This window comes from Microchirus variegatus (assembly GCF_963457635.1).
Source record: "Microchirus variegatus genome assembly, chromosome: 8".
Taxonomy (NCBI): Eukaryota; Metazoa; Chordata; class Actinopteri; order Pleuronectiformes; family Soleidae; genus Microchirus; species Microchirus variegatus.
Genome location: NC_139809.1, coordinates 1,848,477 through 1,992,655, shown reverse-complemented (window position 1 = coordinate 1,992,655; position 144,179 = coordinate 1,848,477). Strand labels below are relative to the sequence as shown.

Here is a 144,179-nt window from a genome sequence, read left to right as displayed (position 1 = left end):
GACCGCGCTCATCCAGTCTCTGGACTCGTCGAGGCGGCAGTATCAAGAAAAGGTGGGTGGTGGTCTTTCCCCGTGTGCTTCATGTTTATTTCTAGTCGGCTCTACCTTTTTTTTTTTTCTAGCTCTCAAAAAGAGTTGAACTTACTGATGGAGTGAAACAGAAGAAGAGTGTTTTTTCAGATGAAAATGTTATTCAGTGGCTTTGATAAGGGCTTACTTTTTACATTAAGTTCTTACATTAAATTAGGTCAGTGTATAAAAAAACACTGTAAATACAATTGTTATAGATTAAGTTACAAAAGGTATATGAAGTAGTTCAAAGTAACTCCACCATGAACAATAAACCTGATTCATATAGTAGTTTATACATTCGTGTATTTTTACTTTAACAAAAAAATAATACACTTAGTTTAGTAATGAATTAATTCCTTCATCGTTTACCCTCCACACCTTTAGTCCACTTTGTGTCCAATTTGCCTAATCCCCAAATGTTTTTTGCTTTTACTAAAATAAAATGCAAAAAAGTCAGAATACTTATATGTAATATATGTTTCTATAGTGACACTGGTTCCTTTAAGTAACAATGTTTATTTCTTTATTTCTCTTAAAATCCTTTAGTTTAAGCAACAGCATAGTTTACATATTTTCACAAGAATATACACAACTGTTTTCTTTGTCTACTTATGTTTATCATTATTTATTAATTAATTAATTAATTAATTAATTAATTAGTTAATTAATTAATTAATTAATTATTTATTTATTTATTTATTTATTATTATTTTCCCTTCTCCTGTCTTTTGGCTTCCCTTTGTTTTTGTTTATACTCTGTAGCTTCAACACATATTCACTTATTACATACAAGTATCCTCAGTTATTTATTTAATTATTTTTTATTTTTTATTCAATTTAAAAAAATAAAAAAATTTTGTGCGTTGCATGTTTGTCGCCCGATCATGTTGTTGTTGGGCCACAAATATAAAAATCAGAAAACATCCGAGGAGGCAGACCATATGTCTTGCTATTCTATTGTACTGACATGGACGTGGATGTGATACTCAACGTAATTATAACATTGGTTCCTGTTCTAATGTGCCTTACCTCCTAATAGAAATATTAATAATAAAAAAAAAAAAAGAATATAGCTACAGCTGTAGCGTTACATTAACAGAACAGCAACAGACGGATAAACGTGCATCAGGAACACAAATACAAAACAATAACGGCAACGAGGAGCGCTGTCCGGGCTTTCCTGGTGAAATAAATCACAATAATATTCATAAAAATAGATTGCGTAAAAACATAGACCATACTCTCCAGTAGAGAACACCGCTGAAGGACACAGTAGTTAATGTTATTAGCTGCAGCCCCGCAGAGCACAACTGTACTTGTCAGATGGGGCAGAGGCACAGAACACTGCACTGTGGGCAGGTTTCACAGATGGCCCGACAGTCCGCCGTCGACATAACGAGACACATTAAAGTCCTCCTCTGAGCCAACACGTCAATCACCTCAATATATTCATCATGACACCAAATACAGTTATATCACGTACGTCTGTGGAGGTGGTCCACCACTTTAAACTTGTATTCATTGGCCTTGTGTTGTTGTCGTTTACAGTACAAACAGGTGGAGCAGTACATGTCTTTCCACAAGCTGCCGGCCGACATGCGCCAGAGGATCCACGACTACTACGAACACCGCTATCAGGGCAAGATGTTTGACGAGGAAAGCATTTTGGAGGAGCTGAACGAACCGCTCCGAGAGGTCAGATTTCACTTGTAATGATGTTGTGGTCTTTATAATGAAGTCGGCATCAAAAATGTGTTACTATTTACCTTAAGAACACATAACAAACACACCCCCAGTTCATACAGTGCTTCTAAATGTTATGTTAATCCTCTTAACTAGCACGTTGACTACTACGACTAATAATGACAATAAAAGTGTCTCTGGTTTAGCAGCTAATATGTGAATCAGTGAAGTGAGAATCCTTATAAATTGTTTCCAGTTAATTATTCATCTAATCTAATATGGTTCACTTAGTTTGGACGATAACGTTAATAGTCGCGTAATCTGATTAGAAATAAGCGGAGACTGCGCGAGGACAGTGAACCTTATTAACGGAGCGCTAAGCCGTTAACCACCCTGCTTTTATCATGATTGAAATGTACTCACATCATGAAACGGCTTTAGCTGTTTCGGTGCCATAGGCGAGATTAGGATTTGTCCGCTAAAAAGTTTGCGTTGCACGGCTGGGGGTATTTTATATGAAGCATACACAGTATAGGCATCACCATCTGCAATGCTTTTCATCCGGTCCATAATGAGGTCTAGTATCTACTGTATAATCTCGTATTAGCTTTGTTTTCTGCTTGGCTGTTTTTGTCCGAAACTGAAACCTTGGTTCCTTTAGTCATGGAATAATGTTGTGTCCTGGTGTCCGCTTTGATAAGTAGATGGGTGTGAGTGCTTCATTATGTTTAAAGCGGAACTAGAGCGGAAGTTCCTATTATCGCTGTTTTTTTGGTGTGTATCTGCGTCATTACCTTGTTTATAAAGCCCTGACGGTTCGAAACAAACAGTTCAGCCATTGCTGAGAACGTTGTGTTTTATTGTAATCTCGGGGCTCAACGAGATCACTGAAAATCCCGTAATAGTTACGTAAGCAGCGGTTCTCCTGAACAACCGATCGTCCTGCTCCGGGCACTAGTCCGGACACATCCGGTTACGTACATTGAACCGCAGAAGAAGAATATCGTCCGTTGTGGAGGTGTTTCACGAGCGACAGTGTCTTCTGACTCTGGGTCTGACTCCGGTTTAAAGTCATAAAGGGACTGTGGCGGGGAGTCGTGAAGAAGCTATTTTTAAACACTGTTAAAACAATGTTTCGATAATGAGGAGCAGTGCATCCACCGTTCCAGAGGGGGGCGCTGCGCTTCTGAGAACGGATGTGCTGGATAGTACTGGCCAATCACAAGACTCTGTCTTCTGGGGGTGAAAGTTCACTCTGAAATCTCGCAGCAGAAAAACACCGTCAGAAAAGAGGATTTCTATCGGCTAGTTTACAGAAACTAGGAGGTTTTTGACCATAAAAACAAGTTAATATATGTAAGTAGACCTCCATAACTAACATTTATGTGCAACAGGACCACTCTATGTCACCTTTAATATTGTAATTAAAATGTTGTTGTCGATTACGTTGTTGGTGTGAGTCGGCGAAACATCTTTACCGTGACTTTTACAGGAGATCATCAACTTCAACTGTCGTAAACTGGTGGCCTCCATGCCTCTGTTCGCCAACGCCGATCCAAACTTTGTCACGTCCATGTTGACCAAACTGCGCTTCGAGGTCTTCCAGCCGGGCGACTTCATCATTCGGGAAGGAACCATCGGGAAGAAGATGTACTTCATCCAGCACGGCGTCGTCAGTGTCCTGACCAAGAACAGCAAAGACACCAGGCTGACGGACGGCTCATACTTTGGAGGTAATGTGCGGTGATAGATAATAATAATAATAATAATTATAGATTTTTTTGGCTCAGGTACTTAGCAGATTAACTTTTTGGACCATCACAGCTGGGGAACATTGTCCACATCAACTCCTTCTCATCTGGACTCAGGACTAAGAGGAGCAAAGCATGATAATCTGAGATTAGGAGACCCACAACTTTCTGTTTTCCGTAGCTCTTCTCAAGCCTCTTGTCTTGTTAAGTATCCAGATTGACGTAGCACAGTAAAATGTTGGGAATGTTTGGGAAAATTAAATTAAAGAAACGAACAAAATCACAGACGAAATCAGACACTCTTCACATTTTAATGTTTAACCCACAGGTAAAATAATGATATGATCTTCTTCTGAAACTTGTGTAAAGGAGGTTTTGTGTCCAAAAACAACAAAAATTCCATGTTGACATGTGTGATAAATGGACTAAATCAAAAACAGAGCAAAGGACAGATAAGGGAGGGTATCCTCAATATGTCTGTCCTGAAAAAAAAAAAAAAAATATATATATATATATTTTTTTTTAATGGTGCATTATTTTATTTTTCTGATCCAGTATAACACATGAGGTCAGGACAAACTGTAAGCTGCAGAAATAGCATAAAGTGCTCCATCTGTGGGGTGGGATTCAGAGGGAGCACTCTATTCATGTTTTATCATCTCACACTAATATAACTCTGCATTTATGAATGGATCTAAAAAGACAAAAAAAAAAAAGAAACAGGGGAAGCCACTATCTAACATTTTATATTCATGACCCCCCTTTTTTAAAAATGATTAACATGAGTCTGTGAGTTGCACTCAGTTGGAAGCCTTTTAAAGAAATGGCTGACGTTGTTTGGTCTTTCCTCCCCTGCAGAGATCTGCCTGTTGACGCGAGGCAGGAGGACGGCCAGCGTGAGAGCGGAGAACTACTGTCGCCTCTACTCTCTGTCAGTGGACAACTTCAACGAGGTGCTGGAGGAGTTTCCCATGATGAGGAGAGCCTTCGAGCTGGTGGCCGTCGACCGCCTCGACCGAATCGGTTTGTCTTTTTCGAGCGAGAAAACCAATCCACTAAAATGACATAAGATAAGATAAGATAAGATAAGATAAGATAAGATAGTCCTTTATTCGTCCCGCAGTGGGGAAATTTGCCAGTGTTACAGCAGCAAGACAATAAGGATAAGGATAATAAATAATAAATATGCATTACCAAAAAGAAATAGAATATATAAAGTACAATATATAAAGATATTAACACTGACTATAAAAATAGGTATAAAAATAGAATGTACATTATAACCGGTCTGCAGAATATACACAGTATGCACATGGTATTTACAGTGTAAGGAAACAAGGCTGAGCTATTAAATAAGGATATTAAATAAGGATATGGATATTGCACTGATGAGAAAACTACAGTATAAAAAATTGACAGTATGAAAAATGACAATATATTGCACTTAAAAAAAATTTATGAAAAAATATGTACAGTATAGTACAGCAATACTGTATTTGTATCATGTTTAATAATATATATACCTATATAAGTCCTGCATTGAAACTTTTACAAGAGAAGTATAAATATGTTCATGTACTGTAAGTATCTGATACATAGGTCTATATTCTGACTAACCCTGATCCTCTTCTGCTGTGTTCTCACATTTGAGCATTAAGTATAGATGATAATAGTGAGCTGGCAGGAATCTGACGTCTGCAGACATTCACTGCTCCTCCGGTCTGTCTTTTGAATTCAGTGCATGTGTGAAAGCAGCTTATGTTAAACTTTCCACAACCCTTTGTCCAGTAAAGAGCAAGAATTCAACAAAGAGCAGAGGTTCTGCCGCTTGTTTTTGGATGACACATCAATTTGTAAGTAGCATTTTAGTTGTTTAGGAGTAAGTAGTTGAGATCTTCCAGTCCAAGAAACATTTGTAATTACAGCTGCAACTAACGATTATTTTTGCAATCGATTATTTTCTCTATAAATCGTTTGGTCCATAAAATGTCAGAAAAAGTTTAAAAAGAAACGTTGATCAGTGTTTGTCAAACCTGGAAATGTAAAATTTGGTTCACAAACCAAAATGATTCAGTTTTAATGATTTCTTTGTGAAAGGAAGTAAATATTCACATTTAAAAAGCAAAAAAATCTTGTTTTAATCATGAAAAAAAGCTTCAAACCGATTAATCGACTTTCAAAATAGTTGACAATTAATTTAGTCATCCATTAATTGTTTCAGCTATTGCAATTACTATCAAATATTACAACGAATAAAATGAATCAGGCTTGAAACAGAGATAATTATTGTAATATTGGACTGCATGTCCTGTTCGGCGCGTACCCTGCCTTTTGTCAACTGGGATTGGCACCAGCGACCCTCATGTAGAGGATAAGGCGATAGAAGATGAACGAGTGAGTGAGTGGACTGCATGCTTCAAGTAGGTGTTTATTTTACAGTGGTCAGGAGCCTCGAACATTAGTAACCTCTGATTTCCAACTTTCACAAGGTACAGTGTGTAGTTTAGTGGAGAAAGTGAAAAGCTGTCATTTCCTCTTAATGGAAGTTGAAATATAATGTGTTAATGTCAATGTCGTTTGTATTCGACAACATGTTGAATGCAGCTGTCAAAGAGCGATATTCATTAAAATACAGTAGTGTGTTTTTATCAGTTTTATTTTGTGTATTTTTTGCAGTAAAAAAACCATCCTGACTGTGTACTTTTCTTGTGTTTGCAGGTAAGAGGAACTCTGTTCTTCAGCACAAAGTCCAGCACCATGAGAGTTCTGGAACACTTAATCTCCAAGAGAACGAGATCATCCAAAGAATCGTGCAACACGACCGCGACATGGCCGAGTGCGCCCAGCTGATCCAGACCGGCGCCGCACACAATCTTCCCTCTCCGCCGTCGCCCACCCCCGTTATCTGGGCGCCGTTGGTTCAGGCTCCGCTCCAGGCCGCTGCGGCCACCACTCCGCTGGCTCTGGCTTTAGCTCACCATTCCCCGTTTCCTCCGATCCTCTTCCACCATCCCGTGGCTCCAGACTCTGTGTCGGTGAAGGACCACACCAGTCATCCAAAGAGAGCCCACGTTGGGGCTAACACCTCCGGCAGCTGTGGCTCAGGGCCCGCTTCTCCTGCCAGCTGCACCAAATTCCACTATGCGGTCGAGACTCCTACACAGACCCCTCTCAGGACACAGAATCCCTCTAGTGGGCCAGTGTTCCCGCCACTGAAGTCCAATTCCATCTTCACTAGCGGCCTGCAGCCCCTGACCCCTCTGCCCACTCACCGCCCCACACACCACCCGCCACACTCTGGCATCGCCTCAGCTTTCCCCATTAGCCAGTCCACTGTCTCTTACAGCTGCTCTGCTCAGCTCCGTTCCCAGCCTTTCCACAGCGCTATGACCGCCCCACCCCACCCGATAAGTTTACTCCAGCAGGTGGCGCCAAGGAGGCACGCAGGAAGATTCCCTGCACCCTCTGCCTCCGCCATAAGCCCTCTGATCTGCAGCTCAGTCACCCCCATACTAAGCCATCTGCAGCAGAACTCTCACCCCACCCTACAGCAAATGACATCCAGCCACGACAGAGCAGGCAGGACACCTAGTGGTCTGAATGTCGCACATTTACCCTTCATCACCAGCACTCCGCCCTCCAGTGGAATCATGCAGACGGCGTCTGTGGCAGGAGCCGCTTCCTCTCTGGCCCAGCACAGTCTCGCAGGCCTCCAGTCTATTTTCCTCCCCCAGGTTCTTCCCGAGCACTCGGCCCTGGCTTCGCTGGCGCAGTACGGCTCTGCAGAGGCCTCGCCCTGCTACACGCCACCACTCCACAGTCCCAGCATGCAAAGCCCTGTGAGGGGAAGGACAGTGTACCACGGTGAGATGCCCAGCACTGCGGACCCTCACGGCCCTCTCACCCCTCAGACCTTGCGTCCGCCCGCGGTGGCCTGTTCCCTCATCGAGAGGGCAGAGTCCTCGGTGAATCTCTATACCCAGGAAGTAAAGACCATCTCAGGCTCTCACAGCTCTGTACACCAGGAAAGGCCTTTGGCCATGAGCGGCTCCTCAGACGGGGCATCGGTAATGGCATCGAGCCCCCTCTCTTCATCCAGCAAACGCTTCAGTCCCATCCCGGGTCAAACCATTCCCATCATTCGGACAAATTCAGGACCTGAACCTCAGAAACAGCCTGTCGGCGTTCACTCGCCCCACATGCGATCGCCCTCCGAGATGTTAGAGACGGAACACAAACAGTCCAAACTTCCTTCCAATTTGTGAGGTTCAGACACACCCTCCTTTAACGCCTGAACAAAAGAGAGAATCTCCCGATCCTGGTGTTGTTTTGATTCACCTGCTTTGTTGAAATGTGAAGTAGGAGGGTGTGTTATTCTGATCAGACTGAGGATCGTCGCAAACTGTTAATCAGAGTGAACGGATCACGAACATTGCTGGACAATGACAATGAGTTAGTGTTTTTTAAGAATATCGTTTCTATGAATATAAATCAATCAATGAATACACGGAAGATATACACATATAGCACCTCATGAAAATGTCAATTATGTGTACTATATTATAACCAAACCCTTGGTTATTTGTTTAAAAAACCCCATTGTCCAGGCAATAGTGTGTTACTTTTTAGTCCCACCCACATTTAGTTGGGAAATTGTCCCCATCTGTGTCTCCATCAGTCATGATTGAAACCAAAAGTATTGTCCTTTTTTTAAGATACTCTTCCACTACTACGTGACTTAACCCCCCCGAAGATATTTGAGCAAACATTGCACTTTGCTTCTTTTCCAGATCAGCTGATGTTAAACGGTTCGATGACATTGTGTCTTCCAAGTTGCCGTTAATGCAGTGAACATGAAGTCAGTGATTGTTTTTGTTCGGTTTTTTTTTCTTGGAGAATAACCAGTGTCGGAGACGATGCGCGCGCATTTCCATTTTGTCCTTTCACAGCTGCAGCGGCACACGGTGAGTCACACAACTGACGCCAAACTCATTTCAGTCTGACACCACTTTGGCACAGAGCGTTCGTTCATCTGAGCCAAGGTGTGTGTGCGCCACCTCCATAGTATGCAATAATCTGTGTTTTTCTATGGGTAAACAAAGGTACTGTGAACTGAAGCACTTGATGAGCGAGACTCTGTGACGTTAGAATAGATTCAAATAAGGTCATTAAGCAATTGTGGATAATCAAACGTCCTGAAACCAGCGATGCACTAAGATTGTTTTGAATGTTTCTTGCACCAGTCAAAGGGCTAAAAGCAGTTACTTGGGCGAATGGTTAATAAGACGCCCTCCTGGGTCATATTGCTGCATATTTACCTCTTTCATTGTACATTATTTGATTGTAAAAATTTGACATCTGTTGTTCAACAATTGCTGCTTTTTGATGCTATGCTCAATCAATAAGACATGTTGTATCTCTCTTGTTTTTTTTTAACCTGACTCTTGAATCCTAAGATCATGTTCATGTTGCATTCATGTTTATATATTATTTATTTCTCATGTTGCTGCCTTTCTAATGACCAAATCTGATGATTCCCCCTCACCCGTGTATGTTAGGCACAATTACTTTTAGCTGCTGAATTCAATGCAATAAAATAACATATGGTCAGTGATGCTCAGCTTATAGGAACTGCATTGTTTTGTTTGGTAACAAGAAATAACCATTATTATAATATAATATGTTATATATTTGAGTCAGCAATGGAAGAAACTTTTTTGCTCTGTTTTGGGGGTGAGTATATAATATATGATATAACGGTTAAGCATTTGGGTCGAGCAAAGGAGACAAAACTTACATTTTTCATGTTATCTAGGATTAAAAGTGGACAGCTGTGATGTTTCCTGTGTTATAAGAGCAGAGCGATGGTTTTATCATTTTTTACTTAAATCCAAAAATAAACCCTAACCCATTCAGGGTTTCAGAATAGTGAAAGAAAACTTATTGAACGTCAGATTTCTATGGAGACAGTGTTCAGTTTTCAATACCTAAACAGAATATTAGTAGTATATATTCTCTCTTAATGAAACTTGTGATCATCGATGATAATTATAATAAGAGGTGAAAAACACATTTGACCCAATACTTGTTTTTAATGGATGGATTGCAGGTCAGTTCAGAATGATGCAACTTCTGCACAAACACACTGGAGGAGACAGTTACAGCATCTAGAACAATAAACAAACAAAAAAAACAAGGGGAATAACAAAAAGAACACAATGACCAGTTGTATGTGCAGGGAAACGGTCATCTCCACTTTGTTCAGCACAAATGTGACAGAGGAGTCTCAGCAGCAGGCTTTAAACAATACATTACACATATGGTTGAGGGGAATTGTGGTGTTACTGTTAATGACCAACACCATCCAGAGTCCTTCCTGTTGCTAACATAGACCCAACAGACAGAAAAAAAAGGGTCCAACACAGGGGAGTGGCAGGGGACAGGTACAGGATATGGGGAAGGTACAATTACGAGTGATTACTAATGTCCTTTTGTTGAAGTTCAAGGCACCAGCACCACTCTCATGGTGTTGGTGTAACCTGAACCTGGGCGCCAGCCAGTCACGACGAGGGCTACGTCACCAGACTTGCAGAATTTGCGGTGTTTGCCTTTAGAGGAGACAAAAAAGGAGGTAAGTTAACACAACTCTCTACTTTTGACTTTTGACTTTAATGTTTCAACAACAACACTCATGAACACTTACCAACTTCCAGGGCAAAGTTCACACGCAGGTCCACGTCCTCGGCCCAGACGTCGTTGGCAGGTTTGGTGTAGAGGACGGGGTAGATGCCGCGGTACAGGTGAGCCTGGCGAGCCGTCTGGCCGTTGCGGGTCACGGCGATGATGGGAGCTCGGGGCCTGTACTTTGACAGCAGGTGAGCGGACCTGCAGATAACAAACACAGGTTAAAACCAAAGACGTTGTTGGTGTCAATGTGTGCTACTGAGATCACCGTAGTCTGGATGAATCTGATCTGATGGACGCTCACTGTCCTTCACACTGTGCTTTTGTCCTCATCAGTCAGAACGTTTGCACGCACAGTTAAGTCGAGCCACGGTTGAAGCTCAGCTCTGCCGTTTAATTGGACTAGAGTCCTCGTCCCGGTATAAAAGATCAAGTGTGTCCAACTCTGCTACACGAGGGGGCAGGTTCCTGTTCAGCTGTCTCATTACATCACAGCCCATAATAACGTCAGCTAGCGACCAATTGGTAGCATGTCGAGCACCATTCTGTGCCTTTCGACCATCCGTTAAATTCAAAATGTATTGACTTGCTCTATTATTCCCAGGTATGAGGCCAGTTTTAGTACGATTAACTGTATACGTGTGTTTTGGTACAATTTCAGTGGAAAATGACTGGCTCTATAACGTAGCTGCTACATTCTCCACTGTCTTCCCCAGCTGGCTGTGTGTGCTGCAGGCAGAGTACAGTTGCTTTCAGTGGCTGTTGTTTTCCATTGCTAGCCGCTATGTGAAAGAGCTGAGAGATGCTACAAAGCTCCACAGAGTCGAGTGAAACTGCACAACTAGGGGCTAAAACTGCAAAGTCATGAGGTAAAACACAGGTGGTTCATCATCAGAGAGTTATTTCAGATCCAAAAACTAAATGTAAGCTCAGAGGGGACTGTGCTTTAGCTGCTGCAGCTCCTAAACACATCACACAAGCCTCTTACTAATTACTTGTTAGTGTTGATGTTACTTTATTTGAGTTAGTTTTGATTTATAACATGTGTTTTTATTGCGTTTTATTCTATGGCTGTTACTTTTACCCACGTTTTATGTATTTTCATTTATTTTCATTTGCCTCGTGAGCTTTGATGTTTTTTCTATACAGCACTTTGATCCACTGTGGTTGTTTTAAAGCGCCTTACATTTAAGTTAATTAAAGGTGAAGTAAGTAGTTTATAGTGCCATCTAGAGGAGAGGCTGAAATGTACAACAAAGAACTGCTCCTCTGCTCACCCCCTCCCTTCCCTGAGCGCTACGGTGTCCTCAGCAGGTCAAATGTCGTCCTCGTCGTCTTTCTCCGTGTCAGCAGATGAGGTTCGTGAGGTGAGGGAGAGGGCAGAGCTACCGCGGCCGTAGCAGACGAAGCGGAGAGAGTGGAGGCGGGACTTCAGCTACAAGTAAAGAGACGCTTGATTTGTTCTCTTGCGTTTGTCCTTACAGGCTCCGGTAGAAACATGGCGTCTCTCTGCTAACAGTGGCTATGCAACCGCGGCCATGTTATTTTACATGACTTTTTGAAACACTACGAAAATTAAACAAAAACTATTATACAGCGACTAGACAATGCAGGAGCACATAATATGTATAAAAAGGTGGATTTTGGGTTATATAAACCCATAAATACTACACCCTTTAAGTACTTTTAAGACTGAAATAACTCTCTGATGATGAACCACCTGTGTTTTATCTCATGACTTTGCAGTTTTAGCCCCTACATATGCAGACAGTCATGCAACCTTCTCTTTATACATAAATCATTAGTAAAAAATAAAAAATCCACCCAGCTCACAGTGATACGCCTTCTGTGTCATGTGCTGCGAGAACCATTTGCCAAACGGAAGGGAATGAACAGGCAGTTAAAATTAACTTGTAAAATGTCAGGGTTCAGATCTCAAAAGGTCATCAGTGGAGCGGAGCAGAGATTGTGCTGTAAAAGTTGGGATACTTTTCATAGAGTCACGAGCTTGTGTTACGCAGCGAGTGTGTGTGGAGGAGGTGTGGAACAGAGTTGGTGCACGCTCTTTGTTCAGAGTAGGTAGCTGCGGAGGATATTATGCATTCTCCAGCAGTGGAGTTGGTGTTCTTCTTCTCACCTGCCAGACTTGGTGAGCACAATGATGACACTGGCGCAGCACTTGAAGGAAGCCTCCACAGCCCCGATAGCGACGGTCTCTGTGGGGTCACGCGTCAGGTGAGAGATGCGACGGAGCTCCTCGAACATCTGCCTGTGGTACATGGCTGCCTCAGCTTCACGGGCAATCTGAAAAAAAACAAAAACAATTATTAAACAAATAAAGAGTTGGGCTACAGTCACACAGCAACTTTAAAGTGCTCGAGTTAGTTTGGCTACTTGTTTAGTGCAGAAGTCGTCATACCTGAGAGCACACTGAGACATGAAGCTAAATATCAGCGGCGGCCATGATGTTCCAGGAGTGTTTCTGTGCACTGAAGGTCCTCAAACACACACACACACACACATGCTCATAACAATGTTAAAGCACAATACAAGACAAGTTGATTGGTGAAAACAGGGACACAGGAGACGACAGCTAACACGCCGTTAGTGACATCAAACCGGATTCTACTTTCTACTATTTTTTCAGTGACAATATTTCTGTCAGTACCTCAAAATCTAAAGTTAATCTAAAGAAATGTTTTGATCTTGATTTAAAAAAAAAAAAACTGGTCATATGGAGATGCACTATTGGATATTGGATAAGATCAAAACTCAAAAGCGGAACCTAGTATCTTTTAGTCCTGATGTGTTGCTTGATCGTGTATGATCGAGCACATGAATCCACCATATGCTGCAGACGGCTTTGAGTGAATGTGGCTGCTGCAAACTGCACAAACGCATGTGATATGATAGTTTTATTTCTCATGCACCAACACAATAAAGGCAAGAGACGGGGATCACGAGGTGAGTTTTTTTTTTTTTTTTTTTTTTTTACCATGTGCTGTGTGTGCACAGCCTCCAGGGGGTATTGTCCTTTGGCAGTCTCGCCGCTCAGCATAATGCAGTCATTGCCGTCCAGCACGGCGTTGGCCACGTCACTGGCCTCGGCGCGAGTCGGGCGAGGTTTCTTGGTCATGCTCTCCAGCATCTGTTTAAGAAAACATTCCCATCATTAGTGTCTCTATGCACACTTAACAGATCGCTTCCATGATGGATGTCCGTGCAACGATGTGACGGACCTGTGTGGCACAGACGATGGGTTTGCCAATCCTGTTGCATTTGCCGGTCATCATCTTCTGTGCAATGAAGACCTTCTCTGTGGGGATTTCAATGCCCAGGTCACCACGGGCAACCATGATGCCGTCGCTAGCCTCCAGGATTTCATCAAATCTACAGAAAAGACGGAAAGATAAACAATGATCTAAAGTTTCAGACAAGAGCAGCCAGGACTGCCGATCAAAACGCTCACCTGCGCACGCCCTCGTGGTTCTCCAGCTTGCTAATGATCTTGATGTCCTTGCCTTTCTCACCCAGCACTTTCCTGACGGCGTGAACGTCGGCGCCCTTGCGGATGAAGGAGGCGAAGACCATGTCGATGCCCTGCTCCAAACCAAACTGCAGGTCCTGAATGTCCTTCTCAGACAGAGCGGGGAGGTCAACAGCGGCTCCAGGCAGGTTAACGCCCTTCTTGCTGCCCAGCGTACCGCCGTTCTCGATCTCACACACGAGGTGATCGCTGCCTTAAGACGCGCAACATTTAAGATTTTAATTTCAAAGTTTAGCAGGAAAAAAAAAAAAAAAAAACCTCAAGGCACAAACTGGTTCTTACCGATTTCTTTGACTTTAAGAGAAATCAGACCGTCATCAACGAAGATGTGGCTTCCAACCTGCACGACCTTGGTGATGTTCTTGTAGTCGAGCCACAGGACTTTTTCGTCACATTTCTCCATGTACTGGTCGTCGAGCGTGAGCTTGATGGTGTCTCCCTTCTTCAGCTCAACCTCAGCGGTGCCGCTCTGAACGAGTTTGTCAATTGTCAGGCTCAAACGTCAGGCCAGTAATCCTTGCATTAAAATTTAAAAGAGTAATCGTGTATAATGTGACAAGAACTCACTCCCTTGATGAGTCCAGTCCTGATTTCTGGTCCCTTGGTGTCCAGAGCGATGGCCACTGGCCTGTAGTCGACAGATCCTGCACCAAAACTCTCGGTTGCATCACGAACATTCTTGATGGTCTCAGCATGGTACTATATACGACATTGGGGGGGAACATCGAAAACCCATTTCTTATTATAAAACTGTACATAAAAAGCAATGTTTTTATATATGTGACCAGTTCTTAATATAGCATGCAGGCATCACACACACACACACTGCTTACATAACTGTGGTCATTCTTGAATGACAACTGCAAGACGGGACATTTTCAGGCCATGACGTTGTTCTCTTTCAGTGCACAGACATAGCTGCACGTACACACACACACACACACTGACTATCACTAACTAGTAAAAACTGTAGCCTTAAAGGTGATTACAGTCGTGTAGAGGAGTTTGTCAACTTCTTTTAAAACCTCACGGCCGGCTAGTTGTGAGCTCTGTGTGTCGAATGGGATATTTTTTTTACACCTAGTCTTTCCATTATAGAGAAACAAAGAAAGCTGTTCGACCAGGAAGGCATGACACTCTTCTTTTTCTACACCATTACAGCCGCAGAGAGCAACACAGACACAGCAATTTCTCTGACACAGGTTGTAAACAGTATATGCCTGTAACACCTAAGCCTCAAAATGTCCGTCCGGACTTTTTTTTGCTTATTTTAACCAGAAAAGGGCGAGAAAATGTCCTGCGAGTCAGTGTTTTTGCCCATTTTTCTAGAATAACAACAATATCTGGCAGTTATTTACAATTTACTTACAATTTATTACATTTATTTACAACTACATGAAAAAAAGACGTTTTTTTTCATGTAGTTGTACATGAACACCAGATTTTGTGTGTTCAATTTTAACAGTATATAACATATTTAAAATAACATTTTGTTTTTGTCTCAATGTCCAAAAACAGGCCCCGGAAATATGTTTACAGCCGTTTTTCCCCAACTCTCCTCTCTGGTGACAAAGACCCTGATTCCCCAGCTTCCTGCAACAGCGTGAGTGAAATTACCGTAATAACCACATGTCGGTTTTGACTTGCAACATCTCAGCTTTCAGAAACCGGTGGAATTTTTCCGATAGCACAAACCATTACGGTGTAATTACGGTGATGCAAAATGTTCTTCAATGCGCTCGGTGTTAAAAGGTTTTAAACACATTTTTTGCTAATTCTCTTTCTTTCAGCAATGTATATGTAAATAAAACATGTGGAAAGTCTCAAAACAAGATTCCTCCGTCTCCTACGTGAAAGAAAAGGAAGGACAGCTGGGAAAAAGTGGCCTTGAAAGAGAACAAATGGGATTTATTTTGTTGTTGAGTTCAAATATCAACACTGCTGACCTCACCTTTAACAACACAGTGTTCCATAGACATGTGCAGCTGCTGCGCTGCCTATAGGAGGATCCATTAAAGCTACATGTAATCTAATCTAATCTGAACATGACTATTCAGTTAATAATAAACGCCTCACTGTGGCCTCTCTGTGTGTGTCCTCTGCTTGTCCTGTTGCTGCCAGTCTTACTCTAAGACAAGTCCTATTTATAGCTGACACACACCAGTGAGACAGCGGTCAAGTTTGTCTTTCACTTTTCCAAACAAATTTAGATTTAGAGCAATGCCTACCAATCAATTATGTATATACTGTATATAAAAAATGACACCCCTGAGTATTGAGTTACAGTGAGGGGAAGACAAATTGATGCAGTTAACCTTTAAAGATCCAGATACCAGATGTGTAGCTGACGGTGACCTTTCATTGGCCGCTCCAGTGACAGTGAAAAAGGGTGAAGAGGCATGACTTTTAAGCGCGGGGTCAGTAGTATAAGGTCCTGGCTGTGATACCGTTGAATTACCAAACTCAAGCTTCAGCTCCGAGCCAGCGCCGAAGGGGCAAGTACGAGTTCACGGATCACGTTACAGTTACCAGGCGACAGGAGTGAACTCACACTGCTGCCACTGCTGCTTGTAAAGGGTAAAAATCCTGTCTGACTCACTCACAGAGGACAAAGCGACTGCCGCGGTACAGTCCTGTCTGGGTTCAAACGCACGTATGTTGCAGTGTGAGACACGGCTGAAGACAAGGTTAATGGTAAATGAACTGCTGCTGACGTCCATGGTGGATGCAAAAACAGCAGATCCCAGATTGTACTCACCTCATGTGTGCCGTGAGAGAAGTTCATTCTTGCAATGTTCATCCCAGCCTTGATCATTTCCTTGGACTTCTCCACAGATCGAGTGGCAGGTCCTGCAAGAGCAGACGATACATGACGTTTGTTACGCTTGTGTTGTGTGGCTTTCTGAAACCTAGATATACGTGATTTATAAACTGAGAAAGAAACGGCGAACCAATCGTGCAGATGATGCCGGTGTTGCGAGACACGGCCGGTTCAGAGTCGATGTCCAGCAGACACATGTGCTCGATGAAGGTGTCGGCCATGGCGGCGTGCAGCTGCTGGTTGTGGATGATTCCAGCGCCTGCATCCTTTGACTTAGACATGACTGGATATGTGTTTGTGGGGGAAATGACCTGGGGAAACAAAGTGAGCAATTATTTGATAAAGTTCTCTGTATTTTGTTGGTGTTGGTGTCATTTGTTAACCAAGAGGTGATAATGCATGCCACACGTAAGGTAAATATGACTACAGAGGGGGTAACGGAGACACATTTAGACACTATGACAGAAGATAAAGTAAGAATCGGATGTTTCCAATGGTTATTTTCTATCAGGCAACATTGGCTTTCTCTGCAAAAGGCAACAACTGGCTGTGTCTGTCTGACTGTGACATTCCAGCAGGAGTAGACTGTGTGTGCAGCTGTAGCTGCTTTTAATTGGGAAAAAAAAGGAACCCAGATAGTTAAATTGCCCTCCTGTAATCCTGTCATTTAACTGAGGAGAAAGGTATCTTTAAAAAGGCACAGTGGAAATGTCAGGATTCAGATTACAGGGCTGCTACAATGGAGGAATGCACATGCCTCACTCTCTCGCTCTCTGTAACTGTGTGTTTGTGATTAATTTCACTTAAAATTAGATAGATAGATAGATAGATAGATAGATAGATAGATAGATAGATAGATAGATAGATAGATAGATAGATAGATAGATAGATTTAAGCTAACAGATAACTTTAAGCTAAGACAGATAGGTTCTTTAACAAGGAGACATTTGTTGAAATTTAAGTACGCAAATCACTCTAAAATCTAACGTTAACCTCCTCATCAAATATAAAACATAAACACAGATGTAAGTAGATAAGAATAGTTAGACTTTCTCCACTGTCACTCACCTCCGGGATGAACTTTGCAGGGACCAAAGCGCCACTGCTGCGGTCACAGCGACACCATATATAACCCCTCACTGACCGGAACTACTTTCCTGTGACACCAACACCCGGAGCCGGACGAGATAGGCTGCGACAGTTAAGGCAATATTAATATTTAAATATTAACATATTTCTGCAGCGTGTTATATAAAAGTTACAGCATTGAATTTAAATGTTGTTTATTCATACAAATGTTTAACTACCAGGTTGTAAGGTGATAGTTCAGAAGTTGGACGAGTGATGAGGCAAGGATATAGCGCAGAAACGAGTGCTGTTCGGCCGGGCACTAAACACTGAACACTCCAGTGGCGTACACAGACATTTGAAAGGGGGGGGGGGGGGGGGGTGGAGCTCCAGTGGAGCAGACATCCAGCATACATTATAAATATGTCACTGAAAATAAAATTCTATCTCTATTTTGTCCAGTATTAGTTTGGCAATTTATGCAAAGCAAGGTTAACTAATCATTAGATAATGTCTACCTAAAAATAAGCTAGCTATTAGTTAGGTAATCATGACTAAGGATTGTATAACATATTTTTGCATACCTACCTTATTGTAGAGCGTTACCATACAGACAGTTTGATTAGTCTTCATTAACTGAAGAAATGGTGTATGGATAATGGATGATGGATTTTGGTCTATACATGCAGTAAGTATGTGTGTGTGTGTGTGTGTGTGTGTGTGTGTGTGTGTGTGTGTGTGTGTGTGTGTGTGTGTGTGTGTTCTTGTACTTGCGGCATACTGAGGCCAAGCGGGGGTTTTTAACCAACAAAGTGAGGACATTTTTAAGGAGTGAGGACATTTTGGTCGGTCCTCACTTTGTTTTCATTGAAATCACTTCCTTAGGTTGCTATAACATGCTATACTCATGTTATAGCAACATGTCAAAAAAAAATATACATAGTATATAGTATGACTTTTTTTGTCAAATTTTGGACCAAACATTTTGCGTCAATTTTTTTTTCAAATTTTGGACCAAACATTTTGGGTCCAATTTTTTTTTTTACATTTTTGACCAAACATTTTGGGTCCAATTTTTTTTTTAAATTTTGGACCAAAAATGTTGCATAAATTTTTTTTTCACATTTTGGACCAAACATTTTGGGTCCAATTTTTTTTTTTTTCAAATTTTGGACCAAAAATGTTGCATCAATTTTTTTTCAAATTTTGGACCAAACATTTTGGGTCCAATTTTTTTTTTCAAATTTTGGACCAAAAATTTTGCGTCAATTTTTTTTCAAATTTTGGACCAAACATTTTGGGTCCAATTTTTTTTTTTCAAATTTTGGACCAAAAATGTTGCATCAATGTTTTTTTCAAATTTTGGACCAAAAATTTTGGGTCCAATTTTTTTTTTTAATTTTGGACCAAAAATGTTGCATCATTTTTTTTGTCAAATTTTTTTTCACATTTTGGACCAAACATTTTGGGTCCAATTTTTTTTTTTTCAAATTTTGGACCAAAAATGTTGCATCAATTTTTTTTTCAAATTTTGGACCAAACATTTTGGGTCCAATTTTTTTTTCAAATTTTGGACCAAAAATTTGCATCAATTTTTTTTCAAATTTTGGACCAAACATTTTGGGTCCAATTTTTTTTTTCAAATTTTGGACCAAAAATTTTGCGGCACATTTTTTTCAAATTTTGGACCAAAAATTTTGGGTCAAATTTTTTTTCACATTTTGGATGACAGTATAGTATGAAGTTTTTGTCAAATTTTGGGTCAATTTTTTTTTTTAATTTTGGACCAAACATTTTGGGTCAAATTTTAGTCGATGTCATTCATGAAGTAGATAGTTGTAATTGTGTTGATTTATAAAGTGGAAATGCTGGTCCTCACTTTGTCAGCTCTTTTACCCGGTCCTCAGTATGCAGCAAGTACAAGAATGTGTGTGTTTGTGTGTGTGTGATAGAGAGAGAGAGAGAGAGAAAATAAATACACTTTCACTGCAGTGTATTTATTTTAGTCTATTATACTTTTCCATGTTATTTATTTGTTATTACAAAAAATACTATTCAAATAACAAAGATCCATAATGGTTTTTTTGTACATGTACAGTGTGTCTATTGAAAAACAGAGGATATGTACATCCAGTATATAACACATGTTTTCCAAATTGCAATCTTGTGTATTCTAATCACTGTCCAGGGTGTACCCCATCTATCGCCCAATGTCTGCTGAGATAGGCACAGCCCCCCCCCTGTGACCCTCTGGTGGAGGATGAAGTGGTGGATAATGGATGGATGGATGGATGTATTCTAATCACTTCGAGAGTTTTGGCTTCCACACTTGCACTTGCCAATATGACCAGCAGAGGTCGCCAGAGGCTTGTTGCATGAATGGGTGAATGGGCTGTTTACAGGAAAAGGTACATTGCTACTATAAATACACAGGGCCACATAACAAACACGCGTCATGACTAAGTGGATTACTCTGGAAAAGCACTTGTTGAGCGATGACTTGCACAGATGTATGAAGTCCTAGAAGAGTCTGATCTGGCCAGACTGCAGCGCAGCAGCTTCTAATGCAATTAGCAAACACAATATACCATGAGATCACTGGAGAGATGGTTGCTGGAAATGGGCCTCTATACACCTATGTACATATTCCATTAAAAAACTGAGGTTTGCAGCTAGAATAGTCGTTTACCACATTAACAATGCATAGAATATATTAATTTAATGTTATATTCATTGAAAAAAGTGGTTTTCCTTCAAAAATAAGGACATTTCTAAGTGACCCCAAACTTTTGAACGGCAGTGTATATACATACTGAATACTGCTTCGTGTGCTCAGCCCTTACTCTTCCATCTTTCAGTGGCTCCCACATTGAAAACTGGCTCTCTATTTTAAGAAATGGACTGGTTAACGCCTCATACACAAAACTACAGGTTGAGTATAAAACAAACCAAGTCTTTTAATTCCACAGTGGAGATTTCATCCCACAAACTACACTGAAGTATACTGAATACTGAAGTGAACTCGTTTCTATTTCAGCTTCATGGAGCAGCCTATGGGAAAGGCATCTATTTGAGTCCGATCTCAAGCATATCTTTTGAATATTCAGGTAGGAACTCTCCTGAACACTGACCCCAATGGTATGTGTATAAAACTACATACAGCATGAGATCTTTCTGCAGATTTCCACTGATTTAATAATATTCTTTATCCGTGCGTAGAGATGGGTAAAGGCCAGCACCAGATAACAGCCAAAGACAATCTCCTAAAGAAATACAACAGAATAAACAAAATCAGACAGGTACACGATAGAAGATCATTGACATTCATCCGAGCTCTGCATTGATGCACTTTGCACAAGGACACCTTCTGGTTTTAGTAACTCATCCTGTATTCTTGCTATGTTTTAGGAGGAGTCGGGGCAAACAAGGTTTCTGTAGAGCAGGAACCTGAACTGCATTGCACTCTGTGAGGGTAAATATGGGATTACAGCGCTTGATATTTTTGTATTATAGGGTGTGATTTCTTCTTATTTATAAGGTTTTTTCATGTCTTGGCAGTTATAACATCAAAAGCCTTTCAAAAACATGGGAACGTCTGGGTGTGCCCGATATCTGACAACGTGTGCACACACTATCTTCTTGTGTGAGTAAAATATAAAGCAGCAGAGACGTAACGATGATGTCTGAAAACCTGTTCTGTGTCTTCGCATCATCTTTTTCAGGCTTCATTCCAGATTTCCTTTGTCCTTCTTAGGTATGAAAACGGTCAGGTGGGAGACGTCCACGTCAACACTCAGGAAGTCCACATCCACAGGGAAATTTTTACAAGTAATTGCTTCACAGTCGTGCTGAGAAAACAAATATCCTCTCACTGTACAATATACTTCATTATGATGTAGATTTTATATAAAAGACAGAGGTCTCAGAGGAAGGAAAATACTCATAATAATTACTAATATGTAATTATATTATGACATGATGGAAGAATCATGCACCTGTTAAACCATTTTGCCTTGTCTGTTTCAGTCTAAGATCGTCTATTTCTACTCCCGCTCTCATTGAGTGCATGTTTATAACCTCATTTTTAAAATAAAGGAACAATACAATAGTTGCCTTTAGTATTTTTTAACACATCAAATTTACCCTTTTTCATTTTAACGTCAATTAAAAAAAAATGGACTTGTTATTTATGTAGTACATGTGATTCACCACAAGATGGAAGTGTGAGCAAGTGTAGAACTAATAAATAATAGGTAATAATAAGATAAGCTAGTCCTTTATTAGTCCAGCAGTGAGGACATTTACATTGTCACAGCAGCAAAGACAGTAAAGATACAACATAGAAAGATATTAACAATATGACTATAAAAAGTTCAAATACAAATAGACAGTTTCCAGAACAGCATGGGCTTGATATTTATAATTGTTTAAGTATAAACAAAGATTCAACATGGGATATTATGTTAAATACTCATAATAATAATAATAATTAGTAAAATGCAGAGACAATCAAAAAATGGTCTTATATTGAATATTCACTGATGAAAAATTGAATGACAATTAATAGGCAATACGGCCAGAGGAGTATTCTCTTTGGTGCCAGCTGCATGACCGAATTGTATCTTTGTGTTCATTGTTGGAGTCAGTGAATAACAAGCTGTGTTCAGCATCCTCTGAGGCAGAAACACACCATTATAACAGTATAGTGGTTCCATATGAGCCCCACAGCTGCATCCCCACTTCCTCCTGCTCCTCTTCAGAGAGCAACAATGGAAACACCTCTGTTTGCATCTGGACAGAGATCAAATCTTATCATAGTAGCAGCTCCAAGATATGATTGTCCTTGTAAATGCCATCGATTGAAATTTCTGCAGCATGCGTTCTCTTTATCAGTCCAGGAGGTGATGGACTGAAGGGAAGAGAAATGTGAAGTTTCTAGGGAAAGTGGTCTAATGAAAAAAACGAAAACATATTTCAATATAAGTTGAGCCTGCATTGGACTGATGACCCCGGTTTTCGCCCTATGTCAGATGGGATTTGCCTCAGCGGCCATGTGAGCCCCTTGTGGAGGATAAGGGGGTAGACAATGAAGGAATTAACATATGTACATATTCATAACAAGCAGATTGTAATAGCAAATATTTACAGAAAATTCAGAATATGGACAAAATAGGACAAAATCTGGTTAACCTGTGTTTATTTGTCCATATCATTAAAACAACTGTTCAGACAAATAAGGCTGTAAGAGATCAACAAAAACCTTCTACTCCAAAACAAACAACTAGATTAATTGTGGCATGTGCCTTTAAGAGCAACAATGTCCCATTGTATATGTCTGTCTGAGCCTCATATGTGTCAGTTGGCATCAGCTGTCCTCGGTGCTAAATGGTGCAAGGACGTCTTTTCCTTCACATCAATGGGATTAGAAGAAAAAGTGCCCTGTTTATTATGTTGGCAGTCATCTTAGTATAGTTTAGACTAAAAACAAATACAACACAGACAGAAGATCAAGATAAGACACAAGTTTGGATTATAGATGGGTTTTTTTTGTTTTGTTTTGTATTTTTTGAAGAAAATAAAACTGCCTTAGATCTCCAAAGCTGCAGCTTCAGACGCTGTTGTTTCGTTGGACTGAACCCACAGGTCAGATGAAGAGTTCAAGCGAAGCATGCGGCGCTACAATGGAGCCACAGTCGGCTTCACTCAGTCCCTCTCTGCCGTCTTCATCTGTATCTACAAAGCCTGGACAAAACCACTTCAGGAGAATCAGCCGAATAGAAGACAGGTGTCCTTATCCAATCCAAGGCCTAGCAGCAGACACTCTGTATATGAGAGTGAAAGGAGGAAGCAAGATCTGCAATTTACTGAGGTTTGTAACAGCTCGCATGCAAGGGGAGAGCAGAGATGGTAGTGGGACATTGCTGAGGCAAGTGGTTTTCACTGGCTCAGGTAGAGCAGTCACCAAGACCATCACCTGTGTAGAGATCCTAAAACGTAAAGTGGAGGGACTGCACCAAGTGTCCAAACTCTACCACAAGACAGTGACGGAGATTTGGGCGAGTCCACAACAGGCTGGAGCGGCAGGTACAAGCACACAGAGGACAGTTCCTGCCATCTGTATCCTGCTCTCCAAAGACCCACTGGACCCTCAGGAGCCGGGATATCAACCTCCACAAAACCACACAGAGAGACAGAGAGTTCTGCAGGAGGACCGGAGTGCATGGTCTCTGCTTCCCCAACCAAAGTCTGACTGCATATCATGAAATATCAGAAATGTGTTACTTATGAGATGATCAGAGGATTATTTTACTTTTGCAGCTTCGTATTTGTGCAGCTCCCACACATCGACCGTAAATAAAATGTGGACGAAGTCTTCTGGTTTGCCAAATGAAGGAACCCTGGAGGTAACGATATACTGAATAGACACCAGGGGGCCTCATTGTGATGACGGTCAAACTCCAAATCTCAAGGCTTCATAACAGGAGTTCACATTCTTATGGGTGATGTCACTTGGTCACACTCGCCTCAAATGGTAAAAATTCAAGATATTCTTTTAATCCATATTTGTTAATCAGTAAGTCATCGATGTATCAAGGTCATGATAGTATAAATAGTATAAATCAGTAGTGGTCATTTTTATGTGCATGTTGAAATGTTCATTATTAGTACAAATAGTCAGATAAGTAGTTTTTACTGTATTTGCTCATATTATGGAGGAAATGTATTTACATATTAAGGAATCAAAGGAATGATTAACCTTTGACTTTTCAAAAGCATCTCAAATGTATGTTTTTAGTGTTGTTCGTGAGTTTATACATTGCATTTAATCAACTACAAGACAGTAACACTAGATAACACAGTACTTAATAACACCGTAAAGTCTTGTGAAATGTATTCGCCTGTAAATATTTATAAAGAAAGGTTGTCGAGAAAAGTATTATTTTTTGTTTCGTTTGTCCATGTCACGTCCCATAACAGGTGTTTTGCCGACTTATGGGTGCCTGCAAAGAATTGCATTCATCTGACGTGAACGCGCACAGCTGGAGCGGAAACCATCAGACATCAACAAGCTCATACTTTTATGGCAAGCTACGACTTGAAGGCGATATATTTTTTTGCAGAAAAATGCACTGCACACTTCTGTACTCGGATGACTTATCACTGCTAATAAATCCCAAAAAAGTATCACCTTCGAGCCGTAGCTTTGTCATAAAAGTACGTGGTTGTCGATTGTTCCGCTTCAGATGTGCGCGTTCCCGTCAGATGCATGCAATTCTCGGCAGGCACAGAACAGAACTCGGCATAACACCTGCTGTCCAAGATGGCGGACTCCCGCATGCGCAGTGCGCTTCCGGCGCAAAACGGCTAGCGAGACAAATCCTGTAGCAGTGAGTGTGTCTGTAGCTAGGAGTCAAGCATCATGTTCAGAGCCGCCGTCCGCTTCTCCGTCTCCGGTGTTCGGAGTTTGGCTCGCACACAGCCAGGCTGCCAAGGTATTTTCTTACGCTTCTTTCATATCTGAATGTTGTTGGTTTTAATTAGGGTAACGCCTGAAACATTTAACCGTTGACGCAAATTTAACGTGCCTTTAGCCACATAGCGACAGTTACTAGCTTAGCCGGTGTTACTATATTCTTGTATAATACGCCATATTGTCAATATATTAATGTTTCAGTCACAGTGAGTTAACTGTCGTTTAACACACTCATTGGTCGCACAGTTTGAGAGTGTGCTCCTGTGAAACTGCCCTGGTGTTGAGCGCCATGGTGCCCATGTCCTTGTCATGACCCGGTGTATGGCTCGGGCCCAGTGGTTGTGCTGCTAACAATGCTAACTACGGTTAGTTGACTGTACCTGTGTTTTATCAGCTAATTGATGAGCTAATGTTATTCATATCGAATACTGTTGTTGTTTTGTATCGGCGAAAGTAACGATCTCTAATGGACCCGTACTTTAATGGCAACATGTGACATTGGAATAACCATCTTAGCTGACCTTATTGTATAATTCTATCAATTCTATTCGGATGATGTGGAGTCGGAGTCATCAGTGAAATTACGGTTCGCAACATGTATTTTAATACACTGTAATAATCATCATTTAAATATATCTATTTTCTGTCACAGTGTTATTGGCTTGCTAGGTTGTTAGGTCAAATGAGGATGTTGGCTATAATCCAACTACGTGCATGATTACTTGTCTTTCTCTCACTTCACTCAGCGTGGGTGTGTTTGACAATACTGTTATGCCCATCTTTACACCTTGGCATAAGTTGAAACTGCTTTACTCGCATTGTTTTCATTCTGCAGCTCCTCTTGCCTCAAGGTGCTACTCGCATGCGAAGCAAGAGACTGATGAGGAGTTTGATGCCCGCTGGGTCACCTATTTCAGCAAGCCAGACCTTGATGCATGGGAGCTGAGAAAAGGTACATTTACTGAAGTCATTGAAATGAGACCGATTGCATACTGGGGAACGTTGTTGTTGTTGTTTGTAATTTAGAGCTAACTGTAATCTCATAATGTATTTGTGTGGCAATAAATACAATAATCTGAAATATGTACTTTTGGTTCATGCTGCTCACGAACGGACAAATTATTAAAAAAAACAACAACTGTTTTTTTTTTAATAATAATTTGGTGGCAGTATGTGACTTAAACTTCACTTCCTGAATAATTGTCTCCACCTTGGCACCTGAAGCATGTCATTTTTTGTGGGGTTGTTTCTCAGTCTGTGCACTCCCTTTTTAAAAGAAACAAAAAGGAAGATGTTTTTTGTGGAATCACAAGACTTGAAGAAATTACTCTGTAGCGACATAAGGAAGTTTTATTGTCATTGTACTTCCACAACAAAATTTAGTTGGTACACTCTCTTTGTGGCAAAAACAGAGAGTACTGAGCCGCTGTGTACGTGCGGGCTGCCATCTGTGGACAGTCCTTGTGGTTGAACATAACAATGTAAGCAGGAAGTCATGCAGTAGTTCTGCATATGGGGTTGCGTTGTCTAAAATTCAAATTATTTATATATTGAGACGTTATGAAATAATTTCAAGGACATCAACACATTTCAAGGACATCAAATCCCAATTGATTTAAGCTAAAATTATATTTATATTGGGATATCTTCAACTGTAAAAAAAATAAAAAAAATAATACAATCATGTGACATGCATTACTTTTATTTGGTGGAGCAATCTGAACATGTGTTTTGCCTGCAACTAGAGCCTGGTGCAGCACCACTGCATCGGCGTAACGGTGTAAATACTGAATTGCTCCTTGATTGAAAATAGTCCATTTCCATGAAGGTACATGGGTATAGGCCAGGCATTTGGCTTGTGTAGGCCATATATGGCAGCCATTTTGGGACCGGGGCTGTACAGCATATCAGACAGACTGCACAGAACATACTGTTCACTGGGTTTTTGCCTGTTTTTTTGTTTCTCCATTGGATAAATATTGTAAAGTAAAAAAATTGGATTAAATGTGTTGCTCCTCCAAATTCTTTATTTCAGGGATGAACAATTTGGTTGGTCACGATCTGGTACCTGAGCCAAAGATTATTGAGGCAATACTGAGAGCCTGTCGGAGGTTGGACGACTTTGCCAGTGCTGTCCGAATTTTGGAAGCATTCAAGGTGAGAGAAAGGCTTCTGGGCGTATGAATAATTCTGGGAATATTGCCAACCAGGATATTTGAATGTGGTTGTCGTAGGTTAATTAGTAATAAGTTTTACCATTGCTTATTTCCTCAGCACAAGGCAGGACCTCATAAAGACATCTACCCATACCTGATCCAGGAGCTGCAGCCGGTATTAAAAGAGCTTGGCATCCCCACACCTGAAGAGCTTGGCATTGACAAAGTGTAAACACCAAGGTATCGAATTCTCCAGATAGACATGTTTTTTCCCACTTCAATATTGGCTGTAATGTGGCAGTTAAACAGAATTTTTTTTTTTTCCCTTTAGATATCTAATGGTGGAAATCCACAGGACACATAACCCCTGTTTCTAAATGTTTGCCTCCTAATACATGTGATATTTAATTGACCTTTATTTCGTTCTTTTGCTTGTAAAATATTGGCGAACCTAATAAAGGAAAATGTATCTTTATTGAGTGTCACAAGTATTTTGTGGATATTTGAGAGAGTAGAATTTGAAGCAGCACTTCTTTACAAGTTGTTTAAATAGAGAGCAGAGCATCATTTTAATGTCGCTGCATGTCGTCTCGCTGTGTGCAGACACATTCATGCGAGAGTCACATGTTCACCTCCAGGGAGCAGCATTTTCACATGAATGTAAAAATCATTCTACTGTAATCTGTCTATGTTGAATCATGTTTTTCATTTCAGGGATAATTTACATGCTTACATAAACGTGTCCAAATGGCAAATGGTGTAATGTTTTTTCACAAACATTAAAATCATATTTTCAGGGACCAGAATAAGTCCGGTGCTTCTCTTCTAAAACAATGTCATATGTCTTAGTTTCACAGTGCTGTATGTCTATAAATAATAAAGAAGAAATATACTATTTTAATAATGCAGTTGATATATTGTATCTACTGTAAATGACTGGTTTTATTCTCCTACCTGAGTCTACTTTGATTCATGTCTGTAGGCTCAGCAATGGACAATAATCACATGATTAGAGGGTTTCATTTCAAGTACTGGCACACAATTAAATATTTTTCATTTTTAAAGAAGGACATTATGAGGGAGATGATCTGTGTCAAGAAGATGGAAGAGAAGAACAATATCTATTAAAAGTTAACATTTTTCATGAATGTTTTATATTAACTTCTTAAGAACGGCATGGTAACAGGACACCAAATGAAATTGACTGTGCTTGAAGTTTAACTGGATGTTGGAAATGTTATTGACAATCAAAATATTCAAGTTGGCAAAGTGAATTCAAAGTCCAGTTTTTAGTTGGTAGTAGTTTAATATCGACTGAATGAGTAAATAAATGAAAATGACTAATATCTTATGGTGTATTTAATTTACTGAAGATTTAAACAATTTGGTAATACCGACGGACATATATGCATACTGGTACAAATTTTTCCCCACTTCAGGCACTCGCATGTACAGTTTAATCGAACTAAAACAGGCAATTGGGCGACTTGCAGAGTCAAAGTACACATGCGGAGGAGAGGATCCAGCTCTCTATAAGCTGGTGCTTATTGAATCAGTTTCCTGTTGACCTTTACATAACGGAAAAACAACCTTGGACTGTGAATTGGCTCGTGCTGCGGTTCTGTTTCTTACCTGCTGTACATGTAAGTCCTGATACGTATGGACCGTGGCTCTTGCGGTTGCGGTTGTTGTCAGAAGAAAGTAGGATTTCCAGGAACAGCACAGCAGTTTATACGTCGCCTCTTGCTTCGGGTTCAAGGACTGGGGAGGAAATGTCGGTGCGTGTACAGAACATCCGGTCCAACTAAGTGTATACATGCAGGAGTAATCGGACTATGACATGCATTATCAAGGTATGTCTGTCCTACTCATGTGCTTACATGACATTAAGAAAACCGAATTATTGTCCTAGTCTGACTTAAGTTTGACTTTTAACATGCAAGTAAACAGACTGTAAAACACTGTGTCTGTAAAGGCATGGACATTAAATGTCCACTGACAAAGTGTATGAGCGATAGCGAGAGCATTAGCTAACCTTGGCTGATTCTCTGTCTTCGGTTGCTGCCGTCCATGAAGTATCCACACTGACAGGTCTGTTGTCAAATCCCTCTGTTTTCAGCCGTCTGTGTTTTAATGCAGCTCCACAGCAGACCCTCATTTTCCTTCATTTCTTCTGCCTCGTTCCCTGTGCAATACCGCTAATTATAACACTGTCTTAGCTGAGTGCACGGTTAACCTGTAAACATTATGTTATTGTTTACCTTGTTTTCATTTGTTACCTTACACACATTTAAAGGTGCCTTATGTAATAAATCATAAAATCCTCCTAATATGTCACAGAGACTCAGGAATAATGTTCATATAACAAACTGAACTCACCAACAACAACAGTACAGACAAAATATTTGCATTAAAAATATATATTTTGCAGACTGCAAATCATGTTTATGTTTTGAAACCATGTTTTGGCGTCATGTGGCGCCACCTACCGCCGTCTACCAATCATTGCAGTCAGTAGAGTCTCAGCTGCCGAAGCGGTTTTTGGCCACATTCTTACATATGGCACCTTTCACAGTATATTGTCTTATTTCTACTTTTGTATGTTATGATCCTATGCTGAGATGAAGATTATCCTATCTCCTTCCTGTTTTTGAGAGGAGTCGTGAGGCTTTTTATGCCCACTATTGTTTTGTGTTTCCTTCGTCTCTGATGTCACATCATGATCGTTTAGTTTTCTTACGTATAGCACCTTTAAAGTTAAATAATTTATGGAAGCAAATCTGTGCCATCTGAGTTTGAATTTGAATTTCTAACACTGAATTTTATTTGCATCGAAATTAGACTTTGAATTTTAAAAACCATCAAATTTAAAGCACTGTTTTTTTTTTGCCATTGATTTTTTTTCAACGTTGAAATAAATTCAGTGTAAAAAAATTTGATGTCTCAAAAAATTCAGTTGCAAAAAATTTGATGTCTCAAAAAATTCAGTTGCAAAAAATTCAATGTCTCAAAAAATTAAGTCTAAACTTGCAAAAACATCAGTTAATATCCAGGTCACCAGACAGAAGCAATCGATCCCTGTCTCAATTCATCCAACACCAATCAACGTACGCTCCATTGGCCATACATGAATTATAGTTTAATACTAAACCTCATAACTTGATTTGTGGCGCCACCACTGGCTGCTCCTTGTTGTCTATCAGACGAACTGAGTAAATGCAATAAGCGCCTGGTTAACTGCAAAATGTCATCATGCTGACGACCCTGTCATCACAAACAGCACAGAAAAATGAGGATATTACAAACCAGTAGCAAAAAGATGATGTTTTAAACAGCTAAAAGTTACTGGACTTTAATTAGGATGACCATATTTAGAAAGGAGACTTGGCTCTGCTTCGAGCTACTTAAATTATACTTGGATGAATTGAGACAGGGATCGATTGCTTCTGTCTGGTGACCCGGATATTAACTGATGTTTTTGTAAGTGAATTTTTTGCGACTGAATTTTTGCAAGTTAATTTTTTGCGACTGAATTTTTTGAGACATCGAATTTTTTGCAACTGAATTTTTTGAGACATCGAATTTTTTGCAACTGAATTTTTTGAGACACCGAATTTTTTGCAACTGAATTTTTTGAGACATCGAATTTTTTTACACTGAATTTATTTCAACGTTGAAAAAAAAATGAATGGCAAAAAAAAAAAACAGTGCTTGAAATTTGATGGTTTTTAAAATGCAAAGTCTAATTTCGATGCAAAAAAAAATCAGTGTTAGAAATTCGAATTCAAACTCAGATGGCACAGATTTGCTTCCATAATAATTCACATTTTACAAATTATCTGTGTGTGTGTGTGTGCAGAACCCTGTGAGCAGCAGAACCGTGAAAGAACTTTACAGTAGAAGTGAATGTCCATGCATATTTCAGCAGTGGCAGCCTGCTGCTCCCACTACTACTGGGAGAGGAAGAGGTCACAGATCCGCTTACAGCGCGGTGGGTGAAGCAGCTCCAGGCCCCAAACAACAAAAATGTTGCGTGGTGATATATTTTTAGCAGAGGTCATATTACCCCTCGACAACCGCACACGTGTACGAATAACAGCAGCGGCTTGAGCCTCAGGGTGGGATTTCTTTGTGAAGTGGGCGGTCACAGCTCCACACAGATCCTCTCCACGAGCTTTTACGCACGGGGCGGGCCTTTCATTCATCCAAGTTGGGGGGGGGTGTAGGGCCACCCAGTCAAAGACAATCAGAGATGTTTGAGTTTCCATGCGCAGTGACCAGGGAGGTAAAGCACATAGCAGACGACCCCTCCTCCTCCTCCTCCTCCTCCTCCTCCTTCAGCCCAAACCACACCGGGAGGCTCTTTTTTTTTTTTTTTTTTTTTTTTTCCTGAATATCAAATCTGACCAGAAGAATCTTCCTGTTTGAGGGAAAGAATCGTTATGAGATTAGATTCGTCTCTGCCGGAGGACAGAAGGAAACACTAGATACGACCTGTTGTTGACGATGATGGATTACACGAAGGCGCAAATGGTGAGTGTGTCGACGACTGTTGTTTCAAACGCTGCCGCTCGTGTTTGTTACTGTAACAAAGCAAATGGCGATTAATGAAGTCATTTTAAAAGAGAGCGAGTGATCTTTTACACCGAAAAAGTCTTCTTTAGACACACGTTACGTTTGGGGTCGTTCGTTTTTTTTTAGTTCTATCGATGCGTTATATTTGCCTTCACTTTGAAATGAAGTTGATTTCCCTGCACAGAACCGAGTAATCGATTGGTATCCAAAGGTTAGTTTGTCTAATTACCCCCTGTTTTTTTTTTTTCATTCTATTTTGAAGTAGATTTTTCCAGCTTTATCCAACAGGAAACTGCTGCTGATTTGTCCTTAACTGAATCAGTGCATTTCCTGTTCATTAATAATCAATATAATCCTCCTTTATTGTTTTAAAGCACAGGCATCCTAATTATTTGAACCAAAGCAAATGGTTTTGACTTGTTTAGACATATTATTTGGTAAAAGTTTGGTAAAATAATTAATTAAATACTTGTTGAATGCAGTATCCAGTTCTATATTTCGAATATTTACACAACACAAATCCAAGATGTCACTATGAGCAGTGAGGTGAAATGTACCTATGTGGCATTTTCATGACAAATGAATTTGTACGTTTGATCCACACAGTCTAGCTTATCTGAGGAGGCCAGTTCCGCCGGCTTCCCTCACTCCAGTCCGACCGGGGTGAAACTGGAGGCAATGATGGAGCATCTGCAGAGACAACAAGGAGCCAAACTGGAGATGAACCTGCAAGAGAAGCATCTGCAGGCTCAGCTGCTGTTCGCACAGCACGCCGCTGCAGCCAGAGCCTCTGGCTCCTCTCTGGACTCTGTGTTGTTTCAACACGCTCCGCAAGCCCTGAAAAACCACCTCAGCAGAATGGATCCGGACGACGATGAAGACACGGACGAAGACGAGGAGGAGGAGGAGCGGGAGATGGCTGACAACGATGACGACGAGGAGGAAGAGGACGAGGAAGAGGAGAATCAACTGGCGAAGAAGCTCCGACTGCACCCGGTTCCTGGCTTCCACTTCTCTGCTTATCCCACGTCTCAATCGGCTCCTATGAAGGAAACATCTGCATCTCCACCTCCAGCAATAAAACAGGAGCATGAGGAGAAGGACATCCTGTCTCCTGCTGGTCAACACGCCTTCACATCAGCCAATGGCCTTTCTGACTGGGGCTATGATGAGCCATTAAAACAGGTACACGATCTTACACTTTTGTGCCAAAATCAAAAGGGTTGTATTGTGTTTAAGAAAATCATCTTTCATTAATACAGACGTGTATCTCAATGTATTCTTGGAAATATTGTTGAATCAAGCTCCATGTTGATGGAGTCTGGGCCTCGTCTTGATAGAAGAAGACTCCCTGTGACTTCCCTCTGTGGTTTCGTAATAATTGTCGCACTCCTTCCTGCTGAGAGTCAGACTGACTGCCCACTTACTGCTGTTTTCTTGCGAGCGGAGGAAGGAGCGTGCCTCGTTGGCAAGATGCCCAAACTTGATAGTGTTTCGGGGTAATTACTGGCCAGGCCAGAGGTCTCTTGTTCTGACATGCTTCGTCTTGGGTCTCGCGTTGTGTTCAAAAACACACATTGGTTCATCTGCCGGGGTTAATTGGTCTTGGCTCTGGTCCAATTTTAAGTTCCAAGTAGCCGCTTGAGAACTGACAGAAACGGAGGAGAGGATTAGCGGGAAAACCTCGAGCATGTATTTATGGTAATGATTTGCCGTGAGGGTGAGCTACAGTCTAAAGAATTGCCACAGTGAGGGGGGGGGGGGGATTTCCTTTGAATCTAATCATAATCAACACAAGATCAGATGTGACAGTTTTGTTTCTATGTTTTCCTGCAAATATGTAGCTACTCTAAGAAAAGAGGGTCTCCCCTCGTGGTTCTAGTTTACTGTTTATGACGCCTGATCCCATTGGTTCTTCTGTGTGTATGTTTCCCTTGAAAAGGCCCCACTTCAATACAATGCATTATGATTAATGAGGCCTTTTGGTGGAGGGTCGACTCTGCAGGGATAGTGGCTAACAGCATACCAGCAGGCAGCTACTCCTAAAGTTTACAGTTATAGTTATCTCAGTGCAGCAGAATGTCCTTCTGTTGTTGGCTATCTCTTGTTTTCTACAAAAATACGTTTTAGACTCGTGATTTCTATACATTAGGTTTTATGGCTGTTGCTCAAAACAACAATTTTGTGTTAATGCTGGTCCTTATTTATCATAAATCCTAGAGCTGCTGCCATTGAAACATTTGTCTTTTGTAAAAAACAACAACAACAACAACAACAAGGCTGGAACAATGTACAGCTGCCGAGGTAGCTGCGGACGATAGCTTTGCATAATTTAGCTGTCGCTTGGCAACGCTAAATGGCGGGCTAATTTAGCCGAAAGTGATCAATACGTTATATACTACTGCTGCAGTGGGAATGTGTGTCGTTTCCTGTGTGGTGCTGCTGCTGCTGCTGCTGCACACAATGTTGAATGCGTTTCAGGCGGTTTAACAAGATCAAGTGTTGCTCATACTGATTTACTCATTTAGTAAATTAGTTTCAGACTCGGATGCTACTTGGACTGTGATTCGTCGTCTGTAGAAACAGCAGGTGATGCTTTGACCCGTATGTGCCGAGATCTGTGTGAACCTCTTAATGTGGTCGGATCGTCTGGGCGGAGCTGGTTATTTCTGCTAAAATCTTCTTTATCTACCTTTGACCTTTGTCTCCCCGAGTTGGACATAAAAAGCGTTTTCATTGGCCACAGCTCTGGTTAAAACCTGTAGCCTAAACCCAGATGATGGATTAAACATGCTTGCACTTTACTGACCTCCTAGGATCGTTGTTTTTCTTGGCGCTGAATTTCAAAACAAGGCTTGTTTGCCAACAGAGCTATCTTATTTGACGCGTACTGTATGCAAATATTGTTAAGTCCACTCCAACACGGGATCTTTTGTTTCGATGGTGGCAGCTGGTTAAGATATACGTATGACCAATTTCCAGCTTCTCTCCTTATTTTGCTTTATTTTGTCACCTCGACCCCCGTTATTATAGGAGGGCATTGTATGCCTCGCCCTGCTGTAAAGCTATTGTTCACCACTTGTGTGCAGTTTCACTGTAAAAGCCATTAAATGTAGAATGGGTGGAGACAGAGAGCCAATGTCCCCCCCCCCCCCCACCCCCCCTCTGTCTCTGCTCTCAGCACAGCGAGGGGCCAGATAAATGATCTTGACTTGTTCGGGTGAATAAAGGCCCAATAATTTGATTTGGATTTAACATTTGCTCGCCCCCCCCCCCCCCCCCCCCCACCCCGCTGTTGCATCGATTCATTTTCACTGTTGCTCTGATGCAACAGATGACCGGTTTTAATGACGCTCCTTATAAGGAGTAGTTTCCGGTTAAAGTTGGAGTTTTTGATGAGACTTTTCAATCAGACTGTGACGTTTTATTCCTTCGCCGGCTGAGACTCGTTATTTAAATACAGACATTAAACATGTGCACGTAATAAAAGTGGCATTTTTTTAAGGAGACAAAAGAAACCTTTTGCTGACCTAGATACTAAATAGTATTAGGATTCCCATGGCTGGATGTGTGAAAGCTTTGTGAGCAATTAACTGAATGCTCTTTGTTAATAGATCCACAGTGGGTCTCACTGGCTCATCAATAAGGGGGAAGGGTTTTATTTCCATCCGATGGTGAAAAGCCTGGGATGTTTATCTGCCACCACATCAATAGGCTTTCTGTTGTGTGAGCAGACGTCCTTTATTTTTAAAGAAATTGTCAACAGCTCTGCCGTCGCAGACACATTTGTGTTAGAATAAACCAGTGGACGCATTAATGTTCAAGCAGTTTAGCAGCTTTAAAAATTAAAAAAGAAGAAGAAGAAGAACAGAGTCTGCGTTTTGCCACAGTTGCTCGTTTGTATTGAACAAAACAAAGCAGCTCACTACTGCCTCGGTGTGTGTGTGATCACACAGAATAAGAGGTGTGGCGGCTAACGCGCCCGTGTTACCACCTTTCCCACCATGACAGCTCTCGTTTTTAACCAGTTCTGCTCACAGCGTGAAGGGCGGAACAACAATGAGAAGGAGCCTCTTAAGTGCTCATGCAGTATTTAACATGCAAACGTACACGCGTCTGAAAAATGGAGCGTTAAAATGACAATGATAATTTAACTTTTTTAAGCTCTTTTGTTGTTTTTTTTAATCAACAGAGCAGTTTAATGGATGGGGGCGCAGGTTCTGGTTGACTTGAAATGGTGGCGTGGTGTTTACAGTTTGAATTTTCTGAACTGTAAACGGTGACACACACACACACACACACACACACCACCATTTCAAACAAAATTGTTTCCAATACAAATATGAGGCGAGTTACAGCTGGACTCAGAGATGGCAGATTATTGATCCAATTTTATATTTTCTCAGCCTGTTGTTGGATCAGGCCACCGTGCTAAACATTCTTTGAATGCGACAATGTGTGTTAAGGACATAAACATTTAATGACAAAAGTCTCATAACCACGACAATGTTAGCATTTGGTCCATTCAATAGCCTAAACCTTTATTTGTGGTCTAAAACACAAGCATTAAGATGAGCATGTGCTGATTGTCAACAACGCCTTTCACACTGTTGTGCCCAAGAAAAGGCAAACGAGTAATCGAGGTGATTATATCTGCAAGTAGCTCCACAATATTCTTAAAAGAAATCAACGACGACGATTGTTCGACTAGAAATATCCAGGATACTGGAAAAACCCGTCAGCTCCTGACCGTGATTGAAACGACGGCGCCTTCTTAAAGAGTGTTTTCTTCCCATCAGGTTTGATTTTCATGCTTGCGTCATCACACGGCTCTTGGTTCACGGAACAATAACTAACCCACATGTTTTTCCACACAGTTGCACACGCACTGCCCTTCACTCACATTTTTAACCTTTAACTGTCATCTCATGGGGAGGGGGGGGGGGATGAGGGGAGGTGATGGAGGAGTAGCATGTCACATTAAACTAGCTAATGAGCATTGGACCTTTCATCTCCACTGCAGTGCCCAGCTGTTTACTGTAGGTCTGTGAAGGCACGTTTATTGCTGTGGGGGTTGGGGAAGCAGGTTTGGACACGGGAAGTGTTTTCCGATAAGGATTTGAATGGAAATAGTCATCTGTGTATAAAGTAATAACACTTTTGCTCTGAAGTGATCCAGTGTTTGATGCCACACTATCCTGCTTACATTGACTGTTTAAAGCAGACGTGAGACAGTCTGAGAGAGTCAGACTGCTGACTGGTGTCTGTGTGTGTGTGTGTGTGTGTGTGTTTACAGAGAGGAAGTGCCGTCTGGACTGAGGAAAACGATGGAGGAAAAGTAAGAGGAGAACCATCCAGGGATTTTGCCAAGGTCAGAAGATTTGATAGGTCCTATGTTGAAAGGCAAACTCTGAAATGATCATGGAGAAAAGCTTGTTCATTCATTTATTTATTTGTTTGTTTGTTTGTTTGTATTTAAAGCTGTATGAACTGGACAATGACCCACAGAGGAAGGAGTTTCTCGACGACCTCTTTGTCTTTATGCAGAAAAGGGGTAAGACGAGACCAAACGGCAAATAAACTAACAGGTGTTACTCGGTCCTTTTGTAGCAGGGATTTGTCTTGTATCCATTATTCGAGTTAAACTGCCCGTGAACCAATTACAAAACCCTCAGTCTGTCTAACACCACTGAAGTCCACTGATCTTTGGATGAGCTAAAGTCAGCTTTTCTGTAGATTTAACTCGCTCTCATATAAAATGAACTTTTCTGTGAAAATTGAATAGAGAACTATTTGGGAAAGCAGTTAATATTTAAATGTATTGTTATTTTTGTTGTATAATTTATTGTAAAGATGGTTATTTGTCTCTATGTGGTCATGTGATGGACTGGTGGATTGGCACCAACGCCCCGCAACCTTCATGTGGAGGATAAAGTGCTAGAAGATGAATTGATTAATTTATTGTAAATCAGTTTTTTATCCTCCTGACTACCAGGAATATAAAAAATTATGTGACAAAAGCCCCTCCCCTTTACATTTGTTATAATTGATATTTCAATATAACATGACATTAAATGCCTTCTGAAGTTGATAAAAACACATTCTAAACAGAAACCATGTTGAATGAAGATTATTTCATTTTTATAATTCAATTATATTTTACAATGTGTTTAAAACACATGCTTTTATAACAGGTTTTTTATCTTGTCCAGATTGTTGTTTCACACATTTCCGAACATGTGCAAATCCAGTCTAAACTAAATTGCTGCGAATGCAGCTGAAATCTGTCAATAATCTACTTAGGCAGGGACAAAGGTCACAGCAATGGCACATGTGCGTATGTGTCCGTGGCATGTCAAAAACAAAGTAATCTTATTCCCACAACTTCTCTTTAGCCTCCTTCATTAATTGGCTTTCCTCCAAATCGGGATTGGACGAGTTAGCTGTCCAATCCCGATTTGGCTGGCAGACAATGTTGACTTTGAAATGACTCCTCCTCCTCCTCGTCCTCCTCCAGAACTGAAATGAATGCAATGACCAAGCTGCTGTTGGAATTAACCCTGCCCCCATCCTTCAAAAATAAACGTCATTAGGGTAGTTAACACTCACAGATTATGCATACTAAGCCATATTGCCCAACACAATCCTCAGGCCCTCAGGTAGAATGTCGTCCACTTCCTCTTTGTGCCTCCCACAGGACTACAAATCACTGACCGTCACTTTCTGTATATATATTATTCTCACATTTGTTCAGGAACTCCTGTGAACCGTATCCCCATCATGGCAAAGCAGGTGCTGGACCTGTACCGACTTTACAAGCTGGTGACGGAGAAGGGAGGCCTGGTGGAGGTTATTAACAAGAAGATCTGGAGGGAAATCACCAAAGGTCTCAACCTCCCAACGTCCATCACCAGCGCTGCGTTCACCCTCCGCACCCAGTAGGTGTCTCTTAGATCTGTGGCTCATGATGTCGATGCGTCTGAGAAATAAAATGAGCGTCAAATATGAAGAAGCAGAGTCACTGACGATAATAGTAATCTAATCGCATGTAAATTTTGTTTTTTAAATTATAAATTTAGCTTCAAATGTTAAAAAGAAACAATCATCGTGATGGGGAAAAATAATGACCCAAGTGAATTTGATTATCTTTACTTGATTTATTATTGCAGTAAAATTGTGTTATCACATTCTATAGAAAATACATGTTAATGTGCCCTTGTCTTTAAATGTGTCTTTTGAGTGCAAATGTAATAATCAAAATAATGTTTTCAGCCTTTTTTTCATAATCGATTAATCTGTCAATTATTTTCACGATCAATCGTTTAATCGTTTGGTCTATAAAATGCTAAAAAACGTTGATCAGTGTTTGTCAAACCTTGAAATGATGATGTTCTCGAATGTCTTGTTTTGTCCACAAACCAAAATGCTTCAGTTTTTAATGATTTCTTTGTTATGTGGAGCATAGAAATGAAGAAAATATTCACATTAATGAAGCCAAAACAATCAGAAATCTTGTTTTAATCATGAAAAAAAACAATGAATCGATTATCAAAATAGTTGACAATTAAGAAGTTACAGTATAACTTCCTGTCAGCTTTGGAATCCTCTATATAAAGAATTTTATAGGATGACCGGATACTTTACCACACTCTTGCTGAAACTCAAATACACACACTGAAGTTAAAATGATCTGAATGAAAATTTAGTTTCAATACAATCCCTCTCTGACATCGATGCTATGCCCTGTAGGTATATGAAGTATCTTTACCCGTTTGAGTGTGAGAAGAAGCGGCTGAGTTCTCCCGGTGAGCTGCAGGCTGCCATCGACAGCAACCGCAGAGAAGGTCGACGTCCCAGCTACACAAACAGCCTGTACCGATACTCTCCCTCCCCGAGTGCTGCTCCGCCATCGCTCCTCTCTTCTCCCTCTATTCAAACCACGCCGACTCACAACAACATGCACACCTCAGCTAGTCCAAACCTCAGGAGAAACGCAGGTAGAACGGCGCGTCGGTCTGATTGTGTTGTGTCGGTTGTAAAGCTGGTGATCTCTGTTGTTATTCTCAACTCAAAAGTAACCTGTTTTTTTTTTTTCCCTGAGATTACCTTTAAATCCAGTTCAGATTCCATAATTATAGTTTGACACCGTTGGATGACGCTCGCCGTGCTCTTATAGCACATTTGAAAAGTACCATAAATAAATAACGTGGCTGCCTTGTGCTGACCTTTTTTACTCACTCCAGTTTTGAAGTATCTCTGTTACAGTCTCAGAATATACACATGCATTCTGCTGCTTATGGAAGTAAATCTGTGCCATCTGAGTTTGATTTCGAAATTTCTAACACTGAATTTTTTTGCATCGAAATTAGACTTTGAATTTTAAAAACCATCAAATTTCAAGCACTGTTTTTTTTTTTGCCATTCATTTTTTTTTCAACGTTGAAATAAATTCAGTGTAAAAAAAATTTGATGTCTAAAAAAATTCAGTTGCAAAAAATTTGATGTCTCAAAAAATTCAGTTGCAAAAAATTCAATGTCTCAAAAAATTCAGTTGCAAAAAATTCAATGTCTCAAAAAATTCACTTGCAAAAATTCAGTCGCAAAAAAATTCACTTGCAAAAACATCAGTTAATATCCAGGTCACCAGAGAGAAGCAATCGATCCCTGTCTCAATTCATCCAACACCAATCAACATACGCTCCATTGGCCATACATGAATTACAGTTTAATACTAAACCTCATAACTTGGATGCATTGAGACAGGGATCGATTGCTTCTCTCTGGTGACCCGGATATTAACTGATGTTTTTGCAAGTGAATTTTTTGCGACTGAATTTTTGCAAGTGAATTTTTTGCGACTGAATTTTTTGAGACATTGAATTTTTTGCAACTGAATTTTTTGAGACATCAATTTTTTTTTACACTGAATTTATTTCAACGTTGGAAAAAAAAATGAATGGCAAAAAAAAACAGTGCTTGAAATTTGATGGTTTTTAAAATTCAAAGTCTAATTTCGATGCAAAAAAATTCAGTGTTAGAAATTCGAAATCAAACTCAGATGGCACAGATTTACTTCCATAGCTGCTCAGTTGAAGCTATAATCAAGATACAATGCAGGTTGTTTTTAAGAGATCAGTGAGGGATTTCATTGGTGTGGGGGTGAAAATTGAGAAAAAGAGTCTGCAGCGGCTGTGGGTTATTGAGCTTCATGAACGATGAGTGCACATTCCAATAGCTCTGCTGCTCTCACACGCTCTGCTTTCAGTTGTTAGATTTAGCAGATTGATAATGAAATAGTTTTTTTTACCCTGTAACAATGCAATTCACACATTTGCCAGATGATAGCGTCACCCCTGTGATGCCCGGCCGATTGCCCATGGCTCTGGCTCTGGGGCAGCAGCAGCAGCAGCAGTTGGCACAAGCTGCCACAATAGAGCACCTCAGAGAGCGACTGGAGCGAGGAGCAGCAGGAGCGATGGCCGACACTCCGGAGAAGAAGATGATGAGGCTGGCGGAGGAGCAGCAGCGTCTCATGCAGCAGGCCCTCCAACAAAACCTGCTGGCCATGGCCTCTCACTTCAACCCGATGAACCTCAAGCTTAACAATGGACACGGTGAGTTTTACTTATAACTTCACAGAGCTTATCCTTCATTAACATGAGCGTAACAAAGTCCATTAACTGGTTTTGTTGTTGTTGTTGTTGTTGTTCTTCCACAGAGAACAAACAGGATTTGTCCCTGAGTATCTCCACTAATGGGGCAGCCAGTATCAGCGTGTCTGTGGAGGTTAATGGAACAATCTACTCAGGTACGATTTCATTGTTTTCTTTATTTCAAAGAATTAAAAGAAAAAAAGGTATTTACATTTTTTAAAATATATTTTTTCACCCAAATTAAATCAATATTTCTTTAGTAAAAACTGACAAATAACTTTTAAATGAATTAAATTATGTTCAATATATGTGCATTAAATATTAAAGTTATACAGTATCGTGCAAAAGTTTTCACCTCCAGTGCCTGAAACTTCTGTTGTTTTTTCTGTGATCATGTGAATTTGGAATGAAATTATTCGACTTAAAGCTGCTCTTATATATTATCGAGCTGTCGATGAGTTTAACTCATGCAACATGTGCACGTAATGCTCAAGCATGTCTTGAATAAACCTGGTGTAATAGACGTTTCAAATGAAATAGTAGGACAAACACAGGATTTAGCAGTAACATTAATGAAGGTTCCACTCCAGTAATAACAGATAAGTGTAAGGGGAGATCACGCTAAATACTTGACACCTGTAGAGGATGTTTTTTTTTTTGTTTTTTTTAAAAAACAACAAAAAACTGCATATTTTCTGGATGTGTTCAAGTAAAGTGAAATAGAAATAATGATCCTCTATTGTCGTTATAGCAGCAGCTAAAACAACAAATCTAATGGTGGCCTTAGACTTCTGCACAGCACTGTATATGTTTTGATTTGATAAAAAAAAAAATTACATTGGATTTTTACTGTTGGATTTTGCTCATATGAGACTGAACCAGGTCAGCACTTATCTACTGGTTTCAGGTCTCTTTGCTAATTGAAGCTAAGCTAACAGCCTCTTCTATGTGATGTTAATAATGTACTGTTATGCATCAGTTTTCTCCTTGTTCCTGTGTCCTCGCTGCATCTTTATCATTTCCAAACTTTCCTTGCCTTAAATGTAACAAAACAATCATATAAACATATCATTTTAATCCTTCATTTGATTTCATTTTAAAGGAATGCTGTTTGCTCAGAAGTCTGTGGCTCCCGTGGCATCACAGGCTGTAACTCAGGCAGGAACCAGTGGTTTCAGCGCCCTCTCCTCTCACAGTCCCACATCCTCATCATCCTCGACCTCCTCAAAAGGACCAAACTAAGGCTCTCAGATAAGCTCCGTATAAACACTATAGGGAAAATCAGCATTGTTTTTCATTACTTTGACGGTGTAACGTGCTCTAAATCAGTCTTGTTAAGAGCACGTTGTTGTTGTTTGACCTCAGATTCTTCCAGAGTGACTGCAGCTTTGATTTGGATCACAGTTTACCTCAGTGCCTGTCAGTGTCAGAAGATGTTTGGTTTTTTCTTTCTTTTTTTTTTTTTTAGATGTGCTGGCATTTGTGTGTAAAGTGCTTTAACAATGATTACGTAGAAGTGTCTTTGGAGCAGAAAATGCACAACGTGAACCAACTCCATCCTGCAGTGGAAATCTCTTACACTTGAAGCTAATTATCAAACCTGTGTGTAGCTGCCTTTTCCCCCACAGCTGTCTGCGGAACAGTGTGGTCGCCAAAGTGCAGCTAGTGAAGACCAAAAAGCTGCAGCTCAGTATCATAACATATCTCCTGTTTATAACGGCGTCATGCCGTTGCCGTTTTTTCTTTAATCCCCATAAATGTATTGTTTCACTTCAGTGGAAGCTCATAGTTCAGTGTCTGCCGCCGTGTTTACGGATCAATCAATTTAAAGCAACTGGTCGTTGGGAGGATTTTGGTTGGATTTTCTTTCCTTTTGATGTTTTTTTTTGTTTTAGAACTATTATTTTATAATTGTTTTATTTAATCAATCGGCCTGGCCTGATAAAGTGCAAAGTTGTTTTAATGTCAGCTGTGAGTCAAACAAAAAAAAAAGAAAGAAAGAAAAGAATTAGGAGACAAGTTCTCTCCTGGGAGAAAGAATGGTTAAACAGAAGTGATATATATCATTTACCTCATTTGATTCCCATGTTAGTAAATTTCATGGGAATTTATTCCGGACTCAGGAATGTCCTCTGGACTCATTACTGTTATGTTCCTTCTCATAATATATTGCCGTGTTGTATTTGTATAAACGCAAAGAATGTATCATCGATGACCTCAAGTAAACACTGAAACAGTACTACCTCACTCTTTTTGAGAAATATGCAAATAAGTGTTGGTTTAGCCATCTGCTGAAATAGATTATCATATGTGGACAATCATGTGGACGTATCATTACATTAGAAGAAAAATGTCACTGTGAACTTGGCAACTGTAGAAGAAAAAAATCAAGGTTGATGTTGGACTCTTGTCTTGGTCTTTGATTAACCATGAGGAATAAAGCAATCATGTGTGCTGTAGAAAACCTGTGTCCTTTGTTTTGTGAGCTTCTAATGATTTTGTGAATAATGAATGTGTTTCAGCTCGAGTGACTCCCTAACGTTTCAAGCATGTGACAAAATATTCTCAAAGTGAAGTTCTCTGTTTATTTCAGCTGTATTTCTTCACCGACTGAGCTCAAATTCATTCGTCTTCTACCTCTTTATCCTCTACATTAGGGTCGCAGTGGTTGCTGGTGCCAATCCCACCTGACATAGGGCGAAAAGCGGGGTCGACGGTCCATCACAGGACGCATACTTACTTCCCCTCACACTCGCATCTATGCAGAGGCGCAGCTTGTGAACAGGCGGGGCAGGCAAATGCTTGGGGCCCCCTAGCCGATAGGGGGCCCCCCGACACTCGGAGCCTGAGGGCTGTTTTAACTGAAATGTGCAGTGAGCAGCCGCCTCCCCGTCCCCCTTAAAGGGGAAATAAGTAGTTTATAGTGCCATCTAGAGGAGAGGCTGACATTTACAACAAAGAACTGCTCCTCTGCTCACCCCCTCCCTTCCCTGAGCGCTACGGTGTCCTCAGCCGGTCAAATGTCGTCCTCGTCATCTTTCTCCGTGTCAGCAGATGAGGTTCGTGAGGTGAGGGAGAGGGCGGAGCTACCGCGGCCGTAGCAGACGAAGCGGAGAGAGAGGAGGCGGGACTTCCTGCTACAAGTAAAGAGACGCTTGTTTTGTTCTCTCGGGTTTGTCCTTACAGGCTCCAGTAGAAACATGGCTTCTCTCTGCTAACAGTGGCTATGCAACCGCGGCCCGCGACCATGTTATTTTACATGACTTTTTGAAACACTACGAAAATGAAACAAAAACTATTATACAGCGACTAGACAATGCAGGAGCACATGATATGTATAAAAGTGGATTTTGGGTCATATAAACCCATAAATACTACATATTGTCCCTTTAAACTAAAATGGAGCAATTTGCAATGACATCTCAGTAGGAAACCCCCCCTAAAGGGGCCCCACCTCACTTTAACCTCTGTGAAGTTATCGTTCTGCTAGTTGGAAAATGAAGAGGATTATTTACAGTGTAATGCATATCTTTTTTTACTCAGTTTATATATGTTTTTTTTCAGTTATTTACAATATTTCATTGTTCTATATATTTATATTGTTTTATAATGTGGGTTCCTGGCCCCCTGGACATTTTTGCTTAGGGCCCCTACGGACTCTAGAATCGCCTCTGCATCTATGCTCAATTTAGAATGTCCAATTTGCCTAATCCCCAAATCTGCATGTTTTTGGACTGTGCAAAGAAAACTGGGCAATCCTTTTCAGGACCATGAGTGACCACATGGGGGTAGCATTTCCTCCTGAACAAAACATACACACCATTTCATTTTTCTCTGACTTCATGCAGTCATTTTTGTTTCAACTTTCAGTTCACCATCATTTTCACATCTGTGTTCTCAACATAACCTGAAACCTGAATGAACTACCAATGGGAAGCTTTATTTTAAGCAATTTGTGGGTTTATTGTCGGTTAGGTTTTATTTGTTAAAGCGTGGACAAAGCAAGCGTGTATTTTACATCATATTAGGTTTATAAAATAAAAAATCTGTATGTCAAGTTTGTGTGTGCAGGTAAAGGAGAAGCAGAAAGAGTCTGTGTTAAGAGTTCATTCCTGCAGCAGAACCCACAGTGTGACAGAGTCTGTCCCACAGCAGATAAAGACTGTGGTCGTGTCAGAGGATGAATTACAGGATTTACTCTCAGGATAGTTATTCAGACACTGCTCGCACAAACGACAAGTATTGTGAGATGGACATCGCTGCCGACAGTCTCCGCCCACCGGGGAGAAATAACACCGGTCAAGTCACTGTGCAGATGAGTGGATCACTGTCGTGGGATGAAGACTGGGATCCTCTCTATATAGAAAGTTAATGATGATGGGATGAGTTTTAACCAGGGGAGTTAGTTAGATAAATGCTTAATGTCGTGAACCTCATGATCCTAAAGGGATTTTGTTTTTGCGACTCTACAACAATGGTTTTGACTGATCCTCTGAAACAGCAGCGTGTGGAGAGAACTCAACACGGATGACTTACAGTCAAGCAAATGATCTTCTTTGCTGGGACCTCTCTGCTTCTGCGGACTGTTCTTTAGGAAAGCCATCTACAGACAGTTTGCACCATGCCTTATCACGATGATGAGTACCCAGATCAACCTCTGTGGCAGTCGGTGCTGCTCTTCTGCTGTAAGGGGATGATAGAGGGCATCATGGTCATGCTCTTCCTCTGGCTTCTGGTGCAAGTCCTGTTCACCAAACAATTAGAAGGTACTGTATGTTCTTTTAGGTTCTATTTGTTTTTTTTATTCTAAAGCAATGCTGATATGCATATAAATACATTAAACCAGTCACTGCAGTTATTTGTCCAGTCCACAATTCATTTGATGCCAAGATGCAAAAGCTAAAATTTGTCATCAAATCAAAAAAATCTATTTCTTAAGTTTTAGTGCAACATTCCCACTTTAATTCAGTGTTCATTCAATCTGTGACTCGCTCTTTAATGTGGATTTTACAACCACTTTTATTTTGAAAATATCCACAAACAGCAGCCACATAAATGTGAAGCGTTTTCAGTCTATATCCTTTTAAGCAAATGGTATAATTCAGGTGTTGCAGTAGGGTTAACTGAAACCACCGCCCTCTGATTGGACTAATCATCCTCTCTTGTGTTTGCAGTTCACCTCCAAGTTCTTCTCTTGGTCGGACTGATCGTCTTTTGCCTCTCCTTGATCCTGGGATGTGTTCTGTGCTGCAGGAAAAGTCGCATCTGTTCTGTCAAAGACAAAGATCCTGTGACGTCGGCAGCTGCCCCCGCTGAGCCTGTGTCCTTAACCCAGAGCTCACCTCCTTTGACGTCGACGACAGCATTCAGGCAGCAATATGAAGAGCTGGATGGAGACATGATGGAGTTTAACTCCACATTCACGAGCGCTGCCCCTTCAGAGGACATATTTACCTCTGGGTCATTTTATAACGGAGCTCCAACTAACTCTGAACAGACAGTCTTACTTTTCGTTGCGACGTCTCAGCACACCACCGCTGACCTCACCCCTTTATAAACCCATTGATCCCAGTCATACTTCCTTGCCTTCATTTCTCAAACTGGGACTGTTTTCCAAGACATGCAAAGCTCTGCAGAGGCGCTGTACCATCACTGGGGATACACTGTCTTGTAATGAACACAGCAGTCTCACCAGCCACAGATCCGTCTCTCCTTGTATGCCTGAAGAACCAATCCCTCTGGTTCCACTGATCTATGGCTCCGGTGCCAGCTGCAGTCAGCCGATATCACCGAAACCCTGTCTCCATTTTAACTATGGCCTTCTCTCCAGAGCAACACACCCTGGCGGTCACCGTCCTTGGCCTCACTGGGACGCCTCACAGGCTGGAGGACGTGTCTGTGATGGGCAGCCTCCCGCCTCTGTATCCCTGTCCCGTACAAGCCTCCGCACGGAGCAGCTTCAACGTGCTGCTGCTTCTGAAGGTGAACTCTGTGAGCGAGCTTCAGAGGTGCACGTTCAGGATAGTCGCGTACACTCGGGGATCACTGGGTGAACTGGAGGTGGGATGTGGTGGACAGGACTGGAGAGCAGAGCATCCGTTCCATTTCACAAAAGAACTCGACCCAAACAAGTGGACACTAAAACAGGTGATGCATTCAATTATCTTTGATGAACCTGTTATTTCTCAGTTCGTGTTTGTGATCGGTGTGTGAGGTTTCTTCTCTGTGTGAACTTAACTTCCAGGATGCAGTGGTACATCAGGGGCTTAGCTGTCCTCCACAGATCTTCATTTCGCTTCAGTATCAGACGCTAACCCATCGGATCAAAACCTCAGTCCTCAGAGCAGATAATCTCGACAAACTCATCCACACGTCGGCAGCACCAGGTAAAACTTGAACTTTTGATTCAATTTAAACAAATATGTATTTGATATAGACTGTGGCGATATTATTATGTGGACTTGTGCCCTTCAGGGACAGAGGTAAAGTAATTCCCTATGTTTCCTTTTAATGTTGAGGGGATTAAATGATGTCTACAGGAACCAAATGCAGCAAGGAGATCGTCCCCCTCTGTTATAATGACATTGTGGTTTAATCCTTCACTATTTACAATCCCCAGGAAAATGTTTCAATCTCTGCGTCTCTGAAATGAGAAATGAACGGGTCTAATCTTTGTTTGCATTAGCCTGTCTAAAGGCATTATTTACATCCTAGAGCCATTAGATTTGTATGGTATCACTGTCATATAGTGTAATACACGAGATCATATCTTTATGAATCAACATGAAATACAGTCGGGCTACACCATTGTGGAAAAAGCTATTTATTTTGTTGTGTGATGACATTTTTCAACATTTCCAACTTTTGATTTGTGTGTTTTAGATTTAAATACTCGTTTAAAGCAGAGCTACTGGGTGCAATAGATCCAGTGGCAATGCAGCTTTAAAGAAAAAACAAATATATAAAAAAAAAATATATTGAATCAGCACAGGTTTCTGCCTATAATGGTAATATTGTGTTGTCTTACCATTTTAATTCAAATGTTTAATCCTTGTGAGCGTCATTTCCGTGTGTTTACTTTTCAATCTGTAATAGATTTTCCCCCGGACACTTTTCTAGATTTCCAGGTGTTGGTGAATCTGCATCATGAGAGAACCGTGATCTGCAGCAGAGAAACTGAGCGAGGTTCCTCTGCACTGTGGAATACTTCATTCCACTTTGACCTCCCACCAGGAGACATCAGTCAGCTGACCCTCATGCTCGAGTACATAATTGTGCAGGTACAGTAAATGTCACTCTGTACACTCAAGGTTAAATAATGAACTCATTTTTTTTTTGTTTTGTTTTTTAAATCAGCTTTTGATTTCACTTGTCTCATATTTAACAGAATCAAGGCCATTCGGACGGTAAAGTCCTCGGCCGAGTCGTCGTCGGTGCCGAGGCTGCAGACGCAGGCCGCGCTCACTGGAGAGACATGTGCAGCTTTCAGATGGAGCAGACTCGCTGGCACAGTGTCCAACCTGGACCTCTGTAAAGCTCTGAAGCATGTGCTTAATATACAGTGTGGACTTAACACAGTGTCAGCAGGGCATCCACGATGACCTTTGACCTAAAGTGCTCACGGCTGATGTCGATTGTGTTGACCGATGCTACAGTTGTAAGAGATGGATTTTCTGAACGCGAAACAAATAAAATCTTTTAAGCTCGGAGCCTGTTCAATAATGTGTTTGTGACAGTTTTATCAACGCACAAATAACCCTAAAAATAGAAGAATTGTTCCATCCCTGTAACGTAAGTACATTTTGTGATTCATTTGATGAATGTGCTTCATCAAACCATGTGTATACCTCTAATTTCACAACACTTTTGATTAACAGGTTTGGATATCCTGGATTTAAATGCGATAAACTCATTTTAGCCCGAGGTCGCCGGCTCTCTGCTCTACTACTACTGCCTGAGGTAAATATGTTTATACTGCTGTTGCTACAAATAAATCACAATCTTTGAATTTATGGTTATCTACCAAACGGTTAATATAAAAAATCCAGATGTGAGCTAATGCGTACAAAGAAAGTTACAGAGTAGAGAGATCGGCTGGTTCTTAGCAGGTCAGCAAGTCGGGTTTCTAATGAAACATCTCATTTGTTTTCTCCTCCCTCCTCTTCATCGTCATCGTCATCGTCATCGTCATCATCATCATCAGGGCTACAAATATCTACAAGCTCAGCCTGGAATATTCCATCAGGATAGAGGGAAGGTGTTCTTCTCTGCAGGTCGCACTCATCTGGCACTTCAAAATCCAAAGACGCGTCTGCTTCAGTGTGATGATCCTGGATTGGCCGCTCCAACCTCACATCTTAAATAAGAAGAAAAGGTGACATCATTAAAGCAAAATCCAGATTTCCACACCAACTGCACAAAGGAAGATAGACAAGGCATAGGAAATAAAAACAATGAAGACTGTATTGATAATAGTAGATATTTCTCTAGATGTTAGCCAATATAGAGTCATTCCTGGATTTCAGTGAAAAATAAGTATTCCAGTATGGTCTCTGAAGGGCTTTAGACCATAAACAAGACAATTCAAACCACAGATGTCTGAACTATTGATTCTATATTGATTCATGCACATTTTCACCTTGCAGCAGATTCTCATTTTTGTCCTTCAGTTTGCTGAGATCTGCACTCGTAGTTGACGTCTGGTGTGAAAAGAAAATGCTTTTAGTTGTTAGTTCAATGCATACAGATGCACTTACTGTATATACACACACACACTCTATCATTATTTCATATTTGAAATAGGAAATGACTTGGAAAATAGATCATGAAGGCATCTTTTTACACACTGTATTTCCTATATACAATAAAGCTGATCAAATGTAATTTTAATATACTGTAAATAGGCAGCATTTATTAATGTACATGCTATGTTAGGATGCACGTCCTCTTACGGTGGAATCAGATGTGTTCCAGTCGAGCGCTTCACTCCTCATCTTAAAATCCGATTATTTTCCCAAGCAGAAAGGGTCATAACGTGAGATTATGGATGAACTGCGTTTCACGTGGAGTTTAAGTGGTCGTGCAGCCACGTCCTTACGTACAGTTTGCGCTCTGATTAAAGCACAAGCTGGGATTAGTGCTGTCTGCACATAATGTGTCTGTACGTAATGACAAACAAACGTGTGTAACTGTTAAGTTTACGTTAAAATCTGTCCGATTGTGGCGATTATGCCATGAAAGAAAAGGAATTTGCATCGCTTGTAGATGTTGATGTACAAATATTTATGAGGCATAAAGTGGAACATGGAGTTTTGAGGGACCAGTGGACAAACTGGATGGATTTACATGAGCACATCCACACTCTTAGCTCTTCTGACCTGGTGTTGTCCCCGGCTGAGGAGGTTTTCCTCCAGACGAGCATCTCCTGCTGCCTCTTCCTCCTCTCCTCCATCAGCACTCTCCTCATCCTCCTCAAACACCGGCATCAGACCTGACCTCTGCTGCCAGCTCCACCTGTCCGCTGCACTCTGAATGAAAACCAGCACGTATACTTTTTATGTTGGTAACATCGAGTTGATGCGGTCGGGATTCTCTTATTCATCCTGTTCTTACTCTGGCTGTGGGCGTCCAGTCTTGAGGAGAGAAGGTCTCAGATTGAGCGGCTGCTGACGTGTTGTCCACCAGTCCTGCCTCATTTCCTTCTTGCTTCTTGAATAAACCCTTTAACTACAAATAGAGAAGGATTCAATTACTTTCTTTTATTGTTGCATGAAAGCAGGTTCGAAGCTTTATCGCTAGTTCATCTAGTGCTGAGATACGCTTGAGTTAATTGAGTACAAGTGAGTTGAAATCACATTTGTAGTGAACAGTGTTTACCTGCTCAGTGACCATCCTGCGCTGCACGACTGTCTCTGGACAGACAGGCCCGTCCTCCTCTTCAACAGGCGCTTTCTCATGTTTAACCTGCAGACGAGACATCGAGGTAATTCATTATAATCAGCATCTGGTCGTCTTTGGCAAACATCGCTCCCGTGGACTTTACCAAGTAAAGCTGTTTCAGCGTTTGAAGCTTCTGAACGGCCAGGATTTTCTCCTGCTGCAGCTCATCCGCTCTCCTCCTGCTCTCTGCAAACAAAAAATCATATAAATATATAAAATATACACATAAAATAATAATAATAATAATAATAAAAAAAGAAAAAATAATTCTAAGCATATAAAAGTTGTGTCACACCTTGGAGCTGGGTCCTCAGTGAGTCGGTGCTTGATACATTGGTTTGGCCCTCGTCATCTTGACTGTGATCACTGACCTTTTTTCATGAGGTTTGATTAAAAATAAGAGATGAGATTTCATTGTTGATTTACAGTACTATTACTACAAAACAACTACAATGTTTCCCTAACACATTATAAATGAAAACCTGTCACTTACCCACATTTCCATTCATTCCTTTAAATCCTGCACTTAAAAAAAAACTTACTTTTCCCTCATTTCCTTCACTCCTGCATGTTTTTTTTTTTTTATCACACCTTTTAATCATGAAAATGAACCGTCAACATTGCCTTCCCAAAATATTTACTACACAAACACATGTTTACATAATATACATCAATTTTATCTCAGCTGCACAAACCTTCGTTGTTAGTGGGGGAGGTGAGGGGCGTCCTGTCACCTGGGAGGATTTGTTTTGGATGCTGGGCGAGTCGGATGTCGGCTCCCACAACAAAGAGGATTCTGATAAGCTGATGGAGCGCAAAGATAAAGGGACACATGAGAGAATTTCATTTTGAGCCTTTGATGACGGTGCGTCTTGAAAAAAAACGAAAATCTCATCACAATCCACTCACTCTGTCGCTGTCTCGTTGTCCTGAGTCTGCACAGCTTTATCAGCTGCAGAAACAAAGCAGGTGTTCAGTATTGTGTGTGTGTGTGTGTGTGAGAACTGTAAATTCACCTTTACCTTGATCCTTGTGTCTGTGAAGCAGTGTCTGACTCCGGTTTCTTTCCAGCTCCAGCTCTTGTTTACATGCTTCAAGCTCAACCCTCAGCAGTGGCTCTGATTCACTCTGCGTGAGTTAAGTGTACAGTTACATGACTGAGTATCTACACTCTCAGAAATAAGGGTTCCAAAAGGGTCCTTCTACAAGGGCTGAGGTTCTACCTGGAAACATTTGCGTCAGAAAAACCCTTTTCCCGAAGAAAGGGTTTTTCAAGTGTTCTTGGTAACACTAATGGTTCCAGTAAGAACCATTTTGATCCAGAGAACCCTTTAAAACCCCTTTCCTGAAGAAAGGGTTTTTCAAGGGTTCTTGGTAACACTAATGGATCCAGAAAGAACCATTTTGATCCAGAGAACCCTTTAAAACCCCTTTCCTGAATAAAGGGTTTTAAAAGGGTTCTTGGAGCCAAAAAGGGTTCTCCTATGAGGACAAGCTGAAGAACCTTATATGGTTCTACTTAGCACTTTTATTTCTAAGAGTGTACAACATAGTGAGTAATTAGAGCACCTAAGTGCCCTGACACCAGGAAAGTAGAACTCAGACAAAAGATTTTCAGAAAAACATGAGCATCTTTTCGTCAGCACTTTGTAAGTTGGACATACAAGCATCACTTTATTAAACCATTAAAGACCAATATGCAACATAACATTTCTCAGGAATTTCTTTTTTCTTGTGGAAAGAATTATTATTCGATCATTCTATTTAACGTGAACGTTTCAGCGAGTGGTCTTACTTCTTTTCTGGAGTTTTTCTTCTTGAGCTCCTCGAGCTCCTCGTGTGTGGACTGCAGAGTCAAAGCCACTTTTTGCCATTTCACAGTCCAGTGTGAGACCATAGCTTTTAATTCCTCAATGTTTTGGACTCTCGTTGCATCTTTTTCCTGATGCTCTTCCTCCAGCAGGTGTAACTTCTCCTCGTTCTCAAGGACCTTGGTCTCGAAACAGAGACGCTCGTCGTGCAGCGTCTGTTTCTCTGTTGCCAAAGCTTGAACTGAGTCTCTGGATAAATAATGTGGGTGTTTTAGTGAGAAGAGGATGACAAATATTTAGCAAACAAAAGAAATCATATGTTTAACATCTCACCTGAGCTGCTGGCACTTTTCCTTCATCTCATGTCCACCTTCATTCATTGTGCTCAGCAGTTCATCTTTTTGTCTGACCAACTCTGAACGTTCAGCCTCCAGCTCTTTGATCCGTTTAGTGTTGACGAGGTTCTCTGCTGTTAGCTCCTGCAGCTGAGTCTGGGATGCATCGAGCTTCTGCTTCATAGTTTCAAGCTCCAATGACGACTTTTCATTCACCTGGAATAGGGCACAGTGGGGGGTGATTAATGTGAAAAAGATGAAAAAGAGTTTAGAACCTCTCTGAGAGCCTTTAATTCTGTCTGTTGTTGTGAGAGTCTGCATTAACCCCATGGTCATCGCCCTCTGAACCTGGTTGTGTCCTCACATGAAGCTCCTGGACGTGGTTAACCCTCTGGTGCAGATTTGCATTCTCCTACACAAGCATCATGCACAGAAACCCTGGTCACAACAGAACCATAGCATTTGGATTTTACACACCACACAGATGTTTTTAATCTGGTACCTGGATGATGACATCTTTGTCAGACAGAGCCCCCGTCAGTTTGGCTTTCAGCTCTTTTATATTATCCTCTAGCTTCAGCACTTGAGTCGACAAGATGGCTTTTTCCTGAGCAGAAGAAGAACGTTCATGTTTAATCTTGTTTGAGGAGTGAGTACTGAATCAGAGACAGCACACTGACCAGGCATGCTTGGCTGATTTTGTTGTTGGCGTGACTGAGCTCTTCTTTCACATCAGAGTGATTTGACAGCATGTGATCGAGCCTCTGATTCGTCTCCTCGATTTGACTCAACAGCGCCCTCTGTGTCTGGATGCACAGACAGAAAAGTCACAACTCCAAACAAACTGGACAAATGTGAAATACTATAGACTACTGCTAGACTTTACACTTTGACATTTCCTTTCGATATTTATGAAGTGACCTCGGTTGAAGTCTGGAGTTGCTGAAGTGCCCGATTTCGCTCTTCTTCGCGCGTCTTTGCCGTCGCCTCAGCATCTTTCAGAGCCTCTCTGAGCTTGCACAGCTCTCTGTCAACCTTCTGCTCTGCCTGAACACAAACAAAACACTGTGTAATAAACACAACACACAGAATCTTTTTTTTTTGACAGGACAAATCTACACACTTGTCTGTTTAAGTCCTCTTGACTCAGGGGTGATGTTCTCCTGGGTGAACAGAAAGATCTTTCAGACTGTTGGTCATTGCTTCCTCTGTCCAAAGTAGACCTCATTCGATACAGGTCCTTCTCCAACTGTTGGACCCTTGTACATGAATTTCATAGGAAGAATTTTAAGCTTCTCTGCAGTTATTTAAATAAACTTCTCCATATCTTTTGCCTCACCCACTTTTCATGGAGCTCTCTGCGCTGCAGGTTCTTGTCAAATCTGGATGATTCAGCAGCATCTTTCTCCTGCTCGAGAAGGCTCATTTCTTTTGACAGCTGTGTATACAAAGTGAAGGGATGCTATGTAGCAAAGAATAAACATCTACATGAAGCAGAAAAAAAACAAAAAACCTCTTGACCTTACCTTATGTTTCATGTCAAGTACCTCTGCAGTACTTAAGTTATAGCTTGGTGGTGCATCTCTGGTTCTCAGCCTGTCCAGCTGAGTGTCTATAAGCTCTTGAGCACCCTGCCACCATTGCATAACCTCTGCTTGTCTATAGCTACTTTCTCCACGGGCAGCTTCTAATTCAGCCCTTGGAGATGAACGATAGGACCGTGTGGCACCTTCAGGCACCAGATGGGACAATGACTGCCACTTCCTTAGACCTGGGTCATTCTGTCTGAAGCCACTGGTGCTGCCTGATGTGCTGGAACAGATGCAGTGCTTCAGTCACTCTTTAATGAATATAGATATTATAATGTCTGTGTTGCATAAACACAGTGCACATTCTCTCCTCACCTAGTGTTGACATTGGACAGAAATCCTGACCCAGAGACAGTTGCCATATCGTACCATGCTGAGGTCTAACAACAACAAACAAACAAAAAAACTCATACAGTTTAAACAGTTGCGCTTTCATTAACCATTTCTTCCTCACTGGTTCTTACCTGTGCTGTAAAGTGAGACTTGGCTTCCCACATGTCGAGGTTGGTGAGGGAAAAAGGGCTTGAACTTGAGGGTCGAAACATCATGGAGTGTCCTCCTCGATCAGATATATAACTTTGTGTGGGAGAGGCTACAGTCCTCATCTCCCCATATCTGCCCAAGTGAAGAGGACAGATCTTCACACAAAGGTGGTAGCTGGTGGCGTGTGGCTATTCTTGGAACACGTGTCTTGATTTTTCCAGTGCTTGCTAAATAACAAACCTTACCCCTGCATGGTTAGAACATTGTGTCTAACAGTTTATGACTTGAACTGATTTCTGTTTTTCACATTAAATAGCTGCCTTAAGGTACACTCTTCTGTCCACTGACGATGCCTACCTGCTCCGCTTGAAAACCCCACACGGTTTTGACTGCGGTTTCTTCTGCTGCAACCTTCTTGGACTGAGTATCCATGGTAACTTGTGTATACAGGACACGGTTGGGTGGGTGTGTCATGAGCTAATGCTTCTGGGATAGTTTCCACATGATCTCACTCTGTCTGTTGACTGGCTGATGGCACTGTTGTCAAGAACATCTCCCAAACAGTAATTATAATACACATAATTTACCTCAGATTAGCAACTTATTACTGTTAACCGGTGCTGGTTTTATAGCTTTTGTGGGCAGGGAGAGTAAGATATGCAATGCTGATCTTTTTTCAAGATATTTTATTTTATCTCTGGGGTAAGAAAGTATGCGATGAGTTGTTAAATATTATCATGGCTATGGGCTTGCAGATACTCTTTCAGATGAGTGTGAAATATTGCATCTATGACTAAATCTAAAGTGTCAGGCCATTATTCACACATACTGCTCTGACATTCACAAATATTGTCATACGCATTTCATATCACTCAGCCTTTAAAGAAGAACAAGATAATGCATTTTTATCTATCTATCTATCTATCTATCTATCTATCTATCTATCTATCTATCTATCTATCTATCTATCTATCTATCTATCTATCTATCTATCTATCTATCTATCTATCTATCTATCTATCTATCTATCTATCTATACTGCTCTAAAATATTTTTTAAATTATGATTTATTATGTTGATGTTTGATAATAATCATTTACATACGTTCACATTTATGAAAATGTAACTTTTCACATTAAATAAGATTATGTTAGCAGCAAAATATTACTATTATTGTTATTATTATTATTATTGTTATTATTATAATACTTATTATTATAATAATATAATAATAATAATATTTAAAACGAAGTAGTGGCCGTGCACATACTTCTATAAACTTGGTGTAAGCTCTTATTTTGAAAAAGTCTCATCCGGAAACAGGAAATGGTCACCCAGAATCTAGTAGCCAAAGGTTGTAGCTATTCACGAAGCTAACAGTTTCAGAGATTACGACTCTTCCTTTCAGCACTTAACAGTACATATTATTCATTTTTGTTCTTCAAGACGCCGTTTTGAAATAGTTCTGAAAAGGTGAGATACTTCAACGCAAATACAGAATTTTCGTTCAATGAACGTAAATAACAGGTCGACGCTAACGCTCGTCGGTTAGCTTAACTGTTTGTCAGCATCGAGCAGCAAGTATCTCAGATGAGCTACTGTCAGAAAGTTGCTTTGTTGAATTAATTTAAGTGTTGTGGTTACTAAATGTATGTTCTTTAAATAATTTTAGATGTTAATTATGTTATTCATCCTTATGCAGAAATGGCTGCGGATTGGTTGGGTAGTTTAGTGTCCATTAACTGTGGGCCGACACTGGGAGTCTATCAAGGAGAAGTATCATCTGTGGACCAGACCAGCCAAACTATCTCTTTAAAACAACCTTTCCATAATGGAGTCAAGTGTCCAGTCCCCGAAGTCACGTTCAGGTAAAACTTAGAATTCAATCTTTTCCCCCATTCGCCGCCTTTGCATATAGATCTGTCTCACATCTGTGATTTGTCTTCTCTTACTGCAGTGCCATTGACATCAAGGAACTAAAGATTTTAGATATTAGGAATGGCAACATACGGACCAGCAATTCTGTGCCTACAAAGATCGGCAGTGCTCCAGTTGCAGTCCCAAAGGGTGACCCCAGGTCTGTGGAGAAACTCAACTCTCCCCAAAATTGCTCTAAAAGCTATGGTGAGTGCCATCTGGACATTCCTGGACAGCCCAAACGGTTCCGTCGAAGACACAACTCCTGTAAGCTCACAGTTCTATAATGCTGCCACAATAAAAATAATTACTACTGTTCAGAACAACCCTCACATGATCAATTCATTTACTTTCCCATTAGGGTCATCTTGCAGTCGAGGGCCAAGTCAAATGACGCCGAAGAAGAACGGGGTGAAGAATGGTCAGATGAAGCAAAGGGACGACGAGTGTTTTGGGGATGGTGTGGACGAAGAACTGGAGACGGATTTTGATTTTGAAGGAAACTTGGCTCTTTTTGACAAAGCAGCAGTTTTCTCAGAGATTGATATATCAGAGCGTCGCAATGGTGCAAGGTCACGTGGGACACCACAAGAGCAGACGCCGTCGCGGTACCGTCACGATGAGAACATCCTGGAGGGAAAACCTATTGTGTACAGACAGATTACTGTACCACAGCCTGGGCCCAAAGAATATTGCACTGGTAAGTCTTTCTCAAAGCCAAAAAATGCAAACAAATCATAATACCGGGAAATTAATGGAAGTTTCATATATATGTATTTTTCTCTTATAGATTCTGGGCTTGTTGTACCCAGTATTTCCTATGAACTACACAAGCGTCTGCTGTCTGTTGCTGAGCGTTATGGTCTGTCGTTGGAAAGAAGACTTGAAATGACTGGAGTTTGTGCGAGTCAGATGGCACTAACTTTGCTCGGTGGCCCCAACAGGTAAGCATGTAGTGACATATACATCTTGCTGTTAAATTTGATAATGGTCAGAAAAAAGGTGAAGACTGAACACTAGAGATGTGAATGTCAGTTGTCTGGTATGGAGACTCTTGATGCAAGGGTGATTGGTTTGGTTTTTCTTTAGTTTTAATACTTGGTATTATTAATGTTTATTCCAGATTCACTCCAAAAAATTTACACCAGCGCCCCACAGTGGCTCTGCTGTGTGGCCCCCATGTTCAGGGAGCCCAGGGCATCAGTTGTGGTCGTCACCTGGCTAATCATGAAGTCGAGGCAATCCTTTTTCTGCCCAACTTTGTCAAGATGCTTGACTCGGTGACCAGCGAGCTCACGCTCTTTAACAAGACTGGGGGCAAACAGGTGTCCAGTATCAAAGGTGAGCCTTTTTTTTCTTTTTCTTTTCTTTTGACTTTGTTTTGCAGCAAGCAAAACCCTCATATTTTTCTTTCTCACCCTTCAGACCTTCCTGACACCCCGGTTGACCTAATCATTAACTGCCTGGACTGCCATGAGAACACATTCCTGATGGATCAGCCTTGGTACCGAGCAGCTGCAGACTGGGCGAATCAGAACAGAGCGCCAGTGCTCAGCTTAGACCCTCCTGTTAGTGGGCAGGGTCAGGCAGTTGAGGCCAAGTGGTCCCTCTCTCTTTGCCTCCCGCTTCCCCTGGCTGAAGGTGCTGGCAGGGTTTACCTGTGTGACATAGGTATTCCTCGCCAGGTGTTCCAGGAAGTTGGAATCAAGTACCATTCTCCTTTTGGGTGCAAGTTTGTCATCCCACTGCACTCTGCATGATGGGACTGATGGTTAACACGACAGATTGAATCTTTCACCATTCTTGACTGGGTTTTTGGCGCAGTCAAGTATATTTGAGAACTTCATCTGTTTTTCCGTTCATCCCTTAGTTTTCTAACTCATTAACATGTGAAAAGTATTTTTTCCTCTATGAAGGACCATGGTTTCCTATGTTAGGTCTTCAGGGACGTTAAGCTTACACCTGGTTTACACGGGATGCGTGGCGTGTGCTTGACTGCTGCGTCTTTCTTGTTTGTGTGTTCACAATGGCTGCTGCGTCTTAAGAGTCAGCCTTTCACCTAATAATATAAGTATTACAGCTGCTAAAATTGTTTTAAAAATATAATATTTTAGTTTTTCATGCATTCATTCTCAGCCTAGACACTAAAACTACTGTGCAAAGCATCAGTTTTAGGGTAATGTTGCTCGCAGAATGTCAATATCGTTATCAGCAGATCTTTTCTATCTTTGCTGGGAAGACCATGTGTCGCACACAAAAACATAGGTGAGACGCTGAAACTTAAAAATGGACTGCATCTCTCGCATGCAGTGTGAATGCACTGAAAACATGAGCTGAAATTGAAAACATGACAATGCAGCAGCGACACACGTGCCACTTGCACCCTATGTGAACCAGGCCTTATTGATGGAGAAGAAAAAAACCTTTCAAATCATTGAAAAAAGAAGAGTCATTAAAAGTAAACATAATGACTCTTCTTTTTTCAATGATTCAATAGTTGTATTTGCATATTGTACATACAATTCTATTTACATATTGCAAGGTATTTCAATGATGGGTTACTGTACGATACATAGTTTAGTTTGAGTAGGACAATCTGACTTAAGAAGGAGAATCTCTGAATGTTCATTGCAATCTAACGTCATTCCAAAGCCATGTAGTGAATGAGAACCAGTCATGAATACATGCAAATGTGGGATCATTACATTAATTTGGATGACACAACAGAAATTGCGTATATGTTATTTTCTGTTATAAATACTTGTGGCTCTGCTCACCGCCTTCCAGATTTTTACCAGGATAAAATCTTCAGCCAAAGTAAATTTTCATCCGTGCGTTGTCAAACTAAATGAACGTGGAATTGTCTGTCCACTGGAGGTATCAGTTGTTTTGCTTGCCCCAGATCACCATAGTTTAAAAACACAGTATAGACATACAAGGTTACAAATCTTACTATTTGGTATTTGATGTATTTTTTTTTTTTGTTACACACACAAGCTCAAGGATTAAAAACCTGTATGTTATGCTTGTGATGTTTTCTCTGTGTCTGCACAGGGTTCGAGCGCTGAATCAGTGAAATTTACTGCCATGCACAAATGTTTTTGTCCTTTCTCCAACATTCCTTCAGCCTGATGTGTCATGTCACATCTGTTGAGACAAGCAGCCAGTGTTACTGAATGTGAACATAAGCTGATGTGTGTTTGTCTTTGGCCACCAGGGGGCCGTGAATCCACATGGTTTAGTGGAGGCTTTTCCTCATTCTGTTGTAAAAAAAAAAGAAAAGAAAAAATGGCAGCTTTATGAACCTAATGTTTCTTCACACTTTGAATGGTGTGACTTTTTCATACAATGTGATCAGCCAGTAAACGGGGTAGATCTGGGAATTCCCCCCCGTTATAAAGGAAAATGGTTTAAAAGGAGTGTTTCCTTGTTTTGGAAAGAAAAAAGTTTTTACTGCAATGGATGTTGTGTCCATAAAGGTCAGATTTCAGTTCAGCAAAGCCACATTGAATGACGAGGGGAAGACTTTCGGCCACAGTCCTTTTGTGACCAAAGTTCACTCTCAAGCTTCCTGTGTAGAACAAAATGTCCAGTGGTTTTGTGTTACATCTGCAGATTAAAGCAATTAAAAAAAAATTACCACTGTTTTTGTTGACTTCTTTTGAATATTATCTCAGTGATGATGAACACTGACATGTGTTCAGTGCAGCGTTGTAGTTAAGACGGCAAAAACCAAGACAATACTAAGATCTAGAGAAAGAGTCATATCATATTAGTTTGCTTCCTGAAATCAAAAATATAATACTCTCTTGTACAGATCCACACATAAACATTTATTTACAAGCAGTAGCAAATTTCACTAACATTTGAGTTCTAAATAACCACTTGTTGCTTTATAATATGGCATTGATTGCATTTAAAGATATGTTTTCTATGCAATGATTCATATAAAAAGTCAGATGTGGTTTTAACTTCGTTTTACTTAGACTATGGCCTCAAAATGAGCTCTTGAATACTACAACTCGAATTCAGTGAAGAGCCTATTTTTAACCGGATGAATGTGTCTGCAGTGCGCATGCGCGCTGCGAAACCAAGGTGGGGCAAAAAAAAAAACTTGAATGTTTCTTGGGGAAGAAGGAGTGGGACACTCAGATGAATTTGAATCGCAGAGAATTCATCGCTGCAGTCTTTGACAGTTAGAGCCCTCGCGTTATTTTCGTCTCTTACCAACTTCTTTTACAGACGGACAGTGAAGTTTGTAAGAAAGTTTTCTTTTTCCTTTCCTGTTTTTAAAGTTATTTCCCCCCCAGCATGATGTTGACAGGAGACGCGGCGGCAGCAGCAACATCAGTGTCGGTTGTTTTGTTGAGATGATTTTGCTGAAATCACCTGAGAGATTTCACTTCCTCATCAGGACTTGATGTGTTTGTCTCGTCGACATCAACTCCATCGTTTTTTCCGGACGTGTTCAGTGGGAATTTAGCTGCTGCTGATGAAAACACAGGTGTGTTTGTAGCTGACTCACCTGTCATTGCCCTCCAATCTTTGACAGGTAAGACTTTATTCTGAAATCTGGCTTCTTGGTGCAGAGATGTGTTGTTGTGTGATTAAACTTTGAAGCCACCAAATCCTGTTATGTTTATGTACAACAGTAGTTATTTAATATACAATACAATATATAATACAATATACAACAATATACAATAAAATAAAGTTGATAATATTCTGAGGTTTTGAAGCTGTAGGAGGTCACAGTAAAAACACAGGTTTACTTTAATAAACTGATTGCAGCACTAAAAGAAAGTTGGCTAATAAATATGTGACATTGTCTTATTAATAACCTCCTCCCTCTACTACCACGTGTTTCCTGAGTTGCAACAATATACAAAAATGATTGCACATCGTAATTAAAATGCAATATTAGCATCATCGGGACAATCGCAATTTCTCAAATATCTCTAATGTCTCCCACGAGCGACAGAAATTCTCCAAAATACAGTCGTAGTGGCTTTTGTGGAGCACCTTAATAAAGGTCCACTATGTAAGAATCTAACGGTGAGGCTACAGATTGTAAACTAATGGAGGACTCTACGGTAGCCTTCACATACCAAAAAGGATGCCGTTCAAAAACGCAAATGCACGCTCTGATTGTAGTTGCTGTTGTTTTTGTTGTTTAGAGCAATTATACATACTGTTAAATGTTGAGATTCTCGTTTTTCACTTTACAGAGTTCATTAAAATTAAGGTCATGTTTTTGGTGACATGAGTAATGTTTTTGTATCAGCCTTAGTTCTGTTTCCTCTGTATCTCTAAGCTTTCAGTAGATCATATCAGGTGTGAGAGTATGGACTGAAGGCACTTCCCATTTATATTCATGCATTTAAAGATGTAATAATATTAAAACATTATTTTTTGTTACCATTATTGCAGCAATATCGCAATTGCAGATCATTTTGCAAGAATTTTTCATATAGTTTTGTGTCTTCTTGCAGCAGCATCATCATCATCATCATGCAACTCGCCACATTGCTGTATGACTACATGGTAGATAACACTGTTGCTATTGATGTAACTGTGCTGATGTCGAGATCAGCATGTGCCAGAGCTTTGCACTCAGAGGGTTATTATTGAATGGAAATGCCTGTCAGTGTGATACTGCCTCTAATTCTCATGAAATCATTAATTGAAATATTTGGAAAAGCCACCAATGTTCTTAAAGCAAGTGCCAAAAATACACAGCAGCATTTTGTCAGAGAGAGGAACTGAGGGCCACTTGTTGGTTTCTGGGTGATGCCCATCCAACTTAGACAGGATTTCCCTCAAAGGTCAGCAACTTTCTTCCAGATGCTGCTGACAGAGTCTTTGACAGTTTGACGAAACTGTAAATGTAAGCTGCTCACACTCGCTACAAAGAAAGCACATGAAACCACAGCAAAGCCTTTGCTGTTACCCTGCAGTGTGTCATGCATGGCTGCATTAGCAGAGCAGCATTGCACCGCGCTGTGTGCAAAACACTCCAGCAAGGAAGTGACTGTCCACTGTTCATGCATGGCAGCTTTGCCTAGCACGGTGTATCAGTTTCGATACCTTCGTTTGGTGTCATCACCTTATCAAAATGTTCCAGAAGCATCCGAGGCTTCATTGTGCCGTCTGGTTTCTGCAGCAATAAAATGCAAAGTTGACTGCAGTGTCTGGTTGCCACTGAAGAACAAGCATTCATTGCATTTGCTCTGTGAGCCCGTGGGACTTGTATACATAACTGTCTGATATTAAGTTGATACAAAGGCTCTACTGCGTTATACTTCCTCTCATAGATCTCAGTCGTGCTGCTTCACTGAACTCCAGCTGTTGTCCGAGAGGCAGAGATGACTTCCTCCTCTGAGGAGAACATCTGCAGATCTCTCAGGCCCAGCTGGGTGAACTGTCTGTGGGCACATTTCGTCTCTCCCTCCTCCTTTCTTCGGTGTTTCGGGTTGTGTACCCATTGGAAAGAAAAACGATAAAACAAACCTCAGTGGAGATGGACAAAAACAATAATAATTGTATCCTTTACTCTTCACTTGGCTCAAAGCTTTCAAAGCAGCTGCAGAACATCGTGAAGCTGGAATGAGAGGACATATTACCACTGCCCCCTGTGGCATGGGGAGGCTGCAGACAAGAGCACAGTACTTTAATAATATGAACATAATTATGATCATTGGGATGTTCTCACAACAGGATATATAGTGGTGCAAGAATACATTAATATAGAAATACCAGTGAACCCGAATATGATGCATCCCTATGTAAATCTAATTTTGTTGATTACACATTGAGGTAAAGCTAGTTTTTTGTTTGTAAAGAGAAGTAGTTCATCCCAGTGGTATAAGGGTCAGAACATTCCAGTACAAGATGAATGTGATAGATAATAAGATGATTAATGCAGCATGAAAGATAAAAAGGTTCAGGTGCACCAGTCTATATTTGTTTTTACCCCAGTGTGTTCAGTCTTTGTCCAGTATTTGTGAAATATTGGGTAATTAAACCTCTTTGTGTCTTGAACTGTCATTTAAATAAGGGAAGTGATGCAGAATGAATTCAATGTGTCTTTGGTGGAAGTGCTAATAACACATTTGAACCATCACTCGCATAGACACAGAATTATGTAAAAGAATATGTTTAGTGTTTAATATTTGCCTTTGGAATGTAGTAAAGAAGACGTATAATGTAGTTTGTAGAAAATGCAAATCCTTCCACGTCAACTGTGGTCCTGCTCACGTCACTGTATCACAACAGCTTTTTCACTATAACTGAGTATAATCAGCATTTTGACGTTTTGTCTGGAGACAGGTGAGGGAGTGGCAGATTCAAACAAGACCGAGAAGATATTTCTACATTCCTGTTCTGTCTTGCTCTGCGCACTCAACCCAACACTGACTTGTACAGTTTGAGCTGAAACAGATTGCATAAGGCAAGATGATCAACCGGTCTGAGAAAAGGATTGTTAGGGAGGCCAAGGGTTAAGGAGCAACTTAAACAAAGAGCTATATGAGCCTTTGTTTTCTACCCTGACGCGACTATTCATTCGTCACATTTCTATGATCTTTTCTGGCTCTTCTTCTCTTCATTTTGTATCTGTCGCTTGGTTTGCTGGTTTCCTGTTTCAGCAACTGATTCTTTCGTAGCAGACATTATTTGGATGAATAAATCCACTGCTTGTAATGATTGTTAAAGCATTGTTATGCAAAGCAAAGCCCAAAATATGTTTAAATTGTGATACGGGAAACTATTCACATATTTTTTATTATTATTGTTATTATTGTTATTCATTAAATTTTTCTATGGCACTTTTCTAGACACCCAAAGTGTGTACAAATTACCCATTATTCTATATTATTATTTATACGCATTCTCACTAGTGGCTGCTCTGGATCAGACTGATGGAAGCGTGGCTGCCAATCTGCGCCAAGAGACAAACAACCATTCATTCGATGCATGTTTTTTCAAACTGTGGGAGGAAGCCGGAGAATCTTTTAACTTTAAGTCACCACCTTGCATCAATATAAAGTGCTTAATATCATGCATTAATGCTCTATCACATTTTACATCTCTCTAATAGTAAATATTGAACTCATTCTTGATTTAAAAGTTATAACGCAAGTCAAATCACAATATCTGTGAGAAAATTCACAGTATTTTCCCAAAAATCATTAAGGTGTAACTTATAGGGTACAAACCTCCACCAAGGCCACTCAGTCACTCTAATCCCTTCTTCCCTGGACCTTATCCTACATCCCCAGAAATGATCATCCAAATCTGTCCTGTACTTTTGAGGTTGCAGAATAAAATGGGAATAATAATTTCCAGCTCACTAAACAGACAGATGATGATGATGATGACGATGGACTTTTTTTAGTGAGTTATTAGAAGTCCAGCGGTCAGTAGTTAATCTCTAGCTCACAATGGCGGCCTTGTGTGCTTACAGAAAAGAGAAAGCTGTGGCTCCAGCGTAGAGCTCTTCAGAAATGGCTCCATGTGACTCCATGACAGATCTGTCCCGTTCAGTCTGCTGCTGCTGAGATGCATTCACTGTCCTCTGCTCTGTGGCATCATTATCACAAGTGACCTTGTCGCTTAAATACTGTAATAGAGTTAAAATGTGATGAAGCATTTTGACATCATAACCTAAAAAAAAAAATGAAGCACACTGTATTCTAATGCAAGGTTGAGGACTTACAGGAAGGAATTGTTTCCATCATTAATTTGCAAATATAACACAACAATAACCTGCTGGATTTACGCTTTTACTAATCGCGTTGTTTTAATTTGGGATTTTGATATAATAATTATGATTATGTTCACCATTATTGTTCATCCCTATAAATAATATTAGTTATTAGAATTTACCCTCTGGGCAACAACTGTGTATTTGAACATTTGCACCAAACTAACCCAACAATAGTTGCACTCATACTATTCATTCTCTCTTTCTTGTGAAGTTTTTGCATTTAAACATAACTATTGGAGACGTGAAAGTGACTTTAGTTGAGCTGCTTGTGATTCATAGCCATTATAAACCTGTATTGGTGTCTAAGAAGGTTCTTTTTAAGTGACATAAGACTTAGATGTTTTGTTGAATCCATTTCCATTTGTTTTCCTGAATAGTGATTCCACATGTCCATGTTCTCCTGATTTTCTTGTTGTCACCAGTGCAGATAGTCGAAGAGTAACATAAAAAAAAAAGTTTTGGGATGTGCAGTGGCAAAGTGGTGTTGTTGTCTTTGGTCGATGGGCGTGGGAAATGTAGTTTTGTCCCTCGATACATAAAGACAGCTGCAGTGCTCCGTAGGGGAAAGACATCCGCCACATCCCTGTCATACTGAGCAAGGACCGTTTGTGTGTTTTTAAAGACAAAGGTTATTAAGTCAAAAGTGCGACATAGAAGAGACACGCAAGAGAGGAGCAAACAGCACGTGTTCAGACGGTGATATCATGTTCCTACGATTCCCCTGCCCTGATATTATTAGTATTCTGTATTTGCACTCTTATACAGGAAGCTCATTGCGTAGCGATGGAGAAGTTGCAGGGATGTGACCTCATGTAAAGTGACACATCTGTCAAAGTCAGGATTTGCCCTGACCGTTGAGCTTTTGCCACCTTTCCATGGGAACTGATACAGGAAGAGAGGAAGTGGGGTTCTAAGGGGGGAGTGTGGGGGGGGGGGGGGGGGGGGGGCTGAGCATTACTTGATTCAAAGGTCATAGTTTTGTTAAAAAGAAAAAAAAAAAGAAAAAGCCTCTGCTCTGGCTTGTTGTTTATGTTTGATGGGAAGGAACACAGCCCCCAGTGTTTTTAGGTTTGCTACAGTTGATGCTTTATTGATGTAAAGATTCATCCCCTTGGGCCTCGTCTGGTCACATCACACCATGAGTTTACATTCCAGCATTGAAAGCGCTTTCTTGATTCTTGTCAGTGATAACCATTGATAACCATTAGGCTAAAATGGACAGTGTTGCCAGATAAAATGGAAAGAACATATTATAATAGATCATGTTTTATGTCCTTTATGCCTCAGCCACACTATTGTCTCAAAATGTACGCTCTATTATATTTCTGTGTGTCATTGGTTCATCTGCTCACTTGAAGCCTGTCTTCAGTGCATATACATACTTCTACGTCATGGAAACAATCTGCTGTGCTTGTGAAAGTGTGATATAAAAAACCAACTGGTTAGTTCTGTTTTCTGCGCAAAGTTATTTTCACTGACCATCTTAAGACTAAACTACACACGACCGTGTGAAGATGCACTATGAGCCCCACATTCACTGTGTTTGTGTGTGTGTGTGTGTGTGTGTGTGTGTGTCAGCTCTAATGGTAGCAGCTGAAGAGCCTCAGCTTTGAGAGGACTGAACCACCTCATCATGACAGAGGTCCAGGTAAGACACGCTATGACAAATTCTGCATACATTCACAATTAGACATTTAAGTTTTCTGTTTACTAGTTAGTAACTGACCGTCGTCTTCTGCCTGTAGACTCCATGGCCACAGGGCACAGAGTGTGTGGCGAGGTACAACTTCAAAGGTACATCAGAACAGGACCTGCCCTTTAACAAAGGAGATTTGTTGACGATAATTGTCGTCACAAAGGTAATGTTTCGCGCTCTTTTGCGTCCGTCTGCCTCCATATGCGTTGCTTGCATTATATGTGAATTTGATAATGAATTTTTTAATTATTTTCAAATGTAATCTGACTTGCATTTTGTTTTCGCAGGATCCAAACTGGTACAAAGCTAAAAACTCTGCAGGTCGTGAGGGAACAATCCCAGCCAACTATGTTCAGAAAAGGGAGGGAGTAAAATCAGGTGGAAAGCTGAGTCTAATGCCGTGAGTACACTTATTATTAGGGTACATTTTCCTCTCCTTTGACTTTCAATGCCAACAGTTTTGGGTTTGTGTATCTGTTGCTGTAAATCAGAAACACTGTCACCTCCTCAGCCTTGTGTGGCGTGTGCAGTAGTGGCTAAAATAGCTCGACTCTTCCCTCTTCCCACGGCCCTGTGGTTGCACAGGGTGGTTTGCCTATTTGTCGTGGCAGTTACGCCGTAGTTATTTGAATGGAGACCACAGTTGGGTCGGGCTGTCGTAATTGCAGTGCACTCGTGTCTGTCTGCAGCTCGGCTTTGCTCGAATTCTGCACAATATCCTGTTGTTTGTTTTCTATCTCGTGAGTGAAGTCATCTAAAAAGTAGTTGTGGGCATGTAAGAATGAATAGATCATGATCAAGTGAGAACAACCAGTAGAAAAAAAAACCCATTAAGAGTGATTATGAAACAACAAAAGTAATTAAATAACAGTACACCTTTTCACTAAAGTAATATAATAATATAAGAGCTATTATGTTAGATTTTTACTTCCCAGCAAAGCCCAAAAATAATATGCAGTGTTTGTTTTATTTATTAATATCCTGTTGTCTGCTAAACTGTAATGGGCCCCCGAGTGGAGGTGTTACTTTTTTTTTTTTTTTAATTACAGAACTGAAATGCAAAAACTGTTTCAACAAACCTCTTCCTACAACTGAGAGGGAAGCGGCTTCTGTTTCTGAGAAAATGTGACTTTAGATTTTCAACCTTTTCTGCAGCTGTTTTGAGACATTTGAACTTGGAGTAATGTCAGAGGATTTGGTACGGACATTCTCCGGGGTTTTTTCTGTTCACATATGACCAAAACAGCGGGAGATTCTCTGAGAGAGACGAGTCCACAAGAGCATGAAAGTCTCTGGAGGTTGCAGGCGAGGGGGGCGGAGTCTGGCTTTTAGCATACAGGAAGCAAGACGTGCTCTCGTTTGACTCGCTGTGGATTCTCTTGTTGCTTTCTTATAACTGATAATATTGTGCTGGGGAGTTGGTCGGAGAATCTTCAGATCTGCTTCTGTGGTTTGCAGTCACACATTTCTAGAGAATCCGTGGAGGTCCGTGCATGTCTCAAAGCAGCTCATGTGATATATAGACTTACTTTTGTCATTAAGTCAGATGCAAAAGTATATTATGTAATAAAATAATTCATGTCAGGTGTGTAAGGAGCCTTTTAATGGTAAATATTGTATTTCAAGAAAAGATGAAAATTCCCCACAGGCTATAATCAATAACACAGATTCACACTGTTCACTCATTGATTTGTTAGTCCCTCATACACACTTATCAATAATAGCTCGTAAAAATGTCAATGCAGTGTCAGAGGCTTCATATTTATCTTTAAAAATAAAGGTGCTTGTACTTTATTGTGTAAATCGGTCATTTTTATTCAGATATGCTTCAATAATGTACACAAAAACATACTGGTGTGGGGAAATGAATGTGCAAGACGATTCAAAATCGTATATCCTTTTTTTTTTACTTACAATAAACCTTTTAGTGCTACCTGGAGTATCAGTGTCAGTGAAAATACCATCAACACAGAGCATTCTTTTCATTTAATCGATATGACTCATTGAAAAAAATTGGTTTGGGGTTTAACGATTTCTCTCCGCCTCTTTCACTTCCAGATGGTTCCATGGTAAGATAACGCGGAATCAGGCAGAGCGGCTACTTTGTCCACCTGAAACAGGCCTGTTCTTGGTGCGAGAGAGCACCAACTTCCCCGGCGACTACACGCTGTGCGTGAGCTGCGATGGCAAAGTGGAGCACTACCGCATCATCTACAAAAATGGCAAGCTCACAATCGATGAGGAGGTGTTTTTTGAGAACCTCATGCAGCTGGTTGAGGTAAGACATAATAAAAATAGGTTTTATATTTCACAAACACAAGTTTTGCTGGTGTTCGCAGTGGCGCTATATTGAGCATCGATCCACTGTACGTACAGTGCATTTTCCTGTTTCAGCCGAGTCCCCATTTCATTGTGCTACTTCATAGACCACATACAGTTCCTGGAACAAATAATGAACAGGAAGTGACAAAGAGGAAGAGCAAGCAGCATGCTGAGGTTCACTGTCCTAACCACAAATGAAGTGAAGCAGTTTACATACGAATGACTAAATGACTCCTTTTGCCTTGTGAAACGTATTTTTAAGAGCAGCACGCTTTATTTTCTACTGAATCAAACAGATGTGCAAGTTCCTTTGACCTATGAAATATGAAAAACATCATTCAGCCTGACTCTCCTTTCTCACCAAACTAGAATGCCCTCTACTGGTCATTTTTGAAACTCTGCTTATCGAGAAACATTAATCAGAGTCACTGATCAGCTTATCGTTGAGTCCAAAGGAAACGTGATGAAGGCATGGTTGGACAGTATGAAAACATCCTGCCTTCAGCCTTTGTTTCTGCCAAATTCATAGCATTTGCCTCTTTAGACTGATTGTCTATGACATGTCTGTGTAAAACCCAGTCATCATTTGAAATAGCTTAAAATGACTTTTTACCAGAAACAACATCCAAGGAACAAAAAAAAAGAAGCAATTTGATTTGTTTCCACTTTGTGTTCATGTCTCACCTCATTGCTCCTGGTGATCTTCACTTGTATCTAGCACTACACCAAAGATGCAGATGGTCTGTGCACCAAACTGATCAAGCCTAAGCTGGAGGAGGGGACTGTTGCAGCTCAGGATGAATTTTCCAGGAGTAAGTAGCAGATATAGCAGCCTTTCTGTTTGAGTGCAGTTATGTTACCTGTCTGTAGAGTCTCACGTTCATGTTGTTCTTTCTTAAAATGACTACAGGCGGCTGGTCAATGAACATTAAGGACCTCAAACTGCAGCAAGTTATTGGAAAAGGAGAATTTGGAGGCAAGTTCACAAAATAATCCTCAGTGATGTTTACGATACAACACAAGTGACTTAAATGTATTGCTATCTTTACAGGCAGACAAAAATGAAAAAAGTCAATTTCATCCATGCGTCCATCTATTATCTACTGCTTTATCCTCCACTGGAGGGTCGCGGGGGGTGCTGTGCCTATCTCAGCTGACATAGGGTGACAGGGCCACATATAGAGACAAACAACCATTCACTCGGGTGTGAACCTACGGTCAATTTAGAGCGACCAATTCACCTAATGCCCAAATCTGCATGTTTTTGGACTGTGGGGGGAAGCCGGAGAACCCGGGAAGAACATGCAAACCTGCAAAACCTTGCAGAAAGGCAAAGGCGTGAGCGCTAACCACTACACCAAACCGTGGGCCCCAATCTCAATCTATAATAGATTATTGTGGTGGTGCACCAGATTAAACATTCACCAGGATTTGCTGTGAGCAGTGTTTTTCTGCCATGTTTATGTCTTTTGGGATCAAATGAACGCAGTTTCCGTGGTTATTCTCTAACAGTGCTTTATTATTGTTGGTTTGGGGATGCGCTTGCCGTACAACTCTACACCCTCTTATAATTCTCCAAAGAAATTCACAAGGATAGCAACTGCTTCTGACTTACGCTCACACACGGCTCCTTTATTTCAAAAACTTAAAATACTCAATAGCCACGATATCAATAAACTACAAATTAGAATATTCACATTCAACTTTCTTTCCAACAATCTCCCCAATATATTTGATCATTTCCTAAACCCTAATTCACTTGTACATAACTATTATACTATTATACTATCTCTTCCGCACATCATTAGCACAGTCCTCCGTAAAATATAAATGTGTCACAATATGGAACAGTCTTCAGATAAATATACAAACAATTTCCTCTTTTCTGACCTTTAAAAAAGCCTTGAAAACCCATCTCATAAGTCATCCTAGCCTCTTGTATTAATCTTATATATATAAGTTTTTATTCTATCTTAATTTAGTCTATTAATTCATTGATTATCCTTATTGATTGTTACTACATTTTATGTATTATTTTGCTATATTACTTATTGATTATAATTCATTTTTGATTACTATAGAGGAGGAGGGCCTAGTATAAGCTATAAATGCTTTATCCCTCCTCCTGCACCTGTTTTTATCTATTGTGTATCGCATTAAATAGTATGTATATTTATTTTTCTGTGCAAATAAAACAAACAAACAAACAAACTGTTCCAGATGTCATGGTGGGAGACTACAGGGGGACTAAAGTAGCTGTGAAGTGCATAAAAAACGATGCTACAGCACAAGCCTTTATTGCTGAGGCTTCCGTCATGACGTAAGTTTATTTTTAATTTTTTAATTTTTTTTAATTAAATAAAAGAATAAACCCAAAACAACATGTCTATGTGCTGGTGACCATCCTCAGGCAACTACGGCACGATAATCTGGTACAGCTGCTTGGAGTGATTGTGGAGGAAAATGGGAGTTTGTATATAGTTACTGAGTACATGGCCAAGGTAAGTGGATGACTGATCATTTCACTGCATCTAAAGTGTAGTTAAGAACATGGAAAAATCTTTTTCTTTTTCTTTTCAGGGCTGTTTGGTTGACTACTTGCGTTCCAGAGGGCGAACAGTACTTGGTGGAGACGCTCTCCTTCATTTTACACTGTGCGTATTTCTACAGTTGTCCGCAATATTTGAAACGAAACTGGATTAAATGTAGACTGTGCAGTTCATGCTCAGAGGTTCAGCTGTGACCTGATACTGCAGGTTGTGCAGAACCAGAATGTGACACAACATTTGTAAAACAGTAATTAACATAGTAATGATTTGCTTGTTTACATACAACACTACTGTTCCAAAGTTTGGGGTCACCTATTTGAATTTTCTTGTGTTTTCCATTAAAAGTCACACTTTTATTCATCGAAAGAGTTGCAAAATGAATAGGAAATATAGTCAAGACATTGACAAGATTAGAAATAATGATTTTTATTTAAAATAGTAACTTTTCTTTCGTCAAAGAACCAGCAAAACTGTTTTCAGCTGTGCTAACATCATTGCACAAGGGTTTTGTAATCATCCAATAGCCTTCTAACACGATTAGCAAATACAATGTACCATTAGAACACTGGAAATGGGCCTCTATACACCTATGTACATATTCCATTAAAAACCAGACATTTGCAGCTAGAATAGTCCAATTTAACAATGTATAGAGTGTGTTTCTGATTCATTTAATGTTGTATTCATAGAAAAAAGTGCTTATCAAGATAGCAAGATAATTAAGTGTAAAAGGTAGCAGCGCAATAGTTAACAAGAAGACGAACGTATTTGACATTTTAGATGAGAAACTGTAAAATGTAAAGTAAAATCATGGTTTGTTCAAAGAGTCCATGTTTTGTAGTAACGTCAGAAAATGCATTTAACATGAAATGGACATTTGCTCTAGTTGCATAGCTGATTCAAGGATTGAGAGCTTCCCTCAGGTTCAAACCTTTCTCTTCTGTGCCTGTATAGTGATGTCTGTGAAGCCATGGCGTACCTCGAGGCAAGTAACTTTGTCCACAGAGACCTAGCAGCCCGGAATGTTCTGGTGTCGGACGACAACATCGCTAAAGTCAGTGACTTTGGTCTGACCAAGGAGGCCTCGTCCACTCAAGATACTGCCAAGCTGCCCGTGAAGTGGACGTCACCCGAGGCCCTCAGAGAAAAGGTACGCTGTTCTTTCGTGACTGCTGACCATGTTTGGTCACGTGTTACCTACCAGTCGACCAAAGAAACTCTGACATCTGTGTTCTTCTCTCAATTCGTAGAAATTTTCCACCAAATCCGACGTTTGGAGCTACGGGGTTTTGCTGTGGGAGATTTACTCTTTTGGCCGAGTGCCTTACCCAAAAATTGTAAGTATCATAATATTTCAAGGTGAAACTTAGTGAGAGGGTAATCAACTAATGAGCATTCATTTTACTTAACGTTCTGGCAGTCTATACACTTAGAGGTGTAATGCTGCCCTCCACAGTTCAAAGTTCCCAATTACATTTTTCAGTTGAAGTTGCCCTTTGTAATAATCAATGTATTTTGGTGTGTTCAAAATATTAATAACCCTAACCCTATTAGCCGATACTTTGTGTTTTTTATATAATGTAATAAGCAACATTTTCAAACAAAGACTCCTGTTTAGTATCAAACTTTGAAGACCATTTTTTGTCTCATGAGCATGTGTGACATTGTCATATTTCTGCTGGCAGCGAAACACTCTACTAATTTGTCTTTTGTGCTTTTCCGTAGCCATTAAAAGAGGTCGTACCTAGAGTGGAGAAAGGATATAAAATGAACTGTCCAGATGGTTGTCCTGAAGTGGTGTATAACATCATGAAACAGTGCTGGAACCTAGATCCTGCTGCTCGACCGAGCTTCCAGATGCTGAAAGAGTGGCTACAACATATCAGCCAAGGGATCGGAAGCAAACACTGAGACATCTGACTGATAAGAAGCAAAGAAGTTACTGTTCTGCTTCTCTCATTTTGACAGCTTGGATCATAACTGGGGGATTATAAAAAGTATTATTATTAAATACTTGATGTAAGACACAGAAGAACTTCCATAGCACAAGTATAACAATTCTCAGACTGTATTATTTGGCAAAGTTCACAACAAATACATTTTCATAAACTGTTAATTATGACTGTCAAAATGTATATTATATAGTGTCTCAGGTTTTTCAAACTGCAGAGACACTTTTGCCTCAGTTGATCTTGTCTTAATGTGCTCTGTTATCAAGAGTGGTCGAGAATGATGATGGGCAGTTCAAAATGCAGCTTTGATACATCATTACCTGTTGTACTGTATTTAAATTTCAACATCCTTTTTGGATTAACTGGTTTATTGTTATATGTCAAAAAAAGATGCAAAAGTGACACTTGACAAATGTCACCTTTACTACTGAAAAACAACGCCATTCAGCTCAGTTATATTGTTCCTGTGTACAGAATTTTTAATTTGATAAAAAAATATATACATATTTTTTTTTTTTGCAAATATTTGTATTTCACCAACTATCTGGATTTTGTATGAAACAAGAAAAAGAAAATAAAGTCACTGTTTTGCTATTTTCGTGTTTGGAAAATAGTTTTGCAACCAATACTTTTCTTTTTCATTAAAGTTGTCTAAGTAAAGCCATTTGTTATTTAATGTTGTAGCAATAGTTGACTTTATTGTGATGCATTTAAGTCAACTGTACATCTGTCTTCCAGATGTATTTTGCTCATATTACAGATACAGTAAAATATTGCATGTTTGCTAAAATAAGCGAAAATTACGGAAGCGTATTGCATTCACTTGAAAAAAAAAAAAAACAACTCCTGTTTTTCTCAGTAATTCATTTTCGGTTTGATTTTTTGAATAATTTTTTCTCTGTTTTTCTGACTAATATTTTTACCCTGTTTTTCGTGCAAAAATTTTTTCCCCCTGTTTTTCGGAGTAATTTCTTTTCTGTTTTTCGTGCAAATTCCCCGTGTACCATAGCAAGAGTTCTCGATAATTCTGAAAAAAATTACTCTGAAAAACAGGGGAAAAAAATATTTGCACGAAAAACTGAAAAAAAATTACTCTGAAAAACAGAAAAAAATTACTCAGAAAAACAGGAAAAAATATTAGTCAGGAAAACAGAAAGACATTTTGGACCGAAATTTTTTTTCCCAAAAAAAATTGTTACATTTTGGAAGACATAGTATAGTATGAGATTTTTGTCAAATTTTGGACGACATAGTATTGTATGACGTTTTTGTCAAAATTTGGACGACATAGTATAGTATGACTTCTTAAAAAAGAATTGGACGACATAGTATAGTATGACGTTTTTGTCAAAGTTTGGACCAAATTATTATTTTTTTAAATGGTCACATTTTGGACGACATAGTAGTATGACATACTGCATAGTATAGATGATCTTTTTGCCAATTCTGGATGACGTACTAACCTATGACTTTTTTGTCAAATTTTGGACGGCATAGTTTTTTTTCGGTCCAAAATTTGACAAAAACTTCATACTATACTATGTTGTCCAAAATTTGACAATTAAAAAAAAAAAAAAAAAACATTTTTAGGTCCAATTTTTGACAAAAAAGTCATACTATACTATGTTGTCCAAAATTTGACACAAACGTCATACTATACTGTCGTCCAAAATTGTGGACAACATAGCATGTATAAAAAAATGTATATATATATAAATTATTTTAATTTTCTTTTAAATAGTCCAATTTTGGACAGCATAGTTTCTTTTCGGTTCAAAATGTGACAAAAACTTCATACTATACTATGTCGTCCAAAATGTGACACATAAAAAAAAAAAAAAAATTATAATAATTTTTTGGTCAAATATTTGCACGAAAAACTGAAAAAAAATTACTCTGAAAAACAGAAAAAAAATACTCAGAAAAACAGGAAAAAATATTAGTCAGGAAAACAGAAAGAAAATAATTTTTCAAGTGAATGCAATACGCTTCCGTAGAAAATTACCTATGAAGAACAAATAAATAATTATCATTTATGGGTTAGTTTAATGGCCATTAATAGAGGCAGTTTTTGCGGGACTGTTTTCTTTGTTACACTCGGTGCGTCGGTTAAACGCATCCTGAAAACAAAGGTGTTGTGTCAGCGTTATTTGACAGAAAACGACCCGGAGCTTCGCTCACCAGTTGCTCACTCATTCATTCTTCTTTCCTCTGCTTTGTGATGGATAATGAGACTGAGGTTTTCTATCGGCAGTTGCCAAAAGTGGTAAGTCGGGAAAAAGAAGAACGTAAAAGCAAAACGTAACAAACTTGTTGTGAAAGCTACATGCTAACGTTGTCGTTGTCTCTGTCACCAGGAGCTTCACGCTCACCTCAACGGTTCAGTCAGTTCACGGACCATCGAAAAACTCATCGGCCGAAAACCACATCTCAACATTGAGCATAACATGACTGCTATTGGCAAAGGTCAGCGGAGGACACTGGACGAGTGCGTATAATTAAAATGTTTAAAAAAAATCATTATAAATCACTGGCTCTTAAATGTGTGATGCAGGCTCCCCCTTGCGGTATTTTGCAGTAAATATATTGGACAGTCTGCCAAAATTGGACAAAAACGTCATACTCACTATGCCGTCCAAAATTTGACAATAAAAAAATAAACCTTTTTTGGTCCAAAATTTGATTAAAAAGTCATACATACAGTGGTCCAAAATTTGACAGAAACGTCATACTATACTATGTGTATACTATAAATTTTAATTTTTTTGTAATATCTCTTTAACAAAAAAATAGTCAAATTTTGGATAACAGTGTAGTATGACTTTTTTGTCAAATTTTGGACGGCATAGTTTCTTTTCGGTCCAAAATTTGACAAAAACTTCATACTATACTATGTCGTCCAAAATTTGGACGACATAGTATAGTATGCATGTATAAAGAAATGTGTATATATATATATATAAAATGTATATATTTTTTTTTAATAGTCAAATTTTGGAAGACATGTTATATATAGTATCATGTTTTGGTCAAATTTTGTATGACATACTATAGTATGACGTTTTGTTGTTAAAAATAATTTTCAAAAAAAAATTCAAATTTCGGACGACGTAGTTTAGTATGATGTTTTTGTCAAATTTTGTATGACATACTATAGTATGATGTTTTGTTGTTAAAAAGAATTTCCAAAGAAAAATTCAAATTTCGGACAACATAGTATAGTATGATGTTTTTGTCAAATTTTGGATGACATACTATATTAACGACGTTTTGTTGTTAAAAAGAATTTCCAAAGAAAAATTCAAATTTCGGACGACATAGTATAGTATGACGTTTTTGTCAAATTTTGGATGACATACTATAGTATGATGTTTTTGACAAATTTTGGACGACATAGTATAGTATGACGTTTTTGTAAAATTTCGGACGACATAGTATTGTATGACGTTTTTGTCAAATTTTGGATGACATACTATAGTATGATGTTTTGTTGTTAAAAAGAATTTTCAAAGAAAAATTCAAATTTCGGACGACATAGTATAGTATGATGTTTTTGTCAAATTTTGTATGACATACTATAGTATGACGTTTTGTTGTTAAAAAGAAGTTTCAAAGAAAGATTCAAATTTCGAACGACATAGTATAGTATGATGTTTTTGTCAAATTTTGTATGACATACTATAGTATGACGTTTTGTTGTTAAAAAGAAGTTTCAAAGAAAAATTCAAATTTCGGACGACATAGTATAGTATGATGTTTTTGTCAAATTTTGGATGACATACTATAGTATGATGTTTTTGACAAATTTTGGATGACATACTATAGTATGACGTTTTGTTGTTAAAAAGAGTTTTCAAAGAAAAATTCAAATTTCAGACGACATAGTATAGTATGACGTTTTTGTCAAATTTTGGAAGACATACTATAGTAACGACGTTTTGTTGTTAAAAAGAATTTCCAAAGAAAAATTCAAATTTCGGACGACATACTATAGTATGATGTTTTTGTCAAATTTTGGATGACATACTATAGTAACGACGTTTTGTTGTTAAAAAGAATTTCCAAAGAAAAATTCAAATTTCGTATGACGTTGTATGACGTTTTTGTCAAATTTTGGACAGAAGTTTTTTTTCCCAAAAAAGATTGTTACATTTTGGAAGACATAGTATAGTATGAGCTATAGGGGCAGCCGTGGCCTAGTGGTTAGGGCTTTGAGCTCGAGATTGGAAGGTAGCCGGTTCAATCCCTGGGTTCTTAATCTTAATCTTTTTGTCAAATTTTGGATGACATACTATAAAATAAAAATATGACGTTTTGTTGTTAAAAAGAGTTTTCAAAGAAAAATTCAAATTTCAGACGACATGGTATAGTATGATGTTTTTGTCAAATTTTGGACGACATAGTATAGTATGACGTTTTTGTCAAATTTTGGACGACATACTATAGAATGACGTTTTGGTGTTAAAAAGAATTTTCAAAATAATTGTCAAATTTCGGATGATATAGTATAGTATGACGTTTTGTTGTTAAAAAGAGTTTTCAAAGAAAAATTCAAATTTCAGACGACATAGTATAGTATGATGTTTTTGTCAAATTTTGGACGACATAGTATAGTATGACGTTTTTGTCAAATTTTGGAAGACAGTATAGTATGACGTTTTTGTCAAATTTTGGACGACATAGTATAGTATGACGTTTTTGTCAAATTTCGGACGACATAGTATAGTATGATGTTTTTGTCAAATTTTGTATGACATACTATAGTATGACGTTTTGTTGTTAAAAAGAATTTTCAAAGAAAAATTCAAATTTCGGACAACATAGTATAGTATGATGTTTTTGTCAAATTTTGTATGACATACTATAGTATGACATTTTGTTGTTAAAAAGAATTTCCAAAGAAAAATTCAAATTTCAGACGACATAGTATAGTATGATGTTTTTGTCAAATTTTGTATGACATACTATAGTATGACATTTTGTTGTTAAAAAGAGTTTTCAAAGAAAAATTCAAATTTCAGACGACATAGTATAGTATGATGTTTTTGTCAAATTTTGGACGACATAGTATAGTATGACGTTTTTGTCAAATTTTGGAAGACAGTATAGTATGACGTTTTTGTCAAATTTTGGACGACATAGTATAGTATGACGTTTTTGTCAAATTTCGGACGACATAGTATAGTATGATGTTTTTGTCAAATTTTGTATGACATACTATAGTATGACGTTTTGTTGTTAAAAAGAATTTTCAAAGAAAAATTCAAATTTCGGACAACATAGTATAGTATGATGTTTTTGTCAAATTTTGTATGACATACTATAGTATGACATTTTGTTGTTAAAAAGAATTTCCAAAGAAAAATTCAAATTTCGGACGACATAGTATAGTATGATGTTTTTGTCAAATTTTGTGTGACATACTATAGTATGACGTTTTGTTGTTAAAACGAATTTTCAAAGAAAAATTCAAATTTCGGACAACATAGTATAGTATGATGTTTTTGACAAATTTTGGACGACATAGTATAGTATGACGTTTTTGTCAAATTTTGGACGACATAGTATAGTATGACGTTTTTGTCAAATTTTGGACGACATACTATAGTAACGACGTTTTGTTAAAAAGAATTTTCAAAGAAAAATTAAAATTTCGGACGACATGATATAATATGATGTTTCTGTCAAATTTTGTATGACATACTATGGTATGACGTTTTGTTGTTAAAAAGAATTTTCAAAGAAAAATTCAAATTTCGGACAACATAGTATAGTATGATGTTTTTGTCAAATTTTGGATGACATACTATAGTAACGACGTTTTGTTGTTAAAAAGAATTTCCAAAGAAAAATTCAAATTTCGGACGACATAGTATAGTATGACGTTTTTGTCAAATTTTGGATGACATACTATAGTATGATGTTTTGGTGTTAAAAAGAATTTTCAAAATAATTGTCAAATTTCGGACGATATAGTATAGTATGACGTTTTGTTGTTAAAAAGAGTTTTCAAAGAAAAATTCAAATTTCAGACGACATAGTATAGTATGACGTTTTTGTCAAATTTTGGACGACATAGTATAGTATGACGTTTTTGTCAAATTTTGGACGACATAGTATAGTATGACGTTTTTGTCAAATTTTGGAAGACATAGTATAGTATGATGTTTTTGTCAAATATTGTATGACATACTATAGTAACGACGTTTTGTTGTTAAAAAGAATTTCCAAAGAAAAATTCAAATTTCGGACGACATACTATAGTATGATGTTTTTGTCAAATTTTGGATGACATACTATAGTATGATGTTTTTGTCAAATTTTGGATGACATACTATAGTAACGACGTTTTGTTGTTAAAAAGAGTTTTCAAAGAAAAATTCAAATTTCGGACGACATACTATAGTATGATGTTTTTGTCAAATTTTGGATGACATACTATAGTATGATGTTTTTGTCAAATTTTGGATGACATACTATAGTATGATGTTTTGTTGTTAAAAAGAATTTTCAAAGAAAAATTCAAATTTCGGACGACAAAGTACAGTATGATGTTTTTGTCAAATTTTGTATGACATAGTATAGTATGACGTTTTCGTCAAATTTTGGATGACATAGTATAGTATGACGTTTTTGTCAAATTTTGGAAGACATAGTATAGTATGACGTTTTTGTCAAATTTTGTATGACATACTATAGTATGACGTTTTGTTGTTAAAAAGAATTTCCAAAGAAAAATTCAAATTTCGGACAACATAGTATAGTATGATGTTTTTGTCAAATTTTGTATGACATACTATAGTATGACGTTTTGTTGTTAAAAAGAATTTCCAAAGAAAAATTCAAATTTCGGACGACATAGTATAGTATGATGTTTTTGTCAAATTTTGTATGACATACTATAGTATGACGTTTTGTTGTTAAAAAGAATTTTCAAAGAAAAATTCAAATTTCGAACAACATAGTATAGTATGATGTTTTTGACAAATTTTGGATGACATACTATAGTATGACGTTTTGGTGTTATAAAGAATTTTCAAAATAATTGTCAAATTTCGGACGATATAGTATAGTATGACGTTTTGTTGTTAAAAAGAGTTTTCAAAGAAAAATTCAAATTTCAGACGACATTGTATAGTATGACGTTTTTGTCAAATTTTGGACGACATAGTATAGTATGACGTTTTTGTCAAATTTTGGACGACATACTATAGTATGACGTTTTTGTCAAATTTTGGAAGACATAGTATAGTATGACGTTTTTGTCAAATTATGGACGACATAGTATAGTATGACGTTTTTGTAAAATTTTGGACGACATAGTATAGTATGATGTTTTTGTCAAATTTTGTATGACATACTATAGTATGACGTTTTGTTGTTAAAAAGAATTTTCAAAATAATTGTCAAATTTCGGACGATATAGTATGACGTTTTTTTGTTAAAAAGAATTTTCAAAGAAAAATTCAAATTTCGGACGACAGTATAGTATGATGTTTTTGTCAAATTTTGTATGACAAACTATAGTATGACATTTTGTTGTTAAAAAGAATTTCCAAAGAAAAATTCAAATTTCGGACGACATAGTATAGTATGATGTTTTTGTCAAATTTTGTATGACATACTATAGTATGACGTTTTGTTGTTAAAAAGAGTTTTCAAAGAAAAATTCAAATTTCAGACAACATAGTATAGTATGACGTTTTTGTCAAATTTTGGACGACATAGTATAGTATGACGTTTTTGTCAAATTTTGGACGACATAGTATAGTATGACGTTTTCGTCAAATTTTGGATGACAGTATAGTATGACGTTTTTGTCAAATTTTGGAAGACATAGTATAGTATGATGTTTTTGTCAAATTCTGTATGACATAGTATAGTATGATGTTTTGTTGTAAAAAAGATTTTTTTTTTTAAAAATTCAAATTTCGGACGACAAAGTATAGTATGACGTTTTTGTCAAATTTTGGACCGAAGTTTTTTTTCCCCCAAAAAATTGTTACATTTTGGAAGACATAGTATAGTATGAGATTTTTGTCAAATTTTGGACGACATAGTATTGTATGACGTTTTTGTCAAAATGTGGACGACAAAGTATAGTATGACTTTTAAAAAAATAATTGGACGACATAGTATAGTATGACGTTTATGTCAAATTTTGTATGACTTTTAAAAAAATAATTGGACGACATAGTATAGTATGACGTTTATGTCAAATTTTGGATGACATACTATAGACATTTGACAAAAACGTCATACTATACTATGACGTTTTGTTGTTAAAAATAATTTTTTTTTAAAAATTCAAATTTCGGACGACAAAGTATAGTATGACGTTTTTGTCAAATTTTGGACTGAAATTTTTTTCCCCCCAAAAAATTGTCACATTTTGGAAGACATAGTATAGTATGACGTTTTTGTAAAATTTTGGACGACATAGTATAGTATGATGTTTTTGTCAAATTTTGTATGACATACTATAGTATGATGTTTTGTTGTTAAAAAGAATTTTCAAAGAAAAATTAAAATTTCGGACGACATAATATAATATGATGTTTTTGTCAAATTTTGTATGACATACTATGGTATGACGTTTTGTTGTTAAAAAGAATTTTCAAAGAAAAATTCAAATTTCGGACAACATAGTATAGTATGATGTTTTTGTCAAATTTTGGATTACATACTATAGTAACGACGTTTTGTTGTTAAAAAGAATTTCCAAAGAAAAATTCAAATTTTGGACGACATAGTATAGTATGATGTTTTTGTCAAATTTTGTATGACATACTATAGTATGACGTTTTGTTGTTAAAAAGAATTTTCAAAATAATTGTCAAATTTCAGACGACATAGTATAGTATGATGTTTTTGTCAAATATTGGACGACATAGTATAGTATGACGTTTTTGTCAAATTTTGGACGACATAGTATAGTATGACGTTTTTGTCAAATTTTGGACGACATAGTATAGTATGATGTTTTTGTCAAATTTTGTATGACATACTATAGTATGATGTTTTGTTGTTAAAAAGAATTTTCAAAGAAATATTCAAATTTCGGACGACATAGTATAGTATGATGTTTTTGTCAAATTTTGTATGACATACTATAGTATGACGTTTTGTTGTTAAAAAGAATTTTCAAAGAAAAATTCAAATTTCGGACGACATAGTATAGTATGATGTTTTTGTCAAATTTTGGATGACATACTATAGTAACGTCGTTTTGTTGTTAAAAAGAATTTCCAAAGAAAAATTCAAATTTCGGACGACAAAGTATAGTATGATGTTTTTGTCAAATTTTGGATGACATACTATAGTAACGACGTTTTGTTGTTAAAAAGAATTTCCAAAGAAAAATTCAAATTTCGGACGACATAGTATAGTATGATGTTTTTGTCAAATTTTGGATGACATACTATAGTAACGACGTTTTGTTGTTAAAAAGAATTTCCAAAGAAAAATTCAAATTTCGGACGACATAGTATAGTATGACGTTTTTGTCAAATTTTGGATGACATACTATAGTATGATGTTTTGTTGTTAAAAAGAATTTTCAAAGAAAAATTCAAATTTCGGACGACATAGTATTATTAATCCCCACGGGGATTAATAAAGTATTCTGATTCTGATTCTGATTCTGATTGTCAAATTTTGGACCGAAGTTTTTTTTCCCAAAAAAAATTGTTACATTTTGGAAGACATAGTATAGTTTGAGATTTTTGTCAAATTTTGGATGACATACTATAGTATGACGTTTTGTTGTTACAAAGAATTTTCAAAATAATTGTCAAATTTCGGACGATATAGTATAGTATGACGTTTTGTTTGTTAAAAAGAATTTTCAAATAAAAATTCAAATTTTGGACGACATAGTATAGTATGATGTTTTTGTCAAATTTTGTATGACATACTATAGTATGACGTTTTGTTGTTAAAAAGAATTTTCAAAGAAAAATTCAAATTTCGGACGACATAGTATAGTATGATGTTTTTGTCAAATTTTGTATGACATACTATAGTATGACGTTTTGTTGTTAAAAAGAATTTTCAAAGAAAAATTCAAATTTCGGACGACAGTATAGTATGATGTTTTTGTCAAATTTTGTATGACACACTATAGTATGACGTTTTGTTGTTAAAAAGAATTTCCAATGAAAAATTCAAATTTCGGACGACATAGTATAGTATGATGTTTTTGTCAAATTTTGTATGACATACTATAGTATGACGTTTTTGTCAAATTTTGGACGACATAGTATAGTATGACGTTTTTGTCAAATTTTGGAAGACATAGTATAGTATGACGTTTTTGTCAAATTTTGGACGACATACTATAGAATGACGTTTTGGTGTTAAAAAGAATTTTCAAAATAATTGTCAAATTTCGGATGATATAGTATAGTATGACGTTTTGTTGTTAAAAAGAGTTTTCAAAGAAAAATTCAAATTTCAGACGACATGGTATAGTATGATGTTTTTGTCAAATTTTGGACGACATAGTATAGTATGACGTTTTTGTCAAATTTTGGACGACATACTATAGAATGACGTTTTGGTGTTAAAAAGAATTTTCAAAATAATTGTCAAATTTCGGATGATATAGTATAGTATGACGTTTTGTTGTTAAAAAGAGTTTTCAAAGAAAAATTCAAATTTCAGACGACATAGTATAGTATGATGTTTTTGTCAAATTTTGGACGACATAGTATAGTATGACGTTTTTGTCAAATTTTGGAAGACAGTATAGTATGACGTTTTTGTCAAATTTTGGACGACATAGTATAGTATGACGTTTTTGTCAAATTTCGGACGACATAGTATAGTATGATGTTTTTGTCAAATTTTGTATGACATACTATAGTATGACGTTTTGTTGTTAAAAAGAATTTTCAAAGAAAAATTCAAATTTCGGACAACATAGTATAGTATGATGTTTTTGTCAAATTTTGTATGACATACTATAGTATGACATTTTGTTGTTAAAAAGAATTTCCAAAGAAAAATTCAAATTTCAGACGACATAGTATAGTATGATGTTTTTGTCAAATTTTGTATGACATACTATAGTATGACATTTTGTTGTTAAAAAGAGTTTTCAAAGAAAAATTCAAATTTCAGACGACATAGTATAGTATGATGTTTTTGTCAAATTTTGGACGACATAGTATAGTATGACGTTTTTGTCAAATTTTGGAAGACAGTATAGTATGACGTTTTTGTCAAATTTTGGACGACATAGTATAGTATGACGTTTTTGTCAAATTTCGGACGACATAGTATAGTATGATGTTTTTGTCAAATTTTGTATGACATACTATAGTATGACGTTTTGTTGTTAAAAAGAATTTTCAAAGAAAAATTCAAATTTCGGACAACATAGTATAGTATGATGTTTTTGTCAAATTTTGTATGACATACTATAGTATGACATTTTGTTGTTAAAAAGAATTTCCAAAGAAAAATTCAAATTTCGGACGACATAGTATAGTATGATGTTTTTGTCAAATTTTGTGTGACATACTATAGTATGACGTTTTGTTGTTAAAACGAATTTTCAAAGAAAAATTCAAATTTCGGACAACATAGTATAGTATGATGTTTTTGACAAATTTTGGACGACATAGTATAGTATGACGTTTTTGTCAAATTTTGGACGACATAGTATAGTATGACGTTTTTGTCAAATTTTGGACGACATACTATAGTAACGACGTTTTGTTAAAAAGAATTTTCAAAGAAAAATTAAAATTTCGGACGACATGATATAATATGATGTTTCTGTCAAATTTTGTATGACATACTATGGTATGACGTTTTGTTGTTAAAAAGAATTTTCAAAGAAAAATTCAAATTTCGGACAACATAGTATAGTATGATGTTTTTGTCAAATTTTGGATTACATACTATAGTAACGACGTTTTGTTGTTAAAAAGAATTTCCAAAGAAAAATTCAAATTTCGGACGACATAGTATAGTATGACGTTTTTGTCAAATTTTGGATGACATACTATAGTATGATGTTTTGGTGTTAAAAAGAATTTTCAAAATAATTGTCAAATTTCGGACGATATAGTATAGTATGACGTTTTGTTGTTAAAAAGAGTTTTCAAAGAAAAATTCAAATTTCAGACGACATAGTATAGTATGACGTTTTTGTCAAATTTTGGACGACATAGTATAGTATGACGTTTTTGTCAAATTTTGGACGACATAGTATAGTATGACGTTTTTGTCAAATTTTGGAAGACATAGTATAGTATGATGTTTTTGTCAAATATTGTATGACATACTATAGTAACGACGTTTTGTTGTTAAAAAGAATTTCCAAAGAAAAATTCAAATTTCGGACGACATACTATAGTATGATGTTTTTGTCAAATTTTGGATGACATACTATAGTATGATGTTTTTGTCAAATTTTGGATGACATACTATAGTAACGACGTTTTGTTGTTAAAAAGAGTTTTCAAAGAAAAATTCAAATTTCGGACGACATACTATAGTATGATGTTTTTGTCAAATTTTGGATGACATACTATAGTATGATGTTTTTGTCAAATTTTGGATGACATACTATAGTATGATGTTTTGTTGTTAAAAAGAATTTTCAAAGAAAAATTCAAATTTCGGACGACAAAGTACAGTATGATGTTTTTGTCAAATTTTGTATGACATAGTATAGTATGACGTTTTCGTCAAATTTTGGATGACATAGTATAGTATGACGTTTTTGTCAAATTTTGGAAGACATAGTATAGTATGACGTTTTTGTCAAATTTTGTATGACATACTATAGTATGACGTTTTGTTGTTAAAAAGAATTTCCAAAGAAAAATTCAAATTTCGGACAACATAGTATAGTATGATGTTTTTGTCAAATTTTGTATGACATACTATAGTATGACGTTTTGTTGTTAAAAAGAATTTCCAAAGAAAAATTCAAATTTCGGACGACATAGTATAGTATGATGTTTTTGTCAAATTTTGTATGACATACTATAGTATGACGTTTTGTTGTTAAAAAGAATTTTCAAAGAAAAATTCAAATTTCGAACAACATAGTATAGTATGATGTTTTTGACAAATTTTGGATGACATACTATAGTATGACGTTTTGGTGTTATAAAGAATTTTCAAAATAATTGTCAAATTTCGGACGATATAGTATAGTATGACGTTTTGTTGTTAAAAAGAGTTTTCAAAGAAAAATTCAAATTTCAGACGACATTGTATAGTATGACGTTTTTGTCAAATTTTGGACGACATAGTATAGTATGACGTTTTTGTCAAATTTTGGACGACATACTATAGTATGACGTTTTTGTCAAATTTTGGAAGACATAGTATAGTATGACGTTTTTGTCAAATTATGGACGACATAGTATAGTATGACGTTTTTGTAAAATTTTGGACGACATAGTATAGTATGATGTTTTTGTCAAATTTTGTATGACATACTATAGTATGACGTTTTGTTGTTAAAAAGAATTTTCAAAATAATTGTCAAATTTCGGACGATATAGTATGACGTTTTTTTGTTAAAAAGAATTTTCAAAGAAAAATTCAAATTTCGGACGACAGTATAGTATGATGTTTTTGTCAAATTTTGTATGACAAACTATAGTATGACATTTTGTTGTTAAAAAGAATTTCCAAAGAAAAATTCAAATTTCGGACGACATAGTATAGTATGATGTTTTTGTCAAATTTTGTATGACATACTATAGTATGACGTTTTGTTGTTAAAAAGAGTTTTCAAAGAAAAATTCAAATTTCAGACAACATAGTATAGTATGACGTTTTTGTCAAATTTTGGACGACATAGTATAGTATGACGTTTTTGTCAAATTTTGGACGACATAGTATAGTATGACGTTTTCGTCAAATTTTGGATGACAGTATAGTATGACGTTTTTGTCAAATTTTGGAAGACATAGTATAGTATGATGTTTTTGTCAAATTCTGTATGACATAGTATAGTATGATGTTTTGTTGTAAAAAAGATTTTTTTTTTTAAAAATTCAAATTTCGGACGACAAAGTATAGTATGACGTTTTTGTCAAATTTTGGACCGAAGTTTTTTTTCCCCCAAAAAATTGTTACATTTTGGAAGACATAGTATAGTATGAGATTTTTGTCAAATTTTGGACGACATAGTATTGTATGACGTTTTTGTCAAAATGTGGACGACAAAGTATAGTATGACTTTTAAAAAAATAATTGGACGACATAGTATAGTATGACGTTTATGTCAAATTTTGTATGACTTTTAAAAAAATAATTGGACGACATAGTATAGTATGACGTTTATGTCAAATTTTGGATGACATACTATAGACATTTGACAAAAACGTCATACTATACTATGACGTTTTGTTGTTAAAAATAATTTTTTTTTAAAAATTCAAATTTCGGACGACAAAGTATAGTATGACGTTTTTGTCAAATTTTGGACTGAAATTTTTTTCCCCCCAAAAAATTGTCACATTTTGGAAGACATAGTATAGTATGACGTTTTTGTAAAATTTTGGACGACATAGTATAGTATGATGTTTTTGTCAAATTTTGTATGACATACTATAGTATGATGTTTTGTTGTTAAAAAGAATTTTCAAAGAAAAATTAAAATTTCGGACGACATAATATAATATGATGTTTTTGTCAAATTTTGTATGACATACTATGGTATGACGTTTTGTTGTTAAAAAGAATTTTCAAAGAAAAATTCAAATTTCGGACAACATAGTATAGTATGATGTTTTTGTCAAATTTTGGATTACATACTATAGTAACGACGTTTTGTTGTTAAAAAGAATTTCCAAAGAAAAATTCAAATTTTGGACGACATAGTATAGTATGATGTTTTTGTCAAATTTTGTATGACATACTATAGTATGACGTTTTGTTGTTAAAAAGAATTTTCAAAATAATTGTCAAATTTCAGACGACATAGTATAGTATGATGTTTTTGTCAAATATTGGACGACATAGTATAGTATGACGTTTTTGTCAAATTTTGGACGACATAGTATAGTATGACGTTTTTGTCAAATTTTGGACGACATAGTATAGTATGATGTTTTTGTCAAATTTTGTATGACATACTATAGTATGATGTTTTGTTGTTAAAAAGAATTTTCAAAGAAATATTCAAATTTCGGACGACATAGTATAGTATGATGTTTTTGTCAAATTTTGTATGACATACTATAGTATGACGTTTTGTTGTTAAAAAGAATTTTCAAAGAAAAATTCAAATTTCGGACGACATAGTATAGTATGATGTTTTTGTCAAATTTTGGATGACATACTATAGTAACGTCGTTTTGTTGTTAAAAAGAATTTCCAAAGAAAAATTCAAATTTCGGACGACAAAGTATAGTATGATGTTTTTGTCAAATTTTGGATGACATACTATAGTAACGACGTTTTGTTGTTAAAAAGAATTTCCAAAGAAAAATTCAAATTTCGGACGACATAGTATAGTATGATGTTTTTGTCAAATTTTGGATGACATACTATAGTAACGACGTTTTGTTGTTAAAAAGAATTTCCAAAGAAAAATTCAAATTTCGGACGACATAGTATAGTATGACGTTTTTGTCAAATTTTGGATGACATACTATAGTATGATGTTTTGTTGTTAAAAAGAATTTTCAAAGAAAAATTCAAATTTCGGACGACATAGTATTATTAATCCCCACGGGGATTAATAAAGTATTCTGATTCTGATTCTGATTCTGATTGTCAAATTTTGGACCGAAGTTTTTTTTCCCAAAAAAAATTGTTACATTTTGGAAGACATAGTATAGTTTGAGATTTTTGTCAAATTTTGGATGACATACTATAGTATGACGTTTTGTTGTTACAAAGAATTTTCAAAATAATTGTCAAATTTCGGACGATATAGTATAGTATGACGTTTTGTTTGTTAAAAAGAATTTTCAAATAAAAATTCAAATTTCGGACGATATAGTATAGTATGATGTTTTTGTCAAATTTTGTATGACATACTATAGTATGACGTTTTGTTGTTAAAAAGAATTTTCAAAGAAAAATTCAAATTTCGGACGACATAGTATAGTATGATGTTTTTGTCAAATTTTGTATGACATACTATAGTATGACGTTTTGTTGTTAAAAAGAATTTTCAAAGAAAAATTCAAATTTCGGACGACAGTATAGTATGATGTTTTTGTCAAATTTTGTATGACACACTATAGTATGACGTTTTGTTGTTAAAAAGAATTTCCAATGAAAAATTCAAATTTCGGACGACATAGTATAGTATGATGTTTTTGTCAAATTTTGTATGACATACTATAGTATGACGTTTTTGTCAAATTTTGGACGACATAGTATAGTATGACGTTTTTGTCAAATTTTGGAAGACATAGTATAGTATGACGTTTTTGTCAAATTTTGGACGACATAGTATAGTATGACGTTTTTGTCAAATTTTGTATAAAGTATAGTATGATGTTTTGTTGTTAAAAATATTTTTTTTTTTAAAAATTCAAATTTCGGACGACAAAGTATAGTATGACGTTTTTGTCAAATTTTGGACCGAAGTTTTTTTTCCCCCAAAAAATTGTTACATTTTGGAAGACATAGTATAGTATGAGATTTTTGTCAAATTTTGGACGACATAGTATTGTATGACGTTTTTGTCAAAATTTGGACGACAAAGTATAGCATGACTTTTAAAAAAATAATTGGATGACATAGTATAGTATGACGTTTATGTCAAATTTTGGATGACATACTATAGTATGACGTTTTGTTGTTAAAAATAATTTTCAAAAAAAAATTCAAATTTCGGACGACATAGTATAGTATGACGTTTTTGTCAAATTTTGGACCGAAATTTTTTTCCCCCCAAAAAATTGTTACATTTTGGAAGACATAGTATAGTATGAGATTTTTGTCAAATTTTGGACGACATAGTACTGTATGACGTTTTTGTCAAAATTTGGACGACATAGTATAGTATGACTTTTAAAAAAAGAATTGGACGACATAGTATAGTATGACGTTTATGTAAAATTTTGGACCAAATTATTATTTTATCAAATGGTCACATTTTGGACGACATAGTAGTATGACATACTGCATAGTATAGATGATCTTTTTGTCAAATTCTGGATGACGTACAAACCTATGACTTTTTTGTCAAATTTTGGACGGCATAGTTTTTTTTCGGTCCAAAATCTGACAAAAACTTCATACTTTTGACAATTAAAAAAGAAAAGAAAAGATTTTTAGGTCCAATTTTTGACAAAAAAGTCATACTATACTATGTTGTCCAAAATTTGACACAAACTTCATACTATACTGTCGTCCAAAATTTTGGACAACATAGCATGTATAAAAAAATGTGTATATATATATATATTTATATATAAATTATTTTAATTATTTAAAAAGAATTTTCAAAGAAAAATTCAAATTTCGGACGACATAGTATTGTATGACGTTTTTGTCAAATTTTGTATGACATACTATAGTATGACGTTTTGTTGTTAAAAAGAGTTTTCAAAGAAAAATTCAAATTTCGGACGACATAGTATAGTATGATGTTTTTGTCAAATTTTGTATGACATACTATAGTATGACGTTTTGTTGTTAAAAAGAATTTTCAAAGAAAAATTCAAATTTCGGACGACATAGTATAGTATGACGTTTTTGTCAAATTTTGTATGACATACTATAGTATGATGTTTTTGACAAATTTTGGATGACATACTATAGTATGACGTTTTGTTGTTAAAAAGAGTTTTCAAAGAAAAATTCAAATTTCGGACGACATAGTATAGTATGATGTTTTTGTCAAATTTTGTATGACATACTTTAGTATGACGTTTTGTTGTTAAAAAGAGTTTTCAAAGAAAAATTCAAATTTCGGACGACATAGTATAGTATGATGTTTTTGTCAAATTTTGGACGACATAGTATAGTATGACGTTTTTGTCAAATTTTGGATGACATACTATAGTATGACGTTTTGTTGTTAAAAATAATTTTTTTTAAAAATTCAAATTTCGGACGACAAAGTATAGTATGACGTTTTTGTCAAATTTTGGAAGACATAGTATAGTATGACGTTTTTGTCAAATTTTGGACGACATAGTATAGTATGACGTTTTTGTCAAATTTTGTATGACATACTATAGTATGATGTTTTGTTGTTAAAAAGAATTTTTTTTTAAAAATTCAAATTTCGGACGACAAAGTATAGTATGACGTTTTTGTCAAATTTTGGACCGAAGTTTTTTTTTCCCAAAAAAATTGTTACATTTTGGAAGACATAGTATAGTATGAGATTTTTGTCAAATTTTGGACGACATAGTATTGTATGACGTTTTTGTCAAAATTTGGACGACAAAGTATAGCATGACTTTTAAAAAAATAATTGGACGACATAGTATAGTATGACGTTTATTTCAAATTTTGGATGACATACTATAGTATGACGTTTTGTTGTTAAAAATAATTTTCAAAAAAAAATTCAAATTTCGGACGACATAGTATAGTATGACGTTTTTGTCAAATTTTGGACCGAAATTTTTTTTCCCAAAAAAAATTATTACATTTTGGAAGACATAGTATAGTATGAGATTTTTGTCAAATTTTGGACGACATAGTACTGTATGACGTTTTTGTCAAAATTTGGACGACATAGTATAGTATGACTTTTAAAAAAAGAATTGTACGACATAGTATAGTATGACGTTTATGTAAAATTTTGGACCAAATTATTATTTTATTAAATGGTCACATTTTGGACGACATAGTAGTATGACATACTGCATAGTATAGATGATCTTTTTGTCAAATTCTGGATGACGTACAAACCTATGACTTTTTTGTCAAATTTTGGACGGCATAGTTTTTTTTCGGTCCAAAATCTGACAAAAACTTCATACTTTTGACAATTAAAAAAAAAAAGAAAAGATTTTTAGGTCCAATTTTTGACAAAAAAGTCATACTATACTATGTTGTCCAAAATTTGACACAAACGTCATACTATACTGTCGTCCAAAATTTTGGACAACATAGCATGTATAAAAAAAATGTGTATATATATATATATTTATATATAAAATTATTTTAATTATTTAAAAAGAATTTTCAAAGAAAAATTCAAATTTCGGACGACATAGTATTGTATGACGTTTTTGTCAAATTTTGGATGACATACTATAGTATGACGTTTTGTTGTTAAAAAGAATTTTCAAAGAAAAAATCAAATTTCGGACGACATAGTATAGTATGATGTTTTTGTCAAATTTTGGACGACATAGTATAGTATGACGTTTTTGTCAAATTTTGGATGACATGCTATAGTATGACGTTTTGTTGTTAAAAATAATTTTTTTTTAAAAATTCAAATTTCGGACGACAAAGTATAGTATGGAATTTTTTTTCCCCAAAAAAATTGTTACATTTTGGACGACATAGTATTGTATGACGTTTTTGTCAAAATGTGGACGACAAAGTATAGTATGACTTTTAAAAAAATAGTTGGACGACAGTATAGTATGACGTTTATGTCAAATTTTGGATGACATACTATAGTATGACGTTTTGTTGTAAAAAATAATTTTCAAAAAAAAATTCAAATTTCGGACGACATAGTATAGTATGACGTTTTTGTCAAATTTTGGACCGAAATTTTTTTTCCCCAAAAAAATTGTTACATTTTGGAAGACATAGTATAGTATGAGATTTTTGTCAAATTTTGGACGACATAGTACTGTATGACGTTTTTGTCAAAATTTGGACGACATAGTATAGTATGACTTTTAGAAAAAGAATTGGACGACATAGTATAGTATGACGTTTATGTAAAATTTTGGACCAAATTATTATTTTATTAAATGGTCACATTTTGGACGACATAGTATAGATGATCTTTTTGTCAAAAAGTGTGTATATATATATATATTTATATATAAATTATTTTAATTTTCTTTTAAATAGTCAAATTTTGGACGACATAGTATAGTATGATGTTTTTGTCAAATTTTGTATGACATACTATAGTATGACATTTTGTTGTTAAAAAGAATTTTCAAAAAAATTGTCAGATTTTGGACGACATAGTAGTATGACGTTTTTGTCAAATTTTGGACCAAATTTCTTTTTCTTTTTTTAAATGTTCACATTTTGGACGACATAGTATAGTATGACGTTTTTGTCAAGTTTCGGACCAAAAAAGTGTTTTTCAAAAAAATGTCAGATTTTGGAAGACATAGTATAGTATGACGCTTTTGTCAAATTTTGGACCAAATTTATTTATTTTTTTAAATGGTCACATTTGGAGGACATAGTATCGTATGACGTTTTTGTCAAGTTTTGCACCAAATTTCTTTTTTTCAAAAAATTGTCACATTTTGGATGACATAGTACAGTATGACGTACTACATAGTATAGTATGCCGTTTTTGTCAAATTTTGGACAGATTTTTTTCCATAAAAATAGTCAATTTTGGACGATTTCGTATAATTTTGTATAATTTTGGACCAAAAAAGACTTCACTGTACTATGTCGTCCAAAATTTGACAAAAACGTCATACTAAGGAAAGGTTACGATTAATATACTGTAGCGTTTAATCCTCTGATTAATTGTGAAATCTAGTAAACGTGACTTCCCTAAGATCATCTTCTTGTGACATAACAATGTTCAGTAATATATTGTCCCATCTATGTGTTTTATTTACTACAGGTACAAAATGACATTTTGTAACATTTGTGTTAAAATAAATTAAATATTATATTATATAAATATATTTTTAAACATGTTTTTGTAACATTACCACTTAATAAATTCTCATCATCTCATGGCTCGTTCAAACAGAACAGGTTGGCAATAGAGAAGGAGCATTACTAACAACATGATGCACATATCTGCAGGTGTTTTCAGGTCTTTAAGGTCATCCATCAGCTGGTGGACACAGAGGAGGACATCCTGATGGTGAGGACTGGACCTCACTTTGAACCAACTCAATTGTTGATCTTTTCTTAATATAATGACCCAGAACATCAGCAACAAATGCGATTTTTCTCTCCAGGTGGCTACAGATGTAATCAGGGAGTTTGCAGCTGATTCTGTCAAATATTTAGAGCTCAGAAGTACACCAAGGGAGGAGAAAAACACAGGTAATCATATTAAACATGGAGCCTTAAATGTTGATAGTATGACTGTCATGTTTGTTTACCAAAGCACTAAACTTTCAATTGTTAACACACTTGTATGCTAATTGCTTCATTCTTGTTCCTAGGATTGACAAAAAGGAAATACATTGAATCGATCATCAGAGCCATACAGCTGTGTAAAAATGAGGGGCTGGACATTGATGTCAGGTAGGTGTTGTACAAAGTGTGTGAGATGTGGATCTGCTGGACTCAGGCAGTTAAAACCATGAAATCTATGCTGTGACGACGCAAGTGCTGAGTCTAAATCTGCTTGTCTGTCTTGAAGGTTTCTTGTGGCGATTGACCGAAGGAATGGAGCGAAAGTTGCTATGGAGACGGTGGAGCTGGCTGAGGAGTTCCTGCTGTCCTCTGATGGTTTGGTGGTGGGACTCGATCTAAGTGGAGATCCAACAGTCAGTCAACCAGTTTCATTGAAAAAACAACTAAAAAAAAACAATAGTTATTAGACTTATTAATGTAATTTTCATCAGGTGGGAGATGGAAAATCTCTACTTCCAGCTCTAGAGAGGGCTAAGAACTGTGGACTGAAGTTGTCACTGCACCTCTCAGAAGTAAGAATCTAATTGTCTTTAACATCATTTGTTTCTACAAACTGCAGTGACATAACGACAACAAAACTCTTTCAGGTCCAGTCCCAGATGGAGGAGACAGATTTGCTGTTGAATCTTCCTCCAGACAGGATTGGTCACGGTACCTTCTTACATCCCGAAGTGGGTGGATCTCAAAGTCTGGTCGACAAAGTGCTTAAGAACAACATTCCACTGGGTAATAAGACTGTCATTCAAAAAAATAACGATAATTCATGTTCTGTAGTTTGCACAGTATTTTGTCTGGATATTTGATCTCCCAACTTTCTTGTAGAGTTATGCCTGACTTCAAATGTTAAAGGACAAACTGTGCCAAGTTACTCCAAGCATCACTTTAAATACTGGTACGAGCTGGGACATCCGAGTGTGATTTGTGTAAGTTGTCCTTCATCTGTGTTTATTACCCAAACCTTTCCTCAGTTCTGGTAAAAAAAAAAAAGAAGAAAGAAAGAGAGAATACATTGATAGGATGGAAACATTCAAACAGAACCTGAAATGATACTTGATAGAAAACCATTTTATTCTTTGTCATTTTACAGACCGATGATAAGGGCGTCTTCTGTACGGACTTGTCTCAGGAGTATCAGCTGGCAGCTTCCACATTTGGTCTCAGTCACGACGCCATGTGGAAGCTCTCCCATCAGGCCATAGAGTGCATCTTTGCACCAGAGACCGTGAAACAGCAGCTCAGACAGAAGTGGACAGATTTACAGCCTCAGGTGTTTCAGTGACTCACTCAGTGAAGCTTAAAACATATACCTCAGGTTTCTAGTTCACAAAAGATTTCAACGTTTTTTTATTTATTTATAGAAACTACAAAAATGGACCTCAAGAACTAGTTATCAAATGTTTGGAATACTTGAAAGTAAATTATTCTTATTTAGTACAAGTGTGTATTGTGTTTTTGTCTTGAACACAACATTAACCAAAGCAACATGATATGACTTAAATTAAAAGAAACGGCCATTAAAATCAAAATACAGATACTTTGTTTTGATTCATAATACATGTCCATCCAAGAAATCCACAATTCTCTATATTAGATCCCTGGCTGCTGTTGCTCTGCAGCCACTCACTGTCCTGTCAATGCAGCACTCTATTGTCACGCCTTCTTTCCAAATTTGCCATGCTTGTCCTTGCTCTTCTTGAATTTGCCATGTTGCATATCCTTCTTTTTCATTTTCCCAGGTTGGGGACCCCCATTGCTATGTTCCACATTTCCCCTGACCACCTTCCTCTTCTTGTCACTGTTGGAAATAAGACAAAGTTAAAAAAAAAACAAAAAAAAAACAGCTTCTGTAAATGTATCACACAGTAGCTCCTCAGATCCTGAGCATCACTGCACCTCTTTATGCTGACGATAGCTGTGTTCCCCGCTTTCTTCAACACCTGGTCCCACTCCTCGTCATCACCACGGATCCTGTACCTGTAAATATATAAAGATATCTTCGGTGAACATAGCCCTGAATCTAATGCTGACCGATGTCACACTCGTGACGTTATACTCACTGTTCCAAGTCCATTTCCTTCACTTTCTCCATTTCCTGCTTGTGCTGCTCCTCAAATTCTTTGGCGGCTTCATTCTGTTAAAGTGAAGAAAACCTTAAGTTTGTATAGTGGCTGCAACAAAACATTTTAATAAATTGAGAAAAAAAAAATAGAATTTAATCCACAAATATAAAAAGCATCAACTAAAACCAAACCTAAAAATAAACCAAAACAATGTCAATGTTACAGAAAACGTTTCTGCACCGATCACAGCTGCTGTAACTGAGTGCAGAGATACCACATACCAGATCATCATTAAGGCTTTTCACAGTTGGCTCCAAGGTCACATCTTTAGTTTCTGTCATCTCTGCTTCAATCGCCTTCTCCTGGATGCTGGTGAAGGCCTGCCGTGCAAATGACAACCATATTACAGTTGATTTAATTAAAAAGTTGTACAATATCTTCATACTTTCTTCCTCCCTGCAATTTCCTCCAATGAAGTAAACTCACTATCACACATTTACGGATAAGACGGTTGAAGAGGCCCATGAGCTGTGAGCTTGGGAGATCGATCTCTTTCTCCAGTTGGTCCACAGTCTTGTGCTGCAGTCCTATACCGAGCAGCAACGCCTGGAGAAGAACAGTCATCGGTCACCGATCAACAAGAAAATAACTGGTCACAGCAAAGGGAGAAGTGGGGTTTGAAGCCAACGAGGCGACTTACACACTGTGCTGCCGACAGGGAAATGTCACCGAGCTGCCTGAGGAAGAACATTCGAGCCACTGCTGGGATCAGGTCCATGATGAGGTGATAATCCACCATGCTCCTCGAATACAACTCCAGACGTTTGAGGTCGTAGGGGCTGAACTGAGCTGCCAGCTCTGAGCTACTGAGGACTGTGAGGAAAAAGAAATGAATCAGATCACTCAGACTGCAAGACGCTGAAGAAATCTGATCAGAATGAAAAAAAAAAAAAAAAAAAGAGAAATGGAAGGATCTTAACTGCTCGTCTTCTCCTTTGAGTTTTTATTCTGCAAAATGGTGAGTGCCATGCTTGGATGAAAGCGGCTGAACTGGTAGGAGAGGAGGGACAGGAAGCGCCGTCGGAAATCTGAAGAAAATAAAAGGCTCAATTTAGTGGACTATAAAATACATTTAAAAACAAACTTGTTCAACTGAGGCAGTGCAGGAAAAGTTCACCTTTCCAGAAAGCAGATTGCCACTGGCTCTGCTCTTGGGCTTCATCTGAGTTCAGCTCCTTCAGCATCACACACGAGTGCTCTCCTGTCAGGTCATTCTACACACAACCACACACCAACAATTAATGCATGCGACATCAGCACGGACACACACTTAATGTCTGTTGACATCTAAAAATGTGTGAAAAACAGTGTTTTAACAAGGTGCTTGTAGGGTTGCACTTTTGGCTACAACTAAAACCTAGAAGCTGCAGAGATCAATGATGTTGCTGCATCCTCGATGAATTAAATAAACCATTAAATCAAGACAAGCCCTCAAACTTTGCTGTTTGATGCCTTGACCTATTTATTTGACCAGTGGTGAAAGCACTCACTACATTACAAAATGTTCAGATACATTCATCTCAGTGCTATAAATGTCTCCATTGTGTCCCTCTCATTCATCTTTGTAGAAAATAACATTTGTGCAACATATGAACTGCCGGTTAAACATACAAACAAGACATTTGAAACATCATATGATACTATGTCGTCCAAAATCTGACAATTTTTATGAAAAACATTTTTTTTGTCCAAAACTTGACAAAGACGTCATACTATACTATGTAGTATGTCATACAATACTATGTCGCCAAAAATGTTGGTCTAAAATTTGACAAAAACGTTATACTATACTATGTCGTCCAAAATCTGACTTTTTTGAAAAACATTTTTTTGGTCCAAGACTTGACAAAAACGTCATACTATACTATGTCCTCCAAAATGTGACCATTTAAAGATAAAAAAGAATTTGGTCCAAAATTTGACAAAGACGTCATACTATACTATGTCGTCCAAAATCTGACAATTTTTTGAAAAAAAAATTTTGGTTCAAAATTTGACAAAAACGTCATACAAAACTATGTCGTCCAAAATGTGACAATTTAAAAAAAAAAAAAGATGTTGGTCCAAAACTTGACAAAAACGTCATGCTATACTATGTCGTCCAAAATCTGACAATTTAAAAAAAAAATGTTGGTCCAAAATTTGACAAAAACGTCATACAAAACTATGTCGTCCAAAATCTGACAATTATTTTGAAAAACATTTTTTTGGTCCAAAATTTGACAAAAACGTCATACTATACTATGTCGTGCAAAATGTGACAATTTAAAAAAAAAAATGTTTTGGGTCCAAAACTTGACAAAAACGTCATACTATACTATGTCGTCCAAAATCTGACAATTTAAAAAAAAAAATGTTGGTCCAAAATTTGACAAAAACGTCATACAAAACTATGTCGTCCAAAATCTGACAATTATTTTGAAAAACATTTTTTTGGTCCAAAATTTGACAAAAACGTCAAACTATACTATGTCGTGCAAAATGTGACAATTTTTAAAAAAAAAAAAATTTTGTCCAAAATTTGACAAAAACGTTATACTTATACTATGTCGTCCAAAATCTGACTTTTTTGAAAAACATTTTTTTGGTCCAAGACTTGACAAAAACGTCATACTATACTATGTCGTCCAAAATCTGACAATTTTTTGAAAAAAAAATTTTGGTTCAAAATTTGACAAAAACGTCATACAAAACTATGTCGTCCAAAATGTGACAATTTAAAAAAAAAAAAAGATGTTGGTCCAAAACTTGACAAAAACGTCATGCTATACTATGTCGTCCAAAATCTGACAATTTAAAAAAAAAATGTTGGTCCAAAATTTGACAAAAACGTCATACAAAACTATGTCGTCCAAAATCTGACAATTATTTTGAAAAACATTTTTTTGGTCCAAAATTTGACAAAAACGTCATACTATACTATGTCGTGCAAAATGTGACAATTTAAAAAAAAAAAATGTTTTGGGTCCAAAACTTGACAAAAACGTCATACTATACTATGTCGTCCAAAATCTGACAATTTAAAAAAAAAAATGTTGGTCCAAAATTTGACAAAAACGTCATACAAAACTATGTCGTCCAAAATCTGACAATTATTTTGAAAAACATTTTTTTGGTCCAAAATTTGACAAAAACGTCATACTATACTATGTCGTGCAAAATGTGACAATTTTAAAAAAAAAAAAAAATTTTGTCCAAAATTTGACAAAAACGTTATACTTATACTATGTCGTCCAAAATCTGACTTTTTTGAAAAACATTTTTTTGGTCCAAGACTTGACAAAAACGTCATACTATACTATGTCCTCCAAAATGTGACCATTTAAAGATAAAAAAGAATTTGGTCCAAAATTTGACAAAGACGTCATACTATACTATGTCGTCCAAAATCTGACAATTTTTTGAAAAAAAAATTTTGGTTCAAAATTTGACAAAAACGTCATACAAAACTATGTCGTCCAAAATGTGACAATTTAAAAAAAAAAAATTGTTTTGGGTCCAAAACTTGACAAAAACGTCATACTATACTATGTCGTCCAAAATGTGACCATTTAAAAAAAAAAAATTTGGTCCAAAATTTGACAAAAATGTCATACAAAACTGTCGTCCAAAATGTGACAATTTGAAAAAAAAAAAAAATGTTGGTCCAAAACTTGACAAAAACGTCATACTATACTATGTCGTGCAAAATGTGACCATTTAAAAAAAAAAAAAAAAATTTGTCCAAAATTTGACTTTTTTTGAAAAACATTTTTTTGGTCCAAAATTTGACAAAGACGTCATACTATACTATGTCGTCCAAAATGTGACAATTTTTGAAAAAAAAAATTTTGGTTCAAAATTTGACAAAAACGTCATACAAAACTATGTCGTCCAAAATGTGACAATTTAAAAAAAAAAAATGTTTTGGGTCCAAAACTTGACAAAAACGTCATACTATACTATGTCGTCCAAAATCTGACAATTTAAAAAAAAAAAAATTTGGTCCAAAATTTGACAAAAACGTCATACAAAACTATGTCGTCCAAAATCTGACAATTATTTTGAAAAACATTTTTTTGGTCCAAAATTTGACAAAAACGTCATACTATACTATGTCGTGCAAAATGTGACAATTTAAAAAAAAAAAAAAAATTTGTCCAAAATTTGACAAAAACGTTATACTATACTATGTCGTCCAAAATCTGACTTTTTTTGAAAAACATTTTTTTGGTCCAAGACTTGACAAAAACGTCATACTATACTATGTCCTCCAAAATGTGACCATTTAAAAATAAAAAAGAATTTGGTCCAAAATATGACAAAGACGTCATACTATACTATGTTGTCCAAAATCTGACAATTATTTTGAAAAACATTTTGCGGTCCAAAACTTGACAAAAACGTCGTAGTACGTCATACTATACTATGTCATCCAAAATGTGACCATTTTTTGAAAAAAAAATTTGGTCCAAAATCTGTCAATTTTTTAGAAAAACATTATTTTGGTCCAAAACTTGACAAAAACGTCATACTATTTATAATACTTACAGGGGTTTGTCTTAAGTAGACTGGAGTATAACCCGCTTTCTTCCAGAACCTGTCAGTTAAAAACAAACATTTAGACATTTATCTTGTGAAATATTAGCACCACCTTCCTTCTCCATATTTTAAAGCACTCACTTGAGCAGCTGTGTGGTCAGGCCGTATGAAACTCCTAAATAGTCCAGTCTCTCTGCTCTCCTCTCGCTCAGCTTCAGCAGCAGAGGAGGCAGCTCCTTCCGTGGCATGATAACTTCCTCCAGAAGACTGACAGCCTGGACAACAGAGAGTGTGGTTTTTAATTTGCCTTCTTCTAATCTCTAAATTGTACTTTTAAACTGCATGTGGGGACGAATGCATCTCAGATGTCTTTTATTGTATTACCTCACTGCTGACGGACGTGATCTCATTGTGGTTTGAGTGTGCGCTCTCATCCATGGTGGGAAACTTGCCCTCGTAGTACATCTGCAGCAGTTGGAGCGCTCTGGAGCCATAACCCATCTGTTAGACAGGTGGAGATGCAGTTACACACATGCAAATTAATTAAAACATTCAGCAAACAGCGGAGGCCTCTGTGTTCTTACCCCCTGGTAGTCTGGATTGACGGCTATTCGCACCACTCTGGCCCCAGAGAGGCTGCCGAACTCTGGGTCTTGAAACTACAAAGAAGAGAGCAAACAATTCATCATTGTACCGCGGAAACAAGAACTAATGACTCGTAAAAAAACAAAACAAAAAACAAAGAAAGAAAAGATAAAAGAAAAATGTGTTATTTACTTGTTCTGACACAGTCCAGGGGATGAGATCACCAGAGGCCTTCTTCCCTCGAGAGAGACTGTTGAGGATGGATTGTCGAGATATTTCTCCCTCCAGACACACCTGAGAGGAAACAGACAAACATTTATACTCAAATAAAATCAAGTAACACAAACGTGAGCAAGGTTATCATCGGAATACCGAATCTTAAGAGACCTTAAAAAAGCCCTGGTACCCCTCTCAAAAATGTCTCGACTCGTGATGAAGCGTATTTAAGGAATTAGGGTGTGCAGTCTACTCCATAACTAAATGAATCGCCAACTATTTTGATCAGCTATTATTTGGTTTGTGGTTTTTTTTTAAAACTAAAACAAAATGTATGATTCTTTAGCTTCTGTGAATATTTTTTTTTATCTAACAGAAAGAAATCATTAAAACTGAATCATTTCGGTTTTTGAACAAAGACATTTCAGAACATCATCATTTCATGGTTTGGTAAGCTAATCAACAGTTTAATCAATTAAAATCTAGAAAAACAAAAAAAACACAGATTTCATGCAATTTCCCTCAGTCTTACCTGCACAACAGCGAGCACTTCAGGTAGTGAGTTCTGTGTGGGAGGAACCGGCGGCAGGAGGCAGAAGAGGTGATGAGCCGGAGCATCAGACAACATCTGCAGGTCATTGGGGGAATTCTGGAGCCAGAGGAAACAATAAGTCAGCAAATAAACAGTGTAGAGATAAAACACTGTGTGTGGGACACTATGCAGTTAATATAAATCATATGGTTAGATATTTTACCTTATAGTGCGATGACACATAGAGAGCCATCAGTCTCTGCAAGAAGGCCTCAGATGCCTTGTGGTAACAGAACAGTGTGTCTCTGTTCACATAGTATCTGAACAGCGTAGGTAAGGACCAACACGGGGAAATCTACAGTTTTCTTAGATTTAGACTCAAATGTAAACTCAAAGACAGACTAGAAATGTGTGGTTCTGCTTTTGACAGATGGTCACACAGATATGAAGTGCTTTTTTAAATTAGAGCTTATAGCAGTTCAAATATGTTTAGGTTTTGGACCATCAATCGTCTGGGAAGGATAAGTTTGGGATAGGTGCCAAATCACTTTAAAATAAAAATAAATTTTTTGCCTTAGAATAAGACTAAGTTGAGAATAAGTCCTGTTTCTAAAAGCAACCTGAACAAACACAGCAGTAACAGCATGCACTGCCAAAACCTTATTGCTACTATGCTACCATCACTCCAGAGCATCAGGAGTCATGGATGAGTCCAGACCAGGTGTAACTCGAGGATACAGGTCACATGTCTGTGGAAGTGGGCAGCCAGAAATGAGCCTGGGAATGTTAAGACAGTCCAGACAGAGGAGATCGTTCAGCCACTTCTCCACGGCGTCTCCCGGAGCATATCGGATGGACTCGTGCAGAGAAACCTCGTGTAGAGAGCGAGCTGCGACAGAAAAGGAACAGAAGTCAGTCAGGTGACGAACACGGTCGAACGCTGATGAGATGCAGGAGTTACTTACCTGCTGCCAGCCTCGTCGTGTTGCTGGTCCTGTTCTCTGCTGACATGCTCTGCTGACTGTCTGCACTCTGTTGTCTCAGCTGCTGGATCAGTTTGAGGGAGAGGGAACGACCGGTACCTTCATACCTACACAGACCAGAAGTGTGAATAAAATGTCCAAATCATTTATTGACCAGAAGAACATTAACTATTCAATTTTGTATTTTATATATAACAAACTTTAAATCTTTGCATTTAAAGCTGCAGCATGTCAGGTGACTTTTTGTTGTTGATAACGTAATAATATTGTAATAACTCCCAATAATGTAATTAATCTACACATACGTCCAAAAAACATGTCATAAAACTTGATAATGAAATAATCTCTGTTAAAAATGATTACATTAATGAGAGGTTATGACATTATTATGCTAGCCTTATTTTAGCACAACTATAACCCGGGCTGTCTTACTCCTTTTACTAGCACAGTGTTGCTGCTGCCATATTTTGGCCCCGACATAAGACAACTGACTTCCTGTGTGCAGCGCAGGAGTGTTATACTGTGAAACACAATGAATCTATATTATGTTTGACAACAATGTTATACACCAGTTAATATAAACCAGACAATAAACTACAGGTTCATCAATAAAAGATTAAATCCATCGGTGTGTGGTTATATAAATGTGATCCAGTTCTCTCACTGACCCGTTGATGGTGGAGGCCATGAAAACCAGGTAAGGCCCGAGCAGTTTTTTGACCAGAGGCAGAGGGATGGCTGCAGCCTCGTCAATGACCAGCAGTTCAGCCTGGCCCAGTTTCACTGCATCACCGGGGTGGATGTACTGTTGGACACAGGAACAGGACGATCAGAGCAAGAGTTATTATAGTTAATGAAAACTGAGTCTATAACTAAAAATAGCAGTGAAAAAATTATTTGGTTCGCTGAAACAAAAATATTATAGATACATTCAGCTTCGTCTTCGTTTTGATCTTAATTCTGGAACACTGGCCATTTGAAGTTTTACCTTTGATTTAGCTGCAGGTGTTAATGGTTAAAGGTCACATAGAGTGGTCCTGTTGCACATACATGTTAGTTATGGAGGTCTACTTACATATATTAACTTGTTTTTATGGTCAAAAACCTCCTAGTTGCTGTAACCTAGCCGATAGAAATCCTCTTTTCTAACGGTGTTTTTCTGCTGCGAGATTTCAGAGTGAACTTTCACCCCCAGAAGACAGAGTCTTGTGATTGGCCAGTACTATCCAGCACATCCGTTCTCAGAAGCACAGCGCCCCCCTCTGGAACGGTGGATGCACTGCTCCTCATTATCAAAACATTGTTTTAACAGTGTTTAAAAATAGCTTTGTCACGACTCCCCGCCGCAGTCCCTTTATGACTTTAAACCGGAGTCAGACCCAGAGTCAGAAGACACTGTTGCTCGTGAAACACCTCCACAACGGACGTTATTCTTCTTCTGCGGTTCAATGTTCGTAACCGGATGTGCCCGGACTTCCGCCCAGAGCAGGACGATCGGTTGTTCAGGAGAACCGCTGCTTAAGTAACTATTACGGGATTTTCAGTGATTTCGTTGAGCCCCGAGATTACAATAAAACACAACGTTCTCAGCAATGGCTGAACTGTTTGTTTAGAACCGTCAGGCTTCATAAACAAGGTAATGACGCAGATACACACCAAAAAAAACAGCGATAATAGGAACTTCTGGTCTAGTTCCGCTTTAAAGAATGAAATGAAAGGATTTGATAATTCATATTTGGTGTCACATATTCTTTTGTCCTTTTCAGCATCAACAAGTCCAGGCTTTCTCATAATACCTGAAAAACTAAGACTAAAACTATAATAAACAGATGATCAGGATCAGATGCGTGTTTCCTTCCGATAAATTGAGTAGCGATGTATGCGGCTCCATTTACCTGAATCGTCTGTCGATGCTCTTTGAAGATGTTGACGCGCACCACTGCTTTGTTGAACTCTGGGTTCAAAGACTGGATGATTTCATAGTCCAGATGCTCCTATGAACACACACAGACGAATATGAAGCACTGTGTGTTTAGTCAAACTACTGCCACTGACACAGAGTAGATGTTCAGACAATCTAACCTGATACTGCAGAGCATCAAATCCTTTGAAGATAAACTCAAACATGGTGTGGAGGTTGTCTGGGCTTGGTGACGTTACGAAGATATTGGAGTAGCTGTAAAAGGGAAACAAACTGGCTGTAAGTGAGGGCAATATCACAGTCAAAAATGTACATGTGTGTTTGAATTTGTAAAAGAACATTTAAAACAAATGTGTACCCAAAGGCCACAGCTCCAGCGACGGCCAACCCCAGAGCTGCAGACTTTCCTCGACCACGGGCTGCAGTCATCGCCACAGTGCTCCTCAGGGTTTTCTCTGAGATCGCCTCGATGAACTTCAGCACTCCTTTGGCCTAGAAGATGAGGAAAACAAATGACACCTGGGACATCAGTTTACATTATACTTGGTAAAACAGAGAAGAGACTCTTAAACCAGATCCTGACCTGATCCATGGTCCTGCAGGCGTCCACTAACACCCCCACAGGCTGAGTGTCCTGAAGAGACTCCTTCAGATCCTTCAGCTCCTGTTCTCGTGGAGACAAACTGTCCTCCTGAACAATATCAGACAACATGTTATTAAAAAAAAGGTACCTCGTGTGAAACAACAATTCATTATCAAAACAGCTACACAGATGGAGAGCAGATAGAAGTTAATGAAACAGACAAAATACCTAAAGAAAAGGGGCAAAAAACAACTAAAACAAGCACTGCTTTGATTTATGAGGATCTTCCAAAGTCAAAAAGTAACAACAGCAACCAACCTTAGTTTCTGCTTTATTTTTGGAATATTCAGAAATACCCCAATCTCCACTGAGTGACATACACTACTGTAATTCAAGTGGCATTTTTGTGTCAAGCATAAAAACCTAAAATCCATACAATAACAAAAACATAGAGCCAGTGGAAAGTATGCATATAGCTTAGGGCTGCAAATGATAATTATTATCCTTAAGTGAAAGGACATATTACAATTTCCCAAAACTTCAAGACAATGGCTTTAAATAGATTGTTTAATAATCCCAAAGGTACAACATACACTAATGTTTTGTTGAATAAATATAAAAGAGAAAATAAAAGTGAAAATATGAGACAGGAGTTACTTTTAATCTCTTCTTCCCTGACCCTCTTATTGGAGTCCCTGCTCTAAAATGACATGCCCTAACTAAAGTAAATCTCTGCAGTTACAAGCTCTATGTGGATTATGGTATTATTATTGGTATCAAAATAAAGATAAGACTTGTGAGATTCCACCAAAGGTGTAAGTTACACAGTAGATGCCACTGTGCCTAAAAAAATATTGCATTTTAAAGTAAATATCACCTTTTAAATATGCAGTAGAGGCTTAAAAACACATGAGACATGAGCTGTGCAAAGTCTGATGCTGCTGAAGAGAACCAGAGTAAAATGACAGAGGTTTTAGTAAAAAGGTGTCGAGGTGTTCTCTCGTTTGGCACAGTTTGGCACCATCTGTGCCATTTGAGATTTCTTATCTTATTTCTTAGCACTTTCTTGTGCTGTAACGTTTTTTTCCCGCTCCTGCTGGTTTGATCCATCAGTGTTTTAACGGTGTTTTATGAACATAAGAATGGTTTATATGAGCTTTTAGCTGAGTTTCTGACCTTTCTGTGGGTGTGCAGCATGTCTGTGTTTATTAAAGTTAGATTTTTTAAAAAGAGTTTTATGATGTTTTTGTTGCTGCGTGTGAACAACCGTGAAGAAGAGGTTAAACAATAAAAGTCTCACATTTTCCTTATGATATCAAAAAAATAAGTCAATAGTACCTGAGTCTTTGGGGGAACTGGCTTGATATTTGCCATGTGACTGGACATGGGGAGGATGTTGAGTTGGTCGTCAATGACAACGCAGTTTTTGCAAGACGCAAGAGACAGAAGGAACCTAAAAATTGTCAAGCAGAAATTAGTAACACAATTTGAAATTAGTAACACAATTTGAACGGTCATGCCGTAGACCAGAAATCCTTCCGTTTCACGTACCTCTCATTGAAGCGTCCCACCACGTCCTGATGAGCCTCTGTCCTGTAGCGGGAGTGAACGTCCTGAAAAACAAACACAGCGATCGTTAGTTATCCGACTAGAAATGACAGTCTGACGTGTGTGAAGACGATATGTGACGGAGAAACTTACCATCGTCATAGTGTAAAGCTGCTTCAGAGAGTTCATTGTCCGCAGCAGTATGACCACTATCCCGCCTCCTTCTACCGTCTCGATAGTTCTCGCGAGGAGGTTAGGTGTAAGTGCTTCAAAATCCTGTGTAAACAAAGAGAAATAAAGCTTTAAAACATAACAAGACACTGACCACATCAGGTTTATATAATATATTAAAGACATGCATCCCAACCTTTTTATATTCTGACTTTACTTTTGAAACATTACATTTCAAGAAAAGCTAAACACCGTCATAGTCTCAGTTATCTCACAATCCCAATGGTCTGCAGCCACAGACTCACCTGCAGGACACACATGCCGTAAGTGTTTCCCAGAATCTTGTGCGTCTCATTGTAGTAACAGTAGCGGATGTTTGTCGCAGCGACGAAGAGTTCAAAGGGGTCGTCCTGATTCAGATTCAGCGTGCCTGTTTTGATCTTCTTCTGCAGCTGTCTCATGCGCTTCTTGCGATTACTGTTTCGGACACACACACACACACGTACACACACACACACACACGTCAAACCCCCGACATTATCCTTCGATAATAACATGCATTTGTGCAGCACTTTTCCAGTCAAGTCATAAAGTGCTTTCCAAGGTTGAAACTATAAAACTGGGCATTTAAAACACAAATAGCATATTAAAAAAAAAATTGCAAAACAACAATTAATAAATAAATAATGTTAGAATGTTAGAGGCTCACAGGGGAGGAGCACGTTTAGCAACGTATTTGAGAGCGAGGCTACAAAGTGCTTCAAAATTAATCCAGTAATATCTTAAAATCCATTCTAACACTAACAGGTAACAGGGAACCAAAGACGTGAGGCCACACAAGAGCCGATGTTTGCAGGTCTTTCATTGTTGACTAAAAGCCGAGCAGATGTATTGTGAACAAGTGAGAAGGTAATAGTGCATTTTGACATAACCCTGAATATATAGTGAAAGATGATCTTCTCCAGATCTGCATGAGAATAGACAACATCTCATCTGTGACATAGTTCTAACTGATGAAAACAAGCTGGACTACATCTGTTTATCAAAAGAGAGGTCAGTCTATGAAGTGTGAAGACAGATTTATTTAGGGATGGACTTGGTGGAATTATTTGTGATTTATAACGCATCATGTCATATATACAGTATCTAACCCTGTGTGAGGATGTGCGAGGGCTTACCTGCTGAAACCAAGGTCTTTTTTGTAGCACCACAGAACCGAGGGTCGAGCTCTCACGCTGGCTTTGGACAACATGTGATGCAGGATGACGACCTGGAAGCAGAGACATGATGCTCATGTAAACTGGTCAGGTATGACCTGATTAGAATAGTCTATATTATGCTGCCATAGGCTTAGACTGCTGGGGGAATTTCCCATCATGCACTTGGAATGAGCACACAGACTTTGCACGAGCCGCACTTTCTCTACCCCGTCCTCGATTTCTCATCCCTCACCACTTACCTGATGTCCCCCCATGAGATGTAGACCATAAATCCACATGTAGCTCATCTCTAACTGATTTTTAATCTCTTACAGTTCTGTTGCCACCAGTGAACGACATGAGGTCAGGACAGGAAAGAGGACTCTGTTATCCCCAAGTCTCTGACCACAACAGTCTTCACTACAGACTGTGACAAACCCAGTGATCCAGATGGACCCTGGCATTAAAAGACTTTTTCACTTTTTATTCTTGTCATTGTGTATTGTATGTTTTGGGTAACATCTACTGCACGTCTGTCCGTCTAGGGCAGGGGTCTGCAACCTTTAGGATGAAAAGAGCCATTTTTGTCGCCTCTCCGCCCAATTAAAGGTTTTTATGCAGATATAATGCATAAAAGAGCAATAGTTCTTTTTATTTAAGAACTTTAAGAACTACAACATGTTCAGTTTATACCCAACCTCTTATAAAGTGGAGCAAAAATAAAACACATTGATGTAGACCTGGTTCTGCCATTGTTTCATTGTTTGTGACAAATTACTGAAATTAAAATGAACCCATTATGAAATAAATGAAGCAAACATTTGGATTGTGTGTCGTTCATACTTGAGAAAACGGTATGTGGATCCAAAGATGGACAGGACACATCCAAATGTGTACTTAATATTGCATTTTACGTCGACGTTTTACGTGATGCACAACATTTTAAAACACTTTTATTTGTTGCCTTGTTCTCTAAAGCTACAAGGAGCCACTGCAGAGTGGCTGAAGAGCCACATGTGGCTCTAGAGCCGCAGGTTGCAGACCCCTGGTCCAGAGAGTGGATCCCTCACCTGTGGTTCTCCCTAAGGTTTCTACCCTTTTTTATCTGTTATAAGGGTTTTTTTTCCCTGGTAGTTTTTCCTTACCCTGGTCGAAGGTCTAAGGACAGAGGATGTTACCAACCCTGTGAAGTCCCGTGAGACAAACTATGTTTTGTAAACTGTGGGCTATACAAATAAAATTTGATTGATTGATAAATATTGAAAAGAAACCCGAGACTCCTAGATTAGTGTGGTGGTGAAACGACGCTGAAGTTAGCATCCGATTCGGCACTTAAGGAGAAAGTTAAGGGGAAATAAACTTGATGCGCAGTGTGACTGTTTTCACACTGATTGTCTGTTTTTTGTGACACTTCTTGATGTGAAAACATTTTAGACACGTTAGGTAAGACATTAACCTTGCATGACATCCACTGTTGCATTTGTGAAGCTTTTATTTAATTTATGAAAATTCTAAAGGGGAGATTTCACCGTTTTTGTTTTATACTCAGACCTCATTAGAACAGGTCCTGATCCAAAACCACTGTACCTAGACTTCTCAAATCTGGACTAGATTAATCTACAGACCCTGAAGATTCATAAAAACACACTCTCTGATTTGTGAAACCTTTATTCTATTTGTGAAAATGCAATAAAGTATAATTTCAACCTTTTTTCAGCATATAGACCACTTTGGACCAAGTCCTGATCCAAAACCACTGTACCTAGACTTCTCAAATCTGGACTAGATTATCCTACAGACCCTGAAGATTCATAAAAACACACTCTCTGATTTGTGAAACCTTTATTCTATTTGTGAAACTGGAATAAAGGCTTACTTCAACGTTTTTTCAGCATATAGACCACTTTGGACCAGGTGATGAAAGTAATGAGACATTACCTGATCTCGACCTCGATCTCCCACCACAACAAACATGGAGCGGTGCAGCAAAGAGACTCCATTCTCTATCTGCACACGGATCCGGTTGTCGATCTTCTTGCGAACCGTTGCCATCGTCCTCCTCCTTCCGTCACCGAGACGAATCGAACACGAAGAACTTAACTCAAAAAAAATCAGGTGTCAGCAGCGACTGCGCCGGTGACGTGAAGTTAGCTAAACTTGAAAAATGAACGAGTTCGAAAGCTAGCGATTAGATAAAGAGCCACAAATATCGCGATATCAAAGCGCCACTTCAAACGCGACGCGTTTTCACATTTACCTTCCGATGCAGACAAACGACTTATTAATTAATTTTCACAGAATGTTTATAAGTCAGAGACTGGAGTTACAGCGCAGCCATCATCATGCTGTTGATGCTGAACTCTCACGTGGAGACACTCGTTCATGGAGGACCCCCGGTGTGTGACGTCACATTTACGCGACACTATAGGTGATGATCCCTGCGTTGAGTCTGCCAGGCGTCAAGTGAACCCTTCTCCTTGCCTCTTCTCCCTAAAACATATTAATAATGACTAAAAACAAGCGTCACAGCTTCCCCACAAACTACACACGCCTTTAAAGGGACAGAACACCAAGGAAAAGTAGATCAATAACTTATTTTTCTTGTATGATGTATTTCATGTCTGAAACTGCGGTGAAACTGTCTGACGCTGAATTTGACCGCGCTCCTTACAAAGGTTGTTACAGTAAAAGGTCTGCGATCCAAAGCGTCAAGCTAACATTTAGCTTAATTAATTGTAAGGACATCGACATCCGGTTTTCAATATAAAACACGAAGAGCGCCATCTCTCTGAATGCACGTTGTATAACACATTGTTGCTGTTTCAAATACACTTTAAGCAACTGTATAAACAAAGTTCTCTAAAGGTTCTGAATAATATGAAAAAGTTGTGTTCATTATGTTGTTGTCTACGAGCTTATTGTAAATAATTTTGACTGTACATAAAAAATATAATAATTAATGTAATGATAATTTTTTTAAATGAAAAACATTGTAGAGTTTTAGATACATTTCCCATATTGGCACTTTTTAATAAAACATTTTAATTATTTTTCATTCCTATTCAGAATTTTGAAAGAATTATTTTAATATAGTTGCTCAAAGTCCAGTTATTAGTTCTCTGTAACAGCTGCGAGGATTTTTATTATTTTCTCAATTCAAAAATGTGCTTTCAAACTTGCACTCAAGAGATTACAAAGATATCAATGTCATTACAAATCACCTTGATGCTGCGATCTTCGTCTTTTTTTGTTGCTGTATAAGCTTTAAGAAGCGTGCTACAATTCAGTGTCAGATACATTTTCTTGAGGTTTCTAACCCTAACCCAGGGCTGTCAAACTCATTTTCACTGAGGGTCACATCAGCATAACGGTTACCCTCAAAGGGCCAGATGTAACTGTCATAGAGAACAAATGTAACTAAATGTAATGTAGAATAAAGGCAACTACTCCGTAACATATCGCCAAATAACTTTCTGTATTTCTTACTTATTCAATTTCACTCGTCGCATGATACATATACAATGAGACAATTCGATCTGGACGGTGCCGACACTTTGCGGGTAACACAATCGCCTCGAGTTTGACACATGCTTTAGAGGATCGATTCAGAAAGTTTGTAGCAGGTATTTTGTCGTCTTTTTAAAAATTCTTGTTACCATGCGGTGACGCTGCATCACTGGCTAGAGATAGAAGCAACAACTCAGGTATTTGTAGTGACCATTATTGGCAGTTTAAAATTACGGCATATGGACTGTGAACAATTCATTTAATAAAATATTTAATAATAAAAAAAACAACAACAAAAAAACCGTTGATATTAAAACAATATTTTTGAAAGTTAAATCATACCATGAGATAACATTTAACATTCTACAGGTCTCAGCACTGCAACAAAAACTAACAGCTGAAGCACGGGTATGCAACACAACTTTATTGAAACTCTTGAAGCAACATCAATTTACAAACAAGAAAACGGGAGCTCACTGAACATAAAAGGCTTATTCGTTTTTTTTTTTTTTTAAGAATCAAAATGACAAAAGAACCGAGAAAAGGGATTGAACTCCCAAGGATTGGACCAGCAGTGGCAGGTGCATTTTTAATACAAAAAATAACTTATGAAATCTTTCAAGTTTACAGGAATATTGTGACACATGGCTTGTGTAAATCAATGATTAGATTTACAGCTTACCTTGTGTTTTAGACTTTAAATGATGTATTTCCAAAAATCAAAGCAGGCTTTTACTTTGACTAAAGAAACAGGAAAAATACCACTGATGAACAAACGGAAAAAGAGGACATGAGTGAGCTGGGGCAAATGCATGGATGAATTTTGAATTTTCAGTGTGGTGCAATTAAATCAGTCACAGTCATTAAGAAAGGCTTTCTTCCCGCCTCACCCTCAAGATCGCATGGCCTGAGTGCTGCCTCTCGACATTCCTCGAGGTCCCTGACCAGCTCCACGCTTGTAGTTCTGTTGGTAACCGTCCTTGAAGAACAACAGGAGAAAGAACACATTTTAGAAACAGCTGCAGCAGATCATATAATCAGAATCATCAAAGCCAGTGTGAGGTCTGAATGCTCCTCATACCCTCTGATAATTTCCATTCGAATAATCACGGGGTGTGTTGAACTGAGTCTGTCCATAACCAGAGTTTGGGGTGTTGGTAAAAGGAGGACGATAACCATCATATCCACCTGGAAGAAAACAAGAGCTTAACATTAAAAATGCTTCTACTGACAACAACAACAATAAGATCCATAATTTAAGCCCCTTTCAGACAATGGCCATGTTGAACATCATTTGTCATTCTGATTATTTTGGCTAACACCTGCTCCAAGTACCATCACCATAGTAACCATCTGATATCAGACTGCTCACCAAAGACAAGCAGCAGTGCATGAGTGATGCTACTCTGCTATTCATTCAGTAAAGCCCTCTTTTCTTCCTTTATATCAGTCCCACCAAGGATGAAATTAAAATACCCTTTTTAAAATAATGATAATAATAATAATAATAAAATAGACTAAAGCCCAATTTATACTCCTGCGTAAAGTGCTCTGCGTAGGCTACGCAGAGTCCTCTGCGTCGACGCAGAACCTGTAGTAGAGTCTCTGCGTCGTCTCCGGCTGCACGGAATATTTTTTAAGTGTCCGTCACTCCGTCAAGGTACAACGGAGACGGCAAGAGCTGCGATTGGTCCTCAGGAACAGGCCGAGATAACGTTGCTCTGTGCCGGCTCACAGTGAGCACCGAGCGTCCACAGAGGGTGGAGCTGAACACCGCCGACTTCGTCGCTGCCAAACTATAAATACGTCATATCTTAACACACACAGCACATGTTTAGACTCTAAATGGCCAATTTCTCGCCTCAAATTATCTTAAAACTGCGTTCCGGGACACAGAAAAGTGACAAACGGCCACTGTTTCAACAACAACAGTCTTTCTCCCTCGGACGCCATTGCTCACTGTAGCCTGAAGCACAACAACCTTGCGCAGCGACCCCTACTGATTGGGCGGGAAATTGCAGCGCCTATCCGTCACCACGACGCAGAAGTATAAAGGCTCGAGTGGTCTACGTGGTGACGCAGACAGATAATGCATTACGCAGTCGGAGAAGTATAATGTGGCCTTAACCAATTCACAGCAACACTTATATATTGTTGAATTTTTTTACATGGATTTCTTTAATTTACTTGTGTCTATAGGTTGTGAGTGTACCTCTGAATCCATTTGAGGAGCCTCTGTAGCCGTTGATCATACCCCTGGCATTACGGGGTCCACCACGAGACATACCCCTGCTGTTGTAGAAGGACTGAGCCTGCCTGCCAAAGCCTGGGCCCTGTGGAGACGGCTGCTGATGGCCTCCTGACGGGTCTTGGGAATGAAAAGCACCAACTACTGAAAGAAAAACATGGAATTTGTTCAAGCAAAACAAATGGGAGTCAATCTGTGGCCACACCACAGCAAAGTATTAACATGGAATGTAATCTCAGAAAAGACAAAAAGGGGCACAATCAATCCAGTGAGTAAACGAACAACGTAAGGAAAAATCTGCCCACCAGACTGTAGCTGTTCTGACTGCATGTCTGTCTGCTCCACAGGATGCTGTGACTGGTTACTGAAAGCCTGGTTGTAGTTGTTTTGGTACTGGTTGGCCTGGTTCAAGGCCTCGGCCTCATTAGCTGGCGGGACTGGGGCATTGAGGTTGAACACCTGAGGGTAAACAAGGGCCACATTGTGGTGAAGCCAAAACCAGAGGAAGGATCAAGGATCTCATAAGAGGTAAAGCACATTACTGAAACTTCAGGACTCAACATACAATTACTAATGCAAGTCATTTTTAGCTTCATTTAAGGTCGGGGAGTCCAGTCCAATTTAAACTTGATCATTCAATGATTTTAGCACATGTATTATTTGGCTACATCTCAGTACGGTTTAGATGAAAAACATATGACGGCGTCGTCACACACTTACTGTCTGCATTGATTGGAATGGTGCTGCATTGACATTGATGCCAGTGCTGTGAGGAGCTTTGGAAACGGGCTGGAAAACCTGCGTCTGAGAGGGAGGGGAAAGATCTGTGGAGGGGGGAGGCTGCTCTGATGACAATGACATGGAGGTCTGTGTGGAAGAGGAGAACATTGTCACATTATGACAGCATGTACTCATTAACCCCTTCTTTTTTCCCCCATCAATCAAAACAATTTAAGATTATTTATTTTTGGCAACTAACTCTCAATTGACCGGATTAAAGTTTTACCTGGATGGGGTCAAGGGGTTCTGAAGAGGGTCGAGGATCCGGCGTGTGAGAGGTCTGATACATGGGGGGCGGTGTTGGGGAGACGATGGGGACCTGTAAAAAAAGCAAGAGAAAAACATAAGGTACTGCCCATTTTAAGATTTTTTAAAAGGTGCGATCCCCCATCAGCATGTTCGTGTCATATTTGCTCTCTTACTTGCGTGGGCTCAGGTTGGACGGGGACTATGTTGGGTTGCGATAGCCGAGACTCTGCATGAACTAAGATTAAGATATTGAGATTGAACTTTAGTCAACAAAAACTCTCTCACTGTCAGATTTCCTTTAGAACATTTCACACAAACTGGCAGCATAACCTACCTGGAGGACACACCATCTGTGTCAAGTCGATGCTCTGAGCCGGGTTCATAGGTTGCGCCGATACAATGGCAGGGTCAACGGGCTGTCCGTCAAAATCCAGCATGGAGTCCTGAGAGGAGAGAAGCATCATTTTAAATGGCAGTGCTGAAAAAAACACATGACAACAATGCGTGGAAGAAGCCAGAGGTGTTTTTAAACAGAGTTGCTGCTTGAGAGTCGTTATCCTGCTGCGTCTGTCATTACTAACTAAAACCTGTGAGCTGCTGAAACGACCTGCCTCACTGAATTCATTAACATATTCAATTGAAATAAACACAAAGATAACAAATCAACATTTCCCCTCACAGCAGAAAAAAAAAATCAATAAAAATAACTTCCCGTGTCTGAGCATCTGCTCCTTCACCAACTAATTCAGGAGCTTTGTCTGGATTATAGAGGTTCAGTATTTATAACGTGTGAAATTTCAGAGTAAACTGCTTTGAGCCGTTTATGCACACGTATGAGCTCTACAGAAATATGTGTGTGCAATATTGTGTGTTATTAAACCGACAATGAGGTAAAGCTCATACTGAAAGAATTGATGGAGGTTTTTGTTCAAGGCTGATGGTTTGTGATAAGAATCATCTAAGAAGTGAACACAGGTTAACCGAGTCATCGTTTCCAAAGCCTAAAACTGCCCTGTGGTTTTCAAACTAAAACGCAACCAGAAATGCTTTTAAACTTCTATGTTTTGGCGGCTCTGAAATGCCAAAGGAGTATGGATGGTGGACATTAACCAGAGCAGAATGGAAATTGGATTAAAATTAAAACATTTACAGTTAATATTTGCTTGCAGCACAAACTCCTTACCTGCATGAAGTTGTACGTTCCCTGCATCTGTGCCATTAAGTCCTGCACCACCTGCTTCCTGACCAAAGGATCAGTAGGTGGAACGGGGGACGTTAAAGTCAAGGGGTGGGTCTCCAAGGCAACAGGTGAAGCCGTAGGCTGCACAGGCTGCTGCTGCAGCATGGCACCAACTGCCTAAGAATGCAACACAGGCAGAACAGGTGAATGATGAACGCATTAAAACAGGGCAAAACAAATGAGAACATGCAGAGGTGATACAGGTTTATATTCAGATTTGTTTGAACGCTTAACAGGTCAAACTGCCAGGGAGCAGTCGAACACTGGAGAGTTCAAGACCGAAAATATGCTCAATGTCAGCCGAGGTAAAGATGATTGGGTCAGAATTTGGCATCAACAGCATGAAGCTGTTGACTAATCCTGCCTTGTGTCAACTGTCCAGCCTTCTGGTGATGGTGTAATGCTATGTTTTCTTGGCACACTTGCTGCCCCTCAATACCAATGAATCATTGTTTGGATGTCACCATCCCGAGTACTGCTGCTGCTCACCATATTCATCCCTCCATGACTACGTTATAGCATAACAATGCTGCATGTCACAGATCACAATTTCACTAAAACGAGTTTCAGAAAGATGATAAGAGTTTCATCTGATCCTAATGGCCTCAGATCTAAATCCAGTAGAATATTTTTGGGATAGAGACGCACCAGTTAAATATCTACACCTAGTGATTCACACCGTGTTGACTCCATCAACAAATAAGATGACATTGACTGACACAGAAGTTTATTTGCAGTTTAACCTTATGCAAAACATAGCACAGGCTACAAAAGATCTCCACGGCAGGTGAGCAGGAGAAACACCTGGTGCAAATGACAAAGCTGTGTGAAACACAGCAGATCAGCACTTCTGCACATGCAAACACTAACACTGGCCTCAGATGCAAATTCAATGATTGAAGAGAACTAAAATTCATTAGTTTCTGTGCAATAAAAAGTAAAAGCCTTTCTTCAAAGATCAAACTGCAAACAGTAATAATATACTGCATTCATTACCATGTGTCTGTCATTACAAACATTACTGTAAAATTTCGAGGAACGTGACCAAAGGAGGAATATTATGGCAATGCTGTTTTTTCTCCCCCTGTAATAAAAACATAGTGATGTGGTGGATGTATACCTCACTTCCCTCTTTGAATGGAGGTCATTTGAAGTTTAATCATTTTTTTCTAATCAGAACTAAAAATACAGCAAATATTCAACAAAACAAAGTCCAAGAAAAACCACTTTCCTGTAACTTACCTCTGTGTCCGTGGTCCACTCGTCCCCTTGCTCCTTCTCACTGCCACTGTATGTGCTGTCTGGAATGAACTGTCTATTTACAAACTGGAGGGAGACAAAAGAAATCGTTAGACCCAAAACACAAAAAGCCGCACAATGTAACTGGGAACAGGAATGTTAATGTCTCACTTCTGTTGTTTCCACCTCGATGGGCTCTGTGAACTCCTCAATAACTTCAGTTTCTGCAAAGAGGGAGGACAGTTTAGTTGGCTATGCTGATCTCTTTGTTATTTCAGTACATACACATTCTAAACAGTCAGGTTTGGTGCAGGATGACTTAAGAGAAAAGTCAGAACCTGGATCAACAGTCTGCTCCTCTGCTTCCGACGATTCAGCTGCTACTGATGCCGCTGCTGCTGCCGCCGCCGCTGCCACTGCCACCGGCTCCTCTTCCTCTTCCTCCTCACAAACTCCATTTTGATGAGCCTGGACCCTGTCAAAGTACCCGCTCAGCAGAACCTGGTCCAAGGTCTCCCTCAGTGCTTTGTCTAGTAGAAGAAACACATGGTTACCCTTGTATCAACATGTCAGGTAATTAAAGTCAAGATAGTGTTAAAAAGACGTTAATGGGTTACATTTAGACTAAAGTGACAATTGTAAAGGAGAGCTAAAATATTGCAGTCAATTAGGTCATGTGATCACATTGACAAATGTTTCCTTATGGTGGCAGATCAGGGTTAGTGTGTCAGGTTAAGCTCAGGTCATCAGGCAACACAAATTAAGCTGGAATGTGGAAAATGATTCCAAGAGTGCAATAATGATTGTGGTTATTACAAAAGGAGATGCACAGCTAAGTTTCTCCATTTGGGCTTTTTTTTTTTCAGTTTTTATCCCATTATACAGTACACTAATCAGATAAAGTACTGCTGTAACCCTGGCATTATTCAGTAGCTGTTAGTAGCTTAATGTTTTGAAAAACTAGTGACTGATTAGATTAGAAAAGGGCTGCTACATCAAGCATGCGTTGCAATTTACTAAAGAACACTAATCCTTCAGCACAGACCTTTGCACTTTTAATTCTTCAGAAAAAGCAGGTCAGTATTATTTCCTTAACGGTCTGCAGAACCCTGGATAAATATCACCCTGACTCATCAAATAAGACCTCCTTCCAGAAGTAAAAAGGGTGGCTTGTGTCACTCCAGCAAACTGGGTCACCAGTATCCTAATGTGACTTGACCAGTGGAACCACAGGCAACAGGGCCACTGGCACCCTGCCACACTGCTGAGTCAGGATAAGCCCACGGTGCTCAGCTCCCGAGCAGAATGCAGCAGAGCATTTCTCAAGGCCAGACCACTGAGATTGCAGTATGCCAAAATACCCAAGGCCTGATTTTTCCCAGTCTTGTACACATGGTGCATTAACAAAATACATTACACGCAACACTATCGAATGAAGACTAGTTTATAGCCTGCAGTATCATATGATATTATATAGCAGTATTGTTCTATGCCTTTTGCCCTGGGCCTATGGCCAACTACACTATAAGCTTGTTGATGACTGATCATAAACTATTGGATAACATGTTCTACTAACAATAGAGACCACCAGCTTAATCTAAATAAAGCCGCCAGGTCGCACATGAGCATCTTGTTTTTATGTTCTATACAAAATCGGAAATATCACAATGTTGTTTGTTATTGTAATTAAGATAATAGAATAGTTCTAATATTGACAATTTTCACTCACATGTCGTCCCAACCACAGCCATGTCCTTCCCTTCCAACAGGTCCCAGAGATGCACCGATGCTTCTTCATACTGGTCAACCAACCTGAGATGTGTAGAGATGATATGCGATTGATCAAAAAAACATCTTAAACAAATAGATATTAAAGCTAAATCAGATATTAAAGCCTTGGCAGCTCAGACTCACATAACACTTTGATCTCGATCTGGCCCCACTAATTTGTAGAACTCATCAAAAGCTGCAAGGTCTGCGTCTGTCAACAGTGGTGAGCCACAGAGTCCCTGCTTCAGGTCCTGCCGCACAGTTTCATCTCCCAGTCGGTCCAGGAGGAACTGCAACTCCAGAATCGTCTTCAGCCTCCTCTGTTCTGCTTCGTCGCGCTGCAGCTGCTCCCGCCGCACAGACTTCTTTACCACCTTCTGGAGCTAATGAAAATAAACAAAAGTGACATAAAGCTTGAGTGTTTAAAGTCAGGACAGACACCACTGTGGAGTAGCACAGATATATAAAGTACGCATTACATCTTGTCCCAGTGTCACAAACGTCTTCTGCAACTCCCGTGCAAATTCCAAATTATGTGTGATTTCTTGATATTTGGAGAGGGCCTCCTACAAAATAAAGAAGAAATCAACATTTCACAAATTGATAAAAAAATAATTTTATCACAGGGTTTGTATGTTTTTGAACAAAAAGATGCAGGCTTCAATGTACCTACCAGCTGGTCCTGATTGAGTCGTTCACCGCCCTCCTTCCTGACTTGATAATCATCCAGTTTGCTCTGTAGACCATCCAACACAAAAGTTAACACATTACATTAGAAAAACTATTCCTTTTAGCAAGAGATGTACCTGCAGTAGGTGCTTTCTGGAAGAACTAGAATGAAAGGTCTCACCTTTTTCTTTTCCATGTTGCGGACCTTCTTGTCAATGACACCCAGCACTTGCTTCAAAACTTCAGATTGTCCTCCTCCAAGTGGAACGTTGCCCATTGATCCTGGAGCGGATCCCACATCTGGGCTGGCAGTCTGCAGTGCTCTGTTTGCATTCATTGCTGAGGGCATCTAAAAAATGAAAGTATGAAACAATTTATTTTTAACTGTGCAATAACCATTTGTTGTTTAGTCAATGAACTGTCAAAACCCAGTTAATGTGCATTGTCCACTGAGCCCCTATAATTGCTTGTATTACTTTGAATAAGAAAACCAATGAATTTCATGCAGCAAAGTTCAGACTTTAAGTCTGAGTGAAAGATACTTTAGGTACAACACTGGTCATCTGCATCAGGACACAAAACCAGTCTGATGCCGCCTCAAAAAAAAGAGTATCCATCTAACTCATTATCATCACATTTTGCCATGGGATTGGACATTTTAGAAACATTTGAAATCACACAAAATTGTAATGACACATTCTCTGTCAGGCACACTTTACATCAAAAAGAATCTGTCATCTCTACATGACATAACATTTGATTGCATAATATTGGATATTAATGATCAGAGACTTTAATTACGAAAAATGTGATGTTGAAAATACCTTCTTTTATACAGTTTTCAGTTTACCAAGTATTTTTTTTGGACATGATTTTGTCAGGCTATGAAACAAGGACTTGGATGACATCACCCTGGGGTGAAGGACTAATCCAGAAAGTAATCAGCATATTAATCAAATTCGAAAATAGTCATTAGATGGAGCTCTAAAATAAATCTCGCAGGAATAACATTACACATTTAGAACACCAGTTCTTTACAAACGTGCAATAGCACAGGTGATGACACGGAATAATGACAGGTCGGAGAAGTGGTAGAAGAGCAGCACAGTGTTGGCCTGCAAAATCCGTGTTATCCAGGTGTTACCGCTATATTACAGCGATGTATAGCTTCGTAAATAGAAACACAACAAACATCATAACAACTGGTTAACTTTAGAGCCAACTCTGTGTGAACTAAAGAGGAGCCATTTAACTCTCTATCATAAGATTGCATATGTATAATATTGTTATTCTTTCTGTGACGTGCTACAAAGTCGTGTCGTGGCGGGTCTGTGTTGCCTCACAAGTGCGGTCAGCTCACGGAGTTCGGTAAACGGCCCTGTCCATTAGCACACAGCACTGACTTAGCATCCTCATGCACTGCTAGCTCCTGGCAGCGAGGCGTGCTAGTCAACAGCCGGTCAGAAGCCGAGCTCGCACCGCGGCGTGTCTCCCGATTCACCCACCTTGATATTTTATATATCCACAGGCGAGCTTGCTAGCGAAATGCACGACACGGCCAAGTTGTTATTATTGTTGTGTTGCTTTATGTTCTCTTTCACTCTAGTGTGGGATCCGCCCCGCCGGCCTCACCGACAACTGAGACGGTTCGAAAGACGAAGAAACTCTTTATAAAGGCGGAGGTCCGTTTATAGCAGTCAAAGATATGCCGGTCTACATAAAATACACAATAGGCCTTGGTAAATCACACTTTTGTTCTAAATAACAGTATAATACTACATTGAAACATACTGAATAAAATTAATTTGATAGTTCTGATGTTGTTGCAATTACATATTATAAAGTTGTTATTTGTGGTCAGGCAAATAGCTCCGCAGCCTCTCGGCTAAAAATCTGCACAATCACTAGCTTTGATTAGGTTTCTTTTCTCCATCCTTCCCTGTCTTTACAGCATCTTTCTCTGCAGCCGCTGCTGCACGTGCTGCCATGTGCACGTACACATCTGTCTCATTCACAAACATCATCTTATCGTTTTAAACAAATTCACAACACAAACAAGTAAAACAGAAAACAAAGCCGATACTTTATATATTCCTAAATTGATAAAATTGAGTAAAATGCGACGTGTACAGAGATTGCTCCAAAATAATACTACTGCTAATAATAATATAATAATAATAACAATAATAAAACAACAATTCATATTTTTAAGTTTTACAAACACAAACCCATTCACACTGGAATGCCGGCAGAGATGAAAAGTAAATGCTTTCTATTATAATATTCCATTAATTCACTGTATCATAATAAGAAGTGGTGCTTTGTGTCAAAAACACAAATGCAGTCATCACTTTCTCTGTCCAAAATTGTAATTGTAATGTACACCACCAGGTGGCAGTAAAGCTCAGCAGTATGATCAACAAAAATAACATTAACTGGGCCTGAACAGAAGTTTTTTTTTTTTTTTTTAAAACCATTTCTAGTCTGAACTTCTGTTTTCAACGGTTCCATTGACAGATTTCCCATTAGAGAGAAGATAATTGTAGCTTATGAAATTCACCAAAACTTGAGGATTCAACTTTTTCCACAAAAGTCTGTTACTACGGCTCATTTGTGACTCGTGGTTTTTGTTCACTTTTTAGTTTTGACCACATGTGTCATTATGGAAAGTACACTGACCATTGCTCTGTGGAGAATGTGAAAGCAGCCTTCTTTTGTTTTGCCAAACACAGGAAGCAGTTAACATGGCTGCATGACTTTTTGATTGCACTGTTCCACTGAAAGTGTTTTTCTTTTGAGGATAATACTGATTATGGGAGGATCCCGAGGGTAAGTGAAGCTCCCTTTCAACAAATGACTCATTTCCGCAGCCTGCTGTATCTCAATTACACAACAACAGCGAACACCAGCCATTCTCTGAAAGAATACCAGGATGGTTTCTCATCTGACCTCTGATCTTTACACCTTGGCCTTTACAATCAATCTCACAGCGCTTTAGTTTAACCCCATGTGATAATGAAATATCCCTACCTTTGTAGACTGGTGACATCTCAAAGGGAGGTTTTAAAACATCACTTTACTTCAGATCGGACAGGAAGACATCTGTTATGCTATTGCTGCTCTGGAGCCAACACTATGTCCAGAGTTCTGTTATTTCAGGAAATGAGCCTTTAAGCCTGGGTCTATATTTCACGCTGCAGCCTGTGGGTCACAGCTTTGGTTCACAGTCCAATTAAAAAGTCTGTAATCACGAAACAAGATAATATTTAGAAGGTAAATTAATTTGAGACGTATACACTTTGTTTGAACAACGATGGAAAGAAAGAGCCAGAGCTGTTCAATAGAGCTTCACTTTTTCCTTCGTGGCAACGCTTATTTTCCTACTGCCCACAAATTCCACACAGCTTTCAACTCCGTAATGCTCTCAGGACCCAACAGGCAGAAAACAGGAAGCTGGATATGAGTGACACCACTTCCCAAAAGCTTTACGATATTCTTAACTATTTGCTTCCAGACTCAGTGGCAGGGATGAAAGCCCACACCATAACATTAATGATCAAAATACTACAATTGAAATTGAGACACAAAGCTTTTCACAATGTTATGAAGGAGGGGTGGTAAATAAATGTCAAGTCTGAAGTAATGTGCAACTCTTATCTAGTGACATTTAGGAACCCCTGCTACTTGCTATTGTAGCACCCATAATTAGCACAAGTCTAGTGGACTGAAATCCTAAATTCTGCTATCACGCTGAGCCATCTGGAGTCAACCTGTCTATCCGAGAAGCCATGTGGGGTACCATCATGTAAAGAGCTGCAGGAAGTGAATGCAGCGTGCACCAACCCCCCAAAAGAAAGTGTCATCTCTGTGTGCAAGATGCATATCCTCTGGGCTTTCTAAGTCAAATGTGCAGGAAGTAGTGGATGCGTTGGTGTCACTGTGTCGCATCTGAAGCCTTTCTCTTGTTTCACAATTCTCTAGTAAATGTCTTCTTGAGTTTGATGCTGGTGCCAAAGTGACATTCAGGAAAGTGTGTTGAAACTCTTTGAAGAGTCTTTGTTGGGTGCACAACAAACACACCATTGCTGTTGTACAAAGACACTAAGGGTAAAAACATTTGTTCTTTTATTCCCCATTTCATTTTTTTTTTTCATGTTCACTGTAAAGGTGTCCTGCTTCCTGAATAGTTGGCACAAAACAGTACCATGCTCACCTTGCTGCTGGGCTTTCTCAGCTTGGTGGGCGTCCAGTGCAACAACTGTCTAGCCCAGGGAAGTGTTCAGCCTATAATTACAGTTTGCCCACAGTTGTATTCCATTGCATCTGGCTTAAGAGCTGACTACAGCTGCTGGAGTTGAGGGGCTTTATCTCTCTGCCCAGTCCAACTGCTGTGTGTGCTCCTCCCTCCTGCAGGCAGCCCTGAGGCACTGGCAGCAGATAAGAAGAAGGGCCAAAAGCAGTTCTGGTTTGAAAAGGAAAGGCTGTGTGTGAGGACAGATATGTAGACACATCACAGTGCTTTTCCCTGACAACATCCTTCATCTTCTTTTACCATTTTACACATTTGTGTGGAAGGTACAATCACACACAGAGGTAAAAATCCACAACACTCATCTATTGTGACCTGCAATTTATTAGATGTAAATGAATCAGTGCATGGTGGTTTGTTACTTTTCTTACAAATCATTTATTTTCTATATCCTCCACAATTTCGGTGCACAGTGAACCCCGGACAGGTCTCCTGTCCATCACAGACAGAGACGCATAGAGACAAACAACCATTCACTCTCACACCTACCATCAATTTTAAGTGTCCAAATAACCTTTTTGGACTATGGGAGAAAACCCACATGCACATGAGGAGAACATGGAAACTCCACACAGGAAGGCCCTCGGTCGAAGCGGGATTGGAACCGGCAACAGTGCAGGCCACTATTCTGCTTTACTACTTTTGAGAAAAAATCTTATACTGACACTTAAAACATTGCATGTTGACATTTTACATGTATGATCAAGTTAACAAACTTGACACCCTGGTAATAATAATAATAAAAATAAGTGATTAAACTCAACTTCAAAATTCTGCATGTTTTCACTGTTTCAAAAGTAAAAGAACAGATCAGTCAGAATGTATTATTATTATTATTATTATTATTATTATGTGCACTAGCAAAAGCACACTGAATATTTTTTGCTGCTTCTGGGTTATTTTAGATTTTATTGTAAGAAGAGTTCAATTTATAATTGTTTGCTTTATTTAAAATAACTTACATTGTATTTAATTTACAAGTTTTGCTGTTTACGTAACTGTTAAAGTATATAGTGCAAACTGGATTCTCAAGTAGCTCAAAATTATAAAAAGTACATTTCTATAATAATAATTATAATATTGATAATAATAATAATAAAAAGTCCTGAGAACATAACATCATGACCTGTGATCTGAATGATTTATAAAGGGTTAGTAACACCTTGTACAGTCTGTGGAGGTTGTTCTAAAAACACTACACACCAGAGAGTATTTATGAGACTTGCTGTAGTTAACAGAGAAAACAAAAGGTCATTGTGGTTTAACTGAATCGTGACTGTTTATCTTGTGTCTTATCAGCTCGAAGGTGAAGCAAAGCATGTAATGAACTCATTAGTCTCAGTCACGACCCTGTAGTTACTGCTGCTGTTACTGCTGCTGTTACTGCTGCTCTCCTGACAGCCAGGACACACTGTACACAGCAAAACTGCCGCTTTAAGACCCATTTCCCCCCATTGTCAAACAGTCGTGAGCAGGAAGAAGGAAACGAAAGCAGAGAGCGAGGGGGGGGGGGGGGGGGCAGACGCATTTAAACCAAACACACCGCTGCTGCTGCTGCTGCTGCTGCTGCTGCTGCACAATAACGCTGATGTGCAGGAGCGCGCGCTCACCCCACAATAAAGACGCACGGACACGGAGATCCACGCGCCAATGACCTGCTGATCGCGTCCACCATGGTTTGACTGATAAAGTGGTGAAAGTCGCTGCAGCAGCTGCAGCAGCAGCAGCAGGATGGTTGTGTCTATCTGAGAGATATGAAGTGTCGTCACCCCGGGTAACTGCCTCAGGAAATGATGATGACAATGTCCTCCACCATCACCAGAGGCTTTTTTTGGTTTGCGGCCATTTCCACCGCAGCCGACTGACACTCACACACACACACACAAAACACGCGCAAACACAAACGGCGTCTGTTAATCTTGCGGGAGCAGGTGCAGCGAGGGTCGGCTCCAGTCTGCCCGCACACGCACTCACAGGTAACCGCTGAGGTGAAGACTGTGTGGACACTGAGGACTCAGCTGGATCAGGCTGGACATCACATGACAGGAATGTCATCCACCATAGAGAGGAAGACGATGGAAGCCAACGAGTAAGTCGCCGAATTAATTCTCTATATATATATTATACATGTATAAAACACTTATTAAAGGGCGCATTGTCAATGCACTGTGGGTTATGGCTCACTACTGTTTTTTTTGTTCATTAGGTAATAACCTACATTCAATGCACTTTTAAAAAAAAAATCCTTTATATCCTTTAGTTTTTGAGTTTGACTGTGAGTCGAGCTGCTCTCAGTCCAACATAAACCTGTGATATTGTCAATATTTCAATGGTTGTGTGTAGATTAACATAGATGTGGAAACAAGGCCAATCTAAAGTGAAGATATTCATGCCGTATATGTCTGTACAGTTTATTGGATCTGTTAAAGTATATATATTAAAGCAGCTCTAAAAAGCCCTGAAGCTTCTCTGCTGTAGGCTGTTTCACAGAAGTAGCCAATGGCGCCCTCAGGTGGACACAGGCAAAGTGCAAATGTTCAAGTAACACAAGGTGAACGAATAGCAGGGTTAGCATTAACAAAACAGAATACAAAAAAAAACTATTTTGAACACCAACGTAACTATTTTAGCTTCAAGAGACCATATGAGGCATGTTCCTCTATTTCTGACATTTTAGGGGCCAACTTCTTCAATAAATAACTTATGTATAAATCACTTATTGGTAGGGATGTCCCGATATCAATACCAATATCAAAAATTTTGAGTATCTACCGATACTGATATTAGTCCGATACTAAGCTGTCAACAACACGTGCTGAGTCTGTGTAACAAATGTTTCCTTCTCCCAAAACAAAGAAATAAACAACCCAAACATGACTCCGCTAAAATGCTTTTGCTGATTTTCCAAGATTTTTTCCATTGTTGTATGATTGTTGACAAGTATCGGATCGATACCGATACTGACCGATACCGATTCCCATCCCTAACTCAATGGTTGCAGCTGTGGAATATTTAAGATTTCTTTATTCTTATTAGGGAGCCGGTGGACGAGGTCCTCCAGATGCCGCCCTCTCTGTTGACCTGTGGCGGGTGTCAGCAGAGCATTGGGGACCGGTTTTTCCTAAAGGCCATAGAGCAATACTGGCACGAGGACTGTCTGAGCTGTGACCTGTGCGGCTGTCGGCTGGGGGAGGTCGGCCGTCGCCTCTACTACAAGCTGGGGAGGAAACTATGTCGGAGAGACTACCTCAGGTTTGTCAACGCGATGTTTGAAATGATGTAATTTCTGGATTTGTTTAATTACAAGACAGTGGTTATCACTCAGATGTCATAAGAACAGGACAATCCGAGTGATTCACTGTTGGAAACTGAGGTCTTCATTGTTTCACACAGCGACACTCACTATGATGAACAGAAGAACTGTAGTTTATTCTGAATCACGTCTACTGAACATACCATGTCCTTCTGCTGTAAAAGCGCAGTAGAGAACCAAATCCATATTAATACACAGTTGAAAATAATTCTCAATAAATTCACAATTTACTCTTCTTTAAGTAACATTCGCTAAAAACAAATAATTATTGTCATATTGTTTTCAGATTAATCGAGCGTTCATTTGGTCAATAAAATTTCATACAATGTTGAAAAATATTGATCAGTGTTTCTCAAACCTGGAAATGATAATGTTCTCAAATGTTTTGTTTTGTCCTCTAACCAAAGTGATTCAGTTTTAGTGATTTATTTGTTATATAGAGCAAAGAAACCAGGTAAACTGTTTTAATTTGTTAATTTTTTTTTTTATAGATTATCAAAATAGTTATAATTAATATTTTAGTAATGGTTTCAGCCCTAGAATATACACAGTCTTTCATATGTATTGTGGTTATTATTGACCTACAGACTTTTCATTTAAAGCTGTAGTGCATAACTTTCAAATATGAACAAGTGTCTGTTACATTCAAACCATTTTCATATGAGTTCACACAAATGAGCTCCACACATCTCTCTCTATTAGTCTCAGTACAGCAGTTTTTACAGCTGCATCCAAGATTTTATTTATTCCATGTCAAGACAGACGGGGGCAGCATCAACACTGCGTTAGTGCAGCGAGGGTAACTGCAAACAGGTTGAGAGGGTGACTGAAAAACAAAGAAGTGTCCATCAAAACTTTCAGAAGTCATTACACACAAACGCTCCCTCAGTCAGGTCTGATAGTTTTGCTTGACAGAGCCAAACCAAAAGAGTTTTCTTACAAATAATGTTACATTGTGTCTGTTCACAAAGACCAAATACAAGAACACCAAAGGTTACACACTGTAGCTTTAAATGAAACCTGTTCAACACATTCCTAGTTCAGACAATAAAAGACAAGTGGACAAATCTATTGGCATAATGTCTCATGTACTGTATTCCTTTAAAAACACGTCACTTCATCATGTCTGTTGTCTATTTTAAACTACTCTGTACCACAATGTACATTCACAGTAAACTGTCTGGTTACTAGTTACTGTATCCTGTAGAGTGTATTTTCACAGTACATAAGTGTCATTTAGCCATATTTTCCTGTATAAATAGTGTATGTAACGCCATATCAGATCTACACCAAGATTTTGTGTCTTTGTAATAGGTTGGAAATTTTAGTTAGAGCTAATTTGATTTGAGTCAGTGCAACACTGTATTATTTCCAAAAAGCCCACCCAGTATTTTCATGGAAACCTTATATGTCTTGTTGCAGAATAACGCTATTAAGGCCGACTGGATGTTTTTTACACGCTGTCGTCTTGTCATTCTTGCAGACTGTTCGGTCAAGACGGCCTCTGTGCTTCCTGTGAGAAGAGGATCCGGGCGTTTGAGATGACGATGCGCGTGCGGGACAAGGTTTATCACCTGGAGTGCTTCAAGTGTGCCGCCTGCCAGAAACACTTCTGTGTGGGCGACCGCTACCTGCTCATCAACTCAGACATTGTGTGTGAGCAGGACATTTTTGAGTGGACCAAACTCAACAATAACATGGTTTAGGTAAAGGAATCTCTGATGATTCCAAACGATACTCTGCCTTTTCCCTGCGACTTTAAAGGGAACAAACCACTGACTAATGACATTTCTATAGCCTGTGCAGGCTTTAATCATGCAACTGACATTCATATGGATTCATTAACAGAACAGCGAGGAGAGACATTGTCTCTACAGTGCTCCCTGCTGGTGACTAATGAAAACTGCACCAGCAATACCAGACAGATTGTCTTCAGAGGCTCCATCCTCAAATGCAAAAAAACCCACCAAAAGTTAAATACTTAAAAATGTGATAATACTTTTTTGTTATACACACTGGAATTCAGGATGAATGTTTTTTTTCCTCAATCAACAAAAACTAAGTCTTTGTGAAGTTTTAAGTTGTGAAACACTGTGACATCACTCCAGTCTGACTAGAAATGTCTTATTTTATTGTTTACGTTATTTCTATGCATTTCATCAATTTGTTTATCATTATTGGCTAAATTTGAACTTTATCAATTAACTATAATTAATTATTGAATAATATGTGTAACTATTGGGCTAACCTCAACCATTCATCAGAAATGATTTATTCAAGGTAAACAAACTCAATACTTTGTCTGTTTTATAATTATTTTTTTCTATAAAACTGTCCAAGAATTAGTAAGTCTTTATTAAGAAATTATAAACCTGTAAAACACAGCTTTGCCAGATTTTCACATTATGAATGCAATAAAAATATCCATGTTAATAAATACTGATTAGAATGATTGTATTATATAACCAGGTCGAGCGGGGGACATCCTCGCATGATCGTGGAAAAAAACCCATGCAATACTAGTTTAATTTGATGTTTCCAACAAACAATTATACATTCAAAAAAATATATAATTATGAAGAGTCTTCCAAGGAGTCAATATGACATTTCAATATGCTCTTTGTTATTAAAGTATGCTTAAAAATACAGTGGGACTGGATTTATTTAAGGACTGAAGTGTGTTTTCTATGTACTGTATGTTTACCTGAAGTATGAGACAGTAAATGTCAAAAAATAGGCTTAAAAAAAAACTTTGACACATTTACCTTTGTATGTATAAGAAGTCTTAGGATGAATTACTCTGAGCAGAATAAAAGTCATGAACTGATCCCAAATCCATTCCTAACACTGATTCTAATTAGTATAATGTATGTTCAATATGTAATGTATTGATACTGAGCAAATTAAGAGAATATGTTTCGTTGGTTAACACTGAACCAAACAATATTAAAACAATACTAATTTGTTTTAATTTGTTTGCTGGCACTGATGCAGATGCGAAAGATAAAAAATGATCAAAGAGTAATTTAAATGTTCCTCAAAGACACACACATGTAAATTAACACTCATTATTATTAAAAAACGGATCCTTACATTTGTGAGTAAAATATTTGCGTAGTACTTTAGTTAATACTGAATCCATAGAGTTTTACTGTCTGATGTGTTCTGCCTGGAGAAGAACACACTGACCAATCTGTTGTGGACCACAGTCATTCCTCATAATAATCTCTTCCAGCAGAGAAAGGGAATGAATAAATCCTATAGACAGAAACAGTTGTTGAAGAAATGTATGTTAATGAAGTCATGATGTTTTGAGCTCTATACGAGTCAATTTTCCTCCATGCTGTCTCTTTTCAAAGCTGGTATCCTTCACTGTGTCTCTGCTCTGCCAACTGTCAACTGTGAACTGGCCACAGGGTGCGCTCCAGGTCCATCCCCACAACCTCCTGCCAATCCCTGCTTATATTTACAGGCACAACATCAATAGATGCATTCTTGAACTGTGTGTCCAGTCAGGGATTAAGTTGCGAAAAGCAGCTTTAACTGACATTACAAAGCACTTGAAAAATGGGATCGGGGGGGGAAACTATTTGCACAATTTACAGGCAAAAGAGGAAGAAGGAGGGAGGAGATGATGGAAGGAGAAAGCAGAGCACAGAAGCTCCAGGATGATGTCTTCAGCTGGTTCTGAGAGCACTTTATTCATAGACATGGTAGAAATTAAAGAAAAGTCAAAACCCACCCAGGCTGAGGTTACACACTTACTGAAAGAAATGGAAATGTACTGTATAAGCACAGGGTTAGTACACTTCTCTATGATTCTGCAGTCTGCAGGTTACAGAATCATCAGTGTGGCAGTAAGTCGTGTTGTTGAGGAAAACGCTCACAACCACAAATCAGCTCCACGGTGAAAGTCAGGCCTAATACATGCAAGATAAATAACATGTTATGCTTAAACGAATATATTTTCTTTACACATTCTTTAGAGTCTCAAAAAAAATTGAAGATATATGTATAAAAAAGTAATAACAACAATTGGAACAATTTCCTTCAGATAGTCTTTTTTTATAACTGTAAATCTAACATTCCACAAACAGAAATGTGTCTGTACAGTTTGAGGATCTCCTCATTCTCCGTTGTTAATCGTTAACAGATCTTCAGCACGGAAATTCAAATAAAATGAGGAGAGAAAGGCTTTTTTAAAATGTAAGTGGTAACTGTAAAGTGTGTCGTTGATTATCTGTTGATTATTTTGTCCACCAGTTTGATCCAGACTGACGTATTCCAGCAATGATCGGACAGTGCAGTACATTCACCTACATGACTTGACCTAGTGAGGTTTTATGTGTGGTGATATATCACTGTAATAAGTTTGTTGATTCCAAAACTTTTTGTCATGTACTTGAAACCTGCATCACAACTACTCTCAACAACATCATCCCATCAGTCTGAGCTGCACTTGGCATTTAATTAGCCAATGTTAGCATGATAACTTAATAAGCTAAGATATGTAAGCAATGAACTAAATTCACCCCTGTACCTAACTACAACCTCAGAGATGAACGACTTTAGACCAGTTTACGGTTGAGGTTTCTGATCTCAAATAGAAATAACATTTGTCATTAAAATCATCAAAAGTGATGAAGCATCAACAGCTGACAGAACAATATTACATGTTTTTGTGGAAGTAAGACGCTTCTTTCTCTTCCGCTTAATCTGCTGCTTCTTTGCTGTGTAGAGAGTTCACCGAGTTTAATAATGACTTGAGCTTAGAGGAGGCCAGGTCTCATCTCATGACATTCGCAGACCACACTGGCCTTTAGAGACACTCGGCATCGGCCAAGCAGCCTGTGTTCCATCGGCCTGCTCTCCTCTGTTGCCTTGCAGGCTGAGCTTTGCCAGAGCACTGCCCTGACTAAAGCAGCAGCCTCAGAGAGACTCAATAAAGCCCTGTGCCTCTTGTGTCATCCCTACCAGCTGTACACAAGGCCGGGAGTGTAGTGCTGTGTTTGTGTGCCGAGTGAGGCCTGTTTCATCTCCAGTGCCCATGTCAGAGTAGTCCTGAGCGGGTAAAAACATCCAGCTGTGTGCATGGAAACCAAGGAGACTTTCTGAGGATAAAACCGCAACAGGCTGCAGCTTGTTTTTATCAAACAGCTCAACCCACTGAAACAACCACCACACAGGAACCTCACTCCGCTGCAGTGCGTGGTGTGAACAGCAGATGGCAGTTCTGGTCCAGGCAGTTGCATCTTTGGCAATACATTGGGAAAAGTGTATGTGTGTTGGAGAGTGTATACTGTTCTTGTACTTGTTGCCTCTTTAGGATCCTTTCTGGCATAAATACTGACCTGTCAGGACCAGTAGTCATTATGGAGACTAAAAACTGGTCCTAATGAGGCAAAGCTTCATCCCTGAGGTACCAATTAAGTTTAGATTTAAGTTGTGGTTAGATTAAGGCTAAGGTTGGGCATGAACTGGTTATGGTCGAGGGTAATGACAATGCTTAAAAGGACAGCTGCACGAACATGTGTGTGTGTGAAGTAACTGACAGGTACATTAAGCTGAACCTGTTTTTTCGATTAATGTCAGTTCAAGAAAACGAAAGAGATTAATTATAAGTGAACTGAGAGGGATGAGCCATCGTCAAATCAGTCCAGACGCGACAGCAAGAGTCCAGCGACACCTACAAAAGGAAGATGTGGTGGGACAATTATCTTCAGCACTGCTGCCATTAATCATGGCCGCAGCCTGTCAATGTCAAACCCATTTGACAAAATGAGTCAAGTGCTATTGATCATGGCCGCCTTGAGTTTCACTTGCACTCAGGCTTTATCAGATGCAGCTAATAGGGAACATATTTAGTCCGTGGTCCTGCGAGATGCGTCTGTCAGGAGTCACATTCCTGCGTCGATTCTTTGATAGCATGTAGCGCCTGCAGTCTGGATGCAGGACAGGCTGTCGGAGTAGAATCTGGGTGGTGGGTGGGTGGGTGGGGGTTTGGGGTAGGGCAGCACATTCAGGCGTGGATAGGTGAGTAATAAGCATGCATCCTTAAGCTCTCCTCGAGCATGTCGCGCTGACTGGATTAAATATGTGCTAAGGATTTATTAGGTAGAAGATGTCTGGGGGCCCCAGAATAATTAGAGGACTGAGCAGCCTCCTCCTTCTCTGTTCTACCATTTTTAGTCTCTCTGTGTATCGCACACAATCTCATTCACCTATTCCATCAGATTTTGATTTCCTTTGCTTATTTGTTCTTTTTTTTTAACGGTTTAATCTTTCAAGCTTCTCCCCCCTGCATTATCAGCTCAGTGGTCCATGTGTACAGATGTGCAATGTGATGGATTCTGGGATTGTTATATTTACAGTTTCAGCTTGAATATTTGCAGAAGCGTGAGGAGGATTTGCAGATCCTATGACTCTGTGGATACAATAGCATAAGTAAAAATACAAGTAAATGTCCAGAATTAAAATTTTACATTAGGAAATGTTAGTATAATTAGCTAAATTTGCTAAATGTATTTACAGCTTCCTTTATTTCTTGATTATTTATTCAGTTTCTTACCACAATGTATATACTGTTATACTTGTACTGTATCAGGCAGCTGGTCCAGAGTCAGCACTGTTTTCTACTATTTGGCAGATCTATATATGAAAAAATACATCATATTTAATGAAATGGTCATGTGTTTTTATAAACAAAATGTTAATTTGTTCTGAAGCAACTATCGCTGTGAGATAAATCCTTGAAAGAATTCAAAAAGGACACTTCAGTAGAAACTTATCAAAAAATAAAATGAAGTTAAGTGGAAGTCCCTCAGAAGTGTTCAAAGGAAACCTTATTTAACCTTTATTTGATTTGCTTGGTTTCCTTTCTTTTCTGAAAGACCTGACGCTTCTCCTGCGTCTGTACAATTAACATGAAGCAAACCCTCAGTAGCTGGATTTACAGACAGAATTGGCTTAATGTTTTCCCAGAGTGTTTTGCCAGACTTTGTTATAAACAAAGCTGCTGTCAGTAACTTCCCATCACACAGGACTGAGAGTGGTATCAATGTTTCTATCTGACAAATTTCCCAAAACATATAACTATTTGTGAGAATTGTATTTGACTAATTCCTCTGTGTGATGCACCACTGTTGAGTCAGCGCGGCTTTCCTGGAACAACATTCCTGAATTCTGATCTTCTTTTATGTGATCCACATCCATTTATGGGAATATTTGGCACACAGTTGCATTACACATTATTATTTTCCTTTCCAGTGAAAAATACTGCATGTAATATGTAGTCATTTGATGGAAGAGCTAAGAAGTCAGTTAATGTGATGTTTATGGTGCAGGAAATACTTTATACCTGTTAAAAATATAGTAAATTTGTTTATAGGCAAACTACTAGTTTTTTTTTTCTTTTCTTTTTAAATACATTTTTCTTTCGCTTTAAGTCATTTTCTCTTCTACACAACATCCACACATGTTGGGTAGTGTTACTGGGTTCTGATTATCCAACTACACATTGGATCAGAGGCTCAAAGATGGTTCGGGCAAATACTCTGGAGAATGGGCCTGCCATGGAGGTAGGTACTGTAGGTGAACCCCCTCTTTTGTGGGGCAGGCAGTAATACTTTTGTACAATTAGAGACTAAAACGATGTGCTTTATACGCCCAAAACTACAAACCTGTTGTGCTTTCATGCTGATTAGTCAAGAAAATGAAACCAGCATGACACATAAAAGCTTTCTGTGCCTGTGAGTGGATATGGTGTCACAGGTCAAAGGTGAGGAAAGAGGTGTACATCATCATCCTACTCACTGAACTTGACTGAAAAGTGATTTCTGAACAACGCCTCCATGTATTTAATTTATATAAACACATTCTTCCAGTGACTGGAGTGGACCTGACTCTCACCTCTTCTCATCAGACATCACTGAAAAGTAAACCATTACCAGGAAGCAGACCGTGGCAATGCATTTCTCCTTCAAGCAATCAGCGATGGAAACCCCAATTAAGGTGGTGGAAAAAGGTGGCTACTGCTTTTTTTTTTTAAAGAAATCAGCGCAGATGTGCAGGTAAGTGACCATGCGGCAAAACCAGGGCAGCACGGTGCCCGAGCTCAGTGCAATTTCCGCCTCTAATTGGACTTCCCACGCAATGCCTGCTTCCAATCATTGCACACAGGCCCGTGCAGGCAGGCTGACTGGCAGCACGGCGGACCACAGTTGGACAGATTGTGAAGAACTTCAGGACAGAAAATTTAGCAGGCAGGCGTTTTAAATTAACATTTCGAGCGTTGTACTACTTTTGTCAGTGGTGGAAAAGATATATATATATAGTAACAGTCCCGCATCCAAAATGTTACTTCATCAGTAGCAGCAAAAGGAGCTTTGTTGTAGCTGTAGTCAGTTTTCTCTCTCGTCATTGATCAACAAAAAGACGCTCCTCACGGTGATGCCACCCACCACAATACGGAATATTTGAGCCTCACCGATTTTCTACACCTGCTAGTCTAAATCCTCTCTTAATGCTTAAATCCTGGCAATGCCATCCATGGTTAAGGCTTTCTCTCTTCCTTTGGATTTCCTCTCTTTCATAGCTGCCTCACCTGGAACCAATCTGTAACACAATCAAAGTGTCCTAACATGAAAGCTCTGTTCCGTCCTTTGATAGTCCATTTCTCTCTACACTTGTTCTTTTCTCTCTTCCCTGGTAGCTCAAACAGCCATGTCTGGAAGGAATTCAGCTTAAAACAGAGACAAAGTCACAAAGCATTATGCAAATTTGCGTGAAACAATTCAGTGGTACTCTGCATTTTGCTTTTTGCGGACAACAGAATGGGCCCTTTGTCTCAAAATAAGCTGTTCATAATTAAAACTAAGAGCTTCACTTGTTGAAAAAAAAAAAACTGAGAACAATGCCATGAAGGCCTTGAGATATCCGAGGTAATAAAATATAATTGAAGGATGTTTTACTTGCCCTGAAGCTCAAGTAGCCTTGCAAAGTTCATACCAATTCCTTTTGCAAATTCTGAACCAGTTTGTTTTGAATACAATACAAGGTGTGAAAATTAGAAAGAGAAACTTAATTCTCTGTTGTCATCGCTGGATTGCACTGATTGCAGCTTCTGGATGAGTTGCTGCTTACAGCTGTATATGCTACTTGCTCATCAGTTGTCCTTCGCAGCTTCACAGTGTGTCCAGCATCGCAGGGTGATTAAACTCTAATAGCAGCCTTCGGAGGAGTCCAGGGGGATTTTCTCCTGAGTCAACATGCCAGAGCCCATTTCCTCCTCACTCACTGCAGCCTCTCAACACACAGCTGGCTGCAGCCACAGCACATCTCCACATGGACCTTATACAGATTGGAGGAGAACCTCACAAGTGACCTCTACATCAGCCTTCGCACAACTGTGCCAATAACTGACATCTTTATCGCAAACATTAGGTCATTCATTGTGTTACAGTGAAAACAAGGTGCACAGCCTGACCACATCCTGCTTGTAATCTAACAGGACAAGTAATCAAACACGCTCGAAAGGTTTTTCAGTGCTTCAAAATGACTAAAATTGCATTTGTTAATGTAAACTACTGTTTATATAATAAGTCATTTGCTTTCAGCTGTAGAGCAACAACATCAATTTCAATCAATTTATCTTTTGCGTCACATTCTGACAGGCTGATCAGCTGGACAGAGTTAAAAACTACTCTCAAACAAATGATATATTAGACTATAATTATAGACAAAATTAAAATGAATATTTAAAATAAATATAATATGTTATAGTATAAAACATGATTATTTGAATGTGTCTTGTAGAGCTGCAACTAACGATTAGTTTAGAAATTGATTAATCTGTCGGTCATTTTCTCGATGAATCGTTTGGTCCATAAAATCTCAGAAAATGTTAAAAATCATCGATCGGTGTTTGTCAAACGTGGAAATGACGACGTTCTCGATTGTCTTGTTTTCTAGGTTATGTGGAGTAAAGAAACAAAGTAAATATTCACATTTAAGAAGCTGACACAATCAGAAATCTTGGTTTAATACTGAAAAATGCGTCAAACGATTATCAAAATAGTTGACGATTAATTTAGTAATTAATTAATAACTGATTAACTCTTTCAGCTCTTTGCACTCAGCACGCAATACAAATCCCAATACAGTGAATCTACGTATTTCAAAATAGACTTGAAATGTATTCAACAAGGGGCTGTGATATACTGGGAATTAGGAATATTGGGAAGAATCCATAGCTTGTTTTTTTATGTCAGTATCTGACATTTCTGATAAGAATTGAGAACAGAAAGATGAGCCAACTAACTACAGAGTATTCTAAATGATCCTGCCGTGCAATAGAGATCACAGGACGAATAAACGGACCGTTAGAATCAGTTTTGAATTGACTTGTGTCGGTTTGAAACTGTCTCATCATTCTTATCCTGATAATTTGTATTCTTAATTTTTATATGTCTTAAACTATATATATATATATATAAAGAAATATGTATATGTGCTATATGAACCCATGGTTCTCAAACAGTAGTATGTGTACCACCAGTGTTATGCAAGCTTCCTCTGTTGGTGAATAGAGGAAAATGAGAAATACTGTCCTACTGTATATACCAGGGTATGTGAGCAGAGTGGAGCTGGGACATTTTGACCAGAGTGCACAGAAAATGGAACAAAACAAAACAAAATAATAATAATAAAACTACCTATCGCTCCATCTTAATCTCCTTTCACTATACCAGTGTGTGAAGTATATGTGAGGAAGAGGAGGATGATCGGAGAGCAAATGATCTTATTGGGAATAAATCTGCCTCCTGTGAAAAGTCTGTAGCTGACGTTGCTCGACCTGTTTACAACACTGTATGTTGACGTTGGTGATAATGCTGTTACTCAGAGTTTGAGAACCACTGATATAAACTAAACATTTTAGCATGAGTGGTACATAGCTATAGAACAATGTTTAATCTGACTCCCCCCCGCTGGTGCTTTCCCAAAGCTGCCATCAAACTAAATGGACTGGAGACGGCAACATTTCACATTTCAGACATCTTGTGTAGCTACTTCCCACGAAGCACAACACAACAGCCCTTATACAGCGGCCAGTGGCGCATACAGCTCCATGTGACTTTAATTGAATGATTAGATGTAATTCAATAAGCAATCGAAGGGCAATGCGCGTGAGTTTGAGGTGTAAAGCAAAAGAGCATTTGTGAGTGGAGTCTTTGTCTGTGACCCTCCATCATCACTGCTACCTTTCAGGCTGCATCACGGGGCCTGCTCCTCTTTTTGCCAAATCCCCACAGTGGACCCCTCCACTCTAATTGTCCAGGCCACCAATTTCAGGAACCGCGTAGTTTACAGGTTTAGAGCTTCGGGCTCGCTATGTCTTGTGTTCAACCATGTGAGTCACTATCTTTAGACTGCGATCAACCACACAAAAACATCCCAATTATCATTGTCTGTGTGCAGAATTTCCACAAATCCCTTCACTATGATATATCAAGTTTCAGGGATGTTTGTCATCAGCTCACTGTGATAGGCCAATATTCGGTCCAAATCCATCAAACCAAGCATTTTCAACAACTGAAAGAAGAAAGCTTTGAATTATTGAGAGAAAAAAGAAGTGACACAAGATTGTGAAATTATTTTGAATTGTGGTACAACAAGTTGAAATATTACCCCTGCCTGTGGACCCATTACCCCCACATTCACACAGCTGTTTACTGTCAATCTGCCACAGCTCATGCAAATTTGGCAGGAAATGGCTGGCATTATTATAAAGAGATTGGAAATGGCTGACTCCATAGCTTAACTATGATGAAGTGAAATAGTTCCATAAATCACTTCAAGTCTGCTAATTCTCAGAATAAATCAAAGTCCCCAGAGGAGCTGCAGTCTGTAAAATATGGCTCATTACTTAACCAAAGGGACATAAGCGATCAGCGGGACCCAACGTCTGGATATAAATTTTTTAATTCTGAATTCAGGATTGTGGAAATGTTAGAAAATTCTCGCCACCATTTGAGAAACGGACTTGTGGAAACAATCTTGGCAAATGTGTGTGTAGACAAGTGTATTATCCAACATGTGTCTTTAATGCTTGGACAGCCCACTTGCCAACTGTCATACTGTTAAAGATAGACTACACCCTCTTGGCTTGTGCCAAGGAGGCCTGTAGATTTACAGTAATACCCTGCTGCACAATAGCGAGAGCAGAAGCCTGTGAAGCAGCCAGAGGCCTTAATCTAAAGTTATATGTTGTAAAGCTCTGTTATTATAATTGTTACAGACTCCTGGATGCACTGATGACTACTGCAGCTGACTCCGTTCATCTGAACCCACAAATCACAGTGAAGTCATCGCTGCAAGCGTCAAGATTGTATCAGCAACAACTGGAGCTACGTTGTGCCTTTGACTGACATGGGCACTTGTATTATATAATACCAGTAACTACATGAGACAAAGGAATGATAATTATTCAAACAATAATATCCAACATCAGGGTAGGGGATTGTTTTTTAGCCCAGTTTAATATGTTTAAGGGGTCACTTTCGATCATCATAGAGCATTTTATTGAATTTTGGGTAACGCCTTGCTTCCTCTATCTGGATACTGTCAGGGTTCTCACTTATCACTTGTTTCATCTGGTCCTGTTTCTACTTCATTATATTGAAACTGCTCCATGTCCTGTAAACACACTGTGCAGCTTGCATAGCTCTCAGTTTGCTGACCTGGCGAACAATGCTTTGGGCAGGTGTAAGAGGAAGGAGCGCGAGTTGCGTGTGCTACGAGTTGGCCATTCCGTCTCGGACTTTGCAAATCTTATAGGGGACTTAAAAGCCCCCCCCCCCCCCCATCATGCACATTTCAAGGGCAATTTCAGATATTTCTCAGACCTCGCCTTAAACTGCGTGGAACAAATACACAAAGTGAAATGAAACTACTCATTTCACTTAGTGTCACTTAACTAAATAGAGGACGAGGCCATTTTCCAAGTCTTTCAGTTCGTGTTTTAACCCGGAAATTAAATGTTCAATCTTGGGTTCATAAAATAAAATCTGATAAGGCCACTGTACACAACCTGCAACAGACAAAGATAGTGTGTACCCAGCAGAATATTTAGCAGTTTAGGACTCAGAAGTTTACCTCAGAAGTAGTTGGAGAGCAAAAACAGAGCTAAAAAAGTTTTAAAATGCGGTGGAATAAAGAAAAATATATTTACCTTATGTTATTCGATAATAATTGAATGTATGATGGATATGTAAACGAACTTGCTGTTATGCAGTGATAAAAACGTATGCTAACATTGCGTTTGTTCCGTTTCCAGCCTGTGCTCTTGGTTTTAACTCCAACATAATCTTGACTAACTTGTGCTAGTGTTTTTCCTTCAACAGTGGAGTAAAAGGTGACGCGTTGGTTAAAGTGACATTGAACAAATGTAGCATTAGAGCGACGGCAACATGGGCGAGGCTGTGACCCAACATCATCATGTGGTGCTTCTGCAGGGGCGTGAAGGACACAGAGTTTCTGCAGCCGTTTGAAAGAGAACAAGGCAGTTGTTCAACAAGTGTCCTCCACAATTAAGTGAGGGGAGCATGACTCTGATTAAGCTCCATGTCAATGAGCTTCTTTCTTGTCTCAATAAGGACATTCCTAACAATTAGGGGGATGAGTACAGCTCTGTTTGTCCCTCGGACACAACCTCATCTGTTGGGTCAGTGACTACCTGCGAGACTGAGATGCGCAGGAACCGTAGGGTTTATCTTCATGCAGCGCTGCAGTGCCAACATGAACACATGACAGGTGAAGAGTCACATCAGTGGTCACATGAGGGTTAAAAATACAGTTTTTACAGTAAAAGACGCTCCAGTGTGCTCTCCAAGTCATGCTTCTGCTTATATATCTTATTGAACTTGATAGTTATTGTATTTTAGAGTATAGTATTAATAGAATTTTAATCTTGTAAACAGATTTAACAACTCCCTTTGCTTCATTATTATTTATTCAGTTTGCAACCACTTTCTTTAAAACAGTTGACTTGAGAAGCCTGCACAAACAATCCTAGGCACTCGTACTGAAGCTGTATGTGTAAATAAAATCTCTGGAATATTAAATGCTATTTTGATTGTTTATATTGGTTGCCAATGACAAGCACCAAAACAATGAATCTAGATAAGACAAACTAAACAAACAAAAGCTTTCGGGGGGTTTTCATTTTTGACGTTTCATGACATGTTCATTGGGACAATTATAGTCTCTAATGTGACTCGGTTTGGGGACTTTATGTTTAACTACAGAGCCACATGGGAGCACAAATGGCAATGGCTCTCCATCAGAATATTTTTGGTGCAACCAAAACAAT

At 38.4% G+C, this 144,179-nt stretch overlaps 11 protein-coding genes and 1 long non-coding RNA gene across 12 annotated transcripts in view; 9 read left to right on the top strand and 3 right to left on the bottom strand.

The window, feature by feature from the left end:
- Positions 1-7,771, top strand: part of LOC310931081 (potassium/sodium hyperpolarization-activated cyclic nucleotide-gated channel 4-like) — a gene marked incomplete at both ends in the record, with an annotated part of 16,776 nt that extends 9,005 nt beyond the window's left edge. Inside the window, 5 exons of the mRNA XM_083894167.1 lie at positions 1-52; positions 1,621-1,767; positions 3,248-3,488; positions 4,365-4,529; positions 6,225-7,771. The exon at positions 1-52 is cut by the window's left edge and continues 167 nt beyond it. Coding sequence (XP_083750293.1) covers positions 1-52; positions 1,621-1,767; positions 3,248-3,488; positions 4,365-4,529; positions 6,225-7,771 — 2,152 coding nt within the window. The remainder of the gene's footprint in view (positions 53-1,620; positions 1,768-3,247; positions 3,489-4,364; positions 4,530-6,224) is intronic.
- Positions 7,772-9,578: 1,807 nt separating this feature from the next.
- Positions 9,579-17,750, bottom strand: LOC310930329 (pyruvate kinase PKM-like). The gene is made up of 11 exons (XM_083893278.1): positions 17,627-17,750; positions 16,689-16,869; positions 16,496-16,587; positions 14,305-14,436; positions 14,020-14,206; positions 13,660-13,930; positions 13,430-13,580; positions 13,186-13,338; positions 12,328-12,494; positions 10,210-10,391; positions 9,579-10,114 (listed from the first exon to the last, which is right to left on the bottom strand). Exons 2-11 carry the CDS (start codon positions 16,837-16,839, stop codon positions 10,008-10,010), a joined length of 1,593 nt encoding a protein of 530 aa, XP_083749404.1. The 5' UTR covers positions 16,840-16,869; positions 17,627-17,750; the 3' UTR covers positions 9,579-10,007.
- A 2,910-nt stretch (positions 17,751-20,660) lies between these two features.
- Positions 20,661-21,499, top strand: LOC310931071. Its single transcript, XR_014592907.1, has 5 exons — positions 20,661-20,733; positions 20,846-20,925; positions 21,035-21,098; positions 21,185-21,269; positions 21,381-21,499. It is a non-coding gene; the product is annotated as an uncharacterized lncRNA (long non-coding RNA).
- A 1,775-nt stretch (positions 21,500-23,274) lies between these two features.
- Positions 23,275-23,889, top strand: LOC310930623 (ribonuclease P protein subunit p25-like protein; the record flags this gene model as incomplete). The annotated part of the gene is made up of 1 exon (XM_083893658.1): positions 23,275-23,889. The coding sequence occupies one exon, from the start codon at positions 23,275-23,277 to the stop codon at positions 23,887-23,889; it is 615 nt and encodes a 204-aa protein (XP_083749784.1).
- A 1,094-nt stretch (positions 23,890-24,983) lies between these two features.
- On the top strand, positions 24,984-28,001 carry LOC310930586 (cytochrome c oxidase subunit 5A, mitochondrial-like). Its single transcript, XM_083893618.1, has 5 exons — positions 24,984-25,119; positions 25,936-26,052; positions 27,136-27,257; positions 27,375-27,496; positions 27,588-28,001. The coding sequence occupies exons 1-4, from the start codon at positions 25,047-25,049 to the stop codon at positions 27,486-27,488; spliced, it is 426 nt and encodes a 141-aa protein (XP_083749744.1). The 5' UTR covers positions 24,984-25,046; the 3' UTR covers positions 27,489-27,496; positions 27,588-28,001.
- A 3,724-nt stretch (positions 28,002-31,725) lies between these two features.
- On the top strand, positions 31,726-42,726 carry LOC310930315 (AT-rich interactive domain-containing protein 3A-like; the record flags this gene model as incomplete). Its single annotated transcript, XM_083893248.1, has 9 exons — positions 31,726-31,789; positions 32,438-33,016; positions 37,128-37,202; positions 37,313-37,385; positions 38,586-38,769; positions 39,581-39,828; positions 41,170-41,445; positions 41,550-41,639; positions 42,587-42,726. Exons 1-9 carry the CDS (start codon positions 31,763-31,765, stop codon positions 42,724-42,726), a joined length of 1,692 nt encoding a protein of 563 aa, XP_083749374.1. The 5' UTR covers positions 31,726-31,762.
- Positions 42,727-57,345: 14,619 nt separating this feature from the next.
- On the top strand, positions 57,346-59,318 carry edc3 (enhancer of mRNA decapping 3 homolog; the record flags this gene model as incomplete). The annotated part of the gene is made up of 6 exons (XM_083893854.1): positions 57,346-57,509; positions 57,599-57,825; positions 57,920-58,258; positions 58,349-58,502; positions 58,682-58,899; positions 58,984-59,318. The coding sequence occupies 6 exons, from the start codon at positions 57,346-57,348 to the stop codon at positions 59,316-59,318; spliced, it is 1,437 nt and encodes a 478-aa protein (XP_083749980.1).
- A 2,667-nt stretch (positions 59,319-61,985) lies between these two features.
- LOC310931272 (tyrosine-protein kinase CSK-like) lies at positions 61,986-75,412 on the top strand. Its single transcript, XM_083894393.1, has 13 exons — positions 61,986-62,110; positions 67,904-67,973; positions 68,071-68,184; positions 68,309-68,421; positions 70,080-70,299; positions 71,062-71,155; positions 71,254-71,319; positions 72,564-72,663; positions 72,754-72,844; positions 72,924-72,997; positions 73,847-74,042; positions 74,143-74,229; positions 74,618-75,412. The coding sequence occupies exons 2-13, from the start codon at positions 67,959-67,961 to the stop codon at positions 74,801-74,803; spliced, it is 1,356 nt and encodes a 451-aa protein (XP_083750519.1). The 5' UTR covers positions 61,986-62,110; positions 67,904-67,958; the 3' UTR covers positions 74,804-75,412.
- A 1,580-nt stretch (positions 75,413-76,992) lies between these two features.
- On the top strand, positions 76,993-97,387 carry mapda (N6-Methyl-AMP deaminase; the record flags this gene model as incomplete). Its single annotated transcript, XM_083893569.1, has 10 exons — positions 76,993-77,110; positions 77,202-77,332; positions 95,767-95,827; positions 95,925-96,012; positions 96,135-96,216; positions 96,335-96,461; positions 96,540-96,620; positions 96,696-96,834; positions 96,931-97,031; positions 97,196-97,387. The coding sequence occupies exons 1-10, from the start codon at positions 77,066-77,068 to the stop codon at positions 97,385-97,387; spliced, it is 1,047 nt and encodes a 348-aa protein (XP_083749695.1). The 5' UTR covers positions 76,993-77,065.
- A 248-nt stretch (positions 97,388-97,635) lies between these two features.
- nat10 (N-acetyltransferase 10) lies at positions 97,636-109,764 on the bottom strand. Its single transcript, XM_083893924.1, has 26 exons — positions 109,594-109,764; positions 109,271-109,393; positions 109,121-109,182; positions 108,908-109,022; positions 107,570-107,677; positions 107,345-107,478; positions 107,148-107,241; positions 106,961-107,059; positions 105,734-105,870; positions 105,048-105,172; positions 104,821-104,971; positions 104,306-104,402; positions 104,083-104,199; positions 103,527-103,628; positions 103,334-103,408; positions 103,134-103,250; positions 102,891-103,024; positions 102,759-102,807; positions 99,346-99,442; positions 99,149-99,256; positions 98,869-99,041; positions 98,655-98,774; positions 98,450-98,548; positions 98,166-98,239; positions 98,002-98,082; positions 97,636-97,903 (listed from the first exon to the last, which is right to left on the bottom strand). The coding sequence occupies exons 1-26, from the start codon at positions 109,747-109,749 to the stop codon at positions 97,759-97,761; spliced, it is 2,892 nt and encodes a 963-aa protein (XP_083750050.1). The 5' UTR covers positions 109,750-109,764; the 3' UTR covers positions 97,636-97,758.
- A 4,647-nt stretch (positions 109,765-114,411) lies between these two features.
- caprin1b (cell cycle associated protein 1b) lies at positions 114,412-123,823 on the bottom strand. Its single transcript, XM_083893197.1, has 18 exons — positions 123,695-123,823; positions 122,371-122,538; positions 122,194-122,256; positions 122,000-122,086; positions 121,665-121,903; positions 121,480-121,562; positions 120,089-120,280; positions 119,922-119,974; positions 119,754-119,837; positions 118,455-118,628; positions 117,606-117,714; positions 117,445-117,506; positions 117,249-117,341; positions 116,963-117,109; positions 116,548-116,701; positions 116,207-116,383; positions 115,076-115,182; positions 114,412-114,973 (listed from the first exon to the last, which is right to left on the bottom strand). The coding sequence occupies exons 2-18, from the start codon at positions 122,536-122,538 to the stop codon at positions 114,887-114,889; spliced, it is 2,079 nt and encodes a 692-aa protein (XP_083749323.1). The 5' UTR covers positions 123,695-123,823; the 3' UTR covers positions 114,412-114,886.
- A 4,550-nt stretch (positions 123,824-128,373) lies between these two features.
- On the top strand, positions 128,374-132,345 carry lmo2 (LIM domain only 2 (rhombotin-like 1)). The gene is made up of 3 exons (XM_083893632.1): positions 128,374-128,587; positions 129,535-129,750; positions 131,295-132,345. Exons 1-3 carry the CDS (start codon positions 128,538-128,540, stop codon positions 131,515-131,517), a joined length of 489 nt encoding a protein of 162 aa, XP_083749758.1. The 5' UTR covers positions 128,374-128,537; the 3' UTR covers positions 131,518-132,345.
- Positions 132,346-144,179: the final 11,834 nt, after the last annotated feature.

Excerpts from the sequence above, each read along its gene's own strand:
- caprin1b (XM_083893197.1), bottom strand. The coding sequence starts at position 122,538 with ATGCCCTCAGCAATGAATGCAAACAGAGCACTGCAGACTGCCAGCCCA. Across the intron at positions 121,904-121,999 it reads TTGTGACACTGGGACAAGAT|CTCCAGAAGGTGGTAAAGAA; the intron begins GTAATGCGTACT and ends TATTTTCATTAG. Across the intron at positions 115,183-116,206 it reads CTCCTCAAATGGATTCAGAG|GTGGATATGATGGTTATCGT; the intron begins GTACACTCACAA and ends GTTTTCTTCCAG.
- LOC310930586 (XM_083893618.1), top strand. The coding sequence starts at position 25,047 with ATGTTCAGAGCCGCCGTCCGCTTCTCCGTCTCCGGTGTTCGGAGTTTG. Across the intron at positions 26,053-27,135 it reads TGCATGGGAGCTGAGAAAAG|GGATGAACAATTTGGTTGGT; the intron begins GTACATTTACTG and ends TCTTTATTTCAG. Across the intron at positions 27,258-27,374 it reads GAATTTTGGAAGCATTCAAG|CACAAGGCAGGACCTCATAA; the intron begins GTGAGAGAAAGG and ends TTATTTCCTCAG.
- nat10 (XM_083893924.1), bottom strand. The coding sequence starts at position 109,749 with ATGAGACAGCTGCAGAAGAAGATCAAAACAGGCACGCTGAATCTGAAT. Across the intron at positions 107,678-108,907 it reads CAGTTCCCCCAAAGACTCAG|GAGGACAGTTTGTCTCCACG; the intron begins GTACTATTGACT and ends GATATTGTTCAG. Across the intron at positions 103,025-103,133 it reads TCACGTCCGTCAGCAGTGAG|GCTGTCAGTCTTCTGGAGGA; the intron begins GTAATACAATAA and ends TCTGTTGTCCAG.
- LOC310930329 (XM_083893278.1), bottom strand. The coding sequence starts at position 16,839 with ATGTCTAAGTCAAAGGATGCAGGCGCTGGAATCATCCACAACCAGCAG. Across the intron at positions 16,588-16,688 it reads CGGCATCATCTGCACGATTG|GACCTGCCACTCGATCTGTG; the intron begins GTTCGCCGTTTC and ends CTGCTCTTGCAG. Across the intron at positions 13,581-13,659 it reads AACCACGAGGGCGTGCGCAG|ATTTGATGAAATCCTGGAGG; the intron begins GTGAGCGTTTTG and ends TCTTTTCTGTAG.
- lmo2 (XM_083893632.1), top strand. The coding sequence starts at position 128,538 with ATGACAGGAATGTCATCCACCATAGAGAGGAAGACGATGGAAGCCAAC. Across the intron at positions 128,588-129,534 it reads AAGACGATGGAAGCCAACGA|GGAGCCGGTGGACGAGGTCC; the intron begins GTAAGTCGCCGA and ends TATTCTTATTAG. Across the intron at positions 129,751-131,294 it reads TGTCGGAGAGACTACCTCAG|ACTGTTCGGTCAAGACGGCC; the intron begins GTTTGTCAACGC and ends TCATTCTTGCAG.
- LOC310931272 (XM_083894393.1), top strand. Across the intron at positions 70,300-71,061 it reads ACCTCATGCAGCTGGTTGAG|CACTACACCAAAGATGCAGA; the intron begins GTAAGACATAAT and ends ACTTGTATCTAG. Across the intron at positions 72,845-72,923 it reads TTACTGAGTACATGGCCAAG|GGCTGTTTGGTTGACTACTT; the intron begins GTAAGTGGATGA and ends TTTTCTTTTCAG.